We start from the raw sequence: 140,083 nt of genomic DNA, 5'->3' as shown, positions 1-140,083 counted from the left end.
TATTTATGGGCAGCACAGACTGAGAGAGGTCACCCTCGAGCTGCATGACAGCTTGCCTATTCAGAAGGAGCTACAGAATTGGGCACAGCCAACTTGGCCAGGCTCCCTAGCGAAGTGATCACACCAGGACTGGCAAAAGAATCCTCTCAACTTCCCCTTTTAGTAGCTGGGCCCAGCCCAAACTACTCTCAGTGTCTCACCCACGATCACAGGAGGACCTCATCTTTGCTGCATGTGTTAGGTGCTGTGGCAGGAGAGAAGAGGCGCCCACTGATCCACCAGGCACAAGGGCTGGACTGTAAAATCATGTAAATAGTCCTCTGCTACCTCTGGACTACTGCCAGAGTTGGTCATGCAGGCAACAGAGAGGGCAGTTACAGGTTGAGGCACAGAGCAAGGGATGGGGTAAGGTATAGGGGCATTTCTGCACATCACTAAAAATAGTGTTATGCCAGCTGAATGGCGTAGTGCTAAATATTATCACACCTTCCAGCCATTCCTAACCTTCTTGCTTTCGTCTGCCGCCTTTTCGCACTTCTCACCCTCTACAAGCAGTGCTGGAAATGGCAGAAGACAGCAAGGGGGTTTATACGAGACCCTCTTCCACCTGTCAATCAAGCCAGGCAGCCAATACCCTTTCTCCTTTTTTTAAAGGTCCCATGATGCCCACCATTTTTTAAAATTTATAGTTCTCTGTTTAAACACCTTTGCACCTAATCATAGATGCACAGTGCTTTTTGAACACCACCCCTTATGGAATCATTGAGTATTTTAAAAATGAATCTCATTCCTGATTTTGGGGGAAGGACTTTAGAGAGGCATGCTTTGTGTAACAACTTTTGAAAGAAATTATTTTTGGCTTTGCCTGCACGCTTGTACGCTTATTTGTTGCTCCAGGTAGTTCACCTTAAAAAAATATCCCATCCCCAGAAGAAGGAAGAGGGAGGTGGATGCAAGGGCAGAACATTGGAGGTAGAGATAGCACTTCTTTGCTTCCATACATTTCTTTTGCATGTAGTCTGCTGGTTGGCCATGGAGGGAAAGTGCTCTCTCATTTCCAGTACACCCCAGTGTAACACAGGGAGCAACAGGAATCATCTGATGAACAGTTCTGTCTTTCCCGAGAGGAAATGTTCAGGTTTTTGGGCCCCCACAGAAGTTTCCACAAGAATCAGACAAAATGTCAGTAGAAATACAACCTCATGATCTAAGCCACTCCCCTCTCTTTTGTGTGTGCCGAAAGCTATGACGCCCCTATGGGGTTTTCAAGGCAAGAGGTGGGTCACCATTGCCTGCCTCTGCATACAGAGATTGTAATTCCTAGGTAGTCTCCCATCCAAATAATAACCAAGACTAAACCACCTTAGCATCTGAGCTATCCAGGCTAGCCAATTCCTGCTGACCCTTTACAGGGAAAAAATACCCCCAAAATTGTAGAGTGTGCATAAGTGAGTGTACGGGATAGTCTGTGCTGCAAGGAGATGCATGCACTCTATTTGCTTTGCTGTCCCTTTGTTCCATTTTGCACAAGAGCTGTGAAATATAAAAATAAAGAATAAGATGGAAACCAAGAATTCAACTCTTGCATTCTTAGAGAGAAACAGAATTTAACCAATTCAAGTGGACACAGAAAGACAAAAATGGCAATTCGGAAGAACAAGCTAACTGATCCAGGAACCGCACAAAGCACAATAAACCAGCTCCAGGCTAGCTTGGACAGGAGGAGAGCTGTAGGGAAGGTCAGAACAAACAGCAGCTCTCAGTTATAGAAGAGTTAATCAGCAGGCTAAACATGTTCCCTATCAAACACACACAGAGACCAAGCCCCCCACCCCACTGGTCAGCCAGCAATTCCAGTTCCTGTGAAGCGCACACGCACACACACACACACACACACACACACACACAGTGTTGTGTATGTGGGTTTGACGACGACCGAGCTCGAGGTCCGAGGCGAGATCTAAACAGATGCGGAACCAGCCAATGTGCTGCAAGGATGCCTGCTGTGGAATCCAATTGGTTTAAATCTATTATGTTCGACCTAACCTATTGTGCACAGCTGTGGGAGTTTCTTTTGTCTGCATAATGTACATAAGTTGGGGTCTTTTCAGGGGTTTTCAGGGGTCTTGTGTCCTGCTACAACACAGACTCACTGCTGAGATCACCAATAAAGAGCTGTTCATCTGCCCACACTCTGCCTACAAACCCACATATTTAACCTCCCTGTTATCCCTACCCCAGGGTCCAATCGACACAGTGGCAGCCCCCTCCCCCCCTGTGGGGTGGGGAGACAGGTGAGGAGAAAGCTGTGAATGGGACCAAAGCACATTTGAGCAGGAGGTGGCTGGTTAGTGCAGGGGCAATCAAACTGCGGCCCTCCAGATGTCCATGGACTACAATTCCCATTAGCCCCTGCCAGCATTAGCTCATTGTGACACTAAGCCAGGGGTGGTCAAACTGCGGCCCTCCAGATGTCCATGGACTACAATTCCCATTAGCCCCTGCCAGCATTAGCTCATTGTGACACTAAGCCAGGGGTGGTCAAACTGCGGCCCTCCAGATGTCCATGGACTACAATTCCCATTAGCCCCTGCCAGCGTTTGCCCCATTGGCCCCTGCCAGCATTAGCTCATTGTGACACTAACCCAGGGGTAGTCAAACTGCGGCCCTCCAGATCTCCATGGACTACAATTCCCATTAGCCCCTGCCAGCATTAGCTCATTGTGACCCTAACCCAGGGGTAGTCAAACTGCGGCCCTCCAGATCTCCATGGACTACAATTCCCATTAGCCCCTGCCAGCATTTGCAAGCATTTGCTGGCAGGGGCTCATGGGAATTGTAGTCCATGGACATCTGGAGCGCCGCAGTTTGACTACCCCTGGGTTAGGGTCACAATGAGCTAATGCTACACATTCCGCTTTGGACAGAGCGTGCTGTCGTGGTTATGCATATCGGACTACGATCTGGGACACCCAGGTATGAATTCCCAACTCTTCCGTGGAAGGTTGCTGGGTGATCTTAGACTAGCCTGACCTACTTCAGAGTGGTTGTGAGGATGAGAACCATGTAAGCTTCCTTGGGTTCCCAACTAATAAGTAAAGAAATAATTGCAGACCAGAGCTCTTCCTTCCTCCGTCAGAGAAAGCCACACCCTCAGCCTGACTTCCATGCAACCCAGTGTCCCTCTCTACGCATCTGATGAAATCTGACTCATGAAAGTTCATGCTGGAATAAATATTGCTCCTTTTGCCTGTGCCACTGGAGGCCTGTTTTATTCTTCTCTATGTGGAGAAGTTCCAACACCAATCTGAGCCAGGGCCCACTGCACCAGCAACCCCATGCTGCTGCCTCGGCTTCATTCCCCATCCCAACAGCATGTGCTCTAGGAGGCAACTTGCTCCTCCTCCACCTTGAAGACCCCTGAGCCAGGACCCTCCAGGCATGCCTCTCAAGTTTGATTTTTTGTCAGTGCCGTAAATATTTTGCAGCCTCCTTTGAGTCTGGGCAGCAAGGCAGGCAAATAATATACTCAGCACAATGCACAAAAAAGTAGAAGCTTCACCCACCCTAGAGGAATATCCAGACAACAGGCATACTGCATAGGTTTGGCACAAAGTTTTAAAAGGAGTGTGTTCAGTGTTAGGTGTTAGATGATCTTTGAATCATCTTCCACTTCTTAAAAAGTTGTTTTTATATTTCACTTTTCACTACCCAAAGGAGTCTCAAGGTGGTTTACTATCACCTTCCCTTCCTTTTCCTACAACAGACACCGGGGGGGGGGGAGGGGGGCTGAGAGAGCTTTGACAGGACCGCTCTGTAAGAACAGCTCTATCAGAGCTGTGACAAGGCCAAGGTCACCTAGCTGGCTACAAGGAAGAAAGAGGAATCCAACCCAGCTTGGCAGATCTGAAGCTGCCACTCTTAACCACTACACCAAGCTGGCTCTCCAGCTTGCTCTAAAGCAGTGGTTCCCAAACTTTTTTGCGCTGCCATCTCCTTGGCTCCCAAGCCACATCCCTAGTCCCTCCCCCCCACAACACACTCATAAACACACAACTCTTCCCTGGTGTTAGGTCTACAGCAAATTCAAAACACAATGTACAGCCTACAGTTCTATTTTGTTTGTTGTTCAGCAGCCATATTTTAGTCTGGAAAAAGGAAGGTTCTTTGTAAACCTACTTTGGGTTCTCATTGGGGAGAAAGACAGATGGGGAAAGAAAAAGAGAAGCAAGCAATGGAAAATCCCATGGCCAGGAGCAAGCAGGAAAAGGCTTTTCCAGCCTCCCAAAGATGGAGAGTTTTGGAGAAGGATAGCCAACACTGGCTTAAGAACTCCCTTGAGATCTGGGGTACAGCTTGGAAAGGACAGAGACTGAGGAGGGGAAGGAACTCAGCAGGAATATGACTCCATCCAGCCCACCTTCTGAAGCCGTCATTTCCTTCAGGAAGCTAAGCAGAGTTGGCCCTGGTCAGCACTGGTATGAGAGACCGCCAAGGGAGTCCAGGGTCACTACTACCCAGGAGGCAGCAATGGCAAGCCACTTCAGAATGTCTCTTAATAGGAAAACACAGCTGTAGCAGGAAGAGTCAGGTGGCTGCCCCCCTACTGCCCCCAATTCCTCACCACCCCCTGGATCCTTCCACCACCCAAAGGGGGCCATACTGTCCACTTTGCAAACCTCTATTCTAAAGCAATGATTCTGTTACCCTTTGACAAAGGTTTCCCATTTCACTTAGAAGTTTGCTAAATTACTCCCTCAGGAACATCCAATGACAGGGAGTTCCACCGTATATTTGCATTCTACACTCTATGTCTTCTTCAAAGAGACCTTTAGCTCCACAGCCCCAATTCTGAGGTCCAACAACAATCTCTGGCTTTCACAGGCAGCTGGATTTTACTTCAATCAACTTCCTGACTGCCCAAAAGGAGTTTAAAAAAAGGTTACCCAACTGGGTCTGCAGGTCATGCCTTTAAAGGTGTTTCACAGGTACTCCTCCCAAGTCTGCTCAGCACACTACAGAGAGGATCTCACTACTTCTGTGTGTTCACGTACAAGCATAACTTGCTCCCCAGGAAGAGACACTGATCCTCTAACCAAAGGAGCCCACTCTTGAGCACTGTCCCCTCCCACCCCCCTCCGTTCACAGCTGGGCACAGCAACGCTCCCATTCCAACTACAGGACCTACAAAGTCTCTTCTCTGACAAGCACCTGTCCTTAAACTCTGCTCCATCACTGTTAGGCAAAGATGCTTGACAGATACTGCTCATGGGAATTAACAGGCAGAGGCACAGTAGGAAGGCCTTTCTTTTGTTCTTCCGTAGTGTTCCCCTGCAGCCAACAAGATGGGAGTCTCCCTGAAGCAAAGACTTTATGATGTGCAGCCCCGCCCCTATGCAAGAGGCATGTCCTTGTTGGAGGCAAGCTATGTTTGTGCATGTATGTATACTGTGTCCATGTAGCAGGGAGGGGTACAGCTGTCTCAAGGTTTTTGCTTCCAGACCATGTTAGTCTCTCTTGATATCAGTTTAGACAGAACAGGTGGCCCTTAGAAGACTGTCCATTTTAGTTGTACTTAAGAATATCTTAGAGCCTCTTGTGGTGCAGGGTAGTAAGGCAGCAGACGTGCAGTCTGAAAGCTCTGCCCATGAGGCTGGGAGTTCGATCCCAACAGCTGGCTCAAGGTTGACTCAGCCTTCCATCCTTCCGAGGTCGGTAAAATGAGTACCCAGCTTGCTGGGGGGTAAACGGTAATGACTGGGGAAGACACTGGCAAACCACCCCGTATTGAGTCTGCCATGAAAACGCTAGAGGGTGTCACCCCAAGGGTCAGACATGACCCGGTGCTTGCACAGGGGACACCTTTACCTTTACTTTAAGAATATCTCACAACATCTTAGGCACATTGAGGGGTTGGACACAATCCACTTAATATTCACCCCTAGCCTTTAAGACATTGGGGTGATGGGTCTGCAGAGCTAATTGATGTCATTTGCAAATCTGCCATACCAATATGTGTGTCCAGCATCAGAAAAGCTGGTGGGTGTGCTTCCATGCACAGAAACAGGCCCTAGAATTGCAGGACGTTTCCCAACACAGAAGTTAAATATTCCACAGAGACATGTCCAAACATACCCATCTTTAAGCACCTGCTGGATCCACCAGACAAGTAAAGAATTCAAGCATTAAGAAGCTGGACAGAGAGTCACAGACAACAGTGATATGTAGGCATCCAAAGCAAAATAATATACATAACGACAGATTTAGTTAACGTTTTTATTAACACAATCGTACTCGCTTTCCACTTAATCTACACTAAAACAAAACAATCCACTTTAGTAAAGAACAAGATGAATAAGGCAGCCCCTTCTTAAAATATCCAACACCATGAAAGGTGCAGCTGAGGGTTTTGTTTGTTTGTTTTAAGTTTTATTCCAGTGAACAGAAGTGGTCAAAGAGTTCTGACTCAACCATGCAACGTGCTGGGTCACCCTGGGCCAGGCATTATTCTCTAGCTCACAGGATTGCTGAAGATAAAATGGAGGAGGAGATAACCATTTAAGCTACCCTGAGATCCCCAAAGGAAGGGCAGGGTAGGAATGAGGCAGGCACCTTGAAGAACAATAGACTGGGTGCTTGATAAATACAAGAGATTGGGTTACTGAAGTCTGGATGGCACCACAGAGAAGGCCCCCCTCTGGCAATTATCCAATATTCCTGAAAGGGGGGGGGGTCCTGGGAGCCAGCAGAAGGATAAGTTCATATGGGAGCAAGCCCTGTTCTGGCTACTTTTTGAGCTAGGTTGCTTTAAAAATTAAGAACGGGCACTGGGAGGAAAAACATGGTAGCCCATGAAAATCATTAAGCACTGGGTGAAATGTGATCAAGTAGAGAAGCATCAAGTAATAACCCAGTCTATCATGAACCAGCTGAGATTTCTAGACATTCTTCTCAAGGCAGTTTCATGCAGGATGGCCTGCAGCAATCTAACTTGAAGTGAGGATAGCTGTGGCAAAATCAGTCTCTTGGGAAAGGTCACAGGTAGTGCCACAGCTGATGCACCAGAGGCAAACAATAGCACCATGCATCAACTGCTCTCAAAACACAAATGTGCAATTTTGGAGAGGACCACTATGTCCTGTTGACTGGACACCCCTCCTTGGTCTACCCATGTAGCTAGCTAGTTACTTTTGCTCCCAAGTTTGAAAGGGAAGGCCAGTTCTACTGAGACCCAACTTCAAACTTTAATATTATTATATTTCAATTTATTACCCGCCACTCCCAAGTGGCTTGTGGTGCGTTACAATAGTCTGCATAAAATCCCAGTAAAACCCCCATTAGAACCCCCAGACATAAAAACATAACACAGATCCAACTAATCACAGTAACAGAAAAAGAGATACGGCGGAAAAAACTAACTCGAATCACTATCATTCCTCTAATAAAAATCTCATAGAGGGGAGGCGGGAAGAGGGGTGCAGATGGAACCCACAAGCCACCATTCACACTACTCTATCCTGGAAGGGGACCATACAGATCTTCCTTGCTGCGCCGGTCTCAACCACAGACCTGGTGGAAGAGCTCTGTTTTTCAGGCCCTGCAGAATGCCGGAAGCTCCCACAGGGCCCACTCTTTGTTTATGAATTACTCCAGGAAAATTAGAGGGCTTTGATAACTCCACTGTCTCTGAGCAGGGTCTCTCTGGCCAGAGTTTCTCTAACATCTCCTACAGTGGTCAGAACGTGATGACATTTGAATGAAAAAGACAAACCTTTCTTCAAGGATGGCAGCAAATTCCATGGAATCACACTTTCTAAAGGGGAAAAAAAGGCACAGTGTATGCAAGACTGCTTCCCTATTTGTTTTTTTCCAAATAAAAAGGCCTGACTGCCACTCTCTTGGATTCCTTTATGGCACCTGTCTAAAAAGTTCCTGGCAATTTTCAGGTGCAAACCTCCAAAAAACCTCCTTACACCAAATCAGACACTTCATCAGTACCATGGGCTCTGCTGAGCAACAGATCTCTAGTTTCTGTTTCTTCTCCAAGACAGGTTGCTTGAGATCCTTCAGCTGGAAATTGCAGGACTGAACTGAGGAGCTCCAGCCTGTAAAGCAGGTGCTCAGGTGCTAATCTATAGCCCCCTCCTCCAAGCTAAGATTCTACCCTATTCAGTCTTCCAGATGGCCTGAAAATGGCATGGGTTGCGTTACAAAGCTTCATCAATGAGAGAGCTCTTTTGTCATCAACAGGCCCAGGATTGTGTATACATTGAAGTGTGTCTCTGAGCATGTGCAGACTCCTACTTCCAGTGCTGAGGAATCGTACTAGCCATCCCCCTTAAGGCAGAAGAAGAGGACAGAAGGCAAAAGGGCTTCCCTTCTGCTCTTTCCGTTTACAAGACCACTTTATTAGGCATTACTCCCACGCCCTTCAACAAAATAGCCACTTCCTGCCTCCAGAAATGCAGGGTTTCTGATATATCAAATTTAACCCTGTGAGAGTAGAGAGACTCCAATTCTGTTGTGAACAACAGAACTTCCTTTGACTGCTGTCTCATGTAAGGCAGCATGGTTCTTCTAACCAGGAGGGGGACAGAAAGGAAGGGAATGCTGGCTAAGCACTGGGCCAAGTAGATCAGCACTAGGCATGTGAGGAAAAATTGGACTGTTTCAGATTTGACCTGAATCTGAAGCACCCTTCCCTAGCTTGGATTGAGCCCAAACAAATCAGTGCCAAAATACCTATGGCACCATTAAAGTCAATGGAAAATTTTCCCTTTCTGTCTGTTCCATTGTCTTGGGGGAAGACAGGATTTTGAGGTAGAGGCACCAAATTTGCAACATAACTGCAGAAGCCTCTCCTCAAAATAGACTTCAAGTTTCAATAAGATTGGACGAGAAGGTCCAATTTACAGGCACTCAAAGAGAATACCTCCCCATCCAACCTCCATTATTTATAGAGGGAAAAAAGCTACTCTGTTCTTTTATTTTTCCCCCACCACTGAAAACAATGGAGGTTGGAAAAGGGCATCCACGTGTAGAATTGGACTCCTGTAGAATTGGACCCCCAGGTCCAAATTTTTGGGGTTCTTTTGAGGAGAGGCTCCTGCAGCAACACCACAAATTTGGTCCCTCTACCTCAACCTCCTGCCCTGCCCTCCAGATCACAGAATAGACAGAAAAGGGAAATTTTGGTCCCTTTAAACTTTAAATTGCCCAATCTCCATGTGCCTGAAATGTGCCCAGATTGCAGTTTGGTAATTCTGCCAAAGCTGATTCGAGCATTTTAACTTAAGGAGAAGTGCAATTTGGACTGGATTTGTCAAAAAAAATGTCCAAAATCAACATTGGTTAGGGTACGTTTCAGACTCTGAAACAAATCTCACATGCCTAAGCACCAACCAAGAAAGCAGCTCTCTCTCTCTTATTTCTCTTTGGCCAGAATTTCTCCAGCCACACCCCCCCCTCTTGCTGTTCTGCTACAGCTCCAAACAAAGAGCCTTTCTTTTTCTTTTCTTTCTTTTTTTTGGGGGGGGGGATTGCAGCCAACAGCCATGGGAAAATGGCTTGTGAATTTGTCATCTTGCACACCTGACTCTCGCCACAAAGAAGTCCACATTTTAGTTCTGCACCAAGGAAGCCTCTTTTCATTGTTCTGCCCCCTCACTACTCCAAAGGCTCTGCGGCTCTCCTTCCACCTTCCCAAATCACCTCACATCCTGTCCTCTCCCCAATTGTGGGGACATAATTCACAGAAGGGCTTGTTTCTCCCAGTTCTCTTTGTGCTATTGTTGGGAGTACAGCAGGATCAAGAGGATCCTTTTCCAGAGATAGCTGCAAGATGAGGAACAGATCCTGCCAGGCATGCTTCAATGGCCTGAGGAGTGGCTGCCCTCAAAAATCTGGCTTCATAAAAGACTGCACTGTGGACAGAGCTAGCATAAGAGCCCATCTTCATTTTCACTGTGCCTCAGTTTCCTCAACTGCTACTCACTTGCCTGCATGGCTACTGAGAGGGGGGGGGAGAGACCCACCTGTTAACGGAGACTCTTCTCCAGACTCTGCCTCTGCATCCAGGGGTAGCTGCGGCGCACGTCACTTCCTCTCCCACAGCTTCTGGGACTCCATCTGAGAGAACAGGAAAGAGAAATGCTGACTGCTTTTGCTTTCAAGAAGCAGGAGAGCCCACATAAGAAGGGAGAAGCAGCAGGGTAGGCAAGAACATCACGCCTGGCTCACCAAGTTCTGAAAAGACTACCCAGAATGCAGAGCAGTTTCCAGAGCATCCATATTGTTTCTCATGCAATTTTATTATACAGAAAACCTCCACAAGGAAGGGGCATGACAGAACAACCCTTTAGGAGAGACCTGCAGTCAAAGACATCGCCATATCTATCCAAACTCAAAATGCCGGTTCTAAATCAAGGAAATGTTTGCATGTTTGCTCACTTTTATATAAATTTGCTCCATTTACATCCTTCTTATAATGACATGTGTGAGTATTTTACGGAATTTGAGAAATAGCAGTTCAGAGGCAAGAAGTGAGTTAAGGAGAATCAGACACCAATACAATACCCAGTAGAGAGGCTTTGAGGTAAATGATTTGCCTCTGGTAAATGCATACGCTACTGACACTGGCAAAATGCATTTCCCTCCAACTTGGCAGCCTGTGAAGAGGATGGTATTTAACGTTTGAAAATAAGTCTTCAAGAAAACGAAGCACGGTTCTTCCAACAGCTGACATCTGCCCACAGAAACTTGCAGTTATGAGCATTACTGAACACTGGATTGATAATTTGGCATCCATTTGCCAAAATTGCAGCTATTTTTGAATGATATTAATCATGAGCATGGACTTTCATATCAGAATATTCCCTTTTCATTTTGCCAAAGCTTTTGAAGCATTTGGACCACAGCTGATTGCTCCTGAAAATTATAGCAATGGAGAACAGATCACCAATGTGAGTAAGGAATCAAAACAAAATGTATTCATTTACTTTACCTTTCTCACCAATGAGGAACAAGAACATCTGACATATCTTTCCTCTCCTGTTTTTCCTCACAACCCTGTAGTTAAGGCTGAAAGTGTGTGACTGGCCCAAGGTCACCTACCAAGCTTTGATGGCAGTATGGAGAGTCAAACCTGGGTCTCCAAGAGAGTTTAATGCTCTAACCATTATACACACTGGTTCTATGATGCTCACAATATCCTTCTCACTTGAGGTGTGTTCTTCTAATAGTATTTCTGGCTTTGGCAGCACATAGTCTAAAACTGGAACAATACAAGGAGATAAGCATTGCCCATGTGCATTTCTAACAGACATACCCCTGATCCTAGATCAAGGCAATATTGGCAGCCTGCCTTGGAAAAAGAGAACATTTTAAGGATAATGAGACACCAAAGATGCTCTTCTGAAGAACTGGAACATTTACACCTAAGGGCATTTCCACACATCTAAAAAAAATAGCGTTATGCCAGCAAAATAGTGTAGTGCTGAAAATAATCGCGCTTTCAGCCATTCCTCATGTTCTTCCTGTCTCGCTTACATCTGCCGTCTTTTCGTTTTTACACTCCACATCCCTGCTTGAAATGACGGAAGAGAGCAACGCGCTTTATACGCAACTCTCTTTCACCTGTCAATCAAGCCAGGCAACCAATCCCCAATGTTTTTAAGGGCCCGCAATGCCCGCTAATTTTTTTTTTAAATTCAAACCTTCTCAGTTGAAATGCCTATGCATCTAATCATAGATGCATAGTGCTTTTTGAATGCCACCCATTATGGAATCACGAGTCTTGAAACTTAAGAAAAATAATCTCGTTCCTGATTTTCAGAGGGGGACTTTAGACAGGTATGCTTTGTGTGACAACCTGGGAAAAAAATAATTTTTGGCTTTGCCTGCACGCTTGTATGCCTATTTGTTGCTCTAGGCTGTTCGCTTAAAAAAAAAACACCTCCCATCCCTGGGAGAAAGGAAAAAAGAGGCAAGTGTGAGGGTAGGACACTGGAAGCAGTGATAGTGCTTCTTGGCCTCCATACATTACTTTGGCTGGTGGCCTGCTGCTTGCTCTCCTGTAGCTTATACTACATAGGTTGGGGAATCCACTTTAAGCTATTCCCCAGCTACCACTTTAAAATGGTAGATGTGGTGAACAGTTTGCTGCTTGGACACTGGATGTTGGTGATGTCACGCCGAGTGTCCGGAATATTCGGTCCGACTACCGAAGGTAAACATTACACTATATTTATCGGGTGCAGAACTGCCCTAAGATCTTCATTCAATGTAGAACTACAACTAGCCACCTTGACTTTTCTTAAAGGACATTAGTAACATGTGAGCATTATTAATTACCCCCAAATCGCAATTCCCTCATGAGAGAAAGTACTGTCATTACGCTAGTTTTGGTCTATAATGTAGATACTTATTGTCTCTTTATTGATCAAGCATGCACAGAGACCCATTGTGACATTGAATAAACAGCATGCCATAAGGTTAGCACAAGGCACTCAAAAAGGTTTTGTTTTCTGGACTGCTAAATGCATTCTGGACAATAATTTTTGAGTACCCCTTTTCCCCAAGCTTTGTTGCATATCAAAATGCTCAAGTTTGTTTTATAGAACACGACACAAATTCAAAACATGCAAACATCTATCTTAAGGGGCAAATATTTTTAAATGAAAAATAGCAGAATTGTAGAGGAAACAAAACAGGGGCTGAGATCCATCCCACCAATACTTAAGTCTTCTGCAGACAATCTAGCACAAAGAAAGAAATCAGTCAACACAAATGGTTAAGCAGGGAACAGCTCGTGAAGTCCATGACATCTTACTTTTAAAAAATGACAATAAAATATGATTTCGCCAAATACTGTTTCAGAACCTTGGTATGGAACTGTCTCGGCCAATAAGAGACCAGACTGGGAAAATCTAAAATGGTAGTCACTGCTATAATAAACTCCCAGGCCCAAATCTTGGCCCAGACCCAAATCTTCCCCCTCTTTATCAGTGCTGCTCTGGGGGGGTGGGAGATTTTTCTCCACAGAGAAGTGGAAAGCAGGGCCTCCTTAACAGAAGAGCTGTAGAGGAAGCTAAAGGAGTGAGAAGATATCCAACACATAATGGAGCTGCAGCCACTACTTGGCCTCTGGGACCTCTGCAGTTTAATCCCATATTATCTCACCAACATACCAACCCCAGCTCCACAGTGCTGTCTCCAGAGTGGGATGGTATTTTGTGGTTTCCCCATTGCTGGTATGACAACAGACAAAGCATGGAAGCAACAGCACCTCCAAGGGCCTTTTACAATTCTTTTAAATCAGCAGAATATCTTTGTATTGATATACCATTGTAACAATAGGTGTAACAGGTTCCTTGGATTCCCAGCTCTCTCTCTTTTTTTTTTATGTTTCTTTCCCCCGAAGGCTAAGAGATTCCCCCCAAATCTCTGCTAAGGAAGGTCACAGAGACCTTTTCTTAAAATGAAAGATGAGAATTCAGAGAACTTGGGGGGGGGGGAGGAAATGCCGTCACAGGGACAAGGGTCAAGGGACATGGTAGCCATGCGGGCCAGAAAATCAAAATTTACTTACCCACAAAGCAGCCATCCAGGCTTTACTGCAGTCTTTCCCAAAACTTTGGAGCAAAATGTTTGGGAAAGATCAGAGAAAAGCTGAGGGAAACCCCAGAGGTGCATGAATGCAGCAGGATCCTCTGGGGGAAGCAGGAGCAATACCCATTTTCCAAAAGCATTGAATTCAGGGCAGACACCCTTGTGGAAGACCCCACAGTTGCAGAAACAGGGATTCATCTTAAAATGCAAGTATGCGCACTCAAAAGAATTCTGGAAACATTCAAGCAACTTTTGCACAAGGAATATTTGGCAATACAGCCTCTGGATTTTGGCAGCTTACTAGGGCCCCTCCAAATGATGTCGACAACATTCAGAGACTGTCTCGCAATGTGACCATTTTTAGAAGAAGAAGAAGAGTTGGTTCTTATATGCCGCTTTTCCCTACCCGAAGAAGGCTCAAAGCGGCTTACAGTCGCTTTCTTATTCCTCTCCCCACAACAGACACCCTGTGGGGTAGGTGAGGCTGAGAGAGCGCTGATATCACTGCTCGATCAGAACAGTTTTATCAGCGCCATGGCGAGCCCAAGGTCACCCAGCTGGTTGCATGTGGGGGAGCGCAGAATCGAACCCGGCATGCCAGATTAGAAGTCCGCACTCCTAACCACTACACTGGCACAATGTGGTAAATACAGGAAAGTGGAGTTATCAATCTCTACCACACATCCCAGAGGTGAACAATCAACGAGCAGCCAGGGATAGGACCATATGTAGGGGGAAACACGCAAGAGTATCTTTAGTGTTATCTTGCCCTCGCTGCTTACTCACCTCTCCTGGCCACCACTGCGCCACCTGTGCTGCATTTCAATGGGTCTGTGAAAAGAAGTGAGCTGGAGAGCTGCTGGATCCTGCTGGCAACCCCCCCCCCCAAAAAAAAAAACCTTAAAAGATTCCAGCCGTAAGATATTGGCTGGGGCATTGCTCTCTCTGGTGCCTCCCCCCCCCCCCCCGCTAGTGAAAAGGCAAGATGGGAGGCAGACTGTGGAGGGGATAAATAGTGCAATTTACTATCTCGCAATTGCAGGTAGGAGACATCACGCGATTTGGCCCTGCGTGCGGAAAAGGTATCACTCTCAGCAGATGGGAGTGTGAAAGTTTAACTGTCATCCGTCTACAAGGAAAAAAAACTGAAGTGGCAAAATTTCAAAAGTCACAATTAAAAGTGAAGGTCAATTACGTTATAGTCTTTAGAAGAAAAAGACGTCTCTTCCACATGAGAGCCTTCCAAACCTCTGCCAATGCGATTTTCTTCTCGCTGAATGACAGCTCAGCATTTCAACCTCCCAAGATCCAACAACAGCCCTAAAGCCACACAATCCCATTTCCATCGATTCCATCTCCTGTACATTACTTATCTCCTGCCGACATGAAATGTGACCTTTAAAGATTCCAAAACCACAAGACTTTGTTTGAAGAACGTTAAGGGTAGCTCTCTTAAGTCTCATGTTTTTTAAAAGTTGGTGGATGACTCATGAACTTGCCCTCACGGAACTTGCAATCCCACCAGGGTTGAGGACCTGGTTCTTGCACCAGAGACAGAGGAGCCCACAATACATTCAGGGCCTTTTATTCTTGGAGAAATGAAACTAGTTTGGAGAGGGTGCACTCTTTACAAATGCTTGCAGACAGCAAGGAATTAATGGGATACAGAGTCTGGTAATCAGACTGTTGGGCAGGAGCCGCCCCGCCCAGGGGACTTGGTCAACTGAGCCCCACCCAAGGCCTGCAGCAAGCCACAGCCCCACACTCACGGAAGAGAGGGTGGCGCCCACATGCCTTCCTCCCACCATGGGAAGCCTGCTGTGCAACTCCCCTCCCAGCCTCAACTCTGCTCTCCAGCACAGCTGCAAGCACTAGATACCCGGAGCTTTTCGTTCTTTCTTTTTCTTCTTCTGTTTTAATGAGGGCTGCAGAGAGGGAGCACACCCAGGCTCTTTCACGTCCACACCTCCTGCAGGAATTTCCTCCCAGCCCCAACTCAGCCTCACCCTCCTCTGCCAGCAAGCAAAGATGCTGTCAGGCACAGATGCTATTTCAAGGCAGAGAGCAGGGGAGGGGCCAGAGGCAGACAGCCTGCTTGCTCGGTTGCCTCGGCAACTGCATACACCCAACTGAGCTGGTACTAGGCCGGATCCCAGCTGACACTAGCAAAGCTAGTTTCCACCAGCAGAAGGAAAGCTTCCTTTGCCACCCTGTGGCAAGCAGATATGTGGAGGTCACCCTGTCCCAGGAAACCTTAGCCCAATCTGTTTGCAACGGGGATCACGGCCATACTGTCCGGAAGCAACCAAGCCTTTGAAGCAGCAAGGCCTCAGCAGGAATCAAACCTGCTAGACAGCTGTCTCATTCATCCCTTCTTGCTCTCAAGGTTTCAGACAGGAAGGGGAAAGGAAGCGGGGGGGGGGGCAGATCTATCACCCTAAAGATAGAAATAATTAGCCTCACCAATAAAGATAGGACAGGGGTTGGCACCAGGGACAGGCCATTGTGGCCCACATAAAGGCCATTAAGTCAAGCCAAGCTGTTCAAGAAGCCCCCGTCCAACACATACACACTTGCAGTCTCCCTCCTCCAACAACCCCCCCTCGCTGGCCTCAAGCAGCCTCTCTGGCTGCCTGCCCATCCAACAGGGACGTGGCACCGATAGCCAGCCAGCTCCACTTAGCCAGCTGGAATACACAGCCCAGCAGGAGACAGAAGCAGGAAAGTGGATCCTACAGGGCTGGAGCCAATAGCTCCTCCTCCCTACAAGACACATGGGTGTATGATGCATAGGGCTGCCAACTCTGAATTGGGAAACACCTGGAGATTTGGGGGTGGAGCCTGGATAGGGCAGGATTTGGAGAGGACAGAGACCTCAGCAGGCCATGGAGTCCACCCTTCGCTTTCTCCAGGGGAACTGATCTCTGTCATCTGCAGATGAGTTGTAATAGTAAGCAATCTCCAGACCCCTCCTGGAGGTTGGCAGCCCTAACCAGCCTGGTGCAGGTCAAAACTTCAAGCCGGCTAAAAAAGTATATATATTTTTAGGGAAGGGGGGGGTCATGGAAAGTGAGTAGGAAAAACAGGCATGAAGAGTTGTAGGCAGCAGAGGAGCTGCAGGAGGAATCTGGGGGTGGGTAGTGGGGGAGCGCAGCGTCAGCTGTGTGCTGGACACACACGTGGGAAAGGGATGTTGCACAGAGCTCAGCTCAGTCTGTGATTTCTAAAATGGACTCCAAGGAGGCCTTCTGACATCTTACTGAATTAGGGTGTTTGAAGGAAGATGCAACATGAGTTAGTGAGGGCCCTAGAGCAGGGGTAGTCAACCTGTGGTCCTCCAGATGTCCATGGACCACAATTCCCATGAGCCCCTGCCAGCAGACGCTGGCAGGGGCTCATGGGAATTGTAGTCCATGGACATCTGGAGGACCACAGGTTGACTACCCCTGCCCTAGAGGATTACGGCTAGGGAGGGCCACTGCCGAGCCAGCCCCTGCTACCCCTCACCCTATAACCATTTAAATCCCTTTCTGGCCAGTCAAGCAGTCATCTATTTGCCAGGGAGTTGTTATACAAGCTGCAGGATATTGGGAGGGGGGGGGGGGGAGGCCTACAGAGTAGCATGACAGCAGTTCTGGCCTTGGCCCTCTTGCTCTGGGAATGCTCTCTTGCTTCAGTGCAACCCCCATATTTTCTGGGGGGCTGCCATTTCCCAGCCCTCCTCTCTTCCTTTTACATTTGGCTCTCATTCCACCAGCACCAGAGCACTGTGGGGGCAGGGCAAAGGGAGGGAGTTACAGTTGCTAGGCAACTGCAGGACACCTTCCCTAACAAAGCAGCTGCAGAATGCATCCTGCACTTGCGTCGCAGGGAAAGCAATTGCGTTTTTCCCCAGGATTGGGCGGCAATTGGAGGGGGAATGTTCAGCAGAAATAATGAGGATTACCAGGACCATAACTAAAAGGCATCCCTGCATGGTAAGCAGCCATGCCTTGAAGACAGGCAGGAGGGAAAGGGCCAGAACTCCACAAACCTAGGATGCAGAGCTGGTAGAGAGGGTCCTAGCAGTTAACATTAATGTTACTAACATCAGGGGCTTTTTTTTTTTTTTTTGAAACTGCATTTTCAAACTATCAACCTTGTAATTTCCAAACAAGGAAAATTTTTAGATTTTGTTTTCTGCATGCTAACTAGATGAGTCTGGCACCCATATGCTGGTACCTCGCTGATGTTCTCTCACCCCCTGGCTGTATTGCTTCCGCAAAATCTCTGGACAGACTGGAAAATCCCCCACCCCCTAGTTTGCAAATCAGGTTATAGGAGAGGGTGTGGGTGGCTAAGCGGCGGAGTATAACCAGCGCTTCCATGCTGCCCCACCCCATCCACCCACACCCAGCCACAACCTCCACTACAGCACCAGTCCTTCCCAGCAGGCTGAAACAGAGATAGGGATGTATTCTGACGGTTCTGCCATTTTTGCCCAGGTGTTGCTGCTGCTTGTCCCACTCCAGCGAACAGCAGGAAGGGCTAATTTTGAAAGTATTTGCCTTGCATGCTAAAGGTCCCAGTTTGGTTCCTGACAGGGAATATTTTTCTGAGCCCCCAAAGAGCTGCTGCCAGCAAAAAAAAAAAAAAAAGAGGATGAGAGTAGGCAGTATCAGGAAACTGCAGAAGCGAGACTCCAGTCTTATCATGTATTTTCCACTCCATTCACCATCCTATCCCCCAAGGATTCTCTCTTACCTAGAAAGGGAGAGTCTGGAAGAAGCTTGCAGGCTGTCTTCAGATGGACAGCTACACTCAAGAGCAGGGGTAGTCAACCTGTGGTCCTCCAGATGTCAATGGACTACAATTTCCATGGGAATTGTAGTCCATGGACATCTGGAGGTTGACTACCCCTGCTCAAGAGGGCAATGGAGGTAGTTATTGAATATAAGCACCATTAACTTGAAAAAATATGGTGTTTGAAACCTGGGTTTGAATCCTCACTCACGCAATGGAAGCTCAGTGGGAGAGCTTGGGCCAGTCTCAGCCTAATCTACCTCAACGGTTTGTTGTGAGGATAAAATGGAGGAAAGGAAAATTGTGTAAGCCACCTTGGATCCCCACTGGGGAGAAAGGCAGGGTACAAATTAAGTCCACGAGTAAGTCTGAACCCACAAATCCTCACTTTGATCTCAGACAGGAAGTGTGTGGTCACTGCAAGCCTAAATTTTCATGCCTCTCTTGAAGAGGAGTGATGAGTGGAGTGCCTCAGCCCTGTGTTGTTCAACATATTCATAAATGATTTGGATGAAGGAATAGAGGGTGTGCTTATTAAATTTGCTGATGATACTAAACGTGGAGGGGTAGCAAACACAGCAGAAGACAGAATCAGGATACAGGATGATCCTGTCAGGCTGGAAAACTAGACTAAAATGAAATTCAGTACTGAAAAAATGTAAGAAGAAGAAGAAGAGTTGGTTCTTATATGCCGCTTTTCCCTACCCGAAGGAGGCTCAAAGCGGCTTACAGTCGCCTTCACATTCCTCTCCCCACAACAGACACCCTGTGGGGTGGGTGAGGCTGAGAGAGCCCTGATATCACTGCTCGGTCAGAACAATTTTATCAGTGCCGTGGCGAGCCCAAGGTCACCCAGCTGGCTGCATGTGGGGGAGCACAGAATCGAACCCGGCTCGCCAGATTAGAAGTCCGCACTCCTAACCACTACACCAAACTGGTAAAGTTCTGCACTTAGGAATGAAAAATCAAATGCATCATTATAGGTTGGGAAACCTGTCTTGGCAGTAGTGTGTGCAAAAGGTATCTAGAGGTCATGTAGACCAGGGGTAGTCAACCTGTGGTCCTCCAGATATCCATGGACTGCAATTCCCATGAGCCCCTGCCAGCAGTTTGACTTGGTGGCAAAAAAGGCAATTGGGATTTTGGGCTGAAGTTCAAGGAGGTGGCAGGTTACAGTGGATGAACGATAGGGTTGTGTCCTGAACAGTGCCGAATTTTTTAAAAAATTCGGCAATCACCTGAAGTACCGGAAAGAGATTGGTTGCCAAAGTGATTGACAGTGGTAGACAGGCCAAAGACGTGCAAAAAGCAGCCAGAACATGCAAAACAGCTCGAGAGGTGTGGAGTGCTGGTGAGTCACAATAAATTCTAGCGCTTTGCCATAAAACAGACTATGCTATAATGTCCAATATGCAGAAAAGCCCTGTTTTTTTTGGGGGGGGGGCTCATCTGAATATGGAATTGGGGTCTTTGTGTGGGCAGGTAGTTGTGAATTTTCTGCATTCTGCAGGGGGTTGGATTGGTTGACCATGGCAGCCCCTTCCAACTCTATGATTCTATGATAAGCACAGAGTTTATGGACCACATACAAGCTCTTTAGTCCTGCTCAGTCCAATCCCAGGGCCTTCCTGGCCATTAGAATGCCCCCACCCAATTCTGAAACCATCACCTACTCTCTCCACTCCCATTGGAGACAGCAGCCTGCAACACCGAGAGCTCTCCAGAGGCATTCAGGAGGTGACCAGGAACTACCAGTCAACTGGTCAGTGAATCCCACCACTGCAGATGCCCTGAACCATTGGCAAGAGCCACCTCAGCCATCTCATGTAGGAGATGGCAATGGAAAAAGCAGAAGCCATATCTTTGCCAAGAGAGCTCAAATACATTCAGTTCCACGGGGCTGGGCAAGCTACAGATAGCCCCATTTCTGGCAGGCTTGGAGGGGCAAGAGGGGGTGTCTTGCAGTCATTTATTGAAAAGAAAAAGCTGGAAAGGGAAATGATGTGTCCCACCAGGTCGCAGCAGAGCAGGATCTCGAATCAGTTCTTCAAAACTCAAGCTACTCCCTTCATGCCAACATTCTTGTTCTGCTTCCACTCCAACTCCCCAACTGGTTGTGAGAAGGAAATTGCAACCCCAAGCTCCAAAGAGCAACAGAAGCAGGAGTCAAGCATGAAGCATGGCACCACCTACCTCCCTGCAACCTCTCCATAACCCTGTACCCAATCCCTGCCAAGAGTGGAAAAACACGGAGATGTACTCCACCCGCTCTGCTGCTGATCCAGGCTGGGCGTGCTACCCAGGGCAGCCTAGGCATGCCAGGCCTTGCACGGAAGGGCTGGAACAGTATGGGGCACGTGGCTGGCCGCGAGGGCAGAGCCTTCCTGATGGCAATGCAATCTATGGGGAGGGGAGGGGAGGGGAGGGGAGGGGAGGGAATAAACTATGGGGGAAGAAGACAACATCAGGAAGACTGGTCCTTTTGGTGGATTTAGTTAACACTCTAATCTCAAACACACAGGATGCGGCTAAGTGGCACTTATCTCAACAGTTCGTCCACTTTGAAGTCTTGTCATCTCTCTTTCATGGCTCCCCATGTATTTATAGGTAGGGCTGCCTGCTTCTCTCCTACCAAAAGCCTGACATCAGCTTGTAAAAGGAACACCTGTTGTACTTTCAGTTAGTGTTCTCTTCCTGGACAACATCCTCCCCAGCAGTGGATTTGAACCACTGTGCAGAAGATCAAGGCAGCAGATGCAAAAACTTCTCACTTTGTGCAGAAAGGAGCATGAGGACCAAAAGTAGGCTGTGCCCACAGGTAACAATTTCTCTACCCGCAGCTCTTATTGTACTGCAGATGGTTTTGGAACCAATTCTTGTCCATAGTCAACGAAGTCCTGTTAATAAGATCCAAAGTTGCTGGAACAGGGGAGAGCTCTGGCTCAGTGGTAAAGCATCTGCTTTGCATCCAAAAGGTCTCAAGTTCAATTCCTGACATCTCCACCTAAAAGAATCAGGCAGTAAGTGATACCAAAGCCCTGCACCTAAGACCCTAGAGCAGGGATAGCTGACCCTAATATATTGCTTCTATACAGGGAGACTATATCATAAGCAAGTCCTGGGCCGGGGCCCTTGGGCAGGGCATTGGTGAGAAATTGAGCAGGGCGGAGACATGTTTCATACATTATACAGCTATATGGGAGAATACTTCTGTCATCACTATAAGGTAACAAATGGGAGAATACCACTTCTCTCACAGAAACACCAGACATGTATCCGCTACAGGGGAGCTTATCTCTACTTATGTATATGTACGACAAAATCAGAGTCCAGTAGCACCAACGAAGATTTATTCAAGGTGTGAGCTTTCGAGTCTGAGGAAGAGTGCTTGCACTCAAAAGCTCACGCCTTGAATAAATCTTTGTTGGTCTTAAAAGTGCTACTGGACTCTGGTTTTGTTGTGCTACTTCAGACCACCACGGCTACCTATTTGAATCCATCCTTATGTGCAATAAGAACGGGCAGGAAGGCCACCAGGCTTTCTTCAGGCAGATGCACATCCTGACCAGCCCACAAGAGCTTCCTTCTGCCACGAGCCTTTTCCCAGGCCTCTGGTTGGAATCACTTCGACTCACTAACCTCTTCCTTGGTGGCCCAAATGCTTCAGCATCCTCTCTTTACAGCTGAGCATCTGTTAGCTCAACCACTCCCACCCCCAGATAGCTAGACAGGGCCAGCTGCAAGACGCAAGTTGTCCCTAAATAAGGTACCCAAAATGGGTAGATTATGAGCTTCACCCCCTGTAGATTATACTGCAAAAGCAGGTAGCATGAAGTCACTACTAGAAAGTTCTCAGAAATACTTTTAAGTCCAAAAACACAGTTTCCCAGTTATCGTCTTGTGCAAACTCATTGGAATTGTACTAATTCATGGGAATAATACTACACCAGTCTTGATCCAGCTTCATCATTACTATTATTTATGGAGCACAGGGTCTCCGTTCCTAGGAACTTACAGAATGAAAACTGCTTTAAGGACAAAGGAGAAGAAAGAAGCGGAGATAAACAGAAAAAAGAAATTTGTTTCTTTTTTAAAAGACGGGTTTTTGAACTGCTTTTCAGTTATCTACTTTGGCATAATTTTATGGGATTGTAAATCACTTTGGGGAGTGCCAAAAAGCAGCAGAAAACATTTTAGTAAATAAAGCAACATAAGGAAGGGAAGATCAATAAGTTCTCATCTGAAGCCACTCCACTATCCAAAGCAGGCACCTGGGGAGATGAATTTGTTTCAGGCCCAAAGTGACAAGATGTTAAAGAGGCACACCAGGCAGCCGACAGCCTCCTCCCCCCCCCCCACCACCAGGGATACTTACAAAGAAACAACATGGTGAATTTGGTGCACTACAGAGGATGCTCTCCTCAGTTCTCTTCCTTCCCTGCTCTCCATCCAGCAACAGAGCAACAGGGCTAAAGGAGAGTTTTAATCAGCAACTCTATCCCATCACTGGCTAAAAGCAATTCAGCATCAGTTGGCCAGTGCTGCAAGCCAGTGTTAATGTAGGAGAAGGTTGGGATCTGGACCAGGACCCAGGAAGACTTAGCTTCAATTCCTTACTTTGTCATGGAAGCAATCATGTAGCCTAATCCAGGGGTTCCCAACCGGGGGTCCGTGGACCTGAGGGTCCACAGCAGCTCCAGAGGGGGTCTGCGGCCTTTCCCCTCCTGCCTAATTGGACTTGGCAGCCAGTTCTCTTGTTTGTGGCCTCCACCCGGAGGGCTTGGTAAGGTAGGCTGTGGGTATAAAGAGGGAGGGAGTCAGTGGTGGCATGATGCTGGGGGTCAGGGCTGTCTTCTCAGCTTCTATGTGGCCTACATAACTGTAGTTGTTGTAAAGGTAAGGGGAGGGAGTAAAAGAATGGCAAAGGGTGTGGATGGTTGTGTCACTTCTGGGTTGTGTGGCAGGGGGCGTGGCAGGGGGTGTGGCCAGCTGACGTCACTTCTGTGGGGTCCTTGAAGCCTGAAAATGTATTTCAGGGGCTCCTCCACCGTCAAAAGGTTGAAAAAGGCTGGCCTAATCTACCTCATAGGGTAGTTGTGACAGTAAATTGGAAGACAGGAGAATGGTATAAACTACTTTGAGTCCCCATTGGAGTGGAAAATGGGAAGAAAATAAATCAGTAAAATAAGCTGCCCCTCAATGAGTTTGTACCTTCCAAGTTATCAATAGTAACTGATGCATTCAGTTTACTCTCCTGTTCCTTTGGTCCTCAAAGCAAACAAATCTGGGTCCTTCCAAAACTATAGGACAAGGTTCCCCAATGTGGTGCCCATGAGCACCTTGACATCCACCAGTATTTCCCTTGCAGCTTGCAGGGTGGGTGGGGAGATTATAAGGCAAGGCTTTTTATTGGCTGCCATCATTCAAACGAGCAGGTTTGCAGCAGATGCCATAACCACAGAAGGACTGGTAGGTAACTTGGCTTTTCTTAGTTAGTGTGTAATTCCATTCCCCCTTCAGGCTTTCCTTCCTCCCGGGAAATGTAAGAAGAGAGGCATTTTATTTGGCTCTATCTCCTGCACCAGTCATTTGGGGTTTAGCTCTATCTCCTCTGGCAGCCATTATGGGATGGTGCTCACCAGCTGCCCTCAAAATTCCAAAGATGTCCATGGGCTCACAGAAGCTAACATCCCTGCTATAGGAGAAACCCAAATTCCCCGCTGTGCAAGATCCCTTGGTAAGCAGGCACTTTCCCTGGCTAAAACAATATTCCATATTCATACCACACATTTTGCAGGGGAGGAACATCAGAATGTAAAGTAGCAACTTAGCAGAGGATGTTCAGGTGTCGCCCAGGTGGCTCCACATAGCCCAGGTGCCAATGCTGTGTAGTTATCACCATTCCTGGCACACTGTTCTCAGTACAGACTGCACAATGACCAATTAGAATAAATTACAGGCCTTGTCAGGCTGCAATGTAACAGGGCACCCAGCTGCCAGGGAGCTTCTACAAGCCATGCTGATGCTGCGTGCAGCAGGGGAACCAGTGGCCACCAAACGGCCCTCCTGCAATGCAGATAAAACTACAGCTGAAGCTAGAGAGGGACAAAATTGTTGGTGTGGTGGACAGAAACCATAAAGGCTCAGAACCTAACCCTGCACTGAGCCTCTTTTAAGGGTTCAAGTGGCAATCACTTTATATCTGTTGGTAAAAGAAAAATAAATAAATTGGATTATGCAGGGCTGGCAGCACAAGCAAAGCTAGCACCTTCATATGGCTACAACTGTGCTAGTGAATCAAAAGACTGAAGGGGTCCTGTATCAAGAAAGACATGCAAACTTTGCAATGAGGAGGAGCCACAGAGCTGGTGATGACAGGGGAGGTCTGAACATTCCCGGGAACCATATTTTGGCACAAGCAAGAAGTACACCTTCATTTCTGAACACGCACTAGACTATTTCAAGTGCTTGACTGTAACAACCACTGTGTGGATATTGTCAGATAAGGACATTTATGCACTCTGGTAAAACAGAACAAAATAGAAATTGGTGAGTAGCAGATTTATTTGCCTCCCTTTGGTTCATATGGCAGGGACACAGCATAACCCACATGGTGCACTCTGGCATTGCCCATCCCTTGAAATATTAATGACTGAAAGTGATCTGCCAGTGAGGTCAGAGTTCCTTGGGAGAGAGGCAGGTTTTGCTTTGTAGCGGCAGCTGCATGCATGCGGCACGATTAAGGCACATGAGGGTACACCTGGGAGGAGAGAAGGAAACCAACCTTGCATCAATACCACCTGTGGCAGAAGTCAACCTTAGAAAGGTAACTAAATGGGGTAAAAATGACACCCACAGAGCAAGGGCCAGTAGCTCAGGGTAGCCAGAGATCAACAAATGTTTGAAGAGGCATAAGCTTCATCTCTTGAAGAAGGGCTGATGAAACTAGACAGGAAGCTCTGGTAACTCAGTGATGAGGGAAATGGCGCTCTGCCTATGCTCAGACAGCCCCAACTGAGTCAACCTTGAGCCGCCTGCTGGGATTGAACTCCCAGCCACATGGACAGAGCTTCAGACTGCATGTCTGCTGCCTTACCACTGTGCGCTACAAGGGGCTCTTTTGTGAAACGACCATTACACAAAAGCAAATGGTTGGGCCACAAACTGGCAGACAGAACGTTTTCATTTGTGGGAAGAGAACATTCAGATTGGTTCTCCTGCTGATGCCCCGCTGAGGACAATGAATGAAGCTGGAGGAACAGAATTCATCCCAAGTCGTGGAGCAGTCCTGCCAAACACAAGCCGCTATGTCTGGAAAAAGGTGCTGGGAAGGTCTTGATGGCGCTGCCCACTCAGGGCAGACAAAACAGGCAGACGTTGAAGATCTCATTACAAATGTTCCAGGGCAGCTGAGCCCTGGCATCGAGTGAGCTCTGGAGCCAAGCCCACGCTCAGCACCCATCAGCCCCCCTTTTGCACATGCAGAGGTCATTTAGATTGTGAAGAGGCTGCAGCCAGAGGGAATCTTCCTAGTCTGTAGCCCGTACAGGACTCCAGGCAAGGTTGTGGGACAAACTCATCAGTGTACCCACTAGGGAACTGGGCTGAGAAGTTGACCACTGGGGCACTCGTAAGAAGCTGTCCATCCTGCTATGTGAGGCTGGTCGCTGGGATTTGTCTACTTCTGCTGCCTTGGACTGCCCATCTCCTGCCAGCAGCGGACCATGAATGGACCATGCCTGCCGTGGGTTGGGGGGGGGGATGTCCTAAAGCTACATCTTGCAATGAGCCTCCTCCGCACCTCGGCACTCAGCTAGCAAACGATACGAGCAGGATCATCCTTCGGCCATGGCTTAGGAAAGTGGCCCAACTCTGGATATGTTCTCTTTCCTGGACTGGCACATTTGAAAGTAGAAAGTGCCCCCCTCCCCAAAAAGCAAGAAGCCACTCTGTTATAAGAACACCTCTAAGCCGCACAGCTAGAACGTTTTAAACCTGAGAGAACCGCTGAGATCGGAAGGATCCTCTGTGGGCCCCTCACCCCTCCTGCCCAGCAGAGAGAGCATCTCTGCATCTAAGTCGCTTCTGTACGGTGCAGTCCAGCGACACTGCGCTCGGGAACCTCCCACAATCTCCCCCACATATTCACGCACCCTCCCTGCTCACAGCTGTGACCTTCCAAGCATGTCACCCAGTCTGCCTCTTTGCTCCACAGGGAAGCCAGCCTACTCTTAAAGATGCAGGGGCCCATTTCTTTGCAGGAACTGGCCTAGCTTGAGATTCCTCAGGTGGGGAATGACATGTTAGAAGCAGCCCGCTTGTGGCTGAGGGAATCATGAAATTACCTACCACCAACACACACAACTAACCACAAGGGGGGGGGGGAATATGCTCTAATCTTAATCTTTCTGCGTCAGAAGAATTAGGTGAGTGGACAAGCTCAGGAAGACAAGATTTCACCTGGGAATGCTAAACTGGATACCCATTCATGTGGAGGGGAGACACTGCAGGCCACAATGGCCAGTATCTACTTGAGTTCAAAGGAAGCTAATAGTGACAGCTAACAAATGAATGTAGTAGTGTATTGGGGCCTTGAGCATTTGTGTTTTTAAAAAAATAATACAAATAGGTGTTTCTGTTCCCTGCCCCACTCCCAAATCCTTCCCACCTTTTCTCACGTCTCTTCCACAGGGTTATCTATGTTATACCATTGCACTACTCCACATTCCTACACATTACATGTTACAAACTTTCGTATTTTTAAGATTTCGGACACAAGGGGCATTTTTAAGATATTTTAAAGATTTCGCTAAACCTCCCATCCAAAAAAACCCAAACAAACCCCACACCAAACCCTTTAAGCAGAGAATGCCAGCACAGAATACCCTGAAGTTTAGAGAAATTCCGCACACTTTCAAAGTGCTGTTCTCAAGTAGGTCAGCCAGTCTTGTGCCAGAAAAGGCGGACGCTATTCTTAGGAAAGCCTCAGCATTGGCCAGCTGCTGGCCCAGTCCTGCCCTTGCTCATAATAAAGCCCCAAGTCCTAAATGGGTACAGCTGAGAACTCCAAAACTGGGGAAGCACCTTGATAACTAGAATTCTGATTTGTTCACTGAAAACCCTCCTTTGGGTAGCCTGCTTTGCCCTTGAAGCAAACACTGCCTTTTGCCTATGAACTGCAGCAAGGATACTCTCCCTCTTCCAAACAGGATTGCACCATAGGGTCAGCGGCAGACCGGGCCAGTCTGTACTCCTTCCAGCCTCAAATCCTTATCTGACCATCATGTCAGCTGGGGTGTCAGATTCTCTTGCTGGTGAGACTCAGAGTCCAACAGAGATGAGGAAGCATCAGAAGTTAGTGGGGGGGGGGAGAAAATGGGGCTAAGGCAAAGGCAAGGGTGGGGAGGGAGAAAAATGAGTGAGAATTAATTTGGTGTGAAGGAGGCTACAAGATGGGATGAGCTCTTCTAGAGAAACAGAAGAGACTGCATCTAACTTTGGGACATGGTAGAACCAATCAGACATTTACAGTGTAGTATCTGTCAAGGGCGCTGGTGATGCTGGGCACAGTTTAATGACCTGTCCCAATATTACCCTTTTTTAATGTGCAAGGGACAGAGCATAATCCTGTCCAGGCTAAGCAACCAATTTGACAGCTGGGCTATGAGAAAGAAGCACTGGGATTGTTTATGATAACTTACATGCACACAACAGTCCTGGAGTTAGGAATTTGCTCACATAGGTATGTACAACACAAACCCCACGCTAAAGAGTGAATTTCTGCCCCCCAAAGCAGCTTGTTTGCATCTTCCACGTCAAGAGTCCTCCCTACTTTTAGCAGTTCAGCAGAGCCACAGGGCATGTGCCACAGATGCTGTTGCAAGCTTGGGGCCACCAAACATCCTTCACAAAAAGGTAAAAAGTGTAATTTGAACCTAGTGCTGCAAGATGCTGAAGACAGAAGCAAACTGCTGACTGCTTGCAACAGCGGACTTGAGCACCAGCACACAGACCAAGGGAGGAGCTGGCTTGCAGTTCTCAGCAGCCCAGCACTGAGTGGTGATGTTGGGGAAAGAAGCCGAGTCAGCCCAAATATTCTCCTCTGCCTGGTAGGGCAAGAGCCAGCCGCAGCTCCATGAGGCCCCTGAGCTTGGAAAGGAGCCAAGCCAAGGGAGTGGATTTTGCTTGCTTGTCCTGATCTCTCTGACCTGCCCAAACCTGAGAGGGGCCCAGAGGGTCTTGCACAACCCTGGCCTTGCTGGAACCCATGGTGGGAACCCATAAGGACAGGCAGCCAAGTCCCCAGTAGAAGGGCTGCAGAGATAAAGTATTCTGGAAACAAGGCTCGCGAGGATTCGGAGGTGGAGAGACATATGCAAATTTGCATGCCACAAAAAGAGGAAATATGGGCCTGAAAGCCAACTTTGGGGAGGGGAGAACAGTGAAGCACAGGGCAGAAAGAAGCTACAAACTATAAAAGCAGGGAAGAAAGGCTGGCTCAGCCCCACAGCAGGCCACGCTGGGTCACACCATGCTCTGCCCATCAGCAAGAAGCTTAGTGGGGGCCAGAAGGGAAAACCTGGCCAGGCGGCACGCTAAGTAGGCCAGCCTCAGCCCTCCATGAATTCTCAACACCTCCAGAATCCCGTGACAGCAAAAGCTCGGGCCAAGTGCAAAGTCTCTCTTTTGATCAACTTGGAATTTGCCCTCCTTTCCATTTGTTCTTTTGCAATTAGATCAGGAGAGGAGCAAGAGGCAGAAAGCAGGACGGAAGCAGCCTCCACCTCCACTAACCCCCCCCCCTCCAATTCTCCCCTTCGGAAAGCTAGTGAAGTTGGACGCACAGCACATTTGGTACAGACTTCAGCACTGAAAAGAGCAGGTTTGGTACTCAGAGTGTGCAGAAAGGTACTTGTTAAATCCAGTTGTCTAACAACTGTTTAGCAAGGTCATATATATGTGGTGCTTCCCCAAAAGGTTTGCCAAACACATGCTTCAGACCAAAACGGCTACCCACTTGAACATACGCAACCTGTTATCCTAGTTCAGTTCAAACTTTATTACAGTCGTTCAGAAGTTAATACATAAAAGACCAAAACAATATGGTCATTTGATATAATGCAATTTAAAACAGATCATAAAATAGAACTTTAAATTATGCTACTTTAGAGCATCGGATTTTTATGGCGGCGGCACAAAATTTAGCCGTTATCCTAGTAAATTCTGCATTTAGTCCTCGTGGTATGAGAAAAAGTTAGAAATCTGTAGACAGTAACTGGTGATGACTCAGAATCTACAGGTTACTGTATAGGCAGGGGTAGTCAATCTGTGGTCCTCCAGATGTTCATGGACTACAATTCCCGTGAGCCCCTGCCAGCGTTTGCTGGCAGGGGCTCATGGGAATTGTAGTCCATGGACATCTGGAGGACCACAGGTTGACTACCCCTGGTATAGGGCATCTAATACCCAGTGAGTGAAATTTCAGTGCCTAGACCCTCAACCTCCTCCTGGTACTGCAGTGGTCCCCAACCTTTCTGAGGTTGGGGACCAGCAGGGCATCGGGGCGCGCCTGCGTGCCGCGCCCACGCATCGGGCCGTGCCCGCATGGGCGCGGCCGGCCCTGATGCCCGCATGGGCGCGGCCGGCCCTGATTCCCTCTCCCCGGCTCTCCCCGGCTCCCTCTCCCCACCCTCCCGCAGTAAGAAGCTTCCCGGGCCGCAAGCTTGCGGCCTGGGAAGTTTTTTACTGCGGGGGGGTGGGGTGGGGAGAGGGAGCCGCGGCCTGGCGCCATGGCCTTCGCGGCCCGGCACCGGGCCGCAGCCCGCAGGTTGGGGACCACTGCTGTACTCCTCTCTCACAGGTCCTAAAGAAGAACACACACACTTGTATAAGCACAACATGAGTACACAGCAGTACAGGCAAAGTTTTGATTTAGAGAATTTGCTCTTAGCCAATTGCCTGGGCCCCTCTGCGGGGCACAACTATGAAGGCAGATAGGTAACATACAGTGAACAGGAGGTCTTTCTCCCTCTGGGTTTGAGTTCCAAAAAGCGAGATGAGCTAAATAGATCATTGAGCACGTGTTTAATTTGCTTTAATGCAGAATGTCTATAATTCACTCAAGAAGCTGGAAAGAAACCGGACTCAGCCCATGGCTAAGGAACATGCTACAACTCTACTGTATATTACTTCCATCTTCGGCCTCTCACTTTTTAGCCATCTAAAGATCCTGCCTACCAATGTGGAGTTTTCCCTTAAAAGATAAAGTTAAAACTCTGCTTGGAGTTCCAGGATGCAAAGACAGATGCACTTTAAAATAAATTATACTAGGAATTTGCCTCCATTCGTTTCCATTTGGAGGTTTCCCCCTCTGATAAGCAGAGACCAGAAGAGCTCCCCTGCCATGGGCTTTCATTCCTTTTTTTTGTTTCAGAGACAGAGGAAAGAAGTGGTACACGGCAGAGCCACAAGCCAAGCAGCAACAGGGAGGTCCCAGACTGGAATAACAAAGCCCTGCAAGTCAGGGAGCACTCATAGTCTTCAACCATTCCCTTGGAATCATTCCAGAAGGTCGGTCGGTCGGTCGGTCGGTCGGTCGGTCGGTCGGTCGGTCGGTCTTCCTTCCTTCCTTCCTTCCTTCCTTCCTTCCTTCCTTCCTTCCTTCCTTCCTTCCTTCCTTCCTTCCTTCCTTTCCCAGGGCTCCACATGTACAACAGACCCTTCCCTGTAATATCATCAGCATCCCTAAGGGAAGAAGAGGCCAATATTCTGTGGATGCAGTAACTAGCCAAGCTGCTAAATAATTACAGTGCTGCTCAGGGCAGAGGCAAGTTCGGTCGGTCGGTCGGTCGGTCGGTCGGTCGGTCGGTCGGTCTTCCTTCCTTCCTTCCTTCCTTCCTTCCTTCCTTCCTTCCTTCCTTCCTTCCTTCCTTCCTTCCTTCCTTCCTTCCCTTCCTTTCCCAGGGCTCCACATGTACAACAGACCCTTCCCTGTAATATCATCAGCATCCCTAAGGGAAGAAGAGGCCAATATTCTGTGGATGCAGTAACTAGCCAAGCTGCTAAATAATTACAGTGCTGCTCAGGGCAGAGGCAAGTTCTGTGAGGTGGCACCAGCTTGCATGATAAGATCCAGCGACTTTAATGGCCAGCAACCAGACCCAACCCTCTCACAAAGCATGTCAGCAAGCCTGTTTACACATTGTGCACAACACAAAAAGGCCAACTCAAAATTTGAGGCCCTGAGTTCAGTTCAACTGCAAGAGCAGAGGTCCCTCCTGGACAAGCTGAGCCTTTGGCAGCCTTTCCCTGGTGTCATGTACAAGGGTCATCCCTGAGGTCTGGCATCTTGCTATTTAAGAAGAAATCCAAGCTCTGTCCAGCCTGAACTCAGTTCCCCGTGGCTTTATGCACACACAAGATTGCAACCCTTAACCCTCTGCAGACACAGAAGAGAAAATTTTAACCTAGTGTACCTATGACAACATTCACCTCAGGGCTTAGAGCAGGGGTAGTCATACTGTGGCCCTCCAGATGTCCATGAACTACAATTCCCAGAAGCCCCTGCCAGCATTCGCTGGCAGGGGCTTCTGGGAATTGTAGTTCATGGACATCTGGAGGGCCGCAGTTTGACTACCCCTGGCTTAGAGCACGGAACTGCCCCAAACCATATTGAAACAAGGGAACGGACATTCTGTATGAAAAGCAAATAGGAGCCAAACTTCTTTTCCTATGACTGACCCCCAAGCACCTTGCCCCCAACCATTTCTCTCAGAGAGCAGCACCTCCAAGATCAAAGCCTCAAGTGGAGCAAAAGAGTCAAAAGAGAGGGAAGCACATGGTAGATGTGGGGAAGGCCTTGGATTAATTACTAACAAACCATTTCTTCCTTTAAAATCTGACTCCTTTGGTACATCTTCCAGATCGAGAGCTTCTTTACGCACATTGCATGGGCTGACAGTTAGTTCAGTTTGGCCCTTTGCTAGGAAGCAGTCTTACAAGTTCCTCTTATTTATTTATTTAGGCATAGTTAAGGTAAAGGTATCCCCTGTGCAAGCACCGAGTCATGTCTGACCCTTAGGGTGACGCCCTCCAGAGTTTTCATGGCAGACTCAATACAGGGTGGTTTGCCAGTGCCTTCCCCAGTCATTACCGTTTTACCCCCCAGCAGCAAGCTGGGTACTCATTTTACCGACCTCGGAAGGATGGAAGGCTGAGTCAACCTTGAGCCGACTGCTGGGATCGAACTCCCAACCTCATGGGCAGACAGCTTCAGACAGCATTTCTGCCACTTATCACTCTGCGCCACAAGAGGCTCTTAGGCATAGGTATGATCTGCTTTTTATGCTTTACAATATTTTTCTCCCCCTCTTTCATTTTTATCCTTACCGCAACCCTGTGGGGTAGAGAGAGGGAGAGAGAGAGAAACAGAGAAAGGAAGACAAAGGTAAAAGGAGGGACTGACCCAAAGGCACCCAAAGCAGACTTCCAAAAAGGGATTGTGACTAAGCAGTCCAGAGCCACCTCCCTCTGTCTTCACCAATCCCTTGAAGGAGTCTTCCCTGCACTCCTCTTTATATCTTCTTTATATCATGCCTGACTTTGAAATAGCCACAATGAAGCTGTACTGACAACCCAGCCCTCCAGCTAATGAGCTCCTGTGATTCAAATAAGGAAAAGGAGGCCTAGTCAAGCAGCTCTGTAGTACAATTTGCCTGGTACAGTTTCCACCAAAATGGCAGTATTAGATTTGACACCAGCAAGACCAGCCCGACGACACCATCTCTTAAACGTAAGAGGGGTATCTGCTGTAAGAATCAACATTCACAGGGGGAAATGCTCTTCTCCAGAGACAGCCTGGCAACAAAAAAAATAAAAAATCCCCAAAGATTCAAGATAGGACAATATTTAGGAACTGAATGTTTCCTTCCCCAAGGCCAACAAAAGGCTTTAAAGTCTGCAAAGACTTGCTAAGGCTCAAAGGGAGAACTGCAACCCAGAAGTTTAGGCAGCCACCAGCTAGCAAGCAAAGCACCCTCCTTAGGAAGCATGCCCACTCCCATAGCTCATGCTCACTTGCCTCACCCTTGCAGAAAAGCAAAGGCAAGGGCTGGTATCATCCAGATGTTCTTGTGCTCTCAGAAATGGCCCCAGCAGAATACATTTAGAGTCCAGGGGCACCTTTAAGACCAACCAAATTTTAGTCAAGGTATGAGCTTTCGTGTGCAGGCACACTTCCTCAGATACAATGTCATGGAATAGAAGTAAGCAGTTCATACATATTATGCTGTATGTTAATTTACTCACACTTTGCCTATAAGTATTAACTGCTTACTTCCACTCCATGACACTGCATCTGAGGAAGTGTGCCTGCACACAAAAGTGCATACCTTGAATAAAACTTTGTTGGTCTTAAAGGTGCCCCATGATTCTAAATTTATCCCATTTGGAAGACCAAGAGAAGTTTTGAAAATCAGTTGCTAAATGGCTCAGTCCAAACAAACCAGGTTTTCAGAGGTGGCATAGGAATGGCTCAAGCGAAGTCACCTGAAGTTGAACCCTTCTAAGACAGAGGTCCTGTGGCTAGGAAGGAAAGGGTCCGACAAGGAAAGCATGCTTTCCCAGTCTCGACGAGGTGCGGCTCTCCACTGCACAGACTGTTAGGAACCCGGGAGCGACCCTGGACCCCTCCTTAACTATGGAGGCCCAGGTCACAAAACAAGAATGACTGGCCTTTTTCCATTTTCACCAAGCCAAACTTGTTGTTGTTGTTGTTAGATGCGAAGTCGTGTCCGACCCATTATGACCCCATGGACAATGATTCTCCAGGCCAGTGGTCCCCAACCTTTCTGAGGCTGGGGACCGGCAGGGCAGCGGGCCACGCCCGTGCATCAGGCCGTGCATGCACAATGCGCAGCCCTCCCGCAGTAAGAAACTTCCCGGGCCGCAAGCTTGCGGCCTGGGAAGTTTTTTACTGTGGGGGGGGGGGGCGGGGAGAGGGAGCCGCGGCCCGGTGCCATGGCCTTCGCGGCCCAGCACCGGGCCGTGGGCCGCAGGTAGGGGACCACTGCTCCAGGCCTTCAAGTCCTCTACCATTCCCCGGAGTCCATTTAAGTTTGCATCGACTGCTTCAGTGACTCCATCCAAACTACTAGTGCCCTATCTGATCCCGGAACAACAAAACACAATGATCCATGGAATGGTCACCTCCAGATTGGACTTCTGTAACTTGCTCTATGAGGGTTTCCAGATCTATTGCTAATCCATAACTGCAATTTGTACAAAATCCTGTAGCCCAGATCCTGACTAGGCTCCCATGGAGAGATTATATCCAAGCATCTTCCCTGCAATGGAGGCAGCTGTTTCTGAATGGCAGCTCCCTGTTCTAATGATCTGGAGGAAAGCAAGGTTGAGTCTTTGGGTACAAAAGCAAATAGACACCAGGAAACTGGGCAGGCACGACCATGCCCATAGTCTACCAGCAGGGCATCCCATCCACAGCATAACCCAGAATCTCAGTTAACAGCCTCTGGGCCATGCTATCAGGCAACTACATCAACAATAGGTTTTCTTTTAATGCCCATTCCAAGAGACAGTGGCTTGTCCTTTCCCAAGGGAATCGCCAAGGATGGAAACAATGAAAGCTACGGCCCATCTCAAAGCCACCCAGCAATTCTGTAAACACAATTCAGATCGGCTTCTAAGACAGAATGTTCGAAAAACCACCTCACAGTTCAGTGGTACCAACTTCAGAGAGGTGAAATCTGTCCCTCGGTATTGAAAGGATGGATTTTCAGTTCTTTTCTTGGCTTTGAATGCAGTAACCAGCAACATCAGGAAGTCCCCAATATCTCAGATAATTCATGGCACAGATGCTACCTAACAGCCCAATTACTACAGATCCCTCTCAGTGGAGATGCTGGGGACAGAAACCAGGAACATCTTCAGGTAAGCTGGGTGCTGCACTATATCTGTGGTTGCTCCCTGAAAAATTGTTGGACACAGAAAGAAGGTGCCTACATCTATCGATTATGCATTTGTCCAGGAAAACAAGAAGAAAAATCTGCACAGATGGAAATCAAGCCCCCCCAAACAGATACATAAATCAGTCTCTTCCTTGGAGCAGCAGGCAACTCCCCCAGCAGTAAGCAATAGGGCAGTCCTATGTTCCTGCTATTGAGTGACTCCCACAAAGATTCACTCGGATTTTGTCTACAGTAGCCAAAGAAACATCTGGAAAGTCACTGAGCCCAGAAACCTGAGACTCTTACAGCCAGTGCTGAAGTTTAGGATGGGGGGAGGAGTAGGTAGGGGATCTCTTAAGGAAACGTTGCCTTTAATTTAAAAAAATAGCAGGAGAGCAGCACAAAAAAGGGTGTGTCCTTCTAGTCTATTGGGGATAATGGTTAGAATTCAGATACCTACATTCAAGTCTTAAAGCTGCCGAGCCTTTTAGCTAAGGTAGCTTTCGGACAAGACACAAACTAAGCAAAAGGCACTCAGGTCCATGAAAACAATGAGTCTCCAAAACCTTTTGCAGGGGACTTCTGGTGTTAGCGGGACTGCAATGTTTGTTGAGCATCTTGTTTCTATGGCTTTTTCCACAGTGAGAAAAGATGTCAACAGAGCTGGGAAGCTACAGCTGTCAATGGGGTCACAGCTGAGCTCTCCATACTGAAAGCTCCAGAGATGGGACACACAGAAGGGAGAGAAGGAAAGATATACAAAGCAAACCCAAGACAGCAGATACAGTCAATCACCCCAACACAGAAATCTCAGTCTCAGCCACCATAGAGGTTCATTCCCAATATCCTCAGTCAGAGTGAGCTCCGATTTTTGGAAGCAAAAACACTCTGGTGAGTGCTATTCAGCCTTGTAGCCCTGATCTGGCTCCTGGCCCACCCTTCACCACACAAGAAGGGTGAATTCTAAGACAGGGCCAACACATTTCTCCACTGTATGGCTGAAGCACCCTATTTAGCCAGGATTTCCCAGGGCCACACCCAGACAATCAGTGCTAAGGAAGAAGGGAACATGTAGTATGATGAAGATGGAGGAGGAGGAGAAGAAACCAAGGCAGAGGAAGCAGCTTCAGCCAGCCTGAGAAAAGGCCTACATTCCACCACAGGTCCCATGAATTCTAGGGATGCATTCTGTCTCTTGGGAGGGCAGCTCCAGGGGTGACCAAACTGTGGCTGATTGGAGCTCGTGGGAATTGTAGTCCAAGGGCATCTGGAGAGACAGTCTGGCCACCCCTGGATTGTGTCAGTAGAGATGGTATTTGGAAGGAAGACCATAGAAGAAAGCAATGGCAAAACCACCTTTGCTTTTTGCTTGCCTTGCAAGCCCCTTGTGGGAGTTCCCATGAATCAATTGTGACTTTACACACACATGCTCTCTCACTCATATCTATATATCAATTACACAAAGACGCTGTGTTCTTGCCCATCTGGCTGGAGAACCATCATAGCCTTCCTGAAGCCAGGAAGATTCACAGGGGTAGTCAAACTGCAGCCCTCCAGATGTCCATGGACTACAATTCCCATGAATTCCCATGGCAGGGGCTCATGGGAATTGTAATCCATGGACATCTGGAGGGCCACAGTTTGAATACCCCTGCAGGAAGAGTCTGTAACCAGAGACTGAATGTCCTGTGAATTCTGGCATTCTTAGCCACTGGACACCCACAAGGTGTTAGCTTGTGCCAGTGTAGGAAGAACCAGCAAGCCCCCCCAAAGTCCCAAGCAAAATAGGGGGGGGGCAGATTTTGTGGATTTGATCTGTCTAGGGATGTCTGGAGTGGGGAGGGTGTTCCCAGGCGACTTAGCCAGCCTGCAAGAACTTTCTCTGCCTGTCAAAGGCCACCCACAAAGGGCTATTATAGCAATATTAATTCTCCCCTCCAATCGAAACGTTGCCCTTTAGGGCCCCTGACAGTTCCAGCGGCGATCATCAAGCTGAGATGTACCTGTCCAGGTGGACCAGGCAGGCGGGCGCGGGGGGGAAAGGGCAACGCGTGTCCGCTTAAGAGGATCAGGAGCGAGGAATACGCTCCTGAGTAACCTCCGCCCCCCGGAGGACCAACGAGTCCGACTTTGCTCTTCGGAGTACAGGCTCCCTCCCTGACACCTGCGCCGCCTCCCCCCAGCCCAGCCCAGCCCAGCTGTCAGCTCCGCCGCAGCCACCGCCTCCTTCCCACCCGGGCAGGCCCCGCGGGCGTGGGAGGGGCCGACCTGTCAGGAAGCGGCTCGGACCCGCGACAACTAACTTGGGGCCCGCCGAGCGCGCCCAGCCCGGACAGTCCCCGCCGGCAGGACGCTGAGCAAGCCGCCCCCGGCCGCGGGGAGAGGCGGCCCGGCCCGCAGCGGCAGCGCCCCCGCCTGCTCCGGGCGCTTCCTCTTCCAGGAGGCGGCCAAGATGGAGCCGCGGCCAGGGGAGAAGGCGAGGCAGCCCAAGGGCCGCTCGCTGCGTTCTCCTCCGACCAGCCTGCCCGGCAGCCGCCCTCTCCTCCTCCTCCTCCTCCTCCTCACCCGGACGAGAGAGCCGCCCGCCCGCCCGCCCGCCCGCCCGCCCGCCAACCAGCCCGCCCCCCGGAGCCAGGCGCGCTGGGCTGCCGCTTCCTGGGCTGGCGCCTCCTCCGCCCGCCCAGCCCTTTCTCCGCCCGCGACTGCACCCAGCCGAGGGACTTACTTTCTCTCGGCGCGTCTCCACCGAGCTCCGGGCGGGCGGGGACGCAGGAGTGGGTGGGTGCTGGGTGGGTGGGGCCGGCGGCCGAAGGGGCGCGGGGGGCTGCTTCCACCCAGCCCCCTACCTGGCCGGCTCCGGCTTCCCCGGGAGGGCTGCGCGAAAACTGCGGGCGCTGGCTCTGTCGCCGCCCGGCTCCCCCTCTTCTCCGCTCGGCGTTGGCTTCCCCACCCAGCCGCCTGTCCCTGACCCCACCCAGCGGCTCCACCCAGCCTCTGCTACACGGGCTGTCAATCACCCGACCCTAGGAAAGCTGCAATGGCCACCTCGCCCGAGGCGCTTGCCGCTGGTGTTGCTGCTGGGGAGGGGGCTACCCCCCCCTCGTGCGCCGGTTCCGCTGTGGGGCAGCGCTCCCCCCTCCTCGGAGAACTGGCCTCTTCTTGGGTTGGGCGCAGGTGGGGGCAGCCCCGGGCCCCTCCCTGCCTGGCTCCACCTTCGCGCGCTCGGCACAAGGCTACCGCTAGAGCCCCGCCCCAGCCCTACTTGTTCGCAAGTCAAAACCGTCCAGTTTGGGCAACAGTGTGGCTGCAGTTCCATGCACATTTCAGTTCGAAATACGTCCGATTGTGTGCAAAGGAATTTACGCCTGGGGACATGTGCATATCTCCGTTTTGCATCCGGGGAGGGGCGGGGAAGAGTTTGCCAGACCCCTGTTCCTGCCCTGAACTGCCTAATCCAACGTCGGGTTGCAGGCTAACCAAAGAAGCCGCAGGGGTCCCAGCTGCATGCACCCAGATGTTCGGGTGAATGTCGCCCACACTTCCTGTGCTTGCAGTGGTGTCGACGCAGCAGTCGGCTTTACCAGGTAAAGTGCTGTCTTTGCAAACTCTCTGTGCAACAAGTGTTCACAAGTGATGGAAGCCAAAGCTGCAAGGGTACTTCTTAGTGTTGTTTTCTGGGAGAAGTCACTGGGTGGGGACCTATCACGTGTGAATGCTGCGCCTTACCCAGACCTGGACAATGCAAGAACTTATTGAAACTTTGCTTGTCATAGCCTGTCACCTAATTAGACTGCAGTCAATTAATTTGTGGGCCTTAATTGATTAAATCTGCAGACATTTGCCAGGAAATAAATAACCTTGAAGGGGGAAAATGCATTTAGGCACACTTGCACATCATGCTCAAGTTTCACATTGAAGCAAGTATTCCTACCAATGTTAAGGAGGATGTATGCTCTTCTACCATACTGCTTTTGCAGATGTTTTTGTTTTTAATTTACCATCTTGCTGATTTGGGGACATCTTTTTGGTCAGATGTAAATTGCAGCCCTAATTTGCTTATGAAAAATGGCTTAAAACAATGATTGCTATTAGCATTGAGAGTTGAATGGAACCTCCATGTTCAGGGGCAACATCTCAGACAAGGACAAATGAGAAGACGGTCACTTTCTTGCCTTGCTTTGTGGACTTCTGGTGTGTTTGGGGGGAATGAGCACATATGATGCTGCTTTATACCAGGGGTAGTCAAATTGCGGCCTTCCAAATGTCCATGGACTATAATTCCCATGAGCCCCTCCCAGCGAATGGGAAATGTAGTCCATGGACATCTGGAGGGCCGCAGTTTGACTACCCCTGCTTTATACTGCGAAAGACAGCTGATCCATCTAGCTTGGATCTCTCTTATTGGCAGCACCTCAAACACAGAGAGGTGTTCCCCATCATCAGCTACCTGGGATTTTGTGTGTGCAAAGCATGTGCTCTGTCACCAAGTCACAACCTTTCCGACTGGCCACTGATAATGGAATCCTAAAACGATTTGCGCTGTCCTCATGTCTATTCACTGGGGCTTACTCCCATGCAAGGGTCCCTAGGACCGCATTATGATGAATCCAAAACTCTGAACCACGCTCCCAAAGCAATGTCTCTGTGTTGGGTTTGAATGCCCAAAGTGCCGGGAAGTCTTTATCCAACGCATGAACACCTCTCGGCCTAACCTGTATGGGGCTTGTGTGGTTGTGCAGTGAGTAACCTCGTGCATGCCGTCCGGTGCTTTGGTAGGAGTGGGGGGGGGGGTGAAAGAAGCTGGTTGGAGGGATCCAAATGCAGAGAGGAGCAGCTCTTGAATGTGGGTATGACAAAGTGAGCAGCTGGCGAGGGGGCACAGGGTGACAAGAAAACAATCCGTTGCAGCTGAGCAGGAGCCAGGAAGACACTGGCCATGGGCACAAGAGCCAGTGGCAGCCATGTTCCCTGCTTACTGGAAGGACAAAGGTATTGGAAGGCTTGTCCAGTGGTTGCCAGCTGGGCTGCAATGTCTGCTCCCCCAGGTCTCCATTTCTACCCCACCCTTGGAAAGCACCTGCTATGCCCATGTCATCCAGCACCACAGTTTCTGCGATCCAGCCCACTTCTCCATGGCAACCCCCAGCAAGTCATGCTGGAAGAAGCCGCTCCTGGCTTTCCCATGGAAACAAGCTCCCCCCCCCCCCACATTGCTGTGTGAACCATAGGCAAGTATGAAGAGATGCTTTAAAAATGGAAGAGCTGCAGGTACTGCAGAGGAGCCGAAGGACAATGTGCATTGTGGGCCACCGTGAGTCTCATCAAAAAAGAGGGCTGTATAATCAAAGTGGATTGTAGTTTTCCAGGCTCATTGCCACGGGCCCCTGCCTCTGAGGATTTAATGCCACTCCAGAAGTACCCACAACAAAGGCCAACCCAAACAGTTGACCAAGGATTCCGAAAAAGGTGGCCCAAAGGATAAGGCAAAACCTCGGGATTAAAGTGGCCTGAAACTTCTGCAGGCAAGAGGCACCCATCCTGCTGCTTGGTGTGCCTGCAGGGGCTTCATCTTCTGGAACGTGGCTGTAGTGTTGGTTCAGCAATGTCAAAGAACAATAGGGGGGGGGGAAACCATGCATTATAAATAGATATTATGCATGCTAATCAGAAATGGTTTGATACATCCTGACATCGTCTTGCTTATCAACCTGCATGATGGTCCACAATCATGAGTCACCTCAGTACTTCCTTCGTGGCTGCTGGTCCTGCGCCCCTAAGTGCTCTAAGGGGGTGGGGCTCCTTTGTTTTTGATTTAGAATGCCTGTAGGTGCTGGAAGGACCTGCGTTTCCGTGAGAGGGGGGAGATGTCAACATGCCATATTTTGCTGGCAGGTTGTTTCCAGCATTTTCACCTTCCATTGCATCTACAATGGAGAGGAACCGGCTGAACCAGTAGCCATCCTCGGGTTCCTCCTCTCTCAGCTGCTCTCGGTAGGAAGCCCGCAAGAAGAATCAGCTCTCCAAGGTGTTCTGTCTCCGCCCGAGTTTGGTATTGATTTGCAGCTGCTTTTTTTGCAGGGTCAGCATGATGACAAGTATAGCGAAAGGCTGGATGGGAGAAGAAAGAGACCCTGCGAGGGCAAGACTTGGCTATTGGCCAGGCAGACACACCAGATGGGAGCCACCTCTCTCACCTCAGGGGCCGCAGCATCCTGACACGAGCATCACTTTAAATGGGCATATCTGCTCAGCATTATGCAGAGGACGCTTGCAAGACAAGAGCTTAAGATCATGGCCTGGGACATCCTCCCTCTTTTTAAAAAAATATCTAGCCTGACGATGAAGAATTCTACATAATTTGAAAACTTCCACACATTGTTGTGCTGTTAGTCCTAATATGTAGCTTTCATTCAGGAGTTTTGTTTTGGATCCATGCAGGTTTACGGCTGAGGCCAGTGTAGGAGGAAGATCTGGCTAGGCCCCCCCATTAGGAAGTATACCATTGAAATGTCTGCCACCCTTCACCATCTGGGGTGATGGTTTTTTTGATGCAGCCCCCTGCTGCCTGGGTGGCAAGCATTCCATGGGGTGTAAAATTCTTTTTTTCTGACATATTGGGGAGGTTTATGTACTATTTTGTGTGGTTTTATTGGGGGGTGGGTTATTGTTATGGAACTTTTTGTATTGTAACCCACCACAAGCCAGTGGTGGGTAAGAAATAGTAATAATAATAATAATAATAATAATAATATAATGCAGCCACCTGCAATCCCTTCCTTTCAATATTCTCTTTCCCCTATTAATTCTGTTCTGTAGCAAAGACCTTCTAGCATTGGATGTGGCACAGGCTAAAATTAATCAAAACAAGTTGATTTCATGATTTCTGGTCCCAGTAGTGGGTATTCATTTTCTCTCTTCTCCAAGTCCTTAATACTGAATGAAGTTTAAACAGATGGAAACTATAGAGTAAATAACATTAATACCTTGCTGGCACTAGTCTGCTGCCACAGCTGGTGGTGCCTTTGTTCTGCCAGGCTGGATGGTGTTTCAGGTGTTTTATGGCACTGGGAATTCCATTCATGCTAAAAAAGATCTCTGGATATTGGAATTGGATTTGCACTAGCTCAGAACCTGAGAGTTATTTCTTTATGTGCTTCATTGATACCCCTCTTTTCTTTCTCTTTTCTCTCCTCTAGTTATCCTCACAACAACCCTGTGAGGTAGGTTAGGCTGAGTGTGTATAACTTGCCCAAGGTTACCTAGCAAGTTTCCATGGCAGGGCAGGGATTTGAACCTTGGTTTCTCAGAACCCAGTCTAAGACTCTAGCCACCACACTACACTGACAAAATGCCAAATATTGGAAAATTGGGGTAGGGTGTTATCTTTCTGCCTGTATGAACAATGTAGCAGGGAGAAAACAATACCCTCTAGGTCAGGCTTTCAAAACCAGGGTTTATTAATGGCCTCAAAAGGGTTTCCCGTATAGGTGGGTTAATTATTTTTAATATGTTAAACATTTATCAGATAGTATGGCCTTATAATGAGCGCAGAGTGGTACAACAGCAGACATGCAGTCTGAATGCTCTGCCCATGAGGCTGGGAGTTCAATCCCAGCAGCCGGCTCAAGGTAAACTCAGTCTTCCATCCTTCCGAGGTCGGTAAAATGAGTACCCAGCTTGCTGGGGGGTAAACGGTAATGACTGGGGAAGGCACTGGCAAACCACCCCGTATTGAGTCTGCCATGAAAACGCTAGAGGGCGTCACCCCAAGGGTCAGACATGACCCGGTGCTTGCTTTACCTTGTTGACCCCCCCCAACCCCCCCCCATAACCAACGATGGGCCTGTAGAGGGTGGGAAGTGGAGGGGCCCCAGGTGGGCATGTCCACAGCTATGCTTCCCAACCATCTTCTGCACGATCCCACCACTTCTGGGGTTTCTTGAAGCCTGAAGAATGTTTTGGGGGTTTCTCAACAGTAAGAAAGTTGGAAAAGGCTGTTCTAGGTAGCATTGTGGAGTGTGCCTTTGAGTATGTCTCCATCCTGTAGGAAGTTCCTTGTTGCTTCTTGCCGGCCTTCCCAGGCTGAATGATGCAAGCCCATCAAGAATTAGGACGGTCCCAGGATGGTTTCTGTCTCTGGAATAAGAAAACAGACCTGTGACGTAGCTTCTGGCCCAGCATCTGACTACACTAGATATTGGCACAGTAGCTGCTGTTCAGATCTTGCCATGTATTTAAGGCAACAAGGCCAATCCATAAAAGTGAACGCCGTGGAAGGCCAGCATTATGCAGACATTTGAAATAGTCTATAAACATGACATTTTATATATGTAGCTGGACTGAGATGTATTTGATAATCTCTTTGTAACTTGCAGTCAGCTTTGGCCTCCTCACTGCGAATTTCAGTGCTTCCTGGTATTTGGCAGAGTGGGTTGGGTGATTCAGAGCGTGCCATTTGGCCATCCTTCGCTCCTGCGGCCCACCACGCCCTGCTCCACTCCACCCAAGTAGGGAGCGTCCTGGGAGCTTGCTCTGCACCAGTCCAGGCTTAAGGCTGGGCAGGGAGGGGCAAGGGAGGGGCTGGCAGGAATCCCCACTTGGTTGGTTGCTATAAATACTACTCCCACTAAGGAGCTGATAACACAAGAATGGCCAGCAGCTGCCAGAATGTGAGGAGGATCATGGAAGGCAGGAGTCATAGACCCAGTGCGTGACCCCAAGTTCTTCACTGCTGTGAGAAAGGCACAGCAGCTTGTTGCTTGCAAATGTCAGCAAGGCCTGTTGCCAGTCCTGGTATCTAACAGAAATTCATCTATGGAGCAAATACAGGAAGAAAATGGGGAGGCTGCGAAAGGGTGAACAGCATCTGCAAGGAAGGGATTTAGACCTCTCCACAAATGCTTAGTAAGAGTCACACAACTCTCTCTTAATTAGTCATTTGTAATTTTAAGTCCAGTAACAAAACTACAGGCCAAGTTCACACATTCCCTGTTCCACTAAGTTTTATGTAAGCTGCCCTGAGCCTCAGGAGAGGGCGGTATATAAATAAAATAAATAATTCTTAAAAGCACCTTTTATCACCTCTGTTACTGATAAGGAGTTTGATATCAAAAGCAGAAAGATGGGTGACCATGCAATAACCCAGGGATACAATTTGAAATTTGAAGACAGTTCCCTTTTTTGGTGTGTTAAAGAAGTGAGAATTTATGGACTTGCCCAAAGTTTAGAGGCTGCTGTATTGTGTTAGTTGTTCCTCATCTTAAAGTTGTTTTAAACCAGGGGTAGTCAACCTGTGGTCCTCCAGATGTCTATGGACTACAGTTCCTATGAGCCCCTGCCAGCAAACCATTCTACATTTTGGTAATCTATCAGTGGACCCAGAAGAATTATAGGTGTACAAGCTGCATTGCAATCAGAGAAAGCAGGCCTTTATTTCAGTGAATCCGGAATGTCTGAGTGCTCTCGGGTGACTTCAGCATTTTATAGCTTTGATACCAGAAGTAAACCTGGCAGGGAGGGAAATGCTGAGGGAAATGGAAAGAGGAAGACACAGGGGAGTTCCTCTTTGCTGGCAAATACCACTTGGTTTAAAAATAAACACCATGCACAGTGCTGTCTGTACAGGTGAAGGGGAAGACACTTAAATATGTGTGAATCCTGTTCTCTCTCATCTGTTGGTTATATTGACTCAATTTGAGTCCAAGTGAGAAAGGGAGCAATGGGTGGGTGGGTGGATAGGTAGGGATGAATGGACGGGTGGATAGGTAGTAGGGATGGATGGATGGGTGGATGGATAGCAGTGAAATTGTAAACAGAATTGTACCTTTCAAAGTCCATTGAAATCAATAGACTTAGAAGGCTCCAGTCTGGCAATGTCAACTGCTTGTCTCTTCCCTAAGAAGGGCCAATGGCAATTTTTATTAGGGAAATAGTGTGAGGGGAAGTTTAACCCTTGCCTCAAAGGAATCATGTAACTCTCCAGCTGTCATCCATAGCATTGAACACATCAAAAGATCTCACATCTTCATCACAGATCTCTTGCAAAGTGTTTGATTTATTGCCGCTTGTGGGGAGGGGAAGGAAGATACGGTATTAACATTTGGCTCCTCAAGATCCCAAAGGGTCCGGAACTACCTGTAGTAGACACAGGGTAAGCTACACAGTTGCTTCTGGCTGCCCTACTGGGAGTTCTCCCCCCACCCCCCAGTTGCATAGCAAAGTCTGCAAGCAACTCATTTCCCTCTATGCCCAGCAGGGGCAGCACCAGAGGACAGATTCATTCAAGCACAGGAGCCAGTGCTGATATGGAATCAAAGTCCACTGCATTCCAGTGAGGCAGCAGTGTGGTTGAAAGGAAAAGCTTTGGCACGACACACACAGCAAACGCTGGCAGGGGCTCATGGAAATTGTAGTCCATGAACATCTGTTAGGACCACAGGTTGACTACCCCAGAGCTAAGGTACACAGTAGACTCCTCAAGAATGCAGAAAGGATAAAAAGTTTTGGAGTCACTGAAAAGGGCTTAACTGATTCCTGGAAACAGATTCCTGGAAAGACTAGGTTAGGTTAAATAAATTGAAAATCCAAACAAGACAGAGCTGCTTCAGGTAGAACAGGACATGTATTATGCTTATTCTGGATCGTGTTCTGTCCCCCCACCCTGAAAGAAGACACTTATATCTGAGGAGTGTTTCTAGACTCTATTGTCCCGGACAAAGAGCTCCCTTTTCCACCTAAGTTTAATTTTCCAGCTGCAACCATTGCTAGAGAAAACTGACCTTGCCTCCCTTATGCATGTCTTAGTAACACCCAGCTCAGGTTAGTATAACAAACGTTCTTCAGGATTTCCCTTGAAGACTTCCATTAGCACAAAACAAGGCCTCCTCACTGGGTTGTGCCAGCGTCACTGAATAAGATCTGTACTACTCCAGCTGCACAGCTATCACCTTGTTTCCAAATTTAATCCAAGGTGCTGTTGTTGAAGCCCTAGATGCCTTGAGGTCAGAGCATAGAAACAACCATCTCCTCCAATATCAAAAGATCTCAAGTTCCATGCACGGTAGTCCACTATGAAAACCAGCTTTAACTGAGGAGCCAGCTGTATTGTACACAGTCCTCAGCCAGGTCCATCACAGGTGTGCTTTTGCGAAGTCTTTGCAGATGTTCAGATGGGGCTCAGCACATCTGCCTGTGGTGCTACATCTGCCTTTGCACATCTTGCATCTGACCCCAGCTTTGTCCTATGAAGGGAACCTTCATATTTATTGAATAGTATATGGACAAGGAAATATTACAGCACATAAAGTCTGATATATCATGAGTAGGCAAAATCACGAAACTCTGGCTCACTAACCGTATCCTGCAATCCTACTCATTGGAGAAAGCAATTGTGCTAGGATTGGTCAGTAGAAAAAAAGAAACCAGGCCGACAAAGGGCGTGGTGGTTGGATGCATTCAGGATGGACACTGGCCAGAACGTTGCATGGCTGAGGGAGATGGTGCGGGATTGTGGGCCGTGGCGACAGCTGTGCCATGGGATCACCAAGAGTCGGACACAACTGAATGGTTGACAGTAGCAACAACAATATGGACAGCTCCCTAGACAGCATGTAACGCTCTCCCCATAGCCATTTCAAGTCAGGAAAATGGCATGAAGGGGGAAGTCTGAAGCTCCTGTTCTTTATGCCGTGGTTCTATCCAAATGGGGCCTTGTATGCCTGGGAGTTAAGCAGGAAAATTGCAAACATGTGCATTGCACAGAGCCATGGAGGCCCTGTGGAAAGACATGAGGAGCTCAGCCCTACCTGTTGGGTCCCTCCAGACCATGCAGCTTTCTCCCTCTGGAGGTGAGGTTGCTGCCCTTCTTGATGGCTTTCTGAATTTAATGGAAAGATTCTTTATAGCAGGGGTAGTCAACCTGTGGTCCTCCAAATGTCTGCTGGCAGAGGCTCATGGGAATTGTAGTCCATGGACATCTGAAGGACCACAAGTTGACTACCTTTGCTTTATAGCAGGGGTAGTCAAACTGCGGCCCTCCAGATGTCCATGGACTGCAATTCCCAGAAGCCCCTGCCAGCATTCGCTGGCAGGGGCTCCTGGGAATTGTAGTCCATGGACATCTGGAGGGCCGCAGTTTGACTACCCCTGCTTTATAGAATGCCTTTGAGCTAGTTTGAGGAGCGGTGGTACTTGCTATTTTAGCTGTTGTGATGAATTTTGCAGGAATTGTTTTATTTAATAGTACACGGCTGAACAGCATTGGGTGGTAAAGTCATTGATAAACTAAATAAAGTTTATTTTCCCCTTCAGGGGGGAGAAAGGGAAATTGGCTAGTTTAGGCTCCTGACAGCTTAAAAATTGTGGATGGAAGAGATGGGGAGGGGTTGCATTTTGACTGCCAAACGCCCTTTCCTAACAGCTGGATTGTTGGCAGTTAGACTCCTCAAGGAGGGGACCCAAAGGCGTTATCCTTCTGCCTTGTGGATGTCAGTGGCCATCAACTCTCAGTTCAGCAATAAATGGGTTCTCCCCCCCAAGAACTTGTTGGAGAGCTTGTTGGGTGTTTTGTGTGGGGATCCATTTGCAGGGCTCCAGATTTTCTCTGGCATCTGCCCTACAGAAACCACACTGTCAGTGTTCAAGCTGCAGACGGGCCGGGTAACAGTTTTAGGTATTGATCAGAAATCTGTCAGGCTGTATTCTTCCCAACTCTCCTTGCCTCTCTTGGCATTGTCTTCTGAGAGGAAGAGCGTCAGGCAGGTGTAGGTGTGGGATTAACCTGAAAGGTCACCTCGTGCAGCCTAAGGCAGGGTCATCTGTGCAGCAACCCACATCTCACCCTTCTCCAGATCAAACAGGATCATCTTGTGTGTCCAGAAAACAGAGGGCGAGAGTTAACGTGCCCAATGCATCTATTCAGTACAAATTAGAGGCTAGGGAAATGGTGCAGAGGGCTCTAGCAAGTGAAGCCACACGTTGGAGGACAAGAAACCCAGTAATATGGCCAACACGGGAAGAAGGAGCCCTCTCCTAACACCAAACATGATGATAAGCAGAATACAGATGGAGTGAATCCTCTTTTTAGAGATGCAAGCATCCTTCTGATCCCAGCCGGTTGCCCTCAGGCAAGCTAGACTCTGCCACCAGGAAGCCAGAAGGAGAGAGGGTGCAAAGGGTGGGTGAGTACAGGAACTTCCCTATTTCTGGCAGCCGGGCAGGACAGAAAGAAGTCTGACATCACCAGCAGCCAATTCAAGACTCCCAATTCCATCCAGGTTGCCATAGCAACTGATGTGCCGTTCCAAGTTCTGTACTGCTGGATCTCTTGCATGCCGGAGATGGGTCAGGAAGCAAGGAAGCGCATTGGCCAAGCCCAGACCCTGCTGGGAGTAGGAATGAAAAACACCTGGAAGGCTGTGGAGGCCCCCGGGAGGAAGGGGGTCTCCTGCCGGCTTCCTGCAAGCAAGACAGGCTCTCTGCAGTGCCGCAAACTGCTTGCAGCTGCCATCTTGCCCACCACATCTCGCTGATGCCAACTAGTGCAACATCAATTTCTCTAACAGCTCGGCTAGAATGAGCCGGTTGTGTGCCTGCCACAAACATGCCCAAGATCTTCCCACATCTGATTCTCCCCTCCCTTCCCCCACCCTTAGGCTTTAGCCACCAACATTTAATTCACTACCCCTATCCCCAAGACAGATTGCTAACTTTTGCAGCTGCACCACTAACCTCCACGAAGTTCAGGCATTCATGTTTCGCTCCGTGCTCTGAAAAACATCTCTTTTTTTGTCAAAGACTTGATGCTCAAGTCTGCTACAACTGGGAAAGGATTAGAATCTACCTGTGTTTCTGGTATGCTGCCCGTTGTCTTTCCAGGCAGGGCTGGGGAGTGGGTTTGGGAGGTGAGAGTCTCTTGCTAAATGCTGTGGATCAAGAAGTCAAAATACCAGGTTGTATTTTTCGTTAATTTTTGCAAACCCACCATTCCAAGTTTTCCAAGCACTGGGCAAAATCCGGCTGTCCTCCTTTGACGGGCAGAACCCTGCGTGACAGGCATGCTCAGCACAGATGGGAGCCGCTTTCCCCTGGCCAGAAAATGCTTCCCTTGTTGCCTTCCTGCCTCCCGCAAGCAGCTGCTCTTCTGCCTATTAAGAGGGAACAAACCTAAGAGCGGTAGTGCCGAATGGTGCATTCCAGGCAAGTAAGAGAGGGCAGCTCCTGCCCTCCCTGCCTCATTGCTGCTAGAGCCACCTAATTGTTTGGGCAGAGCTCCTGTGCTTTTAGCAATGCAGGAAGCAAGTGTTCAAGGCATAGAAGCCCTGCCTGGAAAAACATTGAAAAGGTATCTGGCAATTCATGAGGCAGGCAGATAAATTCACCAAGTATTTGAATGCTGGTCTGAGACTGGCATCCAGGCCTGTTCCAGGACTAAAACTGAGCAACTGATGTTTCAGTCCTCCTTTACTGCATGCTCTCCTGAATCCTCCCAAATCCAAAATCTGCACCCAGTAATATCAGCTTTCATATCTCTAAGGCAGGGGTAGTCAAACTGCGGCCCTCCAGATGTCCGTGGACTACAATTCCCAGGAGCCCCTGCCAGCATTCGCTGGCAGGGGCTTCTGGGAATTGTAGTCCACGGACATCTGGAGGCCTGCAGTTTTAATACTCCTGCTCTAAGACATATTTGTCCTTGTGGTGGTGAAGCCTCACCATGAAGGTGGATGCATCAAAGAGAAGAAGATGGCCAAGAGGGGCAAGAAAGTAAAAGGGATCACCACCAATAGGACAGCCGGATGCAGAGGGAGGTTTTGTGCACTGAATTTAACATCCAAAATTTGGTGGAAGGACTTCGGTATATTTCTTTTCCAAGTCAGTTGTACCTAAGGTAGGTAGGCCCAAATGGAGTTTCCCAGTAAGCTGGTTAGGGAATCCTGGCTTGACAAACAAAAACACCTACATTTGCATAGTCCAGACCAGGGGTAGTCAAACTGCGGCCCTCCAGATGTCCATGGACTACAATTCCCAGGAGTCCCTGCCAGCTTGCGCTGGCAGGGGCTCCTGGGAATTGTAGTCCATGGACATCTGGAGAGCCGCAGTTTGACTACCCCCGGTCCAGACTTTCTGACCACTGTTGGAGAGGGTGTACATGAGTAAGAGAGGGACCATGATTTTCCCTACGCTCTTTTGCTCCTAGATGCAGCCAGCTATGGTGCCACTCTGGACCACTGGATGGCAGTAGTGTTCAAAAAAGGAAGAGGGCACCCAAGCAAAGTCATGGTCACCCGTTTTACACAGCATCCCAACATGGAAATCTGGGAGGGGAAGGGAACAAGCCATATTGCCGTGAGCAGAAGGCCTGTGGCAACAACAGGGTCATTTGTCTTGGAAGCCACTGTGTGCAATTGCGGCAGAGACATTTTCACAAAAGGCGGCTAGTGGGAGGATGCTCCTCCCTCCTTGCAGCTGCCTACAGGGGAAATGCAAATGTATACAAGGGCCCAAAAATGTTCTTGGGAGGAGACGTGTGTGTGTGTGTGTGTGTGTGTAGCAGACACAACCTTTCACACTTGGAATAATAGGGGATAAAGGTAAAGGTATCCCCTGTGCAAGCACCGAGTCATGTCTGACCCTTGGGGTGACGCCCTCTAGCGTTTTCTTGGCAGACTCAATACAGGGTGGTTTGCCAGTGCCTTCCCCAATCATTAACGTTTACCCCCCAGCAAGCTGGGTACTCATTTTACCGACCTTGGAAGGATGGAAGGCTGAGTCAACCTTGAGCCGGCTGCTGGGATTGAACTCCCAGCCTCATGGTCAGAGCTTCTGACAGCATGTCGCCTGCCTTACCATCCTGTGCCACAAGAGGCTCATAGCCCTTGCAAAAATCAGAACATGCATGGGGAGTGGGGATCCTGTCAAAGACCAGACGATGCTCTGTCTGGACTAAGCTGATGGCTGATGTCACCAGGAAAGGTAAGTAGATGTTGCTTAGAAGTTATAGAGAGAATGCGGAACTGATCTTGGAAAACTGACAGAAAGTGTCTTATAAGAAAACAAAAACAACAGATTCAAGTGGATAGCCGTGTTGGGCTGAAGTAGCACCAAAAAAAATTGAGTCCAATGGTACCTTTAAGACCAACCAAGATCTATTCAAGGTGTGAGCTTTTGTGAATAAATTTGTGTTGGTCTTAAAGGTGCCATTGGAGCACAATATCAGCGTGCCGTCTCTTACACCACCTGTTCCTGTAATACCTGCACTGCAAGTAATGCCTTCTTGACCTCTGGTTTCATCTCCTGCTGCCTGGACACCAGACTTAGACTGACCATACAGCCATTCTGTTGTGTATGTGGGCACTGCCCTGAAAAGGCCTCTCCAGGTCTCGGCAGGCATTTTCAGGGGGAGGGAAGCACTGGCGAGAACTCCACTCCTGCCCCTGCTGCCCTGGGCAGTTTTGCTGAGGCCTGGCAAGGCCGCGACTGAAGTTGCTTGGGACGGCGGAAGCACTGGTGGGGACTGGCTCGTCCTCACGGTAGCACCACTGGGGCCTGATGAAGCCACAGCCGGGGCTGCCTGGGGTGGGGGCAAGTGCTGGCAAGGGCTCCCTCCCCTTTTCCCCCACCCCCAGCAGGCCTGCAGTCCCGGCTCCCACTTACCGTGTTGGCACTCCTTCCATATGGAAGAAGTTGGAGGAGAATGTGGCCAGGGGCAAGACATCCCTCCTGATTGGCTGTTCATTGCACGGATGGCCAATCAGGAATGGGTCAGCCTACCTGATTGGTAGGCAATGAGTCCCAACTCCTCCCAGCACCCTCTTCTTGTTTTATTTATATTTTCAGATTCAGATGTGAAAGCATATATCAAATAGTGTACATTGTGGCTATATCAAATATTGGCACAATGTACTATGGCATGTTGGACTATTTCCTAGGAAACGTTCTTTAAAGAGACTCAACTTGTTCCTGACATTGCTGTTAGCAGAGGGCCTAGATGCTACTGGCGTGCCAGAGTTATAGGGCTGGATCTAACCAGCCTTTCTGTTGGTGAAAAGGGGTCCTCTCTGACTGACACCCAAAAAGGCTAAACTGCATGTACAAAAGCCACATGCAGCAGGGGCTGGATTAAAGAGGAGAATTAGATGTGATTGAGTTAAAAAGTCTTATTTGAGCCAACCCACAATCTTTAAAGAAAAGTAGGCCATTATGGATTCCAGAACGCTTAGCAAAAAGGACAAAGGAACTAGCAAAATACCCACTTTCCATCACCACAGATGATCGATTTGACAGAATGTTTTTTTGCAAGAGCAGCGTGGAAAAATATGATTCTGGTGCAGATACCACTCATTGATCCAACAGTTATGACTCTGTGGGGTGTTTACAGCATTGTGCTTGAGGAGGAAGGAATGATTCAAGTATCATAAGGCCATACTCTTGCACATGGATTGGTGTTAACATTGCACAGCACGACATATGCTCCTGCAGGGGGAGAAGTCAGAGGAAGCGGAGTCATAGGAAATCTTTCTTTAAAACGTACAGAACACTCAGAGTGATCAATACTGTTCTATGAGATCAGTCACTAATTCTGTACTTACTGACACCAGCGGATTTGTATTGGAGCACAGGATGCAAATGCACCTTCTTCCCAAGCACAGCATCAGCTGAGCTCCCATCCATCACTATAACCATCAAGGTATCTCTTGTCCTCCAGCCTCTCCTCTCATCCAATCAGTGTTTCCCACAGCCAACAGTAAAGCACTCCTTCCATTACATTCCTGCAGGCATTGTGAAAGAGGATGCTTTTCTACAGGTGGGCTACTTAACAGAGTTGCTGTGAGCATCACTGGACTTTCTGATGCCATAGAACAGGGGTAGTCAAACTGCGGCCCTCCAGATGTCTATGGGCTACAATTCCCATGAGCCCCTGCCAGCATTCACTGGCAGGGGCTCATGGGAATTGTGGTCCATGGACATCTGGAGGGCCGCAGTTTGACTACCCCGCCATAGAAAGACCAATCAATAAACACTATGTGTTGCCTCTACAACAGAGACAGGTGGTAAGGGAGGAGCTTTGATCCAAGAATTGATACTAGCATACCGTCCAAGGTGATTGTCAACAGTGTGCAGGATCACAGTCTAACTCAATATGCCCATTTGGATAAGAAAAACTCTAGCATTATTCTGAACCTGGAATGTCTAGATTCACGATCCTAACTCTGGTCAGTTTTTTACAATGGCTTTGGGGACAGAGCCCAGTCATTCTAATATCTATTGCAAGACTCAATGGGTTAAAAAAAACACCCCTATACTGTTTGGCCACCTGAAGATGGAACCTCAAGACCTCTGTGTGAACAGCCAGTCACCCTAGTTTTAATACCTTCCAGGAGTAATTGTATTTGTATGGCCATTATAGTACATCCAATCAATTATAAAGAAGTAGTACTTCTATAGCCACTTTATGCTATCTTTATGCAGAATGGCTGGTTTTCAGTTGTGCTATATAATGTAGGTTACTATTTAGTTACTATAGTTGTGCAATCATCATTTTTATTCACCATTTGGGAGATTATGGTGTTCCTGTTCGTGGGCGAGGCTCAACAAGTCAGCTGTCATGCTCTATGCAGTAAATAAAGGAGGGCAGCTTACACAAGTTTTATGTCTCACCACGGTGGAAAATGTGCCGAGCCTTTCCCCATCTCCTTTTCTGCACTTTATCTAGAGAGCTACTGTTTAAGCAAAATTCCACTGATACACCATATCACACCAACAGAAGCTAAGCAGTCATAGCAAGCAACAGCGTGGGTGAAATGCATTTCCCCCCCTTCACGCAATTTCCCACCATACACATAAGAATTCCCCTTGCTGGAACAAAAATTTCCCTCCACGCTCTCATTAAATTTAACAAGGGCCATGTTCTAATCTAAACAATGCATTCTCAACCCGGTATTCATGAAACCCTGGGGTTTCTTTCTCAGCCCTGGAAGGGTTTCTTGAATGGGTCGGAGTTAATTCATTTTTAATATTTTTAAAAAAATTGTTATACATTTATCGGGTGATATGACCATATGTGGCCATTTCGACTGCCCCAAAAGGCCAATGATGGGCCTGGAGGGGGTGAGAAGGGAAGGGCCCCCGGGTGGGCGTGTCCACAACTCTGCTTCCCAGCCGTATTCTGCACAATCACACCACTTCTGGGGTTTCTCGATCCCCAAAGAATATTTCGATGATAAAATAAGTTGAGAAAGGCACAACATCAACCTTCAAGGTAAAGCAATCAACCCCTGGCAATGGCATGTGGATGGGAAGCAAACTAGATTGCTACTGGAGAGGTGGCAGCCTTGCTTGGCATAAATTTTTCAGAGCCAGGAGGAGATGCTGAAAATGGCAGGAAGGGATGACACCTGCTCCCTTTTTCCTGAGAAGTATCCTTATCCCCAAACAATATGTCAGACAGTTTTTCAGCTCTGGAGGTCTAAAAGCTTAATTAGGCTACCAGCAAAGGCCCTTGTCAAAATACAAAGAGATGCAGAAAAATCACAGGGCCATCCCACGGGAGAACAGTACTCAGCCTAGAGGAGTTTGCTGAAGTCCATGTCAAGAGTATTGTGCGCTAAGGTCAGTTTATGTGCTTGGAGGGCTTCTGCAGGTCCTCAGACCCAGATTCCTTCTGGGCCTTCCTTTGTGCTACCCAAACCCAACCAAAATATCTCAAATAATGTGGCCTCTCTGGTTCCATAAGCCCCTGGAATTCTCTTCCTCCAGTCCCTCCCCCTCGGAAGCTATGAGCTCCTTAGAATACCTGATCTGAGGTTGGGAACAGGCTCAGCAACAAGTCCAAGGTTTTCGTGCATTGCTTTCTGATTCTGTAGCATTGCTTGGTTGCATTGCTTGTTGTACAGTCTGTTATATTTCTCTTAAAGCACTGTTCTGTCATTTCGCAATCTGCTTTTATTGTACTGCTGGTTACACTAGACTTTTCTTACTGCAGTTTTAATGGTGTGATCCACCTTGAGTCTCAGCGAGAAAGTCAAACAATAAATGGACTAAGTAAACAGATAACGTTTGATAAGAACGCCAATAATTGCTCTTGCTTATGACCGAAAGATATCTTCAGGCAACAGCATGAAGTGCTTCAAGGAACTTTTTAAAAAGTGAATTTTTAACGTCAGGGATGAGGAAAGCATAAACAGCTGTGATCTACTGATGCAGTGGTCCCCAACCTTTCTGAGGTTGGGGACCGGCAGGGCATCGTGGCGCGGCCCGCGGGGGCCACGCCCACGCATCGGCCGCACCCGCACATCGGGCCGCACCTGCGGGCCGCGCCTGCGCATCGGGCCGTGCCCACATGGGCGCGGCCGGCCCTGATTCCCTCTCCCCGCCCCCCCCCCCGCAGTAAAAAACTTCCCGGGCCGCAAGCTTGCGGCCTGGGAAGTTTTTTACTGCGGGGGGGGGGGCAGGGAGAGGGAGCCGCGGCCCGGCGCCATGGTCTTCGCGGCCCGGCACCGGGCTGCAGGCCGCAGGTTGGAGACCACTGTACTGATGGATCCTGGGCTGAATCATGAAAGACCTCCCTCCTGCCATTCAAGGGCTGCTGCCCTTGCTAACTGTTTGTCCTGAAGCCCCACCTCTCTAATCACAAGAAAGCTGCCACCTTGCCATTTCAGAACTGTAAATAAGTGTTAATCCTTCTGAACTTCAGTGTTCACCGCCATAATATCATGGTGCCCATGGGCTGGCTAAAGCCAGATTTCTGGTGCAGAACTTTTAGAATTCAAGGTTGGGATCTGTGATCTAGGAATAGTCAACCTGTGGCCCTCCAGATGTTCATGGACTACAATTCCCATGAGCCCCTGCCAGCATTTGCTGGCAGGGGCTCATGGAAATTGTAGTCCATGGACATCTGGAGGACCACAGGTTGACTACCCCTGCCCTATGAGGTAGGCGAGGTTGAAAGAGACCAGATATTACTTCTCCATCAAGGCTGTGACTAGCCCAAGGTCACCCAGCTGGCTGCATGTGGAGGAAGGGGTAATCAAACCCAGCTCACCGGACTAGAAGCTGCCACTCTTAACCACTATACCAACCTGATGTATTCATTTATCCTTACTTCTGATTTTTCTCTCCCAACTCCTCCATCCTGGTTGGCATCTTGGAACTATTTAATAGTAGTGTAGAAGCAAACCTCTGTTAAAAGTATGGACTTAAAGCAGCTTACTTCATTCTTCTCACCTGTGTTTTATGCTCACAACAACCCTGTAAGGTAGGTTAGGTTGAGTGGGTATGACAGGCCGAAGGCCAAACAGTAAGCTTCCATGGTGTGTGTATGTGGGGGGGGGGAAATTGGGGGGTTCCTCATTATGATCTTAAGACACTGTCTTGCAAGATGCTGAGCAGGCCTGTCTGGTTCAACTCAGGTTATCTGCTCCCTGCTAGGATGCCACAATACAAAATCTTAAGATCATAGTCAGAGACACCCAACCTGATGAAGTACTCTGGGAACTTAAAAGCTGACATGCAGTTGGTGTCATTTTTTGACCGGCTTAATAAAAGATATTAAACGGCTTCTGTTTTCAGTATTGTGATGTCCATTTCACAGATGAAAAGTTGAGGATGGCAAAATCGTGGCTTGATTGAAACCACCTAGCAAATTCATGGCTGGGGATGTGCAAATGTACTCCCTGGGACAACCTTGGTGGGGTGGGGGTCTTCCCCAGCCTAGTGCTGAGGAAGTGCCGAGGGCCTAATATTAGGCCCAGAGATTAAGCAATCCAGCACTGGGGCGGTTGGAGAGGAACTTCCCCTTCCTGCCTCCTCACCACTCGGCAGCTGACAGTGACTCTTTTTCTCTGTGAAAGTCCACGGCAAGACTTCCTAGTTCTGCAGGGCCCTGTGGTGCTGAGCCACTCCAGGGCCTCTGCAGAGACAAACAGCTGCCCACAAAAAGACATTACCCTGCCATGGAGGCAGGTTCATTTCTGGCTCTCCAGCATGACACAGACCTCCTAGCTGCTCTGGAGAAGCAGAGCCTCCCTGCGGACTTTGCCCTGGCTCCAGTAGAAGAGAAGCCTCCCAAAGGACAAGATGCAGAGGCTGATCCCAGGTGGGTCAAACAGAACCTCCCTGGGGGATGGGCCAGGAGAATTAAGGGAAGAAGACCAGGATGAGCAGTGCTGGCTGCTGACCTCCCCAATTGCCCCCACATTCCTCCTCTAAATTGGGGATTGGTTAGACACAGCAAAGGATGGAGGTTTCTGCTGGCCAAGCCTCACCTCTTAAAATGCTTACAATGGTCTCTGGAGCGGGTGGAGATGAGTCTGTGTTGCACCGTTTTGTAGATCCTTGGATGTGCATTAGGGAGAATTGTACTGAAGCCCCGCTCAGCTATGAAGCTCATGTTGACCTTGAGCCAGTCACCGTAACATCACAGAGGCCAGTTATGGAAGCCTGATTCACTAATGAAAGCCAGATGTAATTCTTCTGAGAAGTGGAGGTGGGAAGCAACAGCAAGGGCCCCCAGCAAGAACTCTGAGAAAGCCACACCTTTCAGAATGAGTTTGCACTAAGTTAGAGAAATGAGCCAGGGAGCGTGATCAAGGCTGGGAAATGGGCGATTGGGGGTGGGGAGGAGAGAGGAGGGTGTAGGAAAACCCATTGATGCCATTCTACATCATAGCTTCACATGGGATTAATCTCCCCAGGGTTTTATGGTCACCCTAAAAAAGGGGTAGTCAAACTGCGGCTCTCCAGATGTCCATGGATTACAATTCCCATGAGCCCCTGCCAGCAAATGCTGGCAGGGGCTCATGGGAATTGTAGTCCATGGACATCTGGAGGGCCGCAGTTTGACTTCCGCTACCCTAAAATAATGGAGCACGTAGATATAAGGTGGGCTTGGACTGGTAGTGCAGGAGTGATCTTAATCCTGGCTCCTCTTTTAGAGCTGACTTAGCATCCCCTTCCCTTCCGCTCTCAGGCAGTGCCCTTCCCAGGTGCAGGTGGAGGTAGCCCTACCTGACAGGAATGACTCGGAGGAAATCATCACCTACATCTCTGAAAACATGACTGTGACTTCAGATGATGAGGAGAAGCTGCTCCTTCTCAACAGGAATACAGAACTGCGTCGGATCAACAAAGAGGTGGGTGTCAGGAAAGAGGGCAAGAGTGATCTCATGCCCTCGATCTGGGCCGATTTACCAGCCTTTGCTGTATGAAAGTAAAGGAAAAGGTGGATCTAGGGCCAGAGGGAAGCTCTATCCATGACCCCCAGATATAAGGACTGGGTCCAGTTGAGGAAGATAGCCAAAGAGGCCCAAACAAGGGTGCAGGAAATGTGGGCAAGAAGGAAAGCTGGGACAGTTCCCTTCCTCACACTAAACTCTGTGAATCCGCTTCTCCCTTAGATTTGTTTATGAGAGAAAGCCTTTTCAGGACAGGCTTTATTGCCAATCCAGGTTTAAGTTTTCCAGTTCGGTTTGCATTTCTGTTAAGATTTTATGCAACAGTCTTTCTGTTATAGCTGTAAAATGTTTTACTTCACCGCGATGTACAGGAAATAATAATGATGTTTTACATTTATTTTTAACATACCTTTTGGGGGATTCTCTGCCCACATTAAGGAGTCGTGAGGTGACCCATTCAAGAGCTACAGCATCTCCTCCCCCAATGGGTGCCTCCCACATCCCCATGGGGAAAACTTACTTCCAGCAGACACTTCCTTCCACAAACCTGGCTTGTCACTTCCTCCTCCTCCTCTTTCCACCTCCTGCAGCTGATGAAGCTAAACCAGGACTGGGACTACATCTATCACTCCACCAGCCTGGGGCTGCAGCACAAAGTGGGCGCCCTGCAGGAAGAGGTGGCTGCACTCAAGCTGCAAACACAGAGCCTCTCTGCAAAGCTGGAACAGGAGCAGGTGAGTGCCTGCATGGGTGTGCCCCCTCCCTGTCTGAACACCCCAAGCCAGGGCCCCACATTTTCATTGCATGTTTAGGTACTTGTTAACATTTTAAAAATGGGGAGTAGGCATAAACACAAACCTAATCGCCAAACATTGGGTTGAGAAAGGCTGGAATAAGGCAGGGAAGGGGAACAAAAACCAGAGGGCTGGGCTGAACCACATAGAAGGTCTCAGAAGTTCTCTGCTTCTTCATTTTGTCTGCCACAGAACAAGAGGGAGTATTATGAACAAACCCTCTTCCTGGAGCTGAAGAGGAGCCAGGCATTACAGGAATACGTGAGACACCTGGAAGGCAGACAGTTTCCCAAACCAAGCAAGCAGACAGCAGTGGTGAGTCCCACGGGATCGGTCTGGAAGGCTGGCACTTGCAACTGGGGAGTTTACTAGTTGGCAGAAGCTCCCCAAAGAAGAGGCAGGCCTGTTGGGAAGGAGATTGGGTAGCTTGGTGTAGTCTGCACAGGGCTTTTTATCAACTCCCAGTTCGAATGAATCCCTGCCATCTTCACTGCATTTGATTTCCATTTTGATTTTGGGTGCTTTAAATCTTCCCTCTGCAACTTACATGATTGATCCAGAGTGACCCTACCTTTCCCCCTGTGATATCCAGAAGTGGATATAATCCTCGATATTTGAAAACACGGCATCAATAAGTGTGCAGATTTCTGCTTTTTGCAAATTAACTTCCTTCTAAGTACCTCATAGCAAAGCAGTCTTCCCTGATTGGCCAGGGCATCAGTTCAAAGACTTCCTGGTTCCCGGTTGCAAGGCTTGTCTTAAAGTGACTGCACTCCAGAGGCCTTAACTTCTCCCAGCAAAGATTTGCCTCTTATTTCCCTCTCCTCTGCTGTCTCCAATACTCTCCCTCCCTCTTCAAGAGAAGAAAGAGACTCCTGCTGCGCTTGACTCCCCTCCCCACTGAGCTTCCCCAATCAAGTGTAGAACACTTTCTGTTTCAATGGTGGGGAGGAGACAACAGAGGAAGACCAGAGTTCAAATCGATCTGAATTCAGCAGGATCCACAGCAGAAAAAACAAATTAGATTCAAGTGGGTAGCTGTAATGGTCTGAAGCAGCACAACAAAATCAGAGTCCACTGGTACCTTTCAGACCAACAAAGACTTATTCAACATGCAAGCTTTCGAGTGCAAGCACTCTTCCTCAGACAAAAACAAAGGAAATGCAGAATCAGCCCTGATCTGGCTAGCTCTAAGGGATAGCTCTAAGGATCGGAGGGCAGCCTTACACCATCAGAACCATGTGCCTCCTAGTTCAGCCTTGTTTCTTCCAAAGGGCTGTGGCTGTAAGGCCTCAGGCAGAAAAAGAGACAGGGATAAACCAAATGAATTTTCTGATAACCTGTTAAAGTATCACCTAAGTGAGAGATGGGGATCAAATCTCAGTGCTTCTCCTTGCAAGTCATGATTATTGACCTGTACTTCATTTTCTAATTCTGAGATATTCCCCCCCTCCAAATTGATCAGAGAAAGTTACACATCTTTAGAAGCTCCTGCATGAGCTCCTAGTTGGCATCCACCCACAGAAAAGTAAATATTTAATTTATTTAAAAACTACATCCGATCAACACCCCTCCTGCAAAAAGAATAGCCAACCCCAACTAAATGCTAGCACAGATTTTGGAAAAGGAATGGACACATGTCCTCCTTTTCATGTCTTTTTCTACATAGTTTCGCCCATTTTGTTTACAGGTGTTCCCAATCTGTTTCTCTTATTCCACATGCACATTAAGTGCCATCTTTACACCATTTGGATGCAGACAGTTTGAAACACAGGCATCAGTTTTGATCATATTTCTGTCATCAGTACAAGCCTGGCCGTGAAATTCAGTAATGTTTGTGTGGAGGAGCCAGCTGTCTTATGTTAAGATGAAACTAACCCCCAAACTTCCTGTTCTCTTCATTAGGAATCCCAAATATGTGCACCCCTCCCTTACGAAGACTTCTTGGCTGGCCAGCACACACTTCCTACAAAGAACTTGAAAGAGAACATACCAAACCAATGTCATACACCAGCCCCAGCTGCCCATGGCTCCAAGCCCAAGAAGCATCAATGCTTAGCCCCACAGAGTGTGAATGGGACGAGGACTGCAGAGAAAGAGGTCTCTGACCTCAAGGACCACCTGGAAGCCCTGAAGTGCCAGGTAATTGAGAGAGGGAAACACTTTTATGCTGCAGCAGGAAAGAAGAATTTCCTGCAGAGGTACACCAGTTTGGTGTAGTGGTTAGGAGTGCAGACCTCTAATCTGGCATGCCGGGTTCAATTCTGCACTCCCCCACATGCAACCAGCTGGGTGACCTTGGGCTCGCCACGGCACTGATAAAACTGTTGTGACCGAGCAGTGATATCAGCGCTCTCTCAGCGCATTTGCTGGCAGGGGCTCATGGGAATTGTAGTCCATGGACATCTGGAGGGCCGCAGTTTGACTACCCCTGAAATCACAATCGTGATTTATCAATGTTATTAATTTTTAGTATGTGCACATTATTGTAATAAATATTTGCATTTTAAACTTTCTTTGTGGCTCAACCTTTTGATGCCTAGCTTGTCTAGCTAGGTTGGGTTTTGTTTCCCTTTTTGGTTTTGTAAAGCTTTCCCCCCAAGCCTGCAGAGCTGCCCCTCTTTCATTTCTGTTGGCCATTCAGCAGTTCACATACATCATTCTAGCGGGAGAGCCCAACAGCTCCAGCCAGGCAGAGCTCTCCAAGCCTGGTCGTTCCCCCTGAAGGCCATTTGTGTGACAGCCAGGACTGGTTCTACTCTGCGCTTTTCTTTTGCAGACAGCGATCTACGAGGCAGATTACAGAATTGAGCACAAGGATCGGCAGCGAATGAAAGCCGAGAACGCAAAGCTCAGGCAGAAGGAGGAGGAGATGAGGCAGCAGATGGCTCTGCTGGAGGAGCAGGTGAGCCCATCCCTGTTAACAGCCACACCCTGGATGAGGCAAGTGGGGAGAAGGAGCCAGAGACTCTGGGCAGGGACAGGGTCATGCGGGCAGGTGGACAATCTGCTTCCCGCAACATTGGGGTTTTCTACAGAGAGCAAATTATAACAAAGGCACATTGGCTCCAGCAAGAGGGGAGGGGGAAGGAAGGCAAAGTAGAAGAAGGGTTGGTTTAAGACCTCTCAAAGGACGGTAGAGCAGCAGCTGCAGGGGGTTTCTGTGCAGGGGGCATCCTGTGTGGCTGGCCTCTGTGTGACAGGGACCCCCTTCTAGTCTGATGGGAGTTGCTGTGCAGAACTGCCACGAAGAGTGGGATCACTGGATCTCCTCCCTCTGCTTCCTTGGGAAACCATCAAAGCATGTTGCCACCCACCATCATGCCCAGACTACATCTTATGATTTTTAATGTGGAGCCACCTGCATCTCCCGAACTGAGGAGGAAGTGGCTTCAGCCTTCCTCCAGATAAACGGCACAGAAGGGAATGGGGACACTTCTCCCTCTTCCTGTGACATGGTCCCAAAGTGAATCAGGGCCCTGCTTGCTTATGAAACAAGTTCCCTTGGACCTAACGCCCAAGCCAGTCAAAAAGGAAAAACTCAGACTCTACACATTAAAAATGGTAAGGTGCAGTTTGAGGCCAAGATGTGCCCAAGAACAGGGCAGGCATGGGCGAACTAGAGGATTTTATGCAAGGGGAAAGGGTCGGTGCAGGCTGAGCAGAGTTTGCACACCTGACTCCATCCCCCTCCTCTCTCTTCAAGTGCCCAAAGCCTTTCTGGGCCAGGGTTCTGCAAAGCCAATGGTAGGTCATGTCAGCAGCAGCTGGCTTTCCCCCTCCTTAATGCTACCCTCGTTTCTAACATCACTACTTTCCTGCCTAGCAGTTCTTGACTAAGAGGAATACTCCACCTACCAAGTCTCCCTTTTCTCTCCCACTCTGTGCAGCTGAAGATCTTTGAGGATGACTTTCGGAAGGAACGCTCCGACAAGCAAGTGCTGCAGCGCCTCCTGAAGAGAAAGCCGGAGGCCAAGAAGCCTATCCAGCCCCATCACTGCAAGGCCCAAGAGCAGCCCTCGAGCACTTCCTGTCGCTGCAGCTGCCACAGCAAGAACCACCATCACCAGTGACAGCAGCAGGAGGGCACGTTGCATCCCCGTGGCTCAGAGGCCTTCCCCAGCCGCACAAATAGAAAGCTAGAACAGAGCCTCCTGAACGGGCCAAGAGGGCATCTTCTTCCTTTGGGGACTGTGCCTCCCTCTTTGCTTGTGGCAGGACCACCCAAAAGGTGTTCAGCCGCATCTAGCCTAGTCTCTCCCAAAGGCAAAGCCAGCTGTGCAGCAGATACATCCCTCCTTTCCAGAAGAGCATCCCAGCATTAGTGCTTGAATGCTCACAATTCTGGGGATGCAAGAGACTCGTGATCAGATCCCCACCCCCCCAAAAAAAAATCCTAGATAATTTGGTGTCTGAAAATAGTCATGGGCTGAAAGGGAGTGGGGAGATGGATCCAGACTCATGGAACTGTTCCTCCAGGTCTCATTGAAACTCTGATAGAGTGGGGAGATAAACAATCCTTTTATTTGAATGTTACCCAACTTGAGTTTGAAATCAGCTTCAAGGAGGAACGTCAGCTCCAAAGAGAGCACTCTCCCCGTGGTGGCCACTCCTTATTGGAGCTGCTTAGTTTTTTACAGCAGGGCTAGTCAACCTGTGGTCCTCCAGATGTTCATGGACTACAATTCCCGTGAGCCCCTGCCAGTGTTTGGGAATTGTAGTCTATGAACATCTGGAGGACCACAGGTTGACTACCCCTGCTTTACAGGATCTGATCGCCAATCCCAAATGCCACACCTAATTTAAAGATCCCAGAATGAACGCCAGTCTCATAATCCAGGGTGTGGCTGCATTCGGTTCTAGTTATCCCAGTTCAAGCTTATCATGGAGCTGGAAAAGGGCAGAGAAAGAATGCAGGGACTGAACTTCTTCCTTGTGAAAAACTGTGTGTGTGAGAGAGGAAAGCCATAGGACACATTGCTATGATTTATCCAGGTGTGCATAAAGAAGTCTCATAACATTACAACTCCAGGACTTCCCACAAAACAGCCAAGCCCGAAAGAAACTCTTTACACAAGATAATTGACTTACAGAGCTCCTCGCCACCCCTAGTTTTTTACTGGCAAGTCACAACTGACTCATGGCAACCCCATTTGTGTTTTCAAGGCACGTTCAGAGGTATTTTGCCATTGTCTGCCCCTGTATAGCAATCCCCGAGTTTCTTGGCTGTCTCTCATCCAAAGAGTAACCAGGGTTCACACTGCTTAGCTTCCAAGATCCGATTGGCCTGGGAGCGATTGAGAGCAAAAGAAGAAGGGGACGACAGAGAATGAGGTGGCTGGATGGAGTCACTGAAGCAGTTGGTGCAAACTTAAATGGATTCCAGGGAATGGTAGAGCACAGTAAGGCCTGGAGGATCATTGTCCATGGGGTCGCGATGGGTCGGACACGACTTCGCACCTGACAACAACAACATCAAAGAAAAGGTATTCATGCACACACACCCATAAAATTTCCAGTGCTCTGGAAACTTAAGTTCCCGGTAACAAAATTTATTGTCATGATTGAAGAACAAGGAGAAGTTTATAAATTTACTCTAGCAACTTGTTGATAAAATAGTAAATATCCTATTGTTGTAGTTCATCAATGTTTGGAACTAGGCAGATATTGGGGAAAGGCATTGCTGTCTGTAAGACTAGAAACGAATCCCAGCCTGCACAGGAGGCCTTCCCAAAACAGTCCTGGAAGGCCTGCAGCACATCCCAATGTTGCCTTGTGGACCAGCAGCCGACGTTAAGAGAAAAGAACAAGATTGCAGTGGAAAGCAGCACACTCATTTCAAAGCCCACAAAACAGACACCCACAATGTTAGAGTCCTGTAGGAACAGAGCAGTCCTCCTCCTAGTGCCCCTCCTCCCACACTCTTTGACCACTCAGCGCATCAGCAGACTGTGTTTTGGCCCATCCACCCTCTCCAGCTTTTCAAAGTGCTTCCTGGCGTTTCGAATGTTGATCAATGTGGCTGCAGAAGCTGAAAAAAGAAGAGGGACAGGAGATGAGATACAGCAACAGATTTAGAAGGTGCAAAAGGGGACTCTCTGCAGCAGCTTAGAGAAGCCTTACGAGGTCTGGGGCCCCAAGTACCTGTAGGACTGCCTCTCTCTATGTTCCCCGAAGAGTATTGTGCCCTGAATATCAAGTTGCTGTGATTCCTGGCCTCAAAAAATATCCATCTGGCCTTGACCAGGTCCTTTTCAGTGCTGGCTCCAATCTGGTTGAATATGCTGCCAGTTGAAATATGAGTCCGGATGGAACTGTAAAAGCTCCACAGGGCCTGCAAGATGGCACTTTTCCACCAGGTGTATGGTGTAGTGGTTAGGAGTTGGTGTAGTGGTTAGGAGTGCAGACTTCTAATCTGATGAGCCAGGTTTGATTCTGCACTCCCCCACATGCAGCCAGCTGGGTGACCTTGGGCTCACCACAGCACTGATAAAACTGTTTTGACCAAGCAGTAATATCGGGGCTCTCTCAGCTTCACCCACCTCACAGGGTGTCTGTTGTGGGGAGAGGAAAGGGAGGGTGAATGGAAGCCACTTTGAGACTCCTTCGGGTAGAGAAAAGTGGCATATAAGAACCAACTCTTCTTCTGAATCCATGGTGGCTGGAAGACCAAATGGGCCTCCTTCCTCTCCTTGCCCCCCCCCCCATGTCATGAGATAGAAAGGTGTTTTAATGGTGTTTTTGTACTTTACTGTTGTAAATCACCCAAAGCCTGTCTCTGGGGAGGGATAGTCTATAAATCGAATTATAAATAGGGGCAACTGAATTAAGGGAACTGGGACAGGAAGCTTGCCTCAGTCAGGCTAGGCAATTAGCACCTCTGCACAAAGAAAAGTCAATCAGGGAATGCTACTTGCTCAGCCCTCCCACCACTACCATTCAGCTGTCATCATGGCTACACCACAGAATCTTCCGTCTTAAACATACGTATGGAAGGATCCGACATGACAACCATCACGTAAGTGTTTGATGTGAAGATATCAATGAAGGCTGCAAAGTTGGAGTTCCTGACCTCCATGCTTTGGAAAGAGGCGGCCAGTTTGCTGGAGGGGAGGCACAAAAACACCATTTATTAGCACAACGGTGGGGTTTGTTCAGAACAACACTCATCAAAATAAAACACTCTCACCTGCAGCTCAACTTGAATTGTTTTATAATGTTGCTGATTTTCTCAAATCTGTGAATGTCACGCTGTTCTTTACACTGATAGTGGGAAATGACCTGTTGGCGAGAGGTATGTGCCATAGTTAAGACCAGCATGAGTAGCATCACACCTCACGTCAGAGACACTATCAGAATTTCATGCCCTCAGACAATAGAGGGAGACCAAGAGAAAAGGAACTGTTGTTAGTCTTATATTGAACCAGGTCTTTCTGGGTGAACCTTGGCTGGAACATCCAGTTCCATTTAGAGAGCAGAAATCCCATCCCGCCATCAGTCCTTACTTGGCTATACTTATCAGTGAAATGCTAATAATAAAAAAATCCAAATAATAAATAATGGCGCAACCACCTCTGAATCCTTAGGAGTTTGAACCATCAGTTCTTACGTGTGAAGATATTTGTTTTTCCCTCAGCAACAGTCCTATTACTCCGACTTCACTGGGGCTGAGAGTGGGGAGGCATTGGGCAAGCCCCTCAACACAGGCCAGAGGTGAAAACTGAACACAGGCCTCCAAAACCCAAGAACAACACAACATTTTAACAACAGCAACAAAGCAGAGAGAACCTAAGGCACTGCACTCTCTCTCACCAGAAAAGTAGCTCTTTCAAACAGAAGAACTTCATCAGCTTCAATGATCTGAGCAAAGTTCCTGAGATTTGTCTCCAGTTGCTGGACGTTGGGGATCAGCTGGTAGACTATACTGGACCAAGCCTGCCCAGAGAGAAAACATAGCAGTCAACTCTGTATCCAGCCTCTACATCAATGGTTCTCAACCTGCCTAATGCCGCAACCCCTTAATACAGTTCCTCATGTTGGGGTAACCCCCAACCATAAAATGATGCAAGTGTTCTTTCACAGAAATTATCCCAAAACTGACCAATGGCATGAGATCCATTGTTCATGATTGTATATACATTGTTTTTTTTCTGGGGTTTCTCAGTTCTATTCTGCCTCTTGTCCCGTCATGTCGATTTCGCTCTTCTCCGCTGCTCCAGACAGACAAACGCTCTATTTTGATCTACCCCACAAGGTTGTTGTGTGGATGGTGCCCTCTGGCCAAGATGCTTGCTCTGCCGTGACCCCTGTGAAAGGGTCGTTTGACCCCCAAAGGGGTCCCGACTGCCAGGTTGAGAACCACTGCTCTAAATGTTACTTTAGCACTGTAGGATGAACTTACAGGGAAATGTCCCACTCCATGCTATGCACTGGGGCAGTGACATCAGGGCTCTCTCAGCCTCACCCACCTCACAGAGTATCTGTTGTGGGGAGAGGAAAGGGAAGGTGATTGTAAACTGGTTTGAAGAAGTAGAGTTGGTTCTCATAGGATGCTTTTCTCTATCAGAAGGAGTCTCAAGGGGGCTTCCAACCACCTTCCCTTTCCTCTCCCCACAACAGACAGCCTGTGAGGTGGGTGAGGCTGAGAGAGCCCTGATATCACTGCTCTGTCAGAACAGCTTTATCAGTGCTGTGGGGAGTCCAAAGTCACCCAACTCGCTGGACATGGAGGAGCGGCGAATCAAACCCAGCTCACCAGACTAGAAATCCGCACTCCTAAACAATACAAAAAGCTGGCTCCGGCATATAAGGACCAACTCTTCTTCTGCTTGGTAGCAACCAGTCTAAATGTTCACACTAGGGTTGGGCACTTCGGCATCTGAAGTGGCCATTCCTGCCTGAAGCAGCCAGCACTGCAGCATGGAGGGGAGGAGGCGTGGGCGTTGGCACACCGTTTGGCGCACACATGCAGCGCCTCGCCCCCCCCTCCCATGCCACAGCGCTTGCTGCTTCAGGTGGGAACGGCCGCTTTGGATGCCAAAGCCCCCAACCCTACTTCACACTGCCTCCTCTTCTTTGCAGCACATTTGAGTAAAATAGGAGGGGGAAATGTAAATGGATGTAGGGTGGGAGACACAGCAGTAAGAACCTTGTAAAGAGTTTCATCCCAGATGGATGTTCTAAAGCAGGCACACTCCAAAGGACGGGATAGACGCTTCAAATCCTCTTCCCGCTCTTTGAAAATCTGAGAAAGCAAAATCAGACAGTCTGATCAGGACACACCATTCCTGCTGTCTACACTAGACAGGCATGAGAACCCCAAATAATCCAAATTCTCTGCCAAGGACACTCCAATTAAAAAGTTACATGTCTGTAATTTCATTGTTACACAATTGTGTTTCTAAGACTCAAGTTTGCAAGGATCATCGAATTTAGGCTAGGTGTGCGGCAGCAGATGACAAGAAAGAAGAACACGCATAATAGTTTCAAATGGGTAGCCGGTCTGAAGTAGCACAATAAAATCAGAGTCCGGTAGCACCTTTAAGACCAACAAAGATTTATTCAGGGCATGAGCTTTCGAGTGCAGGCACTTCAAGGGCAGCACTGCTAATGCTGGAAGACCAAAAGTCTTCGTCATGGCTGTATGTGGGTGGCATCTGACGAAGAGTGCTTGCACTCGAAAGCTCACATCCTAAATAAATCTTTGTTGGTCTTAAAGGTACTACTGGACTCTGATTTTATTACGCATAATAGTGAATTTTATACCGGAAGAGAATGATACTGCCTTTTCCTTTGCCAAGTTTGGTCATTGCTGACCAAGAACATGTTTAAGCCTGCCTCTGCTCTAAGGAACGCTCTGACAATTTTGAGTAGTTTCTGTACCAAAAGCCATCCTTTGGTAGCGGAGAAAATGTTTCCGAACATGAAGTATCAAGCCAATTAAAGGAGGAATTCAGTTTCTGCTTCCCCAGCATCACGCTGAGTGCCCCAAGCCTCACCAGATCACGCTGGTCCTCCTGCACCAAGTCCATCTTGTGTACAAGGCAGAAGATTTTGGCATCTGATGAGTTCTGCAGAATGGCTTCCAGACATGACTGGTAATAGTGCATGTCTTTCTCAAGCTCCCTGCTCTCCACATCGAAGACGTAGATCAAGACTTCCACATTGCGAAAGATGTTATCTCGCTGGCTGGTGAAGTAATTCTCCATGAAGGTGTCCTGTCTGGAGGGGGAAGAAAGTCACTGAGCCACCCACATGCAGCCATGACGAAGACCTTTGGTCCTCCAGCATTAGCAGGGTTTATGTGGCCATTCTCCTCACATTTCTAAGATACTGGCCTTGGTTTCTCTTCCAGTTCATCCAGCTCATGGCATCAGTGCAATAATATACAAGGCTGTCCATTCAAAGATACAGTATTTGCTGGCGTATAAGACTACTTTTCCCCCCTGAAAAACATGCCTCCAAGTGGGGGGGTCATCCTATACGCCGGGTACACTTCAGTTGGGATAGACATAGCTGCCCATAGTGGCCCATAGTACTGTAATGTAATGTAACAAACTCTATATTTTGAGTGGAAATGTTGGGGGGTCATCTTATACGCCGGCAAATACGGTACTTTGATTTTTAGAACCACTGAGTCCAAGACTCACTTGTGATACCAGAACTTATTGGAGGTTTCCCACGACGGCCCTCTCAGAAGAATCACCTCTGCTGTCATTTCACTCTGGCCACCCATCCAAATATTTTGAAGTGGGCAAATGAGAAATACTTACCCTCCACAGTCCCATAAGTTTAACACCAAATTGCCCAGAAACCGAACATGAGAATGTTCCACATCAACTGAAAAACAAGGCAGGAGAAATCTTGTCATTGTACTGCAGATGCAGAACAAAGATCAGCAGCGTGTGCACGTTTGCATCCACACACCCAAACAAGCCCGTTAAAAGCCTTGACTGACCTCTCCTTTCCATGTTGCTATTTGTTGTACATTTGTATGAATATACAATGTTGTACATTTGTATGAAAGATTCCCCAGAAACAATTCCTATATTTTTAATAAAGATACTTTATTTTTACAGCCCATCCTTCCCATTTGGCTCAGGGCGGCTAACAGCAAAAGATATACAAAATGATACACTCTATATAATTAAAACAGGTAATATATGGGTTTAAGATTATAATTATAATATTAAAGGCCACCTCAAACATCCTCATGGCCCCCACTCAGACTGCTTTGGCTCCGGGCAAACTCCGGGCTTATGCACAACAGACGATAACTGAATTGTTCAAATGGCCTTCTTAAATGTCATTCATCACAGGAGAGCCCAAAAGGCTCAAGAGAAATTCTTACTTGTAGCTCCGAGGCGCCGGGTATCCCGTGCAATGTAGTTTGCAAAAATAATCGATCTCATGCTGGTCTTGCCAGACCCACTTTTCCCCATCAACAGCACCTGATAACAAACAAGATTACTTCTAATACCTCTCCAACAAAGATAAAGAAAATGTCATTGATAATGCCCTCCATCAGCTGTTTTTGTTTAGGGCTTTTTGCTTGGCTGGGAAAGGACCCTGAAAATTCTTCCCCGGAAAACTGCATGCAGTCATGTACTGCATTTCCTTGTTACACAAACATATAGCAATAGATTTATACTCTAAAAAACTCACAACCTTGCTTTCTATAGGCAAGTATTCTTTTGATTTTGCCAAAGTCAAGCTTGAGATCTAATCCTTACCTTCTTCTTCATGGCTGTGTTTGGCATCCCACACCTGCAAACAGACAATTGACAGAGTATTGGCAAGTTATTCCAAATTCTGCTCTTCTCAACCTACGTCCAGCCATAGGCATTCCAGCAAGTGAGAAAAGGCTCCTCCATCGGTTGGGAACAGGTTACCTCAGGCCTCCCAATGCAAAGCACAAGCCCTTCACTATCACTGCAAGCAAAAAAACTTCTGCAGCGAGAAGCACCTTAAGCGTAGCAGTGGATTTTTTTAGCACACCCTTTCTGTAGATCTGATATAAGGCCACCCCTCGGCTCATAAGAAGGCAAGTCTCCTACACTGCCTTCCTAAACCAGGGCTCTGATCCAAATTTTACTATGAAAGACATGCCCTAGTTAGTGATAGAGCCTTTTCCTTCGGTAGCAAGGGCTACTTCTGCTGACACAGGGAAGATGCTTCTAGACAGGATGGCGGCAGGACTGTGCTTTATCATTAAGTTACTGCTGATTTATGGTGACTCTATATGGTCCTCAAGGCAAGAGACCATCAGAGGTGATTGGCTTTTGCCTGCCTCAATGTATCAAGACTGATCCTGTCTAGCTTCCAAGATCACTCCAACCTAGACCATCCCGGTCAGAGCAGAACTAGCTTTGTTGCCTTCAAAAGAGAATTGGACAAATGTATAAAGAATAGTCTATCAGTGGCTGAATAAAAACCAACTTATTTGCAGAAAATACAGAGAGAGTCCTTGTCCTATGTAATGTATTTGCAATCTTTATGGGGGCATCTGGTTAGCTACTGCAGGAAGCAAGATGCTGGACTAGATGGATCATAGGTTGGATTCTACAAGGCAGCTGTTATGTCCACAGGGCACATGCACATATTGCCACACACTGCTTTCCACGCACATATAAAACAACAAACATCTGACCAATAGGCAGGATCACTACTTGGCACCTTCTACACCAACTTGTTAACGCCCTCACAGAAGTGCCTTCAGTGCCAGAACCCTTTAAGGCAGTGGTTCTCAACCTGGGGGTCAGGACCCCTTTTGGGGTTGAACGATCCTTTCACAGGGGTCACGGCAGGGCGAACAGCTTGGCCAGGGAGGAGGGCACCATCACTGTTGCCACTCCTCCTGAAGGCGCCTGCCAATTTATATACAATTTATATACAATTTATATACAATCATGAACAATGGATCTTCACGCCATTGGTCAGTTTCGGTTTAATTTCTGTGAAAGAACACTTGCATAATTTTATGGTTGGGGCTCACCAAAACATGAGGAACTGTATTAAAGGATTGCGGCATTAGGGAGGTTGAGAAAAACTGCTTTAAGGAGTGAAACAAACGACCCTCCTCTAAATCTTGCAACCTTTGGGACTCGGCTTCCACCCCACTTATCCTGTGCAGGATTGCACTTTTAGCACAGTGTCTGCGTGCAGCCCCACACTGAGCAGCAGTGGGCACACTCCTGGCTCTCTTGACCCTCGGGCTTTGTCGGCGGAAGCTCCGACATCTGTTTTCTGGGCTGGAACTGCCCCTGAGCATGTGCAGAAACAGCACCTACACAGCAAGGCCAGGCTTTCAATCACGGGCAGCTTTACCCCGGAACCTTTTCCTTCCCCCGGAGTCTTTCTTGGGGCGGGGGGGGGGACCCAGAGAAGCGGAAGTGACAGATAAAGATACCCCCAACAGATTCCCCCCCCCTCTCGTCGTCCCGTCCGGTCCCCCTCACCTCTGATCCGATCCAGCCAAGCGGAAGAGTTGGGAAGCTGCGGCGTGGAGAGGAGTGCGATCCCCGCTGCCTCCTCCGCAGGCAGGCCTCAAGGCCCCGGCCTCGCGTAATCCACTCACCCAGCGCAGGTATCGCCCTCTCCAGCGCTCAGGAACTCAGCCACACAGTAGTGTCTCGGGACTGTCACGTGACCAAACTCCAGCCTAGCCCCGCCTCCTCCTCTTTCCTTGCTGTCCCTTGGCTACGGTCAGGTGACTAGTTGCCTTGTCAACCATAGAGTTTAAATCGCCTAGAGCGGCAACTACGAGTGCGATGGAAGCTAGGCGTCCCATTTTTGTTATGGGTATGCCAGGAGCAGGGAAGTGGGAATGAGGCGGCCGGCGGCGGGAGCTGGGCTTCCTTTCCTTGCTATGGCCCTGTCTCTTTCCCCTTCTGGATAAGCAGAAAGTTAGCAGATAAGGTTTTCCAAAGACTTCATATCCATTGCCCGGAAAAGCTTTACGTGGAATGTTTTCTAAGCCGTTCCTGCATGCAAAACCGAAGAGCAAGCAAAAAACTAGACTAAGGCTTGGAACAAAGTTTAAGCCCAGTTGCAGCCCAGTTGCAGCTTTCAGACCGACGAAGTTTAATTATGGGTATAAGCTCGCGGGTGCATGCGCACGAAAGATTCCACCCGCAGTGGAGCTTCGTTGGACTGAAAGCTGCAACTGGACTCATCCCGTGAACTGCTTCATTCAGCACAGCTACCTTCCTCGGTAGTAGCAGGCTTGCCTGTGAAACGAGAAGCAGCCGGCTTCTCGGCTCCGGTGAAACGTGTCCGCAGGAAGCAACGCGCGTCCCATGCATGTGCAATTCAGGTCAAGCGTTTGCCACGCGCCCTTTTCCGTCGGTTTTCTTCTCCCAGTGCACTGAACAGACGATCCAGTGTACAATGACGGATTTAATTATGTGAAGCACACGTTACTCTGCACCTACAATGGAATCCTGTTTTGATTGCTTCCCTTGGTGTCGCTGCATGAATGCCTGTACAATTAGGATCTTTTCGCTAAAGTCCTCGTATTTTCTGTATGTAAATCAACGAAACACACAACAAAAAGCGAACAAGAAGAGAACTAAAATATCGAACATTTCTATGGCCTCCCATATGGTCTAGCGGTTAGGATTCCTGGTTTTCACCCAGGCGGCCCGGGTTCGACTCCCGGTATGGGAAGTTGTAGCTTTTTATTCTCAAACGTTTTCTCAACGAAACTTATTTGTATTTGCCATATCCCAACACATTTCAATTTAACCTACCGACATTGGAATCATTTCCCAATCTTTTAAAAAAAGTATCGCAGAATCTTAACTAAATGCGCATATACTTCCAAAAGAAGAACACAACGCAGTCTCAGCGGCTTTTTACCACCAGGAGGTGGTGTTGTACTATTCGCGACGGATTCAGAAGGTGGCCGTGTTGGTTTAAGGCAGCGGTGGAAAAAAATTTAGTCCTGTTCTCCTTTAAGACCAACAACATTTTATTCAAGGTATACGCTTTCGTGTGCACGTACACTTCTCCAAATACACTGAAACGAAATTTCCTCAGCCTTTGCATATAGGACAAAGAGGCAGGGGAGATGCTATTTGTCAGGAAGGACTAGCTAGACTCAACTGAAATCTGTGAATGGCAGCAAATTAGCATACAAATAGATAGCATTAACAAATAGATATGTATCTTGACTCTAAGAGTATCTTGACTCTAAGCAGCTCTTCCTGGCAACCAACAACCCCCCCCCCACACACACACACACATGTAATGGTTGAGGAAAATACCTAATGGTGAGCTTGCACATGGAAGCTTATACCTTGAATAAAACTTTGTTGGTCTTAAAGGTGTCATTAGACTCAAGCTGCTTGCAGGAGAGATATTCTTACACTGCACTTTGAAAAGCATGCACTATATTAAAATTGAGAGGTATGTCTCTATATTCCCCCGGGGCCATCTTTTTTTTTAAGTCCATCTCCCCCATTTGGAGAGTAAGACTGAAAAAGAGAAAGGCACTTCTGTGGAATCATGATATCGCTTTCTTGGGAGGAGGCCCCACCTGGGGAGGATTCTGAGTAAAACTGCTTAGGATTCCGACTTCAATGCACCCCCTGGCTTTTGAATGGATGAAACAACAATCCCATCTCAACAGTCTTGTGTCTTTTCAATGCATGTGGGACTGGCAATGAAGGGAGTAAAAAAACTGGTGCGACATTTGCACTGGCAGTAAGGGACTGGCAGACAAGCTCCTGCCTGAAGCAACCCGTGTGAATTAGAGAAGCTCCAGCTCTTGTTCACAAGTAGCAGCAGGGGTTGCTGGCTCTTTGAGTGGTGCAAGTTGGGTTTGGTCCCAGCAGAGAACCTAATTCAGCCGAACAGGGGTGTTTATGACCAGAGGTAGTCAATCTGTGGTCCTCTAGATGTTCATGGACTACAATTCCCATGAGCCCCTGCCAGCATTTGCTGGCAGGGGCTCATGGGAATTTTAGTCCATGAATATTTGCTGGCAGGGACTCATGGGAATTGTAGTCCATGAACACCTGGAGGACCACAGGTTGGCTACCCCTGTTTATGACCGTTGGTTCTATACATTCAAAAGAGCCCTGCCGGAGCCGACCAATATATCTGGAGGGCCAACAAGAGCTATTGCCTCCGACCCCTGGCCTTCTGAGGGACACTGCCTCTGAACGTGGGGGCTCCCTCAGCTGCCAGGGCTAGTAGCTGCTCCTCTACATGTCTGTCTCACCTGTCTTTTAAAGGCAGCTATGCCTTTCAAAGACCCTTGTTCATTGTCCGGCGAAGGCACATGATTCCTTTTATATATATACCAAAATGGAGAAAGCATTCAAGAGACCTGATCTGCCAGTTTTTATGGAGTGATAAGGATGGCGATGTCACTTTTATTATGGCTGAATTTCTGTCTTCGGTTTTTAAATTTAAACTGACTGATGTATCTTGAGTATCTTTCTTTATCTTGCTAATCTGCTATATGCCAATAAAGGTATTGTGTGTGCCTTTAAAAGAGGCTACATCCTCTGTAAGCAAATACCCAACTTCAATCACATTCGTTTGCCAAAGCCAAATGTTATTAGTACCCGGGACTGAGAACAGATCATCCCCCCCCCCCCTTCCAGAATTTGGTGTTAGAACTATCCGGAGCCACTGAGTGACCGACCCTCTGGTTTTCTTCCATCACCAGTCGTTTATTATATTCCATACTGGTTCCAACTTCCAACTGCTCAGATGTTGGGGGAGGAGTTTTTGTATTTTTTCACCGCCGTTTTGATTCTTTATATATTGTTTTTGGAGAGTTGCCCAAACGCCGTAGTAGCTTAAAGCGCGTGGCGCTGTGACAGTTCCCGGGCAAGCCACGCCCACCGCGTCCAGCGATTGGCGGAGCTAGCCGCGGAAGGGGCGCGGCCTGCAGAACAAAACTTATCGCGCGCGGACCCCTTGGGCAGATCAGTGCTGGGTTGGCTCGCGACGACGCAGAATGGACGGAGGGGCAGAGAGCAGCTCAGCAGCAGGTCAGTGGTGCCTCCCGCCGCGCAAAACTAGTCACCGCTTTGGCTTGCTTATTTGGCGCTGATGCCGATCCCTTCCGCTGAGTGGGTGTGCATGGGAGATGGCGCAGCCAGGCGCTGCTGGGCTGCGCTGCGTGCGTGGCAGGTTCGCTGAAAGCCTGCTCGGTCTCGCCGCGCTCCCCCCTAAAGGCCAGGAATCTTGTGGGCCCCTGAGAGTCTCACCCGTCCTCCTCCTGGCATGATGAACCTGGGGATCTTAGACCTCGCCGCGCTCCGGGCGGTTGCCTCGGCGGAGAGGACGGGCACGCAAACCGATGTCTCCCGAGGAGGGGGCGCGGGCGCTGGACGCCGCGATCCCCCCGTGCAGTCGTAGAAGCCGCTTTGCGGGCTCCACCGGCTATTCCGCGCTTCCCGTCGAGTTCTGTTTCGGCCGCCTCCTGGGAAGGGCTACGGAGTGGTCGGTTGCGGCTCCGGGAAAGCGGCCCTTCGGAAGGGCACCTCCGAGCCCCTGGGTCGTTGCCCTCTGACATGGGGGAGGGCACCCCTCTAAAGAGACTGTGAGAGAGACCCGGACACATGGCCGGCCGCCCGGGGCTATCTGGTGGCCAGACAGGAAAGTCTGCCTGCTTCCCACGGGGCTCACTAGATTGCCGGCAGAGAATCTCCCAGGCTTCCCAGCTGGTGGGAATGGTTCGCTTTTCCCGGGTGTCTCCTCCTGTGCCCGTGGCTGGGTATTGTTGAAGCAGAAGGAAAAAGCAGCCTCATGCCACCAGCTGCTTGGGGGGGGGGATCCGGGGGGGCCAGGCTGCAGCCCGAAGGCCCGAATGCTGTGCAGGCATCCAGATGCCCCCTCCTTGGGAAGTGAGCACGGAAAGCCCTCTTGCTGAGGGTGGGTCCTCTCCGGTGCAGCGCAGACACCCAAGCTAGCAGTGGAAAGGGCAGGAGTCAGGACGCTTCTTCTAAGGTGCAGGGCTCCCACTGCAAAGAACCTCTTAGTCATCTAGCTGGCAATTAGGGCCAAGGGCTGCCCTCTCTCCCCCTTCATGTCTGCAGACCTGAGTGTTTTCCAGGCCCTCTGGGTGTGGGAGCTCCTTAGCCCAAGCCTTGGTGTGGCCAAAGGGAGAGCTTGGCTCAGGGGAGTGGAGCACAAGTCCTGGGCCTTCTGCGGGCCTCTTGCAGAAGGAGCCTGCTGCCAGTCTGGCTCTACAGAACCTGTCAGGTGGGCTTTGTAATGGAACTCTGTCAACAGCAGCAGGCTGAAGTCTTTGCCCCTTTCCTGCTACTACTGACAAAGCAGGTCCCCCAGCCAACATAGTGTCCATGGCTGCATTCTGGTGGCTGTTTGTGGCTTTCTAAAAACACCCACCAGTGTGGCCTTTCTCCCATTCCCAGGAGTGGGAGATGCCCCTTATGGGGAATGCAGGGAGCACCCATTTGGTGGCATTTGCTTGCCTTGAAACCTCCACACCTTTTGAGACTGGGCCTAGCCCTCGTGGCAGTCATTGTGTGCTAGCAGCTCTGCCACTCTGCTATGTTTCAAAGTGGCCACAGGTTCAGCCAGGCTGGGGAGTCCTGTTCTAGGTGCCTGGTCAGACTACTTGATTTTCCTGGGCTGGGCTTGACTGACCTCTGGAGTCTAAAGTGAGTTGGGCACCAGCTTGCATTGGGCTCCTTGGATTTCTATAAATTGCTGGAGCAGATTCCCTTTTGGAGACACAAAGACTTCAGCTGGACTTTGCTCTCGGTTGACCTGGCGCATTTAGGATATTCTTGCTTGAGTCTCACCTTGGCTGCTTAGAAGTCACAGCAAAATACGGGAACTCCAAAGAGAACACAAGAGGCCAACGGACAGCTTAGTTCAGGGTTATGTTTTCAAGACAGGTCAACTAGATGAGGAAGAAGAGCTGGTTTTTATACTCCACTTTTCACTACCCAAAGGAGTCTCAAAGCAGATTATAAATACCTTTCCCTTCCTCTCCCCACAAAAAACACCCTGGGAGGTAGGTTGGGCTAAGAGAGTTCTGACAGAACTGCTCTGTGAGAAGAGCTCTAATAAGATTGGCCCAAAGTCATCCAGCTGGCTGCACGTGGAAGAGTGGGGGATCAAAGCCCAGATTAGAGGCCACTGCTGTTAACCACTACACCAAGCTGGTTTACCAAGATAACTTTTGGAAGCACACAAGTGGATTCCAATGAGGGGGGCAGCCAAAATAATTTTGTTCTTCCTCCTAGAGAACAACACCTAAAGGGGCTAAAGTCTGCATTCATGGGGTGCATCAAGTATGCATCATGCTTAGGAGATTATGTTAAGCATCGCCAGGCTCCTTTTTATAGTGGGGATGTGCATTCAGTTGCTATCACTTTGGAAGCATTTGTAGTCCCAGGGTGCATAAGGGGACATGTGAAGGGCCCTTCACCCTCCTTCAGTGCCCTTGCTGTATGTGATTTCAAAGTAATTGCAGCAAAGGTGGGCGGAGGTGGTGCTTGTGGGCCAGTATTTTCTTTATTAAAACATTTATAGCCCCCCTTTGCTTTTGGCACCAGGAGGCTTACAAATCACAAATGAAAAATGCCCAGAATAAAATAAAACCTGAATTCCCACCTCCGACAACTGCATTGCAAGCCCTTCTGAACAGTGCCGGTGGGTTCACACCACTTGTCTGCCCCTCTGCAGAGCTGCCCACTGGCTACCTGGATGACTTCCTGCTGGAGTTTGACCAGGTGCTTCAGGACTTTGACAAGGGGGAAGCTTCTCACTACGAGCAGCATCTGGAGGAGCTGAAGAGGAGGGTTCCGCCCAGCCTGTATGACAGTGGCATCGATGACTCAGAGGGTGAGTGTGACCTGAGCCGGTTCTCTGGGTGGGTGGGTGGCTGGGGAAAGGCAGGTGGTTTCTTTCCTTCTGCTCACCACCCTCTGGCTTTGCGGGGGTGTCCTTGGAGAGCTTGAAGATCTCTAAGTGAATCTGCAGTTATGACCAGGGCTGTTTCCACTGCCTTGTGCCAGTCTTTGCTATCGCTGAGGCTGAAGAGCAGAGGCTGTCTAAGGCAGGGGTATTCAAAATGCGGCCCTTCAGATGTCCATGGACTACAATTCCCATGAGCCCCTGCCATCATTTGCTGGCAGGGGCTCATGGGAATTGTAGTCCACGGACATCTGGAGGGCCACAGAGTGACTACCCCTGGTCTAAAGCATGTAGCTGCTGGTACAAATTCAGTCACTGCCATCTTGTTATCTGCTTGGGTACACATGTATAGGGATATTCCTGCTAATGTCTGTCATTTCTTTCCTTCTTCCCCTCCCTAATTAGGCTCTTTCTCCCCACCTCTCCCTTTCCCTCTGCCTCTTCTTGGCCTTCCGTCTAACCCTGATGGCAGGCTTGGTGAACCGACTGGGTAGAATTCCTGGTTTTGGTAGAGCTCCTTGTGTTCTGTCGGTGCTCATTTATGGTAATGGGAAGCCATAGTGGTTGCATTTGCCTGTATGGGGGCAGCAGGCAGTTGAGGGGACCACAGTTCACTGCACTTCAGAAAGGATGGTCCACCCAGCACAAAAACCAGGTGCTACGGAGATCTCATCCATCATCATCTTCCTACAGGCAACAGCATGTCTCCTGGGAGCAGCCTGAGCACCAGTGAAGAAGATCTCAACACTCCCACTGCCATGGCCTGTTCTACCGGTAAGGCCAAGGGACAGGTTGTGCTGAGAAGGGCGGGGCTAGAAACCAGATTTAAAAGTGACAGGGGCAGCCCTGTACCGGACTTGGGAGGGGATGGACTCCTGGCCTGTATTTTGGTGGGTCTGGCTCCAAGCCTTGGGCAATCCTCAGTTACGACAGAGCTTTCATTATGGCCACTTAAGCAGCTAGGACTGGCACAGAACTGTCTCTGTGCTGAACACATTTCCTTGCTGCCTTAGCCAGACCAAAGGCAATTGAAGGGGGTTTTAACATTCCTTTTTTGCCTCAAATATGTACTACCACTAAGATTAAATATGCAGGGATCTCTCCCCACCCCATCCTAAACGTTGCCTTTCAGATTTGAAATGTTGCAAGCTTGTTGTCTTTGTTTCAGATTGGTGGAGGGAGGGGGAATGTGAAAAGCTGACCACTCTGTTCTCCTTTATGTCCTAGCCAAACTCGGAGACACCCAAGAGCTGGAAGACTTCATCGCAGACCTAGACAGAGTCCTGAAAGGTACCTATGAAGAAGTTACCAGAGCAGGGCCTGGCACTCTGCTGCACTGAAGATTCCCTGTCTTCTTCAGCTGGACTTGCTCCTGCTTGTCATTGTTTGCTCAGAGTTACCCAGCGTAGAACTGAGAGCAGCAGAATTATTGAGGCTGCAGGGCAATTGTATCGGTTTAATGCTATTGAAAGAATGCTTTTTAAAAAATCATCAGGCAAGTTTTGAGGAGCTTTGCATAAAACCTGACAAACCTGGGTTGTTTGCATCAAATGTTGCATTTCACTAACATTATCTGCACTGAAGGGAACTCTCTCATCCCTTGTCTGCGACTTGCCCTGCTTTTGCCTTCTGGTATGATTTTTGGCATTTGAGTGGGCAATTGTGAATCCTGACTAGAAATTTGCTGTGACCCAGAAGGCTGCTGTAGGTGCTAAAGTTCTACAAGGCAGGCATGTCAATTAAGAGATGTCACACTTATTCTGTCATGTGTCTAACTTTTCTTGTTTTTCTGCAGAGATGTGAGTGGCCATGTCCCTTGTTCCTGGCTGATGTATTTGCCTGTTGCACCTTTATCCAGAGTGGGCAGAACAAAAGGAACTATCCTGGCCTGCTGTAGCGCCAGACTTCCAGCCCTGAAGAACCACTGAAGTTCACCTTGCCAGTCTTCTGGTGCTTCTTCCGCAACAAATCCACCTTCCCTTCTAAAAGAAAAGGAACTGGAAGACAATTCTGTGGCCTGTCTGGCTTGGCATTTGGACTGCTTGATCATAAGTAAAAAGCCCAGTCTTCAAACCCAGCAGTGAAAGCAGGAAGAGAAAGGAACTCCTACCACTCGGTCATCTGCTTTGGAAGAGGACTATTTTTAAATGTGCATTATTTTAAAACCTGAACTGGCACATGACAATGAACAACAGTCCTTTTCTAGTGTAGTTAGAGGAGAAAGTTGCAAAGCCAAAGAAGGCAGTAAGGGGAAGAGAAGTGCCAATTTTCTTCAGAAAGGAGCTCCAAGGCAGCCTTAAACCTGTCCTTGAATGGTCTCTACAAGCATGGAAGTGGGTTGCCTAGTCCTCAGATTCATTTGCTCTACTCCGCACCCCAGCCAAACCACTAGGAGTTGCTTGCAAAATCACTTAATGTTGGGTGGGTTCCAAAGCACACCTGAAGCTATCCTATACTGGGGCTTCTCCATTCTCCTCAATAGAGCAGCGGTTCTCAACCTGGGGGTTGTGACCCCTATGGGGGTCGATAGACCCTTTTCCCCAGGGGTCTCTGCCGCTGCACCGTTGCAGAGGTTTTTTTGGCAGGCAGAGTTATGGAGACCAAATGCCAGACCCGTTTCTAAAGCTTCCCCCAGAGGCTGATCTAAGCTGGACTCTTTGGGTCGCCGAGGGTGTTCTGCCAAAGGGGGTTGCTGCATTAGGAAGGTTGAGAACCACTGCAATAGAGGGTGTAGGTTTTATGTACCTGGAGGAATCATGCCATGTAGGAATTGGGTCCCTTTGAGAAGGACCGAGAAAGATGATCGAAGCAGCGTACACCTCTTGATGCACCCTTGTTCGTCTGTTGTTGGACAGGGCTGAGGTTTCTTTGTCTGTGGTTATATTTTGTTGTAAATATTGTAAACTATATTTCTATCTGTAGTTATTTAAATAAATGGAGCTCTTGCAGACATTGTATCCGGCTTCTACAAGGAGGGCTGGTAGGGGGCAAACATAGCTTTTGAAAGTGGATTTTACAGCACATTATGTTTAGCGTGGGGTCAGATCATGGATTTGCAGCTGTGTGTGGGTGGTGTGCAGGGCCATTTTATGAAATTGCATGTAAGGGGGGGGGGGGCTGGAACCCTTTCTCCCCCCTCCCACTATACCATATGCTCAATCTGAATTCTATGTTGAGTTGCCCCAGGGAACTTGCACAGTTAGGCAAAAGTCTCCTCACCCAGGCAATCATGAAGTTAGATTCAGGGGGGTAGCCATGTTGGTCTGAAGCAGCAGAACCGATTCAGAGTCCAGGGTCACCTGTAAGACCAACAGAGTTTTATTCATGGCGTGAGCTTTCATGTACAGGCATACTTCCTCAGATACAAGGGACAATGTGTGCACACGAAAGCTCATTCTAAATTGGTCCTGGCAATCACGGGCAAAGTGTCCCATGCCATTTGGGCCTCCAGAGGACTTCCCTGGGTGACGTTCTATGGGCAATGCCGAGGGCCCCTCCCAGCCCTGCCTGCTGCCAGTGGTTGGACTCCTTTGCAGTCTTTTGTTGAACGGGCTAGCAGAGCAGCTATTAAGTTAAGAGGCTGTATTATTCTGTTTATAAAATCTGCTATTTGCTTGGCTGCAGAAGTTCAGAAAGGCATAGGGTCAAGTAACAAATGGAGAGCATCAATAAAAGTAGACATGACAAAAACAAACAATGGAGAGGGCCCAAAGTCTAAAATAGATTAGTTTAAATGCTGCCAAAGAAGCTTCCTGGAAGGCCGGTTTCAAAGTGGGGGCTCCACCCATCCCCTCCCTTCCTTGGCTTTCATTTCAGGCCAGGAAGGAACCCAGTGAAGAAGGGCTGAAGCAAAGAGTGGAGAATCTCCACTCAAGTGGTGTCTTCAAAGAGTCCCAGGATTAGTGTTGACACTCCCCATGGCCCGCTGCAGGCTGATGTGACCCTGGTGCATCAGCAGGCAGTGCCCAGGACTGAATGGCCCCCTTCCCAACAGCCACTTGGTGCATAAACTGCATGCAGGCGTCTCCTCTCTGTCACTAAGGGTTCAGTCACAGACAACACAGATACAAGGATCTCTAAGGTTTCTTTAGTCCTGCCTAGCAAAATAATTTGAATATGAGAAAGAAGGACACTTTGCAGGCTTCTTTTGAAAGGGGAATTTGAAACGCAGTTTGAGATGGGGGAACGGCAGTGAAAGAGAATCCACAGTCCGTTCCCACTGGTCCTAGGGCAGTTCTTCCATACGTTCAAATGAATTCTTTGCATCTTGCTAAATAAAATGTTCAGTTTAGATAGTGAATAGAGGATTGTTTACCAAAAGGAACTGAGGCAGTCTGGATGAGATGTCCAACAGAGGTTCAAGGCCCTCCAAAACTGCCCTTTTTTCCTGAGGAACTCATTTCTGCAATCTGGAGCTCAGCTGTAATTCCATGACAAAACTGGGAGCTACCTGGAACTTCGTGCCCCTGACATCAGGGTCACAGCAAGGCTGGAGAGAGAAAGGTCCAGGTGGGAAAATGGCAGTGAAGGTCCAAGGTAGAGGTCAAGGAAGCCCCAGGAGCCGAGGGGTGTGACATGAAAGAGGAGCAACATGCACAGTAGGGAGGAAACTCCAAGGCTAAAGAGGCAGCAGTGTTTTATCTTTTGAGACGTTATTTGTATAGAAACTAACGCTCATGGGAACTGAAGTGACTTATAACATTGTTCTCACTACTGCCATTGGATCTTCATAACCCTGTGAGGTAGGTTAGAACGAGAGAGCATGGCTGGCCCATGATCATCCAGTAGCATTGAGCTTCAGCGGGGATTTGAACCTGGGTGTCCCAAGCCCAAGTCCTACACTCTGACTTCTACAGCCTGTGGGCTGGAAGAGTGCACGGCCATGGAGAAGAGGCAGTTGATGAGCCTTGGTGCTTGTGCCTGAAATCTGAGGAGGGAGAAGAGGCCTTTCTTCTGGCCTGGAAAGGGCCTTTCCCTGCTGGGCTCAGAGTTCTGCCTGTTCAGCAGAGCTGGTGAGGTTAGCCACTTCCTCCCTCCACCGCCATGGATGCTGTCAGCCTTTCCACAAGGCATCTGCTGCTCACACGAAGCGCAACGTGAGCGGAACCATTGCCAAGCAACCACCAAGGTTATAAATACTCTGAAACTCCAAACCTGGCAAGGACCAGCCCACTCTCTGACCATTACTCACAGTGCCGAAAGATGGGGGAAGCACCCACAGGGTGGGGTGGGAGCTGCTTTGGCCTGCAGGGGTCTGACTGCAAGGAGACGGTGAAAGTCTCTGTAGTGACCCATTTGGGGGCCAAAGGCACTTGCAGGTACCTGATCCCATAGAGGAGCCCGGTTGATCTTAAACCCTGGTCTCACCCAAAGGCCTGGCAGAAGAGCTCCATCTTGCAGGCCTGCGGAACCGTGAAAGCTCCAGTACGGCCCTCAGCTTTTCCGGGAGCTCGTTCCATCAGGTGGGCACCCCACCTAAGATGGCTTTTGGGGGGGAGGTAGACAGTTTCTGCCATTCTTGTGATCTGTTGAGGGTCTTGTTATTATGAGTTCTTAAGGAGTTTTATGGTTTTATTGTAATCCTCCATGAGTCCTTGAGAGGTGGAGGGGTATAAATAAAAAAACAGAAAGGTAGATAGGTAATGTATACTTAGACTGGCAATGACTCTTTCAGGTCATTCACATTACCTACCGCTGGGGACTGAAACTGGGACCTTCAGCATGCCAAACAGCTGCTGTACCACTGAGCCACAGTCCCCCTTAAAGGCAGGGGAGGCCCTGCAGGTCAGCAAAGATGACCTTTCTGAAGTACCCAGATGAAGAAGGCAAAGAAGGCGAAAAGAATAGGTTTGCTCTGTTTGCTCTGCACTTTCTACCACTCTCTCTTGTTGTTCCAGCAAGCTTTCATGACACTGACCTTGGTTTGGGCTGCTGCTGCTGCTGATCACACACGGTTCTTCTACAACTCCGGTGTGCCATCTTACACGGTGCTGGACTATTGGCCGTGCTGTTTCTCCTTCATTGTCCATTCTCCATTCCAGGGGTACAACATTACAATCCCTTGTGTGCCTGTGGGGGGGGGGGAGGAGGAGACAGACAACGTGGATGCCACAACAGCCTGTGCTTGCTCCATGCAGTACTTGGTTGCTGGGTAGAACATCATTAATGTTTTCCCTCCCCTCCCTGTCTTTGTATGTTATTGTGTGTCTGTTTCTAGGCTGATTGCTGTCTTGCTCTTTGCTCCCTCGTGCCTTGCAAGCATGTCAGGAAGGAAGTGGCTACCTGGGGGCTTGCCATCATCTTTTCCTCCAGTGGGCATCTGTGCCTAACATGCGGGAGTTTAGCAGCAGATAAAGGTCTGTTGTTGTTTTTGAACCTGTCTTTGCATTGCCAGGTCTTGGGGAAAGCACCCCCAGCCACAGACGTGCTATGAAGCTTCTGCAAACAGAGGCCCCTCCAGGGAGAACAAATGGCCCCCCAGGTCCCAGTCTCTGATCAGACAGTGCTGAAAAGGTACTGAGTAGACACCGCTGAGAGGTCTATGTGCAGCGATCTTGCAAATGTGCAAAACCCACCCAGTGAATCATTGGCTTGCTGAAATGATTGTTTTGGCATTCCCCACTCAAGAGCAAGAAAAGAATGAAAACTACGAGTGGGACTGCTGCTCATTTAGGAGCTTCAAGAGAGAAAGGCTGTCATTTCGTGAAAGATTTGGTGACTTATATCCCCAGCGTTACCCCATAAAGGATGCTGTGGGGCCAGCCCCACATCAAAGGGCCAGGCTGAGTGTCGCTTGCAGTGTGTGTTCTGTTTGGTGTGCCTCTCCGACTCCAGCAGTTCAGCTTTCTCAGCAACATCTCTCGGGAGAACCTGACCAGGTTGATGTCATGGTGTGTCATGCTCCCCTCCCGAGCATAGAAGAGAGAGTCTTGGCTGCCGACCATTAGCACTGCGAAGCCAGTAGACTGGACCTCATCCAGAGCCATCTTGCGATATAGCCTCCCTATTGCAGGAGAATGTGTTCAAGACATCTTGGGGAAATCTCCATTTGTGGCATTCGGGAAGACCAAAGAGATGTGGTTTGAGGTCTAGCGTGGTGGACCTGGGCACTTCTTCTGCAACTCCACAATCCCTGCTCACCCACTCCTATTGTTAGCACCCATGTTCACCTTTTACCTAATCACCCAATGTGTAGTTCTCTTTCTTCCTTGAACCTCCTGCTGTTCAAGGAAGGGGGAAAGTCAACCAGACATGTTGCAAGGGGGGAAACTACACGTCACTTCAGTGACCTTCCAGTCGAGCTTGGAGGTGCTACGTGCCTTCAGGAAGCGATTGTCTGAGACAGGCTCCTCTCCTGCTGTTTGGGGGAAGCGAGCAGATCCTCTCAGAATTATCCAGAAGAAGCCACTTCTCTTACTTGTCTGGGAACGGGAAGAGAAACTGCAGCCGTCTTTCCCTTTTCTCTAGGCTTAATGAGTGTCAGAGTTTCTTTCTCCCTCAGCATTTGCTGCCTCCCAGATGACAAGTGCCACAAGGCAGCAGGGGAATCCCACAAGAGCATCCTACATCATGACCACAAGTAGTAGAGCTGTAATGGCTAGCTGGACAGCAGGCAGGCTTTTGGGGGCCCTTCCAGTTATCAATCAATCAGTTTAGTATGGGCCCTCCCAGTTAGGTGGCTTCATATGTGCAGACAGCAGTCCCATTTCTCCAGCCACTGCAAACTCAGGGACTGCTGACACTGGGTACGCCGCTGTGTCTGCCGTCTGCACCCTGCTGCATTTGAAGGTTATAACAAGCAAAGGGTTGTCTGGGTTATGGCCAGACAATGAGGATCACAGATGTGACAGTGTTATGTATCTCAGTATTGATTATGTCATCTGGTAGAAGAAAATATAGTAAACAGGAGGCTTGTGTGTATTGCACAGCAGTATGGCTGGAATAAAGAGCCTCTTGTGGCGCAGAGTGGTAAGCCAGCAGAAATGTTGTCTGAAAGCTTTGCCCATGAGGCTGGGAGTTCAATCCCAGCAGCCGGCTCAAGGTTGACTCAGCCTTCCATCCTTCCGAGGTTGGTAAAATGAGTACCCAGCTTGCTGGGGGGTAAACGGTAATGACTGGGGTAGGGAATGGCAAACCACCCCATATTGAGTCTGCCATGAAAACGCTGGAGGGCGTCACCCCAAGGGTCAGACATGACTCAGTGCTTGCACAGGGGATACCTTTACCTTTACGGCTGGAATATTCCTGTGAAGTCCATTGAAAAAAACAACAACAACACACACACATCTCTAGGAGGTCATGTTCCCTGAAGACCCTGACGTTCTTTCTTACCTGGACAGCTGTTCTCTAGTCTAAAGGATCAGGATCAGGGCCCCCAAAAGAAGGATCCCAATGGTCTTGGCTGTATCTGCACAAACCCCGCCTGACAGTTTTAAACTCTGACATTTTAAAGTTTGGGCCTAATTCAGACTTGTGTCAATTATTGACTTACAAAAAGGTATGCGCACCTGGAAGGCCCTCTTTCTCTCCTCTACCAATCTGCTCTTTCTCTCCCCCTCTTGGTCCAGATTATCACTTCAAGCACAGCCTTCACTTGGGATCCACTTGCTTAACACAACCTCCCTTTTCATAGGATCTTTGCATCTGGCAATCTGCACCTCTTCCAGAAGGGCTCTATGCATGGCACCCCTGCATCTCCTGCGCATGCGATGTTCAAAGGCCACCATGTACATACGGGAGAGAGTTTTCTTACTCTTTTCCTCCATCTTTGCAAGAGAATGACTTCACCTCTGAAGCATCCAGGGATGCCGATGTTGTCTCTGTACAGCCTGCCCTGTTCTGGATTTGCATCCTGTCCCCTTATCCTGCTGGGTCACTTCCCTGCATTGTTTGGCTACCATTGTGCAAGGGAAGCTGAAACAGACCCTGGGAATCAGTCTTAAGGATGCACAAAGCAATTGTGGTGGGGAGGAGGGAGAGGAGGATATGAGGGGGGCATCCCTCTCCCCTTTTGAGCTCTTGGTAGTCTCCACCACTTTTAAGCTGCTCATTTCTCCCCACAAATGGTTGGAAGCACGCACCAGAAAAGCCAGAAGACAGGGGCCTCTTGTTCTCCAGTGTGTGTGTGTGTGGGGGGGGGGCAGGATAGCACCCTTCAAAGGCAACCCAGTTGTCATGGAGATGCAGAGAACTCTTACCTCTTAAGAGGGTTGCTCCTGTGCCTCTTACAATGATACAGCAGACAGAGATTCAACTGGTGATAGACTTTCCTGGCATGGAAAGACAACCACAGGGAATCTTTGTACGTGAAATGTCTGCACATAAGTGGCTGCTATATGCAGAGAATTCTAGGAAAGACAGTGGCTGAGACTGGCTAGAAGGATCTTCCTGCCTAAGCCATTTCACTTGCAGCAGTTGAATTTCTGCTGGGACCAGGGCAAAAGTCACCAACCTCTTTTGCGAATAGGGTCAGACAGATTTGCTAATAACCAGACAGCTGCCATACATATGCATGTTGCAGACATAAACAAGCATATTTTCATTGTGCAAATTCTGAAATTGGCACTCTTAAAGAGCAGGGGGAAATCTGTTTTGCCCTTGAAAATTCCTGTCTGGACAGCTTAAGTCAAAGGCCAATCTCCATCAGCATCCTGCATCCAACAGCTGCCCAGATGCTCTGGGAAGTCTCCAAGCAGGCTTCATAGACAGCAACCACGTGCCTGTTGTTGTCTCCAACACCTGCTATTTAGAGGTCGACTGCCTGGATGTATGGACTTGCCTGAATAACTATCCTGGCCTGGGTCCCCTTTTCTATACATCTGTCTAAAGAACCCTTTTAAAAAGACATTTGAACTAGTGGCTATGATGGACAGCACTTTGAAAGTTGAGCTCCAAGTGTCCAAGTAACAGCAAAAGTAAGGGGAGGGTTAAAAATATTCATTAGAGCAAGAGTGATAGGCTGCTCTGAGCGCTCTTGATTGGCCAGCAACAGCTGAGGGGGAGTGTGCTGGAGGGAATTAATTCAAGTCTGGCTTGAACCCTAACTGACCATCTGCTCTGAGAAACTTTAGATAGTGAACTGAGTTTACTGAAAGCTGTTCTACACAGTGTCTGAAGGACTGGACAGCCTGGGGAACGTTTTATTTTGGAGATATAATTTTACCTCAGATTGGGGAAGTCTGTAGAGGGGTCTGTCATAGTAGCCACCATCATACCATGTGACAGTGAATTTTCTCAGTCATTTCACATTAAGCTTTGAATTTATTTTATGTTTATTATTGGTATGCAACTGTTCTCTCCCAGGGATGCTTATATAATAGCCACTAGAGTATAGTGGATAGAGTGGTGGTCTAGGACATTGGAGACCTAGATTTAAGTCCCTATTCTACCATAGAAGCTTGCTCATAGTAGCCACCATCATACCATGTGACAGTGAATTTTCTCAGTCATTTCACATTAAGCTTTGAATTTATTTTATGTTTATTATTGGTATGCAACTGTTCTCTCCCAGGGATGCTTATATAATAGCCACTAGAGTATAGTGGATAGAGTGGTGGTCTAGGACATTGGAGACCTAGATTTAAGTCCCTATTCTACCATAGAAGCTTGCTGGGTGACCCTGGGCCATTCACATACACTCAGCCTAACCTACCTCACAGGGTTGTTGTTTTGAGGATAAAATGGAGGAGAGGAGAACAACGTAAGCCACTTTGGGAAAAGAAAAGTGGAGAATAAATGAAGTTACCAGATAAAAGTTACTAAAAAAAAGTTACTAGTATATCCTTGTCCACTTTTTGCTCATCACTATCCCCCTGTGAAGAAAATCAGGCTGAGAGAGAATGCCTGGCTCATGGTCATCAAGTGAGCTTCACTCAGTGAGCAGCAATTCAAACTTAGGGTTCCAAAAACCAGCCTAACAATTTACCCACTACAGTGTAAAACCAGTCATTTCTCAAAGTGGCTGGGGCTGATGATCTCTGTATTGCTCTAGACCGGCAAGTCCCCCATGGAGAGGTAGTGAGCAAACAGGTATGAGCGAGGATGACATTTCCCCTTTCCCCACATGTCAGACTGTTTCTATTTCGGTATTTCCCCTTTGCAAAGTTGCTTCTCAGTAACATGTAAACAGAGTCAAAGGAAAGTGCTGGGGCAGATGCCTCAGAGTCACATGACCCAGAGTTCTCTTTAAACAGCTGCTGTGGGGAATTTTGAATGAGGACATGATTGTTAGTGGGTTTCCTACAAAAAGAAGATTAGTCAAGGGAGGAGGGTGAAAGGCTTGCAAACTTTCTCCTGCCCAGCCCCCCCACTTCAATGAGGCTACAGGAAGCACTGCCTGAGAGATTCTGCTAGCCAACAGGGAAACCGAGTTAGTCCCCTTTCTGTTTTTTGCAACTTTATATATAAACAGACCGTACACCTCATGGCATCTGATGAAGCGAGCTCTGACTCATCAAAGCATCTGTGGAAATACTCATTGTTAAGACACCATTGCTCTCCTGTTCAGTTTGCCACAACAAACTAACACAGTTATCTCTCTGGAATAATAAAAACACGTGACAACAGGCAGGCCCAGAGGTGGCACAGCAAGTGGAGTCCAGCACTGGGCCTCGCCAGCCACTGCTTTGCCACCCATCTTCCACAGCTGCAGAATGAATGTGTGCCACGTGGGCTGGTGAGGCCTGGCACTGAACCCCGCTCACTGTGCTGCCGCTATTGCCTCCACCACCCACCTTCCGAGGCTGGCCCTGCACTCCTGACAGCAGGACTGGCTGTAGGAGACGGGCAGCAGTGGTGGTACTGGCACAGCAAGGCCTGGCCAGCCTCCATCTACTGGCATGCCCCCTGGGGCAGGACAATGGACATCACCCCCATAGGATATCCATTTCAGGAGCGGCACCAGTAGATCTGTTTCCACATCAACAAACCTCACTCCTGTCTTTTGGGATATGGTGGCATGCCAATCATGCCGCTGTAGGAATCAGGTGCTGAGTTTAAGCCGGATCCTGTCACAGGTAGGAGAGGATGCAGGAAAAAGCTGTCTGAGTAATAGACTTGTATATGAAATGGATGGAAGAACAGAGGAGTATCTAGCCTAGACAAAACGAAATTAAAAGAGAAGTGAGATATCTTGGAAGCTTTCTGGCTTTTAAATGGGAGTAAACAACCGTTTTATCTGCCAGAGATAGGGCACCAAATGGGTATCAGCTACAGAAAAGTAGGCTAAAGTTAAACGTTGTGTGGAAATGTTCTCATTGTGAGAGCAGCCTAGGGATTGAAAAGAGCCAATGCAAACATGCAGGGAGACACATGACAGGGCCTTTCCTGGGCCAGGCTCACCACAGAATGCCTGTAGAGGGGTCACTGAAAGACTGGAGGAAAAATGGACCAGGGAGAACCAGCCCAGCTGTCAGCATGCTGGTTCCCCAATTCCACAACAGAGGCACAACAAAGCTTCTGAGAGCCTTCGTATCCCCAGTTGCCAAAGGCAGCGGTTGCATAGTTGGTCAGTGTAGTTCTTAATGATGTAGTCAATAGGAGGATGCTGATTTCAGCCCCTTGATTCTAAGTCATTATTACTAGCCTGCCTGCTGCCAGGAAAGTTACAAATCTTGGTGAGTAAGACTTCCATGGAACAGAAAACACTTCATTGACATATTTTGTACTCTAGAAAGGTGCATATGAATTCTCCAGCTGTGATGTGCAGTCCATGGTCACCCTCTAGTTTTGGGGCACACTGCATTTACGCCATTCCTCAGCTATGGAAATGTCAAGGGATGATTTCTTGAACATGGCACAGCTAAGCTGGGTCTAGTTGCTACCTAAATGGGAGGCACCTTGGGATTTCCCTGACTAGGAGAATCCAGTGCAGTTACCCAGAAGTATTTCACTAGTGTCAATGAAGAGGAGTGTGTTGTGTGTGGATTTATTTATTTTATTTATTTATTGTATTTATATACCGCCCTCCCCTGAGGCTCAGGGCAGTTTACATAGAACTTAGAAAACAGTACATGGAACTTAGTTCTTTCCGTGTTCTAGACCCTTGTTGTCCAGATAGCTTAATTATCCTCAGAATTTGGATTGTAGCCTGACAGTGTACAGACTATGACACCATTGTCTCCAGTCGTAATCCCAGAGAAGGACTGAAACACTGCCAGCTTGGTGTAGTGATTAGGACATCAACTTCTAATCTGGCAAGCTGGGTTTGTTTCCCCGCTCCCCACATGCAGCCAGCTGGATGACCTTGGGCTGGCCACAGCACTGATAGAGCTGTTCTGACTGAGCAGGAATATCAGGGCTCTCTCAGCCTCACCTCCCTCACAGGATGACTGTGGTGGGGAGAGGAAAGGGAAGGTAGTTGGAAGCCGCTTTGAGCCTCCTCTGGGTAGAGAAAAGAAGCATATAAAAATAAACTCTTCTTCTTCTTGCTCCAAAGGATGAGCTATGAGCACCTGTGCAAGAAGAAACGGAACATGAAGCCCAGGGAACCCTGCATGTGTCAGCGTGAAGCACTTCTCAAGGAGGAGAGTGATTGGCTGGCACTTGCTGTGGCGCAGGCACCAAAGATTGCCGCGTGGCACTGCCAGTTGCTGGCTTTGCCAAGAGAGGCCTCTTCCCTCCCAGAAACCAAAGTCAATGACGTGGCCGAAAACAGCCCTGGAGCCTCAGCGGAGGAAATAAGTCCGTCTGGCGCCATCTAGAGGCTACATGTCGGTCTCTCACATTCTTAACAAACCCTCAAAAAGACCTTATGTCCTCGGTATTTTAATTTATCTCTTATTTGGAATATAATTGATTTGAACAAGTAGACTGTACTGTAATTTAAGAAAGATATTGGTTTCTTAACTTCACTACATATGCTAACCTGCATTCTCGACAACCCCTCAGAAAGGCCAAGTGTCCTCTGTATTTTAATTTATCTCTTTATTGGAATAATTTATTTGAACAAGTAGATTGCAATGTAACTATGACTAGTATAATGCAGTGTCGTTTGGAATGGTATCTACATATGTGCTTTTCTCTGGTCTGCAAACAGTGACAGCCAAACGCTCTGCTTCAAAGAAGTTGATCCCCCAAGATGCTTTCAGCCTTGAGAGGACAGGCGGAGGGCAGAAGGACAATGTCTCAGCTAACTGCTGTCCGCAATTGATTATCTAATTGCCCGTTATTCTATTAATGTGGGCATATTTATTGTATGTCAAATGTTTCCCATGCAATTCAATCTCAAGGGAACACAAATCCAAATTGCTGTTTTTTCCTATTTATCTCTAGAATCTATTCACCAATTTCATTATGCTGTATGCTAATTTATACACTCACATTCTCCCTATAAAGGGAGATTCAAGTGGGTAGCCATGTTGGTCTAAAGTGTGAGCTTTCCTGTGCAGGCACACTTCTTCAGATACAATGTCATGGGATGGAAGGAATCAGTTCAAACTTCTAGAGTTGTGGGTAGCCATGTAGGTCTGAAGTAACACAACAAAATTTGAGTCCAATAGCACCTTTGTCGGTCTTAAAGGTCTAATTGGACTCAAATTTTGCTATAGGTAGAGTGTGTCAGTAACACCACACTCTTCCTATCAGTTTGAATTGATTCCTTCCTTCTCATGACATTGTATCTGAAGAAGCGTGGGAAATCTCATGCCTAGAATAAAACTTGGTTGGTCTTAAAAGTGCCCCGGGACTCTAAATTTGTTCTGCTTCCTCAAACCAACATGGCTACCAACTTGAATGCAAAAAAGATTATTGGCCATTCCAGCTGTTGTGGGTCTGTCTATCTAATCATAAATGCATAGTGCGTCTTTATTGCCAGCGCTTATGGAATCATGATGCTTGCTTCTTTTAAAAATAAATCTTGTTCCTGATTTTTTTTTTGGGGGGGGGAGCTTAGAGAAGCATGTTTTGTGCTACAACTTCTGGAAAAAAATGTTTTGCCTTTGCCTGTATGACTGAATGCCTATCTGTTGCTCCAGGCAATTCAGCTGAAAGAATAAACTCCCTTCTGCTGCCGCTGCCTCCCCCCTTGTGCGTGCGGACATGAGTGCACACACACATGCTACCCATTGAGGGCTCACTGCCGCTGTTTCCCCTCCCCTGCATGCATGCACATGCACACATACTCTGCGGAGTTCGCTTGATGCAGGTGGCAGGGGCATTTTCAGATGTCAGACATTTTAAAAATGATGTTCCCATCCCCAGAAGAGGGGATGGGAGCAAGGGTGGTATGAGGCAGGTGCCTTTCATGCTTTTGAGCCTCCATACCTGTCTTTGGCTAGTGGCCAGCTGGCTGCTCTCCATTTTTGTTGTTGTTAGATGCAGTCATGTCCGACCCATCGCAGCCCCATGGACAATGATTCTCTAGGCCTTCCTGTCCTCTACCATTCCCCGGAGTACATTTAAGTTTGCACCAACTGCTTCAGTGACTCCATCCAGCCACCTCATTCTTTGTCTTCCCCTTCTTTTTTTACCCTCAATCGCTCCCAGCATTAGGCTCTTTTGCAGGGAGTCCTTCCTTCTCATGAGGTGGCCAAAGTATTTGAGTTTCATTCATTACCTAATGCTCTCCATTAGGTAGCACTAAATATGTTGGTGAATCCACTTTTTGGGATTCGTGTTTTAAAATGAAGGATGTAGCCGGCTGGTCACTGCCCAGACGCTGGATGTTGGTGATGTCATGTGGAGGGGCCAGAATATAACGACTTCATAAGGTAAGTGTTACACTATATTTAAAAGGTGTGGAAATGCTCTGAGTCTCGTGCATTTCTGGGCAAGTTTAATGCGTTCGGCTTCCCTTTTTCGCCACACATCACGGTGAGCAGCAGGGGGCGCTGGAGGCTAGCCAGTCAGCATCCAATCATCCTGGCCATGAATCAGCTGGAAGCTTGTCAAACACAGAACCTGAATAATAGTGTCCGCAGCAGCAAATCCTCCCAGCATTCCTTTCCTTTAAGCTTGCGCAGAAATCGCACACAGAGCCCAACAAAAGGATTGCAGTCCTAGTGGATGGAAGAGCTCAAGTCAGACGTGGCATTGCAAGGAATCCTAGACAACCATCTAGAGACGCCCCCCCACCCCCAAATTATATTATTCTGTGAAAATATGGCAGGGGGGGACAGAATGCCTTCTCCTCTTCAGTCAAGAGCCAGCTAAACCAACAGTCCTGCAATTAGTTTAAGCATTTATAGGTCACTTTGACCACAGACGTTCAAGGCAGCTCACATCAAAGCATATGCAATAATCAGGAGAAATAAAAGGAAGTCGGAAAGAATACAGTTAACAAAAGCCCAGAGGGATTATTAGTCAGTTGTGGCAAAAAGGGAGTAAGAAGTCTTATGATAATTGAAAGACTGTCCGCATTAGGTTTCTGGGACTTTTTCAGATGGAGAACAAAGTTTGAGTTCATTGGCACCTTTAAGACCAACAAAGCTTCAGACCAACACCTCCTTCCTCGGGAAGTGGTGGATTCTCCTTCCTTGGAAGTTTTTAAGCAGAGGCTAGATCACCACCACACAGAAATGCTGATTCTGTGAATTTAGGCAGATTGTGAGTGGCTGGGCAGAAGGGATTGTGTCCATGTGTGGCTCTTGTGGCCCTTTCTTGCATGCCCAGGGAAATGCTGATCACCACTTTGGGGACAGGAGACAAATTTCCTCCAAGCCAGACTGGCCGGGGATTCTGGTTTTCTTTTTTGGGGGGTGGGGGGCATCATTAGGGCATGGAACTGGGGTCACTGTGGGTGGGCAGGTAGTTGTGAATCTCCTGTATTCTGGACCAGCAGCAGGCCCTGCAGAGGACAAAAAAGAGAGCAGGGAAACATTGGTGAGAAGTCTCTGGAACCGACTGGATCAAGTTACTATGAATGAGGAAATGGGCTCGGCTACAGGAAAGTTAATTCTGGAATAATATGTCGCAAAGCTTCAAAATGACACACAGCTCCTGCTTACTTTTGAAACCATCTAAATTCCTTAACAGGCCAGTTTCAGGAATAACCTCCAACCTCTTCTGCCCTAACCATCTAAGAAGGTTGCCAAAGGCCAAGTGCAAACAAAAGGTTTTATTTTATCTTTATTTTATAATTTGCTTTATATACAACAAGGCATAATCCCCTCCATCCATAACTCCACCTCCGAGCTAATATGATAGTGGGATAAAATTATCTAAATAAATAGATGACCTCCACCAGATTCCGCAACTGGGCGGGATAGGAAGGTCGACTACAAATTCTCCCTAAGGGGGGCGGGAAATTGGTTTCTTTCCGGTCGAATCCTTTGACGACTTGGCCCTCTTCTGCACACGTTAGATAACACACTTTCATTGTGCTGCTGCAGCTGCATTTTCCTGCGCAGAACAGGACAATCTATTTCTAAAGTGCGCCGAGAGCGCATTATCCAACGTGTGCATAATGAACCCAGGCTGAAGTTCATCAGGCTAAACTTCACAGTGAGGAAGCTTCACCTGCTGGGAAAGGTGCCTTCCGTCGGTGATGCGGAAAACAAAGCGGAGGGCAAAACTTTATTCACCCAGCCCCGACCCCGAGCTCAGCCAGGACCGCCCTTCCTAAGTCGCCCGAGGGAAGAAGAAGCGCGCGCCCCAACTGGCAGCCCGAGCTAAAGATGGCGGCCATGGCACGCGTTGCGCACTGCGCCTGCGCTCACCTCTGAAAGCCTTACGCGCACTCACAAAAGAGTCTCGGAGGTGGCCGCTGGAATCACATGATGGTCTCGGCGGACGTGTGAATGGCGCCGCCCTCGACTCGCAGGTGGCCGCCCGCCCGCCCGCTGAGGTGAGCCTGGGGGAGGGCGCGGAAAGAGGGGGGATCAGGCGCAAGAGCAGGCCTGTCGAGAGGGAGGCCCCACCCAGGACTGCCCCGCAGGGATTGCAGGAAGCCCCCCACCCTCCCCGGATCTGCCGGACACCCAAGCCCCCCCCCCCCGCCCTCACCTGTCCGCCCAGGAGCCCCCCCCCACCTTGCATGGCCGGGGCAATGCTCCCGCAGGCCGCCCCAGCCCCCCCCCAGCTCCCTCCGCCCTCTGTGGTCGCCCAGAGACCCCCAGGGAGACAAGGGCAGCCTTCAGTCCCATGAGATCCCAGTCGGGTGGGCATGGGGGGTGGCTGTGAATCCCCTCCCCACGTGCCGGCCGTGTTCCCCTCGCCCCTCCATAGGCTTCCTTGACAAGCCTGCGGAGCAAGATTTCTGCAGACTCACCCTTCAGTGCTACAGCCCAAGAAGAAGTACTTTCACGGGGAAACAAGTTCAGGAAGGAGCATTGCCTAAGTAGCTGTGGGCTGCCGGAGCCAAGTAAAGCCGCCAAGTCAGGGGCAGTCTGCCTTAGGACGCTGGTTATGAAGGGCAGGGAGATTTGCAGCCTTTGTAGCTGCCTTGTAAATCCCCTTGGGTTGGCTCCTGTAGGAACCAGGATGCTGAACGCACCTTGATCCACTCTTAATTTCCTGTTTCCTCAAGTTTCCATGGATTGTAGACTTTTTTCCCCTGGGGAAAAAAGTAATTTCCAGGTCCCTCATTAACCCAGCCCCCTGGTTTTCTCTCAGTAAACCCAGATAGTTTTTAAATGTTAGATTGTCGGCATTTTAATGTTTCTAACCCAGACATGTGGAGATTGATCATGGAAGTGATATATCAAAGATAATTTGGAATTCCCGGAGTTCTGTTGTTGTTTTGTCAAAGTCTTTTGCTATGTCTGATTTATTTCTGTAGTATCAGGCAGGTGTCTGATTTAAATAGAAATAAACAGTCTTATATGCCAGTTCCCCCGTAGAGTCACTTGACAGCACAAAGATTTGGCCAAGAAAAATAACAAAAAAGGAACCTGGAAGAAACAGATGTGAAAGCTAGAGTCTGATAGAATTTTCCCTCTGTTTTGTTCTTGGAGCTTTGAGAGTTTGAAGTGATTCTGTCCGTTTCCAGGCCCACTCTTGGGGCACCTCTTGAGCTTCCCATTCTCCCTCTACATACTCAAGCAGTGTGATTCATGTAGAAGCAAAGAGTAATTGCTTGATAATGTTAATCACCAATGGCAAGGAAAAAGAAGTGACAAAAAAAGGAAAAATGTTATAAGGGGGGAGGCATCTTATAGAATTCAAGCAGTCGGTGATTAAAAGCAGCATCAGGGATTTGAGTGAAGTTGCTTCCTCTCTTTCTGCTTCCCCACCCCCCTTTTGGGACTGCAATGACTAGCCTAGGGAATGGTTAAGCTGCTTGATAAGGTTTAGGGGTTGGAGGCAACTGTTCTCTAGAAAGACTTGCAAGTTTACAGGGAATACTTGGCTTTTTGGCACGTCCCTGTCTTACAGTATCTCATTTCTTCCTATGCTAGTTTCTTCACAAAATGTATAATAAAGTGAACCATTTCCTCTTTTTTATTTTTGTTTGAAGGTGGTGTAAAATTACAATCAATAATGGTGTGTTCTCACTTGACAGTTCTGGGAAGACTGGGGCTTTTGCACGCTTCCCATCAAAGAGAATATGAAAGAAGAGCTGGTGCTAGGAGCATGTGCTGTGGCCTGGAGTCTCCAGTTGCTTATCTCTGCAAGAGTCTGGCTTCATGTTCTCAGATTATAGTGAAGTTCTGGAGATGCCTGGTGGTGAGGCTTCCCTAATTGATAGTGGAAGGTTCAGACCATGTGCCTGATTGGGGGGGAGAGGGGGCGCAAAATGACTTGACTTTGAGGCTCCGTGCTTGTTTGAAAACACGTACGCTTGGTTCATAGCATAGTTCCAATGGCTTTCTCTCCCCTTGTTTATTTTGATGTGCCGGAAGATTTATTTGCATAGCAGCAATGATTTACTACAGTAGCACAGAGTCAGTATGGCATCCCAGCTGCTGTGCTCCTTCATACCCTCAAGCAAAGTGAGCACCCACTGGGTTTGCCACTGTTTTAGAACCCATAGGTGCAAGAAAGCTTTGATGTTAGGTGGCTGCCTTCATCTTTCCATTTGCCAGCTTCTGTCAAGTATATCACAGCTGACCCTTTCGTTCACCCAGATCAACAGAATCCAGTCTCGAGTCTCTGAAAAGCTGTAGTAAGATTCCATTTGGATCTCTAAACTATCCTGGTTTGGTTAAGGTGGTTGAATCAAGCACTTTAAAAGAGTAGTGTGTTGAACCGTCCCCCCTGATATGAGCTTTCACGCTGGAAAAGAATACAAGAATATGTTTCTTTTAAAACAGGAAACTTCTCTTGATGTCTCTTTCATGAGAAGTGTGGTGGTGACACCTTAAGATCTTCCCATTTCTCCCCCTTGATTTTGGGGTCCTAGTTGTAAATTAAATGGAGTGTTGTATGTTCAACAAGTCTTGGCACGATCACCCCATCATCACCTGTGATGCTGCCAGAGGAAACAGTGGCTGTGGTGTTCCTTTGCAGGATGGAAAATATGGACCTTGGATCCTCACCCCTGTGTGTCTGTGGCTCCAGAAAAACTAGTTGCCGGTGAGGGTGAGCGTCTGCATCTATCATAGGACTAAAATGCTTGGTATGTACTGATGTAGGAGGGATAATAGGTCTGCTTCAGCAGAGGCAGCCTGCTTGTAGCTCTGGGCATGTGGGGTGACGTGTCTGTTTGCAGGTTGCTCACTGTGGGCTGACAGCTCTGCCTGTCAGGTGGTGTCCAGCCAACTGAAATAAAGGCTTGCCACAGAATGCAGGCCTGGGGAGTGGCAAATGCAACCTTGTGGGTTCTTGGCATCAAGCACCAGAGACATCACTATAAAACGTCCTCCTGCAGCTTGGGCTCCAGCTGTTTCCAACCTCCCCCCCCCTTCCCTTTATGAGTGGCTTGTGTTGCTTGCTGAGCCATGGATACAGTTATGAGGTTTGATTAAAAATACATAACGGAATGAGAGAAAGTTGAACATGATGTGCTCAAAGGGTTTAGATGTGTCATTTTTCAGATGACTTTGTTATTGCTTTTTAAATCAATAGGATGGACACCACAGTGCCCTAGATTAAGGCAGGGTTGGAAGAGTTCCAAGTACCTGTTTACTGAACCCCCCTAGATACTGAAGGCTGAAGCTTGGCTGTTGGAACTCTTTTGTTCTTCAGCCCTGGGTAGAACTATCTCCAAGGCGGTTGGGCAGGGTTGGGAAGCACTTTCTGTTCTCCAGCATTTGTTGTCCAAGGTCTGGAATGCAGCTGACCCAAGTTTAAACCAGTGGAGAAGCACACCTGAAACGGTTCCCCTCTGGGGACAATCCACATTGTGTGCCTCTTAACTCTTTGCTTGCCATTTTCCAACTACATTTTCTCAACCTTGGCATCTCATGTGCTTTATGAGGATATTGGTGCTGTTTTACCTTACAGGAGTATTAGTGTTGACTTGCTTTGTGTCTGTGCAGGAGGGGGAGACAGTTTGCAGTTTGATCACAGACAACAAGAAGAACAAGTAGCCTCATGGAATCAAACACAATATTGCTTCAGTAGCACAAATCTGCTGCAGTACCTGGTAGGGCACTGTGTCTTGGACCTGGGAAAAGTAGCTTTGATGCTGGCTCCAGTGGCCTGTTCCACTTAGTTATATTTTATCCACCTGCAGAACGGTTTTCCTCCTTGGTGGGTGTTGAATGTTAAGAACATCTTATAAATATGGCCAGTTCTTGACAGAGTTCCTCACATGGAGTCCTCTGGGCTAATAGATATTCTTATGAGTGCCTGTTTTCAGGGCTACAGGTGACGTAATGATATTTCCGTTGTGAGTTTGACATATACATCTGTGTCTTGGACAGAAATGTGTGATCTCTGCAGAAATTCTTTTCTTGGTTCACCCTTAAACTTGCTTGGGGCTAATGCTTGCCAGCACTGCATTGCCAAGAACCAGCTGCCTCTGAAATCATGAGATTGGTGTCCTGTTCTGTACTCAGAGGAGTTCATGAGAGAGCCTCAAATGCAGAAGTTACAACATAACTAGAAGGTTTACTATGTACAGATTTTTTTTTCAAGCCTGGAAGTAGGCATGACAGAGCAAGTTTTCGGGGGGTGCATATGTCCATTAAAACCCTCCCCATTCCTGTGGTTGACATTGGACAGGATTTTGAAACACTACAAAACACTAAAATCTGTTTGACAGGAGAGCATAACTGGACAGAAAAAGAAGAGGACAAGCAGAGCCTCCTTGTGCTGTGTTTTGCTCCCTAGCTTGTTTGCGCAGCCACCAAGAGGTCCATGTTCCATTTGGGAAGCCTTGTCTGCAGGGATGATTCCTTGTAGAAATGATTCAAAGCTGGAAATGCTCCTTTGTGTGCTTGTGAGTGACACAGAGAGAGAGAGATCTATTCCCTCATTGTGTGTGTGCGTGAGAGGAAAATGAGCTAAGAACAGTCTCTGGAACTAGGGATTTCATCTGTAAATTGAAGACAGTTTTTTCATCTATTGGGAAGGAGCCCCTCTCCACCTCAACCTCCTTAGCAGCTCTGCACGCCCTGCCCTGTCATCTTACTCCATGTATAGGCTGCTCATTGATGAATAGGAGTGCATCCAGTAAGTGTGGCCTTGCCCATGTGAACCTTTGGTGGCAGTCCCCTCTCCTTGCTGGTCTGTGGCAGGGCTGGTTGTTGCTGAAGAGTTGCCCCAGAATCTCCCAACTTTGCTCCCATCAGCTCCCTTTGTGAACTTCCAGTTTCACTGGCTCACTTGCACAGAGTGTTTCCCTACTAATGAACGTGCAAAGTGTTAAGATGCACAGCCCCTTGGTCTAGAATGAGCTTGTCTCAGATTGTGAGTTTTGGGCCCATGATACATTCTCTGGGCATTTCAGGCTCCAGCATCAGGCATGCTCCCTCAGGCTTGGTGCTAAATACCAGTGTATTCATTTTCAAATGGGGTGCCTCATTTCCTACACTTTTGGATTCTGCGGGAGAGGCATAATTGCCCACACTCTTTAGAGGTGAGAACTTGGTGCCACATTCCTGGGAAACTTGGACATCTTGTTTACAAATATTCCTCCTCTCAGATGAGGAATCCGTAGAAGCATGTTAGAACAGGCAGCCAAGACTTGGCTCAGTGGGATTCTCTGCTGAATTCCCACAGCAAACCCTATGCACCAGGCAATCCAAAGTGATCTGGGAGGATGCGGTAGAGGTTTATAAAGCTAAGAAAGGTATGTATGGTCTTTCTACTATTCTAACACTAGCAAACAACCAGCACGCTTAGAATGGAAGTGCCATTTTGCATGCAACATAGGTATGGAACTTACCATCACCAGATATGGCAGTGGTTCTCAACCTGGGGGTCGAACCCCTTTGGGGTTTCACATGAACAATGGATCTTAATGTCATTGGTCAGTTTCGGTTTAATTTCTGTGAAAGAACACTTGCATAATTCTTTGGTTGGGGGGTCACCACAACATGAGGAACTGTATTAAAGGGTCGCGGCATTAGGAAGGTTGAGAACCACCGCTACAAGAAGTAGGACTCCAACTTCCTCTTCTGAAAAATCAGGTCTAGTCCAAATGAAATCCAGTCTTTACTAACCGGGGGGGGGGGGGTCTGAGAAGGAGCACCAGGCAATTCTGTATTGACCAAGATGTATTCTCTGCATGTTACATTTTCAAAGGACACCACATGTTCTGTGCATCAGGTTATTTTGAGCTATGCCAGAGTTCAAAGGAATCTGAAGAACTCTCTTTCTTTCTTTCAAACTAAGAAGTGAGTAAGGCCAATTCCTTTCTCTTGTTCAAAGAATTCAGCCACATTTGGAGAAGGGCACTCTGACTCACAAAAGCTTACTCTGGAAGAAGCCACTACAGAGGTGGAGTGCACTGGAAGAGAAGTAGCCAGTTCTTGCTCATTCACCAAACCACGTAATCCAGGTTGTAAGAACAATTCAACGTGAAATCACAATGCCCAAAAGATGTGAATTAATTATCTAGGAGACAGCTAAGGAAGCTGAGAGACTGCATCACTCCAGAAGCAAAGAATTTGTGCTGACTGTTTTTTCTTTGGAACTCTCTAGCTAAGTTCCTCAATAAAGACAGAGGTGGGAGCAAGCACTGAGTTCCTTCCTCAATGAGAATGAGCCCAAGATGTTGCCAAAGCACTGATGTGACAACGTCAAACACTTATCCCTCAATCCCACTTATGCCTGGCTAGGGCAGCACAGTTACTTATTACATCTATGCTCCTGAAGGGGCTTTGGACTGGTGCTCCACAATTTGTCAGGTCCACCACCAACCACAGCAAGTAACAAGCATTTTTAAAAATCCTTTCTGTACAAGAGAGTCTCTCTATTTCACCATCTTGTTTACAACAGCCGCCAGCCACATTATTCTGGGAAGCTGTCAAGCAGGACACAGAGAGAACATTTGTTTGATTCATGGCATCTAACAATCACAGATACAATATAATTGGACATAGAGGTTCCATTTAACTCCCATATATGATAGTCATTGGCAATCCTGTTCTCCCCGAGTTACCTTCCTAAGCTACTGGTCATTACCATATCTCAGAAATTAAAACGAAAATGACCATGGCATGAAGAGCCATTGTTCATGATTGTATATACATTGTTTTTTTCCCCGGGGTTTCACAGTTCAGCGAGCTGTGTCACCACCACCTGGAGTGCATGGTGGGAGACTGGGCTGTGCTGGAGGCGCTGCTGGAGCAGTTGGTGACCAAGCATGGGCGCTTGCAGGAGGAGCAGCAACTGTGGCAGTGCCCCCCCCCGGCCAAGTTGCTCGCCCTGTCGCGACCCCTGTGAAAGGGTCATTCGACCCCCAAAGAGGTTCCGACCCCCAGGTTGAGAACCACTGTCTTGTAGGAAGTCATTGAATTCTGGATAAGAGAGCAAGACAGTATTTTGTCAATTCAAGAGAAGAAGGCAATTCAGTTGAGGGAGACTTCCAAAGAAGCCAGTTGGTTCAAGGAAATTCAGTCATAGATCTTCCTTGGAAATTTCCTACAGAATTGCTGGTGTCGTCTAACTTTACTGAGCTGATTATCGTTTTTGCGTTTGGGGCGTGGGGTCTATAGAGTTTCCATTTTCCAGCAGTCAGTTCTAGTAGTACGACTTTCAGAGTCGGTCATGGCTACGGTGAGTCCTCAGTAGAGGAGAGCAAGCAAAGCTCGCTAACTGTATGGAAGAAGAACTTTAGGACAGATCTTGTATGAGTACAGGGATTAAAATACAAATTTGGGGGAGCTCTGGGAAAAAACCCAACATGAACAGTATGTTTATGCAAGATTATAGCATTAGACAAAAGCAGCATATGATATATATATTATCTAAGTGTGGCTAATTTTGTCTACAGTGAATTTATCATCCCATTATAACATGGATGATGATGATATATTATTGAAGCATTCATTGTTTTCCATGTTGTAAAGTATAAATTTTATGCTAGTCCGGTTATGGGAACTGAGACAGTTTCTGTCTGAATTGTACACTTGTGTTTACTACAAAATGGTTTTCTATTTTCACTCTGTCCAACCTACCCCTCAATCAACAAAAATTAAGGTGGGGTAGGTATGGCTCAGTTTGGCATCTCTTTGCATGCAGACAGTCCCAGATTTAATCCCCAGGATCTGGTAGTTGGTAACACAGCTTGAGGTCTGTAGAGTAGCTGCCAATTAGGATATGAATCAGGTTAATGTGCTCAGAATACATGTTCTAAGATAGCATGCAAATACTAGAGAGAGTGGGCATTGCCATGTTGCTTGTAGGAAATGAAGGTATTTATAGCATCTCAAGTGGGTTCTAGTTCCTGAATACTTTTGCCGGAATGATATTTTGTGAGTCTTTAAGGTGCCACAATATTAATGTTTGGTTTTATTGGGGCAGACTAACATGGCTACTTCTCCGGGGCTTTTAAATTTTCATTTATTTATGTTGTTTGAAGGAACGCTGTCTCTCATACAGACCTGTCTGAACACTGAGATTTCAAGGAGAGCCTTCTTACAGTCTTGCCTCTGTCAGAGGCATGGGGGTGGGACGGTGATATGCAGGAGGGCCTTCTCTGTGGTGGCCCCCAGCCTTTGGAACAGCCTCTGTCTGGTGATGTTGTATGGTTTTCTGTGCCTAGTGAAAATACAGCTCCATCTAGACCAGGGGTAGTCAACCTGTGGTCCTCCAGATGTCCATGGACTACAATTCCCATGCGCCCCGGCCAGAGGACACGCAAGTAAGCTGCGGGAGCAGGCCAATCCATCCATCATTCATTATATCCATTATGAAGAAAACACGTAGGCCTGCAGAACAACAGGAGAGGTAGACGTCAGTGTCATCTAGTGATGTCAGCAGCCATCCAAACATCTGGGAAGGGCTGTGTAACCCCTGGGGAGCTCTTGCCTAACCCTGGTTGGGAATCCCTGGGTCAGAGAGATGGAAATGCCACCTTCAGAAGTGTATGGACCTAGATGGAGAATATGTAGAGGATAGTTTCACAAATTGATATTTTTGTTTCACAAAAGTTTCTGTGGCTTTGCAGCTGTACTTTTTGACTTACCCTCGTATACGACAGAAGACACCCCCACCCCCAAGATATAAAGAGCATAGCAATTGTGCTGAAGTCTACTGCTGCCTGACCACAAGCCGCCAATCACTGTGGTGTGCTGCAAACACTCATGTGACAGAGATGGTCAGCAGGTAATCATGTTGAGGTGGCCATGGCCACCCAAGAAGGCCACTGTTGCCACTGTATAGAAGGCTAGAACAAGAGAATAGGCAGCCCCAGCACAGAGTAACTGCAGCCAACAACCATGTTGTAGGTACAGCTGATAATTAGCACCGCAGTGGGAATGTGTCCCTTCCTGCCCTTACCTCCTGCTCGATAGCTGCCTGCAAGAGGTCCTAAGAGACACAGCAAGAAATAAAGTTCTGAATCCGCAGTAAAGGGCAAGTGGGCTCTAAGGTTCTGCATGTGGTGCTTTTGCAAGTTCCACACCTCTGTCCAGGGATCCCCTCATGGTGGGCTACCCTCTTGGGAGACCACAGGTAACCACTGAGCTGACTTTTGCTCATCAGCTGCAGGGAGTGCCGCTGGAACAGTGTCTGCAGGCTCCACTGCCTGAGAGGCTCTGATCTGACAAAACATTAGGCAGGTGTTTGGTCAGCAGTAGCACAGGTTAGAGCAGAGTGGCAGGTAGTCACCTTGCACTGTTGTTCTACTTCCTGTGGCCCCCAATTGCATGGAAGGCGGGTACACAAACCCAGTATCATGCTTACAGCAGAATGTGGTACAAGTGCATGTTCCCTTTCTGCACTCTGTATTTTTACTGCTAGTAACTGTTACGGGGTAGATGTATTGGGGGAGGGAGAAACAGTGACAATGATTGCCAAATGCAGCTTCACAGACTTCTGGAAATCTTTCATGCCTGACTCATGAATAATATGTGCACCATGTATAATGCAGAAAGTGCTTTAACCTTATCTTGTTGTTCACACAACAACCATGTGAAAAAAAAACTGCTGCAACTCTAGAAGGAAACTGAAGTACATCAGGAGTTGGCACAGATGTCTGCTGGCTGGGCCCTGTCCAATGAACCTAACAGATGCACCTTAAGCATAGCTGGAGGGTTGGCGGTAGGACAGCACCTGCTGGCTGTTCCATTGAGATGTGCTGTGGATCAACAATGTGTGCATTAAGTTCTTTTTGTTCTTGTATCACCATCACGACAACAACATTGATAAATGTTTGAATAGACCTGAGTGCAAGAATTCTTGTGGAACAGCCAGCCAGCCAGTCCTGCTGGAGAAGAAACTCCTTCCAGGCCCCTAGTGTGCCAGAGGTTCCCCAGCTCTTACTGAAGAGACAGGGTCTTAAATCTGAGGACTGGATCTACCATGATATTTCCCCTTTCCTCCAAGGAGCTCAAGGTGCTAAACATTACTCTCTCCTCCTCTGTGTTATCCTCACAATGAGCTAGGTCTGAGCGGTTGCATGTGGCCTAAGGTCAGCCAGTGAGCTTCATGCCTCTGCACAATGGCGGCCAACACAACAAAAGCATTCTTTGTTCATCATCTGGGAGTAAGGGAGGATAAGCCAAAAAGCATAAGTGTGTGGAAGGGAAAGTAAGAGACAGTCCAGGACTCTTTCTATGCTTGATAAAAAAATTTTAACATTCAGTTCCCACCTTGTTAAAAGGAATCCAGGTTTGTAATCCCATTTTAATGTCTCCAGTCTTGGACATCTCATGTTAGGAGCATTTTCTCCTAGCAGTAGAATGGGGTGATGATGTCATTTGCATGTATGGAGGTAGTTAACTGCCAAGGAAGCTGGACTTGCTGCTGGCAATGAATACATCCACTGAGTTTGTTTTATTCCATTGTGGATCCTGCTGAATTCAGATTGATTTGAACTTGGGTCTTCCTCTAACCCCCCCCCCCTCCATTGAAACAGAAACGTGTTCTGCACATAATTAGGGAAACCGGAGGTGGGGGGAGCCAAGCACAGCAGGAGCCTCTTTCTTTTCTTGAAGGGAGGGAGGATTGGAGACAGCAGAGGAGGAGGAGGAATAAATCCAAGAGCAAAATCTCTGCCGAGAGAAGTTAGGGCTACTGGAGCCTCTGCTGAGAGAAGTTAGGGCTTCCCCTTTAAGTTAGAGCTTCCCCTTTATTCATGCCGATATTTCAAATATCGAGGGTTATATCCACTCCAGGATATCGCAGGGGAAAGGTAGGGTCACTCTGGATCAATCATGCTTGTTGCAGATGAAAAATGTAAATTGCCCCAAATCCAAATGGAAATCGCATTCAGTGTAGACAGCAGGGACTGAATCAACCTGGGGTTGGAATAAAAGCTCCGTCCAGATTCAGCCCTGGTTGCATATCTGACAAGGGGAAACCACTCACAAGGGGGGGGGGTGTAGGTTTGTTTCACATCTTCAATTGCTGGCTTCCTTGTCTTAAACACGGGCATCTGGCCAAAGCTTTTTCCTTTCTCTGTGTTATTTGCTTGTTTACTTCTTCAGCTTGCAGAAGTGTTCCCACTTGCTTTTTGTTTAAATGTTCTCATTCCTTGGGATTAGGAAGCAACCGCTCTTGAGTGCTTGGGACCAGGAAAACATCCAGGGTTTTTATTAAGGCAGCACTGAGCCTGCTGGCTGTCTGATGTGGTCCTTGTAGAGACTCTGCCTTGCCCATATTAAGGGCTTGTGGCCCATATAGAAGTTGGACCATGTGTTGCAAAAGATATATAGAGTGCTAGATGTATGGCGGATCACTCTGCCAGTGGCTACTGGGGCCTCTGGCTGTTTCTAAGAAATCTTTAAAACAGGGGTAGTCAACCTGTAGTCCTCCAGATGTTCATGGACTACAATTCCCATGAGCCCCTGCCAGAGTTTGCTGGCATGGGCTCATGGGAATTGTAGTCCATGAACATCTGGAGGACCACAGGTTGATTACTCCTGCTTTAAAAGACACCTTCAAAGAGATTAAGACCATCATTGGCTAAGCCAGGGGTAGTCAACCTGTGGTCTTCCAGATGTTCATGGACTACAAACACTGGCAGGGGCTCATGGCAATTGTAGTCCATGAACATCTGGAGGACCAAAGTTTGACTACCCCTGGGCTAAGTCATGTTAAGTCTGCAGCCAGGCATGGACTACTTTGCAATAGCAGGGAGACTCTGTGCTCTGCATATAGGCCTTTTGAGAGCATCTGGATGGTGGCTGTGGGAAGCTAGGTGCTCAGCCAAATGTACGTTCCCTTTGATCCAGCATAGCTGCTCTTCCATTGTGGGCTTGTGCTCCCTTAGGCATGTGTGGTGCTAGATCAGGGGTAGTCAAACTGCAGCCCCCAGATGTCAATGGACTACAATTCCCATGAGTCCTTGCCAGCAAACGCTGTAGTGGGAAATGCTGGCAGGGGCTCATGGGAATTGTAGTCCATGGACATCTGGAGGGCTGCAGTTTGACTACCCCTGTGCTAGATAATGCCTTTCCGAGGCTCCTGTAGCCTGCCTTTGGAGCTGTGCTGGATGGTAAGAAATCCTCTTATCCTGATGCACCAGGTGACCATAATAAAGTACCGAGCTGTGCATAAGAAGTCGGATGGATCACCAGCAAATGTATACCACAATGCAGCCCAAATTGTGCAAGCCAAAAAATTTGAATACAGGCTCATTGGTGCAAGAAAAGAAAATGTCTTCTACCACTCAAGCCCACAGTAGGACTGGCCAAGCCACACCAGCATTTGCCACATTAAGCAGTTTACGAATGTGGTGCTGGGCAGAGCCATTCTGGAGAGGAAGGGCATCACCTGCAGGCCACAGGAAGAAAAAGCCAGACAGCTGCCAAAAAGAGTTCTCATTGGAGTGCGTTGGTGGGTGCTGGAAGGAAATGTTGCCGCTTGTTGGACCAGTATTTCCAGATGGAGACGGCCTCTTCTAGATACGCAATGTTCTGCTGCATTGGCCCAGTTTCATAAGCATTTCCTTTGGCTAGGAGGAAGTCACATCTTGTTGTTGCCATCTCGGTTACAGTCTAGGATCTCAGGGCACAGAAACCCAGCATTTTAATCTGCCCTTTAGACTTCCTAGTTTCGATGAATGCCTTAGATGTAAGATGCCTGGCCAGAGACTTTGAGAAAGGGGGAATGACTTGCACACTGACAGTACAGGAGAGCCAAGAAAACGTGAATCTTGTAGGCAGGTGAGTGGGCAAGAGGTGAGTAGACAACAATGTGTCAAAGGAAGTTAAGTGTTGGTAAGGGCAAAGTGATGCATGCTGGGACAGAAAGTCCCCACTAAAAGTATAGGGCAATAGGCCTGAACTTGCTGAGGCTGAGAGGAGAAAGGTTCTTGGGGTTGTAGTGGATAACTTGAGGAAAGTGTCAACCTGCTGTGCTGCAGCAGTGAAACAGACAAACTCTGAGTTAGGGATTATTAGGAGTAGGATAGGATTGAGAATAAAACAGCCAATATTATAATGGCCCTATACAGATCTATGGTGCAGCCTCATTGGTACAGTTTTGGTCACCGTATCTCCAAAAGGACATTGCAGAGCTGGAAAAAAAATGCAGAGGAGGAAAGCAAGGTGATTCAGGGGGGTTGAACACCTTCTGTATGAGGAAAAGAAGTCTGAAGAGTCTGGGACTTTTCAGTTTAGAAAAGAGATGACTAAAAGGGAGATGTGATAGAGGCTTATGAAATTATGCACGGGATGGTGAAAACTGACAACGGGAACTTTTTCTCCCTCTCCCAAAATACTAGAACTTGAGGGCATCCAATGACGCTGATGGGCAGTGGGTTAAGGATGGACAAAAGGAAACACTACTTTACACAGAGTGATTAGCACGTGGAATTTGCTGCCAGGGGGTGTAGTGGTAGCCACAGGAATAAGCTGTAAAAGAGGATTCAATTAATTCAGGGAGGATAAGATTATCAGTGGCTACAAGCCCAGGTGACTGAGGGGAACCTTCACATTCAGAGGCACCTCCTGACATATCTCAGCCACAGAATAGGCAATAACCACAGCAATTACACTCTCACACAATGGATTACCACTAAGCCTCTGCACCCCAGAGCCAGGAGGCAACATGGAGGGAAGGCCTCAGCCTATGTGCCCTGTGTGAGATGGTCCTGGGCTAGATGGATCATCCATCTGTCTGATCCAGCACGACTCTTCTTTGAGCAGCTTTGCTTATTATACAAATGCCTGGGTGATGTATGTTATGCTTCTCCTAAATTTAAGCTGCTTCTGATTTATGGCAACCCTGTAAATTAATGGCCTCCAAAATATTTATAAATTAACAGCCCTGCTCAAATTTTGCTACTTGAAGTCATGGCTTTATTGTCAGCCCATCTCATGCTGGTTCTTCCTCATTTCTTTCTGCCTTTAAGTTTTCCTAGCATGCACCATGTGAGGCCAAAACAAGTACTTTCAGCTGCCTTTTCACTGGCCGATATCCCCTCAAGACTAGGGACTCTCAAGACTAGGGACTCTCGCTTTGTTATGCCCCAGCACCTACACCAGCATAAGCATTTGAGCTAACACGCACCTGTGCTGGGCCACCTGGTGTTGTGCTGGCATCTGGCCAGGCTCTGAAGGTGTTGACACAACAGTGCAATCACTTTGTGTTACTTTTTTAAAATAACTGTTTGCTGTAGGGAACAGATTGCAGCAGAGCTGAGTGGTTTTGCTTCCAATGAGTGTTTGCAAAGCATTCAGGGTAATCCATTGTGTGAGAGTGTAATTGCTGTGGTTATTGCCCATTCTGTGGCTGTGATATGTCAGGAGGTGCCTTGGCCAGATTTGGACTCTTTTTTTTCCCAGTGGAACCCCCAAAGGGTCAAGCTCCTGGTGCATTTCCCCCTGTGCTTTTGGCATACTCCACTCTGCCTGCCTATTGGCAGAGTGGTCCTCCAGTCCAGATGTCCATGGACTCCACTCTGCCTGCCTATCAGTCTGCTAGAGAAACCCACCACAATCTCCTGGCATCTGTTATACCCAGAATCCCTTTAGTCAATGTATGTACGTGCATGCCACATTTGAAATCATTGAAATCATGATGCACGGGCTTTTGAAATCTGCAGCACTGATTTCTCTCATGTTAGAGTACCTGATCTTGCAAAGACTTGCAGACAGCAACTAAGTCCACTGACTAGAATTTAAGCTGGATAAATGCTATGAAACTCTGGCAATTGTCCTGTCGCCTGGAAATTTCCTTCCCCCCCCCCAAAAAAAAATATTGGAATAAACTTTTCCCCAGAAGTTTCATTTGGTTGGTGCTTTATTTTTAAAGTATGTTTTTTTTGGGGGGGATTACATTAGGGACCCACCCATCTGCCACTTATGGCTGGCATCCACTGTTCCTCTCAGAATTTTGGAAATGCCTGCAGGCTCCACAAGATTGGAGCCCTTAAGACTGCATAGACCAGTGTCCTGTTTTAAAATCAACCTTGAGGTGCCAAATCCCAGAGCCCAGGTTGCTTACTGTGTAGTGATCTCAGGTTGGAAAGAAGGGGGCCTTCTTTGTTCGAAAGGCTACTGACTTGAATGGTGTCCATCAAGCTGGACTGTTATGGCAGGCCTGGTTCAGACACAAGCTTTAGCAAGGTCATCTTCAGTGTGCAGCATGGCTAACATTTTTCTCTCCCCCAATAGGTCTTGAACCTCTTGGCTATGGATAAGAAAGGCTACCGACGTGGGAGTTTCCAGAGCAGCACCAGCGATGAAGACATGGTGGAGGTTGCAGGGGGAACACTGGACTTCTCTATGGTGGATGATGTGCCCCCTCTGGACAGAGAGATGGCGGAAGGTAATGCTGGAGCTGCCTGCAGATGTTCTGTGTCCTTGTCTTTCCCTGTTGCCAGGCCTGCTGGCTGACGTGATCTTTCCTATGCCTGCTGCTAACTTCTAGGACTGCTGAAGTCTAGTCGGTCTTGGGGCTCATTCATAGTGATGGGGAAGAAACTGTCTTGGAGCAGCCCAGAGTAGGCTGCGGTATTGTTTGGAGGTTCACTTATTAGAGAATCAGTCTGTATGCAGTGAGAGCGAAGACCTAAATTCTTGCAGGGCTGTCTCTAGGACAGTTTTGGGAGCCCTGAATTCTCAGCCAGGAGATGCAGTGATGGCCGCAGGAATAAACTGCTTTAAGAGGGGACTAGATAGACTCACAATGGATGCGTATCAGTGGCTACTAGCTATGGTGACTGAGAGGAATCTCGTGCTCAGGGGCACTGATCTGAATCCCAGAGCCAGGAGGCAACATTGGGGGAAGGCCTCAACCCCTCTGCCCTGTTGTTGGTCATCCAGAAGAACTGGTTGGCCACTGTGTGAGCCAGGATGTTGGACCAGAGGGACTCTTGGTCAGGTCCAACAAGGCTCTTCTTATGTTCTTATCCTCCACATTCAGAAGCAGTTAACCTTTAAAATCCAGAGCCAAGAGGCAACTTCAGGCCTCAGCCTGTATGTCCTGTTGGCCACTTTCTTTTGGGCTATGGCCAAATAGTCCCTAATTGTCTGAGTATTTGAACAGTGCCTTAACAACAACTCTGTAAACTAGACTAAGTATTATCTGCACTACATTATTGAAGCTGAGAAAAGTGACTAAGACCTGAAGTGGAAGATTGCTCCTAACCATTAAGCTTTAGCATTCTCTGATGTCCCATTCAGAAGTATCTGGGTTCTTAGAAGCCCCACTGGTTCAGTGGGATACAGAAATGTGGACTGTGAGCAGGACTTTCCACTGGGCCATTTCATGTTCAAGAGTAATGGATGTGAATTTTCAGGCTTCACAGAGCTATTCTTTTGACGTAGGTATCCAAAGCAGAAGCAAAATTACACAAACAGGCTGAATACTTCTGCTCTCAACCCACAGAAATAGCAGCTATTGTCAGCAAAGGGACAGGAGATAGTCCATCCAAAGAATATATTAGAAGCCTCATTGCCAGGCAGGCATCTTTTTGTCTCTTGTGCCCCAGATCCTGTTTTGAATGTTTGCTGTCAACCCTAACATCTGAAGGCTTACTCAGTGGAACTTGGAAATCCATGTCTATTGGCAGGAACAGAATGAGAGAAGAAGAGTTGAACACCCCCTTGTGTGTTTACTGCTTCTGCCCCCCTGTCCTGAAGGTGGAGACGCTGCTTCTGCTGTTTGTTTCCCATAGTTGGAACTCTCCACCTACCACAAGAGGGCAGTTTCTGTTCAGCTTCTCTCAAGTGGCTGCCAGCGGGTGAGCAGAGACATGCTCTGAGCCCTGTCTGTCTGCAGCAGCACTGAGCAGAAGGGAAGGCAGCCCCATACAGCTAGTGTCTTGGTGAGGGAAAGGAGACAGCTGCAGCAGCACCCTCTCCTTCTGCCAGAACCTGCTCCCTCCCCAAAGAGGTTGCATGATTGAGAAGGGAAAGCAGCTTCCTGCTCCAAGGGAGCACCTGTCTTACCCACTCCCTTGCAGGGGTAGCTGCCAAGACTGTGTTGTCTCTGCAGCCAGAAGGCAAGTGGGGAGGGGCAGCCTACTCTGCACTGCTAACCCATCACCAGGAACCAGTGCGTTGTTTTTGGAGGCAGGCACCCATGCTCTGCATTGCTCAAGGGCAGGGGAAGCTGTTTGCTAGGTCTTCCTAGGGAGGCCCACTCCTCCATTCCAGCATGAGGGCTAGAAAACATGGCAGTTCTCCAAGTGGCATCTGGGAGCTTATTCCCCTTCACCCCAAATAGCATAGGAGTGAGAGAAAATCTCTCTCTCTCTCTCTCTTGACCTTCTGGAATCCAGTCACTTTTGCCTCACATCTTTGCCCCACCTGGGCTTCCTTGTCTGCTTGCCTGCCTTCCTTTTGCAATCTTGCATGGTTTTGGAGACTCCGGGGCTCTCGGCTTCTGAAACGCTGCAAATACGGTTTAAAGTGCAGGTGACCATCAACGGAGCGCCCTGTGGCTTTGTTGACTGGGGTGAGTATCTGCCACAGCAAAAGTTGCTCAAGCAGATGTTTAGAGCCCAGCAGCCATTTCATTCTTCAGCCTGCCTCTGGCTTTAAAGGTGAAGCCGCTTAACGATTAACTCGGCCCAGTCACCTGCTTGGGGGAACGACTTTGCACTCTCCGGACGCTGCGTTCCCTTCTGTGGATTTACAAAGAGTTTTTCCAGGCTGCTGCCTTCCTACAGCAGCAGATCGGGGTGTTCTCCGCAGCAGAATCTTCAACCCCGATGGAAAAGCGGCACCCCAGCCCTTTCCAGCTTAATGTCCTCCAGGCATCTGCCGTTGGAACTTTCTACCCAGGTCTGTCATGGGGCGGGGGGAGGGGCCTCCACTGTGTTGCTTGCCCTGGCTGATGTGGCAAGGCGTTGGGGTGGGGAGTATTTTCTGTGACCAATGGGCATTCATGCCACAGGGGTGCAAAGGCATGGATTTGATCCCTTTCCAGTTTCAGGGGCACATGTGCCCTGTCATTTGCAGCTGCGCAGTATCAAAGGCCTGGCATGGACTGAGTCTGCCAGCTTGAGAGGAAGACCTCTGTCGGGAAATTTACCTGCCTCTTCAGGGTCTACTGCTTCCATTTAGACTCTTTCTTGAATGACATCCGCCTCCCCTTAAGCTTACTGTACCTTCTAGGACCTCGACCCGGAATCAGTTGTCTGATCATGCCGCATCAAGAGGCAAAAGCTCCACCCATTCTAGCAGCATCCAGCCAAGTTGTAGTGGAGATTCTGCAGGAGCTTAGAGAGGCCTGGCAGTAGCTAGATTCTGTCACTACTAAGAAGGAGGAGTCCCCACATGCCACACTGTTAGCGCACCCCCCCCCCCCAGTCTCTGATGGAGGGCAGGCCTTACTAATAGTGGTTGACACAACAGTTTAAAATGGAACCTCCATATGCAGAAGCAGGCTACCTTTGATTACTAGGGACAGTCAGTGGTGCTTGTGGGCTTCTGGGAAGTGCTGGAAATCCTTTGCTCTGAGCCTTCCAAGGCTAGCCTCCCAGTCTGCCACATTTCACCCTTCCCTCCAAGCCTCAAGCGAGCCCTGGGCTCTTCTTATACCTTTTCTGCTCTACAGGCTTCTCCTCATATAATGGAGGCGGGATGAATGGCTCCAGCAAGATGATGGATTTTCTGGAAGAGCCACTCCCTGGCGTGGGGACCTATGAAGACTTCAACACGATAGACTGGGTGCGCGAAAAGTCTCGGGACCGCGACAGGCACCGAGAGGTCAGTTGGGGCTTTACTGGGCGACCAGAATGGCTTCTTTTCCCGTCCCTCCTGAGTCTTTCCTTTCTCCGGGCATTGGGGCGGGTGTATTTGGGGAAGCGTTTTGAGAATTCCACTTGCAGCAAAATTGGACATGGCATGGGAGATCTGTCCTCATGCCACCTGCCTGTGGCTTCTGCTTTGACTGGGAACAGGGTGCAGAGAGAAGGTGGCTCTAAGCCTCTCTCCTGGGCTAAATCTTCTTTGGATTGCATATTGGCCGGGAGTGGGGCTAATTTGTTGCATCTGCCATTTTATCAACTCATCCCACAAATGATGGGATGGGAAGAGGTGGGGTGGGAAGAGCCATGGCAATCTGGTCTTGCCTGCAGCCTGCTAAATATGCAGCTTCTCTCTCAAATCTCCTTTTCCAGATCACCAATAAAAGCAAGGAGTCCACCTGGGCTCTGATCCACAGCGTCAGTGATGCTTTCTCAGGATGGCTGTTGATGCTGCTCATAGGCTTGTTGGCAGGTGAGATGGTAAAGCCTAGTGGACAAAGCCTGCCCTTCCGTTTTGCTGTTTTGTCACACTGTGACGCCCAGTCCTTTGAAATTAAAAGCAAATGCAGAGGAACCCCCCGAAGGCCCTGCACCTCCCTATTGGTGGAAGTGGGTGCTGGAGAGAGCGACATCCATTGGGTCCCTGCTTGGCTCTCTTGGTTGCGTGCTGTCCTCTCATCTTTGCTAAACCACTGTTTTTTTAAATGTAGGGGCAATAGCAGGTTTGATTGACATCTCTGCCCACTGGATGACAGACCTGAAGGAAGGTGTGTGCCTGCAGGGCTTCTGGTACAACCACGAGCACTGCTGCTGGACTTCTCAGGAAACCACCTTTCAGGACCGGGACAAATGTCCAGAATGGAGGACCTGGGCACAGCTCCTGACTGGCAACCAAGGAGGGGTTTGTATTGGGAATCAGGGCACCCTGGGTGGAGGCACTGGTGGTGGGCACCTGAATGTGCTCCCAAATCATGTGCCCTGCTTGACTACAGCAAGGCAGAAGCAGATGTAGTTCTGCAAAGCATCTTCTTCCGAGAAGCTTGACAGGGACTCTTCTGTGTCTCTGCCTTTCAGGAGGCCCTTGCTTATGTCCTCAACTACTTCATGTACGTCCTCTGGGCACTGCTGTTCTCCCTGCTTGCTGTGTTGCTAGTCAGAGGCTTTGCTCCTTACGCTTGTGGCTCAGGAATCCCAGAGGTAAGTCTGGCTTCTAAGTTTTCACCAATGAATTTCTTTCTTGGGCTGCATTTAATGAACAAACGCAGAGTGGGATTAGATGTTCCTTGATGGTTTGTTCAGGGGGTTGGGGCTGCCTTCTGTGTTGTTTGCAGGCACATCCTCCTTGCCAGACATGCCCAGTTTTATCTCTTTGAATCTAGTGTAGGAAGTAGACATTCTGGCCAAGGCACCTTGGTGAAGGTGGAAAGAGCAGACCAGATCGGAGAAGAGGGGTCTGAATTTCTCTTACAAGTGGGCCTTTTCCCCTCATTGCTTCCTGACTTGTAATTCCTCTCACTGGGTTCAGTAAAAGTGTAAGTGTAGGAAATATTATGAAGAGTGGTCATCGACTAGCATTCCCTGCAGTACTGTAGAGAGAGCCTATGGCCAATTGATCCTAAAATATTAAAATAGTAATATAAGGAAAGACGATAGGATTTTGCCACATTTGATACAACAAACTGTTTTTGGAGGATTGGATGGTTCAACCACTGATGAAGTCAATGAAAACGGAATTTATCTATAAGCCGTTATGGTTGTTCCTTCTGGTATATAAAAGAATAGTAAAAGAAATTGTATTGAAATTCATTGTATACATTATTACAAACATATTGCCTTGGAAAGGTTCCCTGTTTTCTTCTGTTGATTTTTCATTGTGAACCTTTCTTTTTTCATCTTGAAAAGAAGACGTGCAGAGCACAAAGGCAAAGGATGGGCTGGTGCGGGGTTGTGGTTAGAGTGTCTGGGGGACCCAGATTTCAATCTCTGCTCTGCCGTGGAGTCTTGCTGAGAGGCCTTGACCTGGTCACACGCTCTCAGCCTAACCTACCTCGCAGGGTTGATACGAGGATAAAATAGAGGGGAGGAGGATGAGGCAAGCCATTTTGTATTCACAATAGGATATCAATGAAGTAAATAAACATAATTGGGTTCCTTCCCCTACCTATTGAGCAGGCTTCTAGCCACGTGAGTAAACCTTGTGCAGGCTTCCGCTGTATTTGTGCCGCAGACCTCCTGTATTTGCCTTCCAGATCAAAACCATCTTGAGCGGCTTCATCATCCGGGGCTACCTGGGCAAGTGGACGCTGCTCATCAAAACAGTGACTCTGGTGCTGGCCGTGTCCTCGGGGCTGAGCTTGGGGAAGGAAGGGCCGCTGGTGCACGTCGCCTGCTGCTGCGGGAACATCCTTTGCCACCTCTTCACCAAGTATAGGAAGAACGAGGCCAAGCGCCGAGAGGTAAATTGGGGGCTGCTGGAAGGTGGCCTGGGCAGACTGTACTGCAAAGCGTTCCTTGGACATCATGACGGAGCAAGACGGCTTCCTGAATGGTTTGCAAACAAAGTGTTTGTAGTTCTGGAGCAGGTGGAGCTGCCTTACCTGGACTGCTGCCCTTGTTCTCTTCCCCCTGTGGAGTGTTGATGACTAATGTGCTCTGTGAGAGGGATGCAGCTGTAATAGTCAAAGGTTTGCAGCCACAAGCTTGGAAAGCTCTTCAGAAAGGAGGGGTTGCACGTGTGTGTGTGTGCATAGTACTACTCATCCTGTATTAGTACCTTGGATCTGCTTCAGCATACTGTGGCTCTCTTTCCTCCTAGGTCTTATCAGCTGCTGCAGCTGCTGGTGTGTCTGTGGCCTTCGGTGCCCCCATTGGTGGTGTGCTCTTCAGTCTAGAAGAGGTTAGTATGAAATGAGAGGATCTTTTGTCCTCCTCCTCCTTCAGTGTATGGCAAGGGAAGGCACAGCCTGCTTATCCCTGGGGCTCTTAACTCGCATGAAAGCTCTGTGGCTTCTGGTGAATCAGTAGCTGACGTGCTGCCTTCCATGTTCGGACAAGCAAAGAAATACCAAGTTGGCTGCTTTGGTAAGAGTGTATTCAATTTTTAGTCATGCCATAACGAGATCCAGGATACCTCATTTTAGGATACAACTGACTTCCTTAATGGCTCATTAGGAGTAGGCTGAGTCCATGATCCCCTCCAAACACAAACAATAAAATGAAGACCTTTTAGGCAAGGTGATAATTATAAATCGCATTGTTATATTACCAATAGATGGTGTAAGGATTACTAAGGATACATAAGCCATTGAGGAAGACAGTTGTATCCGAAAACAAGGTGTACCAGCTCTCGTTCTGGCATGACTAAAAATTGAATAAACTTCTGCCATAGCAGCCAGCTTGATATTTCTTCACTTGTCTGGATTTTCAGCTGGTTGGTCTTCTTGCTAGCGACTTCCATGTTCAGAGCAGCTCTGCTTGTGGGCTGTGTGGAGCTTCCACCAGAATGTAAACTTCTAAAGAGTCTTCACCTGGTTGCTAGCCGTTATGGCTGTGAAGACTCAAACTCGCTGTATGTTAGACAAAGTGCTATTAAGCCAAGTAGCTCAAGCCAGGTCTCCAGTGTGCAACCACCAGGACTGAATCTGCCCTCCCTTGTCTCAGGTGAGCTACTATTTCCCACTCAAGACACTGTGGCGGTCCTTCTTTGCTGCCCTGGTGGCAGCCTTCACCTTGCGTTCCATCAACCCCTTTGGGAACAGCCGCCTCGTCCTGTTCTACGTGGAGTTCCACACTCCGTGGCATCTGCTGGAGCTGGTGCCCTTCATCCTCTTGGGAATCTTCGGTGGCCTCTGGGGGGCCTTCTTCATCCGCAGCAACATAGCCTGGTGCAGGAGGCGCAAGACCACCACTCTGGGCAAGTACCCCGTGACGGAGGTGATTGTGGTGACCGCCATCACAGCCGTCCTGGCCTTCCCCAACGAGTACACCCGGATGAGCACCAGCGAGCTGATCTCTGAGCTCTTCAATGACTGCGGACTTCTGGACTCCTCCCAGCTCTGTGAATACATCAATGATTTCAACAGCACCAAGGGAGACGATCTATCCGACCGGGCTGCAGGACCAGGCGTCCGCAGGGCCATGTGGCTGCTGTCTTTAGCACTCATCTTCAAAGTCTTCATTACTATATTCACTTTTGGAATGAAGGTACGGGGGATATTCAATCTAGTGAAACTGTCTAACTAAACAAAATCAGGGTGCGGTGGCACCTTTAAGACCAACAAAGATTTATTCAAGGCGTGAGCTTTTGAGTGCAAGCACTCTTCCTCAATGCTTGCACTCAAAAGCTCACGCCTTGAATCAGTCTTTGTTGGTCTTAAAGGTGCCACTGCACCCTGATTTTGTTTTGTTGTGCTGCTTCAGACCAACACGGCTACCCACATCTGTCTAACTAATGACACATTTTTTTGGAGTGTTTATGGAAGCCAGGCTCTATGAATGCAACATAGCTTGAGTTTGACTGCAAGCCAGAGGCAGACTTAAACACCAAGATGAAATTACGTAAAGGGGAGAAGAAAGGGAGAAATAGCAAAAGGGGGAGAGATGAGCTTGGTGCTTGTTGAATGCACCAACCAAAGGAGCTGAGGGTTCCTGTGACAGGGAACAGCAGGGGGAGAAATGCTGCTGTCAGGGAATGGAGAATGTAAAATTGGGCTCGCAGGGCACACAAAGTGGTGACAGAGGCACAAAGTCCAGGCGGAGGACAGAGAGCAGAGTATCGCAGCAGGAGCAGAGAGGACACAGGAATAGAGGCAAAGCATTACATTATGGTTGTAAGAAAGCATGCGTGGAAGTGGTCGTCCCCTTCTGTGGGACCTAAGAACTTGAAGCAGGGATAAGCAATAGCTTTTGCTGTCTGCAGTGCACATTGTGGAACTTTGTGCAGTGACTTTAGGGTCCCTGGAGGGAGAGCTGCCCAGTATTTCTCCTGCTTCATCAGTAGAACAGATCCAGAGTTAGTTTCCTGTAGATGTGCCCACCTGCCCCAGCAGTTAAAATGCTGCCTTCCTGGAGACTGAGGGCTCCTTGAGGGAGCAGTGACAAACGCATCTCTTTTTCTTGCAGGTGCCTTCAGGCCTCTTCATCCCTAGCATGGCTGTTGGGGCCATTGCGGGCCGGCTGCTGGGAGTAGGGATGGAGCAGCTGGCTTTCTATAACCACGACTGGGGCATCTTCCGCAACTGGTGCAGCCCAGGGGCTGACTGCATCACTCCCGGCCTTTATGCCATGGTGGGAGCCGCTGCCTGTCTAGGTGAGTGTTGGGCAAGTTCACTGCATGGACACGGAGCCCGAGGCTGGCGGGCTGCTGCTTTAGCGACTCTCTGAATCTGAGCTAAAACGCCCCCGACTTATGCAGCTGGAGCAAAGCCTGGATGAGTTTCCTTCCGTTTGCAGGGCAGAGAGCTCCAAAGAAGGAGCTCCTTGTCCTGGTCCTCCTGATCCTTGACTTGTGTCATAAGTTTCTTCTTTGTTCCATGCTACTGCATGTGGGCACCAGATGGAATGTTAAAGGTGTTCTTTCAGTCCAACAGCACGTGATGCTGGGAGTTAAGCGAATGAAGCTCCCAATAATCTTTCTTCCTGAAGAGCAGTCACTTTGGGACTCTGCGTGAGGCATGGCTGGGGCTGGGGAAGGTGGTTTTAACTTATTTCCATGTTGTTTTCTGGCCTGAAACAGCTCCGGTGGGGCTTTTCGATCATTGGGGGTAAAGGTAAAAGGGGTTCTGTGTGTTTGCTCTTCAAATGTGTGAAGGTAAAGGGTTAAATTCCATCTGCTTTGTGGTCCCGTTCTGAATTCAGCATCTGCGTAAATCAGTGTGCAGTTTGGCCCTTTATCTCCACTAATTTACATTCCGGTGGGAGAAAGGATACGGTACTAACCAGTTTTTTTTCTTTTTAATTGAAACATAAATCTCCCTGTTGGCTCAGCATAATCACTGTACATGGTTCCATACGTATTTCTGGGAAATTAAGACCACATGCCTTTAGCATGAAGGAATAGCTGTGAAACCGTGAGGCTCTTTACTCGATCCAAAACTCCCTCCGTTAACTGGAGCCCGAATCAGAGTAGAACACCAATTTTGATTTACCACTAGAAGGTTACCTTCTCTTTCGAAGCAGCCGCCATTTTTAAAGGGCTTTTGAAGAAATTGCTTTAAGTAACACATTGCCGTCGCCCTAAGAATAGCTCTTTGTCCCCAAAAGGAAATCAAAGTTGGGGAGCAGTCACAATTTGAAAAGCTCTAGCACACTTGTGAGTCCTGGGATCGGCTTCGAATCCGGTCCGCTTGTAAGTACTGCTTCACACACAACCCACAATTTGCGTACGGAGTTCACTGCCACGCTGCCACAATTCCTTCATTTATCTAAAACTGGGGGAAAAAATCCTGCACGCTCACCCGAAAAGCTTGGAAAGGTAGCTTATATATATAAAAATAAAAACCGTACTAAACCATATTGACGAGGCAACAGTAAACAGCGGCACGAAGTCACTTTCTGAGAATCACAATCATGAGGCAGTCCAAAGTTCAGGGTTATCGGTTCAATATATTTCTGCTAAGGGCTTGGAGGAGGAGTGTGTCTCTCTTAAGTGCCACTCAGATCTGAACACTCACTCAGGGCAGCTATCCCGCCCCTGAGCGCCTCCTCCAACTGGCTTACCTGTCTGTCCAGCGGCCAGCCAATCGCCTTCCGTCCCACACCCCTGACCACCCCCTCCTCCTTCCACTTCCCTCTGAGGCTCAGAGGCTGCAGATCCCTGCCGCATGAGAGCTGCCTGCAGCCTTTCCAGGTCCTGGAGGGAGGGGGAGGCCGTCCGCAGAGTTATTCCACTCCACCCCTAATCTAGCTCCTGTCATATTCCTGAATGCAATGGCCCCTAGTTTAAAATAAAAGCTGATTGCAAAGAACCAAACTGAATGTCAGAAAAATGTCTGTGGAAGTACATGGCCATGAATTGCAGTAGTTTTAAAGAAGGCTGAAGAGAGCAAGTCTGCATTGGTTATCTACAGATGAACCTCCATGATCAAAGGTTGTATACTTTTGAGTGTTTAGTGCTAGAGCCTTACAGTGTGGATAGACAGTTGCCTCCCTGGCCAGTCTGTAGGCTTCCCAAAGGTTGACCACTGTTGGGTAAGAGATGTTGATCTAGAAAGCCACTTGGTCTATTCCAGCAAGGCTGTTCGTCTTAAGTGAAGGAGACAGAATTCTACCATTCAATTTCTTTGTCTGGTTATATACATGGAAACTTTTGAACTAACTGTGGGTCACTGTGGTCACCAGACAGGAGGCAGCCTGCACTCCTCTGGGGGCTGAATGCAGTTATCAGAAGTTAATCGCCCAGTTAATTTTTTTTTCAGGCTCCTATCTTTCTGCTTAGTTTAAATCAAAGCTAACTTTACTGAGGATGGACTGTACTGTTGCTTTCCCCACCCTGTCTTAGCAAGCTCTGCATGACTCACATAGTTCGTAGCACATGTAAAAGGAAAGGCCCTGCATGTCAGAGGCCTAGGGGCATCCATCTTGCTCACAGCTGCTTTTGCATTGCAGGGGGAGTGACGCGCATGACCGTGTCTCTTGTGGTCATAATGTTCGAACTCACTGGGGGCCTGGAGTACATTGTGCCTTTGATGGCTGCTGCCATGACCAGCAAGTGGGTGGCTGATGCCATCGGCCGGGAGGGCATCTACGACGCCCACATCCGTCTCAACGGGTACCCTTTCTTGGAGGCCAAAGAAGAGTTCTCTCATAAGACGCTAGCCATGGACGTTATGAAGCCACGACGTAATGACCCTGTGCTGACCGTCCTCACACAAGATAGTATGTCCGTTGAGGATGTGGAGGCCATTGTCAACGAGACCACCTACAGTGGCTACCCTGTGGTGGTGTCCAGAGAGTCCCAACGGCTGGTAGGATTTGTCCTCAGGCGAGATCTCATCATCTCTATTGGTGAGTGAGCAGAGACAGGTACTCATAAAAGGGATTGTATACTGGGAAGGGAGGCACAGTGTTGTTTGGGTGTGTTCTCATCTCTGTTGCAGGCTCCTGGGATTCTTTTCCCCTTAGTGAGGATTTCCTTTTCTCTTCTTCCCCAAGCTGTACCTTAAATCAGTGTGGTGCAGTGGTTAAGAACAGCAGTCTCTACGCTGGAGAACTGGGTTTGATTCCCCACTCCTCCTCCTCCACGTGAAGCCTGTTGGGTGATCTTGGGTCAGTCAGTTCTCTCAGAATGCTCTCAGGCCTACCTGCTTGACAAGTTGACTATTGCGGGGAGAGGAAGGGAAGGGCACTATAAACTACTTTGAAGCTCCTTAACGTAGAGGAAAGCCAACTCATTTTCTTAAATAGAGTCATCTTGCATAGGATATTTTTGCTGCAGTTGGTAGAACACCATCTGTAATAGCTGTAGTCTTCAGGCCTGTCCATTTATAGGAAGTGGGTTGAGATCACAGTGTTGACAGAGCTCTCCCATCTGCTGATGCCCACCTCGACCTGTCTGTAAGGGATTTGGTTGTCCAGAAGGATCTGGATTGAAGGGGGCTGGATTGAAGGGGGTTAAGGCAGCCCAAATTCTGCAGCAAAAAACTTATTTCTATGGTCTGTTATAAATGACACAAACCGATGTATATTTATCGTGCTCAATTCTGCCATGGGTGGTAAGGGTGGGCAACAGGGCAAAGAGAAGAAAGCCTCACTTTGATCCTCGTCTGGGACTTCTAAAATTTCCTTCAGGGCCGGCAACATGTTAAGTCCTAAATTCATTACCAATTTCTACACTCCTGCATTATAACAGTAGAATACCTGTAGCCATGTCCAAAACCCTCTGCAGAGGTAGAATCCCAGAGTTAAAAAGCCGTCCTGAAACTCTGCCCATGAGGCTGGGAGTTCAATCCCAGCAGCTGGCTCAAGATTGACTCAGCCTTCCATCCTTCCGAGGTCGGTAAAATGAGTACCCAGCTTGCTGGGGGGTAAACGGTAATGACTGGGGAAGGCACTGGCAAACCACCCCGTATTGAGTCTGCCATGAAAACGCCGGAGGGCTTCACCCCAAGGGTCAGACATGACCTGGTGCTTGCACAGGGGATACCTTTACCAGTGGGTATTGCAAGCAACCGCATCTACGAAGGGTAAAGAATGGTGGTTGTGTGCTCCTCATTTGTTCAGGTCCGTTCCCAACAGCTGCCTCTCTTTCTCTCCCAGAAAATGCCCGGAAGAAGCAAGACGGAATTGTGAGCAGCTCTGTTATTTATTTCACTGACCACTCCCCACCTCTGCCTCCCAGTTCTCCGTCCACGCTCAAACTCCGGAGTATCCTTGACCTCAGTCCTTTCACTGTGACAGACCAAACGCCCATGGAAATTGTGGTGGACATTTTCCGCAAACTAGGACTGCGTCAGTGCCTGGTCACGCACAACGGGTAAGGATAGCACTTGGGGCTTGAGGAGGAGCAGGCTTCTTGGCCACCTCAAGCTCTTTCTGTGCTCTTGGATGCTTCTTGGCCAATTATGTCAATGCGATGGGGCTCGTGTTTACTTCATTTGCACTACAGCAATGAGCATTTGGCATGTGAACTAACAAGCTGAAATGACCCCTTAAGAAGGGTTATCAGTCTCTGGGGCACAGCAGAATCACTAGTTTTTTATGGCCAGTGGGTCCCAGTTAGTCAAATAATTTGTGCTGCTGACATTCCTGGTGAGAGCATGGGGGGGGGGGGCTTCCTGGCCTCTGAGCCTCTTGGGACACCTCAGTTTCCTCACAGGCCTGCCAGACAGGATGGGGAGGAGCTGTCTAAGTCTCTTGACTGGGTCAAAAGCAGATCAAGAAAAGGAGAGACAAGATAAGTGGCAATTATCACAAATATATTGGCTATATAAATCATACATTTTTTAGAAGCTGGAAAATATGGTTACTATAAACAATACTAGGCAACATCTTGTTTTTTTTTTTAAATGCTACTTTTTAAACTAGACAACAAATGATCTGCAACACCTTGTTTGGAAATCAGTTCTTGTTTTCAAAAAGCCAATTTGACAGTAAATTTGCTTTTTTGTGTTTTAATCTTCGCAGCAAATCAAAACTTCCAAAACTTTATCTTTTGAATGGCCCCTCCCCCGGCCAGTTTCCTCAGAAACTGCAATATTTTTTGGGGGGGGGAGGAGGGGTTCAAGCATTTGTGAAGAACATTGTTCCCCCATACTTTCCTGGGGGAAGCCAACCAATGAAACTCCCTTGAAGTGGCTTTGGGTTTTAGCAATGTTAAATGCATGGTTAATTTGGCTCACTTGGCAGGTTCTATACTGAAAGAAAATGCAAGTCCTTAGAAATGTGGTGCTAACACAGTCCAGTTAAATGAATCCTGAAGTCACGGCGGCTCTTTGCCACCAAGGCAGTGCTCCAGTCTGGTCCACAGTAGTGGGAAACAAGAAGATTCCTATGCCGACTATTTCTGTTCATGGTCTCTTTCAGAAAACTCCTGGGAATCATTACCAAAAAGGACGTATTAAAGCATATTGCACAAATGGCAAACCAGGATCCGGACTCCATATTGTTCAATTGAGCCCAAGTACAGAGGAGGGTTGCACCTTTAGGAACTTTCTAGATGAACTCCTACATTTTTGTTTCTCTTTTTATTGAGAATCCGGAGCGATCTTGAGAATTTTCCCCATATGGATCTAACAATAATCATGTTTTATTTTTTCTACAAGATAACCAATTGCACTATGTAATCTGTGGAAATAATCTTCTCTTTAGAAGAAAAGACTTTATTATATAACCCTTTGAAGTTGCATTGGAAAAAAACCCATGAAGGAGTAAAACAAACCAATATAACAGAATAAAATGGTTGCTTTATTTTTAATTAATCTCTCTTCTCTGGTAAGTTGGGGGCAAGGGGGAGCTTTCCTAATGCTCTGCAACAATCAGTATGAAGGTTGCGCTATGAAAGGAAACTGTTTACCTCTCCATAATGGGAATTATTACCTGGAAACATCTGGGAGTCCCATTCTTTCCTTCCACTCAGTCCCCTTTGCATGAGGTTTTGTGCTGATGCTTTGAATAAGAACCCCGTTCAAGCCAATTCTGAAGGGCAACAGGTTCTTCTTTGTGAATAACCACCAGAACTTGCCTATTTAAAATGGCTGAAAGCACAAAAGTTGGTATCCCTCAGCTGTAGCTTAGCCATGAGGGGAGGCTTGCCCTCTTCTCCTGTTTGACTGGCCCAGCTTTTAAATACCCGTTTGGCTTCCTGCAGTTTTGATGCCCCAATAAAACTATGGCTTCAACTCTCCAACCCCCTTTTTCTCATTGCACTTCTGTTTTTACTGAATTAAAGACAGGCAGTTCAGAACTCTTGGATCTATTTTGAAGAGTATTTCGGGACTTGCCTTTCTGAATATTTTGGGGGCTCCTGCAAATGTTTGTAATTTTCAGCTTTGCTGTTTTGACCCTTGCTGGTTTCCTCCTCATCCTTGGAACCTCATCGAAAGATCAGAGCTGCCTGGCCTGGAGCTCTCTGCCTGCTCTTGCACTGACTGGTTGCCCGGGTCATAGCCTGGTGCGGTCTTGAAACAAGCAGCTGAGATGGAGCCTGGTTTCCGTGCATTGTTGAGATTATAACTTCCTCCTGTTGCCCAGATGTCTGAGGGATTGGAGGCAGACTCCCAAATCCATGCTATAGTGTATTTACAATTCTCTAGGGCAAATGCTGGCAGGGGCTCATGGGAATTGTAGTCCATGGATATCTGAAGGGCCACAGCTTGACTACCCCTGCTCTAGGGGCTTTAATTTGCTTGTGCACTGCTGAAATGTAAGACAGCCAGGGACTGTAAACTGAAGGAGGAAATGCTACCTGGTATTTTCCGCAAACCTTCCTGATTCCTTGTGTAACCCAGGCTTTCTACTAGCTTTTTTGTGAGTGCGGCTGAACTGCTTTAGACAGCCTCCTCCTGATAAAATCAAAATGCCTATGTAGATCCAGACTGAATTGGCAATTTTCATCAATTCCCCCCCCCTTCTCCCAGTTTAGACCCTGATTCCCCATGTGCAGTATCTCCGGCCGATCCGTGGGCTGATGGGAGGGGGTAGGGAGTTTCATTCCACTAATGGAAAATTTAGTCTGGATCTCATGCATAGGCTCCATCTTGAAATATACAGACTTCTCCATTATTTATGTGGGTGGCATGAAGGCCACTGGACAGTTGGCGGCATTTGAAGATAAACTTGCTTCTAATTTTCCCCGCCCCCTCCAGTTTTAAAGGGGACAACTTCTCTCAGGTGGCTGACCACTTTGGCTTTCAACAGGCAAAGGGTGCTGCAGGCAGCTTCTCCGCTTCCTTTCCTCTGAGTCAGCCAGCTCTGGTAGTTTCAGCCTCAGTCACCAGTATAGCTCGGTGAGAAAGTTAAGAATGCCAGTTGGTGGCACACCCTGCACTAAGACAGGGTTTTTTGTGTGTGTACCTGGGTTCATATGCAGCAAGGAAAGGAAGTGAAACGCAGGCCCCCGTCTCCCAGATACCTGCAGGCTCTGTGCATGTGTGACATACTGACCTACATTCTGCTACTGCCGTGACGTTGTGAATTTTCTGTCTTTCTGGAAGCGAGCAGCATGATTCTCGCCCAGATGCCATGAGAGCCGTCAAAAGGTCACTTGTGTGAGCAACCCAAAGCAGGCTGATCCTCAGGAAATGATCCTAGGGCAATGGGGAAGACGAGTTTCACATTCTTTTAAGAAACAGTCCAGGATCTGGATCAGTAGAAATCACTAATAGGCAAGATTTGAAAGACAGTGAGATGTCCTGATCCAAGAAAACCCTACAGATGCCCTCTTGGGGCTATTTTTCTGTGCCCTCGATCCAAGCAACACAGGATTAGAGTCTAGTGTTCCTTCACATATCTGTTAGATGGTTGAGGCTTCTGGAGCACCTTACGTCACTAGTTCTGGCCACTTGGCAGAAAGCCTGTTTTCCATGGTCCGTGCTGGTAACTAGGTTCCTTCCGTGGGTCCTCGTTCCCCTTCAGCACATGTGAATACACATCTAACAGACAGGAGTACTATTTGCCGCAGGGACTCTTTAAATTCCAGATTGCAAGGGGCTCTCATGGTCTTTTCTCCCATGTTCCCACTGTAGAAGCAAATGGAGATTTGGGGTCTCAAGTGGTCTCATGTCCCTGGGCTTGCCACTGGGGAGCAATCTTGATGAGAGTCACAAACAATGGAGAAAATGTTGAGATGCTGAGCCTACAAAGTTATGCAACAACAGTAGGCAGGCGCCCTGACACAGGACGTTGTCTGTTGACATAAGCCAGTGCATCTGATTCAGATGTCCATATGTTTACTCCAAAGTGGAAAGGGTAGTGTAATGACCTGCCTAACACTACTGCTGGCACCTACCAGCAGATGGTTTTGCAAAGCACTCCACTTGCTTCATGCATCAAGGCGAAAAGCTCCAAAATATGTGCCTTCTGCATCGTTGTAGTTGATGTCCAGTGTAGAGACAGATACAAAGAGCTTATCGCCAGCTTTGAGATCAAAGAGGCCCCCTTGGTAAAGAGCATGGAGCCCATAGGTGGCATCCTGCGCCCAGCACTTGGTGCCCACGCCTTTGAGTAGTGGGATGGTCTGCCCATTGGTGCTCTGGAGGTTGATGCACTGCACCAGCTGATGGCCCAATGCTTGAGAATTCATGCCTTCTGTGGGGTAGTGGAAGTAGATCTGGGCATAGATGTAGTATTTGCCTGCCTGGTTCACCCGCAGCTTGCCGTCTTGGTAGGTGAGGTTCTGCAAGTGTGAATGCATGGTTTCGTTGGCCCAGTAGGGAATTGGGAGCTGGCAGGACTGAGGCAGCTCCCCAAAGAGGTTTGGGCTTCCTGCAAGGAAGACACAAAAGGAGGTGTCAGAGGGAGGCCAACGTCTTAGCAGCCTGCAAATGCATGATGGATGGCAGATGAACCTCTGTTAAGTGGGACTTTCATACTTCAGAGGCCCGTGCTGCTTTTACATGCTGAAGTCTGCTTCCCACTGCAACAGTGAAGCCACTTATTTTCAAAATTTTAGCTTGCCCTTTCCCAGGGGCTCAGTCTTAATTATAGAATCTGTTCTACTCTATATTTCTGGTAAGGCCTTGAAGGAGGAGCGTGTCTCATGGCTTGCCACTCAGATCTTAGCACCCACTGGCGGCCGTCCCACCTCCTCCAACTGGCTTGCCTGTCTGTCCAGCAGCCAGCTAATTGCTTTCTGCCCTCCATGTGAACTCCCAGAACCATCTGGCCAGCTGTTTAGCAGTTGCTGGTCTTGCCTGACCTCTGACCTGGCTTGGAGCAGTCAAAGCAGCAGAGCAAAGGAAGGCAGAGGCTGACCCTGACAGGGGGGGCTAAAGCCAGGGAGCCTCTGGGATGCTCAAAAAGGGACTCTGCTAGGGCAACATGAAAGCCTGAAAACTCATGCTGCGGAAATCTCCCACAATAGGAGAGGTGCTTGAGAGAGGTCTGCACTTGATCCCCCTCTAACCACCCCCTCTTTGTTTTAAATTGTCACTCACCTGCCTGGGATGGCTTCCAGCCCCTGAGCGTGAGGTGGGCTGAAGGTTTGCTGCTCGGCTGCCTGACCACCAGCTGTCCACCGGAAGAGTTGGTGGCCTTATTTGAAGTATCTGCAGCAGAAGAGAAGCAGATGTCAACCAATGTGTGTTGGAAATTAAGGAAATAGCTAAGGCGTTGCAAGAGGAATGAAGAAGAGTTGGTTTTTATACTCTGCTTTTCAATACCTGAGGGAGTTTCAGAGCGGCTTACAATCACCTTTCCCTTCCTCACCCATCCAGAGGCAAGGCAGGTGTGGTTGAGAGCTCTGCCACAACTGTTCTGTGATAAAAGCTCTAATCCATGGGTAGTCAAAGTGCGGCCCTCCAGATGTCCATGGACTACAATTCCCAGAAGCCCCTGCCAGCATTTGCTGGCAGGGGCTTCTGGGAATTGTAGTCCATGGACATCTGGAGGGCCGCACTTTGACTACCCCTGCTCTAATCGGTCACCGATCTGGGTGTGTGTGGAGGAGGGGGAACACCTGGCTCCCCAGATCAGAAACTGCTGCTTGTAACCACTGCATACAAATCCCAAATCCTCTGTCCCGAGAGAAGCCAGCTTTCATTAATCCACTTGCTCTAAGGGATTTAGTGCCTTTGAATCAGGGTATGGTTTCCTTGAAGCAGAATAGAATTGTTGCTTTCTCAAAGCACCCTGGCTGGTCACAACTTGATTATAGGAAGCAATTCACTGGTCACTGCTGGCTTTTATATTTGGAAATTCAGGCCAGAGGATAAAAGGGGCACAGATTGTGGGGGCGTGATCCGTTCTAAGACATGGCAGAAGAACTTGTCTTTCCCTGCCCTTACTATGCAAAGGGACATTTTTGCCCAAATGTCCTCTGAATTCAGATTGCCCCTATTATTTGATTTCCAAAATGATTTTTTTTAAACCAATGGAGACATCCTGCCCAACCTCCCCTGTTTGGACTCACCAGTCTGAGCACTCTTACGAATAACACTCTCCGTCACCTGAAAGAAAAAACAAGCACAGAGAACGTTCCTACAGTTCTAGTATAATCCCGAATTGACATGCTTGACAGTTAGGGAAGATGCAGGCCTCCCAAATTTTAATAGGGCTTTGAGACAAAAAATGAAATTAAAGTGGGACATGGCTTATTTCAACAGGCAGCACACACCGAATCTGATGCTTTCCCCCATATAGGGTGGATGGTCTCTAGGGGAGACCTGGACATCTCCTGGAATTACACCTCCAGATGCCAGAGATAAGTTCCCTGGAGAAAATGGCTGCTTTGGAGGGGGTATTCAGTGACATTGTGCCTCCGAGATCCCTCCTGTCTCTAAAGTCTACGACCTTTAGGCTCTGCCCCCAAATCTCCAGGAATTTTCTGACCTGGAGTTGGCACCCTTACCAATAATTGCTGGGGGGTGGGAGTGGGGGAGTGTTCTTACATCCCGGTCAACCCCAAAATGTGGTAACTCTGGACCCTGACAATTTTTGAAAACACTGGTATTCATCTACCGGGGGGGGGGGCAGAGAAAGGAGGCTGAAGAGTTCGACTGGAGCCCACTCCCATAATTCCACACTCCCGGTTCTGGAGCAACCATCTTCCCGCCCGAGGCTCACCATGGCAACGTAGGCCTTGATGTTGCTGGCCAGCTTGAGGCATGACTGGTTACCGATCAACTCGTCCAGGTCCGAGAGTTCCTCCATTTGCCTGAGGAGGAGGAGGCAGTGGCCCTCCTCAGAGCTGCCTTGTGCCTGGGCCTTGAGCTGAGCAAGGAGAGAGGAGAAGGAAGGAGATTGTTAGAGGTTAGATGGGCTTCTGCCTCTCAGTTGGAGCCATTGCTGGGTAAAAAGAGTGTGAAAGATCGTCCCTTGATGCACAAGCATGGAGCTGTTTCCTGCCCGCAGGTAATAGCCTTGTCAGAGAGAGCTGAGACATTTTTTCAATTCTGCCTCCTGCAAATTAATGAACAAATGCGTATGCAAATATACTGCCTGTAACCCACTTTAAGTCTCTGCCTTACAGCTGGCCGTAAGTGAAGTACTGATACGGACAGCTGTGGCCTCTGGGCCTGACCAACTGGAGTTCAGCCAAGGCGTTAACGAGAGCATATTCCCAAATCAAAAAATATATCCCAGAGATGAGGCTGAAGCTCCGCTTGTCCCCCTTTCAGGGAAGTCCACCTCCATTCGCTAGTTGGAAAGGCAAACAGGGCAGCTCTTTTTGCCAAGCAAAGGGAGGCAACAAAGACCCAGAGGGAGCAAGTCTGTATCTGCTGAGCATGGAGCCGAAATGCAGTGACTCACTGTGGTTTAAACTGGGCTTCTAGCCTGCCACATCAGTGAGCCCCGGAGGAACTGGGTCAGGCATTGTGAAATAAATTCTCTGAGTGTGCAGTCGTGTTTAGAAACAAAAGCTGGCATGAGAGAGGGCGCTGGGCCACAGACATGCCTGCTGGCTACTAGAGGCTGAGTCAGCACATTGTTTCCCTGCAGACAGTGCTGAATCATGACTGAACCCAAAACATGACCCACAGAAAGGCGAGTGAGACTATCTCTGCAGTGTGGATGAGCTGTTGCAGCCACCGTGGGGGAGGGGGCAACTCAGGAGGACAGCAAGAGGCCTGCCGCCTTCTAATAGGTCTCCTTCGTCTGTGAACTAAGACACTGACATAGTGAGAGATGCTTCCTACCAGGACATTGGGACATTTTGCTCACTGAAGTGCCACCCATTCCCTGCCCCTTTCGGTCTCCGTAAAGTATGATGCCAGACCCACATGCACTTAAATCTCCGTTCGCTGTTGTAAGACAGGACCCAAAAAGGCAATAACAGAACGCTGCTAGCAGCCACATAGAGCTTTCACCTCAAGAGTTCAATGCATCAACAGTGATTTACTACTAGACAATGACAGTTCTCTTTCACAAGTACTGGGGAGGGGGGTAGACCTTTTCTTGCACACAAGGGCTTTTTGTGTGCAAGAAAAGGTCTACCTCCCCCTCCTCAGTACTCACCCACAATAATACAATATATAATTTGAACATGGACACTGTTATCACAGTTTACAATACACCCAAATGCCTACTTTGCTGCCAAATACACCCAGACAACACAATCACTGGACCAAATATCAATCACACCATCTCAGGCTCATTTTCTTGCTCATAAATCAGTACAAATCTGGGATCAAGAATCACAAAACTGATATCTGTAGCACACTTCAAACTTCCAGGACATTAAATGTCTGACTTCAAAGTAGTGGTTTTGTTGGAACGGGACTTCAGAAACTGATCTGTGGGAAATTGCTGAGTTACCAGTTATTATACCACTGAATACAATGGAATCTTCAGGCCCTGACAGAGACACTGGCTTCTTATCTGGCTATATATGTTAATGTCATTCAGTTGTCCCTTCCTTTGTAAATTTATTTTATTATGCTGTATGTCCCTTCTTTGCAACATCTCCTCACCTGCTACCTATATGTAAAGGCTGATGCCTTCTGTTTCGATGTATCTGAAGAAGTGTGAAAGCTTACACCCAGGATAAAACGCCATTGGATCCAACTTTGCTCTGCTGCTTCAGACCAACATAGTTACCCACCTAATATGAGCATTACTCCTGAAGCCATTAATCTTAGGTTTCAGCAAAACTGCTGAGGGCACAAAAGGACCCCAAGGATGTTGTGTTTATAAAAGAAAGTGAACACGAAAAAAACTTGAAATAGGGAATTCAATATACAATAAATCTGATCTTTCCTAATCATATCCCACTTTCTACCTTCCTTTTAAAAAATGCCAGCTACCTAACCTGTGTGTATAAAGCACCATCAAGTTGCAGCCAACTTAAGGTGACCCTGTGGGCTTTTCAAGGCAAGAATGGTCAGAAGTGGGTCACCTGCCTCTGGACAGAGACCCTGGATGTCCTTGGTAGCCTTCCATCTAAGGACTAACCAGGGCCAGCCCTGCTCAGCTTCTGAGACTTGATGAGATTAAGCTAGCCTGGGCCACCCAGGACTGGGTATCTACCTAAACTAGCTAGATGTAAAAAGGACAATAAAAAGCTGTTTCTTAACTTCCCTGTAACCATCATCTCAATCACATTGTCTCATCCAGTCAGAACATTTCACTCCTTTTTCTCTTCCTCTGTTACTCAATCACTCCATTTTGTATACTTTCCCTGTTCCCAGTCCAAATTCTTACCTTTTAAACCGTCTATCAGGAACTATGTACTCAATTTCAACCTTTATGGCATTTTCTACCAATCTGACACGTCCATCGTCTTACCTTTTAAACTGCCTACCAAGAACTAAGTATACAATTTCAATCTTTATGGCATTTTCTACCAATCTTATGTGCGTCACCTCTCAGACATTCTCTATGCTCTCTCCCTTGAGTTGCTCTGACCAATGCTGACCTTCATTGATTCCCTGGGAGGTGGCAGCATGTTTACAGAGAATACCTTTGTCTTGCCTTTGTCTTCAGCCCCATGCCTACTGCACAGACAGGCACACGCTCACAGCTCATGGTCAAAGAGACAGGAAGACAATATGGTCACCTTTTTCCTAGCAGGGATCCTGTGCTTTTAGCAGCTGTAGGATCTACTCGTGGTCATCAAAGCAGGGAAATAATTAGTACAAGGAACGAAATACTACATTGGTAACACCACCTTCCCAAGATTTCTCCTTCCTTCCCAAGCTCAGGCCTGATACACACAAGGAATCTGGCAAACAGTATGCTCCTGGGAAAGCAACAACCAAAAAATGAATGCAACAGCATGAGCTGGGTGTGATTCTCCGCTCCCCCACATGCAGCCAGCTGGGTGACCTTGGGCTAGTCACAGTCCTGATAGAGCTGTTCTTAGGAGTTGTAATCTCAGGGGTCTCTCAGCCCCACTTATCTCACAGGCTGTTTGCTTGGGGGAGGGGAAGGGAAGGCGATTGAGACTCCTTCAGGTACTGAAGAGTGGCGTTTAAAAACCAGCTCTTCTTCTTCCCTGCTATGATACCCACCAACCTCTATTCTTAAGTATACTGCATCTGCACATGGAGGTTCCATTTAGCCATCACTAAATAGTTGCTGCTCATATATGCACTCTAGCCTTCCATTTAAAAATAATAACTGTGTCTGAGGTACCTGACTGCCAGAGGTCATTTCCACGTGCAAGTTATGATGGCTGAAGCAACAACTAAAGGGAAGGCAACACACATGTGTGAACGCAGCCTTATTCAGCTTTGAGAAGGCAGCAAAGATTGTTTTCCAAGCAGAATCCCAGTCTGCAACAGGCTCCTCTTGAGCTGGAGGGGACTTCCCTTCCCCTGTTTCCTGCACGCAAGTTTGGAAACGTGAAGCTGCAGCTTAGGGGAAAATGAAACTCAGATTAAGCCTTGAAGCTTAGTTCAGGGAACTGGAACAGCCACTCCCATCATTCTACGGCTACAAAACACACACTTGTTTGCCAATATTCTCCAAGAGCTATAAGAGCTAGGCTCTGATTGCTGCAGAATCACAACTGGTCTTGCACCACTGCCAGATAAGGAGAAGGTGGAGACTGCCGGCACAGGGAGCCAAGCAGCTCACCACAGGGATCCTTGAACCTTGTCTAAATGCGTCATACATGTTTGTGGGCAGAAAATCCAGTACCTGCCATGATATCACTGGGGTCAACTACCACTTATAGCCCCTGCTGTTTCTGATTCTTTTTTGGATGAGAGTACAAGCTACCAAATATTCACGGAGATTCTGCACTAAAGGACCTCACCACCCACTGGTTTTTGGAGATCCAAAGCCCCAACATGGCCACCATGTTTTATGGATGGAGGATTTGTTTTTAGTTGCTGGGCAATTGGCATAGATCAACAGTGGAAGCCATAAAAAAAAAATCCCCTGTGAACCTCAGCCTGGGGTGGTCCCATTAAAGATGGATAGTATCCGTCCTTTGGAAAAGGGGGGTCATGCTACCCTCCCACATACATGCAGGAAACAAAACAGACTTTCTGGTATCCCGAAGTTGAGTGGCAGGTTGCCGGCAATATGCACAGAAGCTGTAAGGGCCCACTTCAAAGAAGCTACAAGGAAGTGCTTTTCCCCACTGTGGTTAATTATTGTGCAGAAGAGTCACACGCAAGGCAGGCCACCACTGAAAGTGACATAAACGTTCCTCTGCCTTACCAGCATCTACCCACCACCACTTCTTCACATCAGATCTCTCCATGTGCAACTTGGGCCCCTCTCATCCAAAGGCTTTTTCTATTAGGATGCATTTGGCCAGCTACCACCTTTCCCAGGGGGACAGGATGGCAGTGTGTGGTTTTGTCTCAATTGAACTGATGGCCTGTAGATTCAAGTGGGTAGCTGTGTTGGTCTGAAGTAACAAAACAAAAATTGGGTCCAAAAGCAATGGTCTGTAGTGTTTGAGCTTTTGCTCAGTCCAACTACCTTTCCAGGGGTCCCTGGTTGTAACATCCCCATTCATTAATATGGCTTAATAGCCTTCTCATGTTGGTCCTCATCTTTGCCACCAGACGTTACTGGTCAGAATTGGCAGTCGCTTATTCGGGCTCTTATCCGTTCTTGGGAACTGTTATCCACTTGATCTACAGTGGCTTAGAATCCAAGAGTCTGGCCCACTCTAACCCACCTGAATACTACCTGTTGACTGATGAGAAACAGCTCTTTACTTCCAGCACCTCTGGAGAGGAAGGCTTGGTCTCCCCCATACATTATGACACAGCAGAAAATAGTTTCATGATACAACTCCCCACCCTCTTAGAAAACAAGAACAGCTTCAAGCAGCCCATCTTCCATGCACCATTGTGCTGAAACTTGTAGTCTGTTCCTTCTCAGTTTTGATAGGAACCAAAAATGTATTTAAGTCACCTGTTATCGATTCCTTCCCAAAGGACCGATTGCTCAAAACAACTGGGAAACTGGGAAAAGATCTCATTCAACTGAACCGAGCCTTGGTGATGAACCTGGTGGTGACTTGGCAGAGTGGTTAAGAGCTGGTGAGCTACGTTTGATTTCCCATTCCTCCACATGCAGCCAGTTGGGTGACCTTGGGTCAGTCATGGTCCTGATAAAGCTGTTCTGACTGAGCAGGAATATCAGGGCTCCCCCAGCTTCACCTCTCTCACATGGTGTCTGTTGTGGGGAGAGGAAAGGGAAGGCGATTGGAAACAGCTCTGAGATTCCTCAAAGGCCAGGCCAAGAGGGAGAGGAGAAGACTGCAACAACTGTGAGCTTCCCATCTATTTCTTGCACATGTGTGTGGATGTCTTTAAACAGAACTCAAATGACAGCAGATTTTGTTGCACATAACTACAGATTTTCCTATCAAAGGGCAGATGTGAAGAATAAAATTATGCCCATGGAGTGGTCTTGCAGCCCTTCCGAAAAATGCTCAAATCCCCTTGGTTATCATAACATAAACACCACCCCAGCTGAAGGAATTTCTGCAAAGAGCAGTCTAGATTAAAAAAAAACCCTGTGCCGCCTCCAGAGTCTCCCAAGAGGAAGAATTAAAAACAATTCCTATTGCACAACATAAGCCAAATGCAAAATTAAACTGTCTTTGGTTTATTTGGTGTGTTCTGGGTAAGTCCAACTGACACGTGGAGATTTTATGTGTCTCAAGTAGAGCTGAGGGCATTTTCTCACTTAGCAAACTAAGTATAAACTGGGCTAGCAGTTTCTACTGCAGACGTTGGAAAAATCAGCCTCCAGGGCAGGGGTAGTCAAACTGCGGCCCTCCAGGCGTCCATGGACTACAATTCCCATGAGCCCCTGCCAGGCAGGGGCTCATGGGAATTGTAGTCCATGGACGCCTGGAGGGCCGCAGTTTGACTACCCCTGCCCCAGGGTATCTCCAGCAATCTGAAAACCTCAAGATTTCACAACAGTAAAATCCTTGCTGTTTACTCTTGCCTTAAACGTTGAGCAGAGCAATTGCCTTTGGTTTATCTCTCCAAATTAAAGAGCCAGGTTTTTAAAGATGCAATGCCCTCAACAAACCCCCAGACCGAGGCTTGCAAACCAAACCCTGGCCTCGGGACCGAGGCAACCGACCCTTTTCTGTTCTCTGGTGCTTTTCCTCTACGGAAGGGAGTTGGGGGCTTCGGGAAAGGCAGGACTTTGCTTTCACTTTCCCACTGGGCTGTTTATCCCTCGGCTCCTGCTCGGCGATCCCGGCCCAGCCAGTGAAAATGCTCGGCCAGGAAGACTGGAGGGAACCTCGGATTCTCAACAGCCCCTCCTCCCTTCCGATGGCTGGTGGGGGAAGATTGAACCCAGCCCGCCGTTCCCGTCCTCGAGGGCGCGCCTGCAAATAAAGTTTGCAACTTCGCTGGGAGCTTCGCCGGGGAGTCCGGCAATCGCACGGCTGCCTCCTGCCGCCCACCCCCTTCCACACACCGGACTCCTGCCCAGGGGCGCAAGACAGAGTCCCCTCCAGGCAGTCCGCACGCCAGTTCTTCCCGCTAGTTTCCACGGAGCCCCAAAGCAAGGGTCGGCCGGCGAGACGGGGGGGGGGGGTGTCTGTGCGCGCGTGAGAGTGCGCGGTTCCTCCCAGGGACTTGCGAGGGAGCGGGCTTTCAGTCACAGTACTCGGGCTGCAGTTTTCAGCACGGCGACTTGCAAGCGAGTCTTGCAGCCGAAAGCAAGCCTCCGCCCCCCCCCCCCCAAAAAAGGAGGGATGTTTTGGCATTCCGGAGGAAGCCCCTCCAGGTGGGGCGAAAGCAGCGGACGGGGCTGACGAGCCGCTGGCGGACGGAGCTTGGTGGAAAACACCTGCGAAGGTGTCCGCGAGCCCCGCTCGCCGCCCGCCTCACCTTGGAGATGGACATCGTGAAGTAGACGAAGAGGCCGGTGGTGGAGGCGATCTGCAGCGCCAGGATGCCCATGGCGGCCACGGCCAGCCACACCGGGCTGCAGCGCTTCTTCCGACGGTACTTCTCGGCCCGGAGCCCGTCGCTCAGCATGTGGGCGGCGGAGTCGCTGCTGTCGGATCGGAAGTACGGCTGGCTCGCGGCTGCCTGGTGGGTCATCCTGGCGGCATTCAGAGGCGATCCGGAGCAGCTCCGCTTCTCCTCCCGTATAGCCGCTCCGCTTCTGGGCCAAAGGAGGTTGGCGCTGGGACTCGGACCCGCCTCCGTGGGCTGGGCGGACGAAGTTCAAACCCGCCCGCCCGCCGGATAAACAAAGGAGTCAGCCCGGCCACGTGGAGGAGAAGGAGGCGCCGCTTCTGCGGCGGCGGCGGCTCAGCCGATTTCGCCTCGTCCAACAAGCCTGATCCGACAGCGGCGACCCGCGTTTGGGCCACTTGATGGTGGCTCCGATCACTTGCCCGGCCGGAGGACCACTGGCCACATGGGATTAGAGCCACCGATACCGGCATATAGGCGCGGGAGGAAAGACTCCCTCTGGCGAACGGTGTGCGTGGGAGGGAGCTCTTCCCAGCCCTTCGGGCACAATATAAGAAGAGTCCTGCAAAATCCATCTACTCCAGCAGCCTGCCTCACACAGTGACCAGCCAGGCCTCCAGGCGACCAATTCTGCACACAATGGATAATGCACTTTCAATGTGCTTTTGCAGCTGGATTTTCCTGTGCATAACAGGAAGGCCATTGATTG

The 140,083-nt window shown here is 48.4% G+C and overlaps 6 protein-coding genes, 1 long non-coding RNA gene and 1 other non-coding gene across 14 annotated transcripts in view; 4 read left to right on the top strand and 4 right to left on the bottom strand.

Annotated features, from left to right (window-relative positions):
* The window catches only part of KLF8 (KLF transcription factor 8), a 58,627-nt gene extending 20,196 nt beyond the window's left edge, over positions 1 to 38,431 (bottom strand). Inside the window, exons 1-3 of one of the 4 annotated variants that reach the window (XM_077307602.1) lie at positions 38,400 to 38,431; positions 10,035 to 10,128; positions 7,772 to 7,813 (exon numbers count right to left, since the gene is read on the bottom strand). The gene's annotated coding sequence lies outside the window, so the exon portion shown is untranslated. Of the gene's footprint in view, positions 1 to 7,771; positions 7,814 to 10,034; positions 10,129 to 38,079; positions 38,258 to 38,399 lie in introns of those variants that run through there. The other 3 variants (XM_077307600.1, XM_077307601.1, XM_077307599.1) reach the window with 3 other exon arrangements.
* Positions 38,432 to 57,197: 18,766 nt separating this feature from the next.
* Positions 57,198 to 64,005, top strand: LOC143822623 (uncharacterized). The gene is made up of 7 exons (XM_077307986.1): positions 57,198 to 57,444; positions 58,318 to 58,480; positions 59,113 to 59,256; positions 59,509 to 59,631; positions 61,222 to 61,458; positions 62,096 to 62,221; positions 63,207 to 64,005. Exons 1-7 carry the CDS (start codon positions 57,302 to 57,304, stop codon positions 63,387 to 63,389), a joined length of 1,119 nt encoding a protein of 372 aa, XP_077164101.1. The 5' UTR covers positions 57,198 to 57,301; the 3' UTR covers positions 63,390 to 64,005.
* An 823-nt stretch (positions 64,006 to 64,828) lies between these two features.
* On the bottom strand, positions 64,829 to 73,007 carry LOC143822624 (ras-related GTP-binding protein A). Of its 2 annotated transcripts, none has more exons than XM_077307988.1 (10): positions 72,774 to 73,007; positions 71,049 to 71,082; positions 70,667 to 70,766; positions 70,089 to 70,155; positions 69,315 to 69,537; positions 68,465 to 68,560; positions 67,129 to 67,251; positions 66,506 to 66,597; positions 66,304 to 66,419; positions 64,829 to 65,347 (listed from the first exon to the last, which is right to left on the bottom strand). In XM_077307988.1, the coding sequence occupies exons 2-10, from the start codon at positions 71,073 to 71,075 to the stop codon at positions 65,250 to 65,252; spliced, it is 942 nt and encodes a 313-aa protein (XP_077164103.1). In that variant the 5' UTR covers positions 71,076 to 71,082; positions 72,774 to 73,007; the 3' UTR covers positions 64,829 to 65,249. The 2 variants fall into 2 exon arrangements, with proteins under 2 accessions (XP_077164103.1, XP_077164104.1); XM_077307989.1 differs by having other exon boundaries at positions 72,893 to 72,996.
* Positions 73,008 to 73,911: 904 nt separating this feature from the next.
* TRNAE-UUC (transfer RNA glutamic acid (anticodon UUC)) lies at positions 73,912 to 73,983 on the top strand. The gene has a single exon. It is a non-coding gene; the product is annotated as a tRNA-Glu (tRNA).
* Positions 73,984 to 76,231: 2,248 nt separating this feature from the next.
* LOC143822802 (regulator of cell cycle RGCC-like) lies at positions 76,232 to 82,174 on the top strand. The gene is made up of 5 exons (XM_077308395.1): positions 76,232 to 76,322; positions 78,994 to 79,152; positions 79,918 to 79,998; positions 80,452 to 80,514; positions 81,020 to 82,174. The coding sequence occupies exons 1-5, from the start codon at positions 76,289 to 76,291 to the stop codon at positions 81,025 to 81,027; spliced, it is 345 nt and encodes a 114-aa protein (XP_077164510.1). The 5' UTR covers positions 76,232 to 76,288; the 3' UTR covers positions 81,028 to 82,174.
* Positions 82,175 to 95,389: 13,215 nt separating this feature from the next.
* On the bottom strand, positions 95,390 to 97,608 carry LOC143823035 (uncharacterized). The gene is made up of 3 exons (XR_013226360.1): positions 97,430 to 97,608; positions 96,879 to 97,012; positions 95,390 to 96,007 (listed from the first exon to the last, which is right to left on the bottom strand). It is a non-coding gene; the product is annotated as an uncharacterized LOC143823035 (long non-coding RNA).
* Positions 96,874 to 126,773, top strand: CLCN5 (chloride voltage-gated channel 5). Of its 3 annotated transcripts, XM_077308832.1 has the most exons (14): positions 96,992 to 97,006; positions 99,610 to 99,718; positions 112,278 to 112,431; positions 115,669 to 115,820; positions 116,234 to 116,333; positions 116,572 to 116,762; positions 116,936 to 117,058; positions 118,111 to 118,317; positions 118,677 to 118,757; positions 119,522 to 120,064; positions 120,983 to 121,169; positions 123,467 to 123,865; positions 125,117 to 125,333; positions 126,383 to 126,773. In XM_077308832.1, the coding sequence occupies exons 3-14, from the start codon at positions 112,296 to 112,298 to the stop codon at positions 126,471 to 126,473; spliced, it is 2,427 nt and encodes an 808-aa protein (XP_077164947.1). In that variant the 5' UTR covers positions 96,992 to 97,006; positions 99,610 to 99,718; positions 112,278 to 112,295; the 3' UTR covers positions 126,474 to 126,773. The 3 variants fall into 3 exon arrangements, with proteins under 3 accessions (XP_077164949.1, XP_077164947.1, XP_077164948.1); XM_077308834.1 differs by lacking the exon at positions 99,610 to 99,718 and having other exon boundaries at positions 96,874 to 97,006; XM_077308833.1 differs by lacking the exons at positions 96,992 to 97,006; positions 99,610 to 99,718; positions 112,278 to 112,431 and adding an exon at positions 114,709 to 114,893.
* Positions 125,759 to 139,755, bottom strand: LOC143823034 (tumor necrosis factor ligand superfamily member 10-like). Its single transcript, XM_077308835.1, has 5 exons — positions 139,282 to 139,755; positions 132,080 to 132,226; positions 131,427 to 131,463; positions 130,453 to 130,563; positions 125,759 to 129,781 (listed from the first exon to the last, which is right to left on the bottom strand). Exons 1-5 carry the CDS (start codon positions 139,495 to 139,497, stop codon positions 129,339 to 129,341), a joined length of 954 nt encoding a protein of 317 aa, XP_077164950.1. The 5' UTR covers positions 139,498 to 139,755; the 3' UTR covers positions 125,759 to 129,338.
* Positions 139,756 to 140,083: the final 328 nt, after the last annotated feature.

This window comes from Paroedura picta, chromosome 13 (genome assembly GCF_049243985.1).
Source record: "Paroedura picta isolate Pp20150507F chromosome 13, Ppicta_v3.0, whole genome shotgun sequence".
NCBI lineage: Eukaryota > Metazoa > Chordata > Lepidosauria > Squamata > Gekkonidae > Paroedura > Paroedura picta.
Note: the sequence above shows the minus strand (reverse complement) of the source record. Positions and strands in the feature narration are given on the sequence as shown.

Bases quoted from the DNA above. Each gene is read 5' to 3' on its own strand.
- LOC143822623 (XM_077307986.1), top strand. From the start codon at position 57,302: ATGGAGGCAGGTTCATTTCTGGCTCTCCAGCATGACACAGACCTCCTA. The intron at 58,481-59,112 runs GTGGGTGTCAGG...CACCTCCTGCAG, and splicing joins TGCGTCGGATCAACAAAGAG to CTGATGAAGCTAAACCAGGA. The intron at 59,632-61,221 runs GTGAGTCCCACG...TCTCTTCATTAG, and splicing joins CAAGCAAGCAGACAGCAGTG to GAATCCCAAATATGTGCACC.
- LOC143822624 (XM_077307988.1), bottom strand. From the start codon at position 71,075: ATGCCAAACACAGCCATGAAGAAGAAG. The intron at 69,538-70,088 runs GTAAGTATTTCT...TTCCCCCTCCAG, and splicing joins AACTTATGGGACTGTGGAGG to ACAGGACACCTTCATGGAGA. The intron at 66,420-66,505 runs GTGAGAGTGTTT...CCTCCCCTCCAG, and splicing joins CAATTCAAGTTGAGCTGCAG to CAAACTGGCCGCCTCTTTCC.
- LOC143822802 (XM_077308395.1), top strand. From the start codon at position 76,289: ATGGACGGAGGGGCAGAGAGCAGCTCAGCAGCAG. The intron at 76,323-78,993 runs GTCAGTGGTGCC...GCCCCTCTGCAG, and splicing joins AGAGAGCAGCTCAGCAGCAG to AGCTGCCCACTGGCTACCTG. The intron at 79,999-80,451 runs GTAAGGCCAAGG...TTTATGTCCTAG, and splicing joins TGCCATGGCCTGTTCTACCG to CCAAACTCGGAGACACCCAA.
- CLCN5 (XM_077308834.1), top strand. From the start codon at position 112,296: ATGGATAAGAAAGGCTACCGACGTGGGAGTTTCCAGAGCAGCACCAGC. The intron at 112,432-115,668 runs GTAATGCTGGAG...TCTGCTCTACAG, and splicing joins GGACAGAGAGATGGCGGAAG to GCTTCTCCTCATATAATGGA. The intron at 120,065-120,982 runs GTACGGGGGATA...TTTTTCTTGCAG, and splicing joins TATTCACTTTTGGAATGAAG to GTGCCTTCAGGCCTCTTCAT.
- LOC143823034 (XM_077308835.1), bottom strand. From the start codon at position 139,497: ATGACCCACCAGGCAGCCGCGAGCCAGCCGTACTTCCGATCCGACAGC. The intron at 131,464-132,079 runs GTGAGCCTCGGG...TTTTTCTTTCAG, and splicing joins TCAAGGCCTACGTTGCCATG to GTGACGGAGAGTGTTATTCG. The intron at 129,782-130,452 runs GTGAGTGACAAT...TCTTCCTTGCAG, and splicing joins CTGGAAGCCATCCCAGGCAG to GAAGCCCAAACCTCTTTGGG.